At 33.7% G+C, this 104,239-nt stretch overlaps 1 protein-coding gene and 1 long non-coding RNA gene across 4 annotated transcripts; one reads left to right on the forward strand and one right to left on the reverse strand.

The window, feature by feature from the left end:
- Window positions 1-2,873: 2,873 nt before the first annotated feature.
- Window positions 2,874-72,782, reverse strand: KIF20B (kinesin family member 20B). Of its 3 annotated transcripts, none has more exons than XM_039871759.1 (32): window positions 72,628-72,782; window positions 69,388-69,535; window positions 61,258-61,344; window positions 61,029-61,145; window positions 60,363-60,501; window positions 59,641-59,825; window positions 57,965-58,001; window positions 57,269-57,496; window positions 56,210-56,321; window positions 55,248-55,319; window positions 55,016-55,162; window positions 54,164-54,326; window positions 53,329-53,616; window positions 50,125-50,264; window positions 49,720-49,858; window positions 48,538-48,646; window positions 47,651-47,703; window positions 42,866-43,007; window positions 38,669-39,908; window positions 38,198-38,336; window positions 30,524-30,643; window positions 28,776-28,836; window positions 22,051-22,176; window positions 21,271-21,398; window positions 19,294-19,449; window positions 13,715-13,894; window positions 12,631-12,741; window positions 10,571-10,768; window positions 8,259-8,354; window positions 7,679-7,829; window positions 4,256-4,398; window positions 2,874-3,116 (listed from the first exon to the last, which is right to left on the reverse strand). In XM_039871759.1, the coding sequence occupies exons 2-32, from the start codon at window positions 69,532-69,534 to the stop codon at window positions 3,039-3,041; spliced, it is 5,232 nt and encodes a 1,743-aa protein (XP_039727693.1). In that variant the 5' UTR covers window position 69,535; window positions 72,628-72,782; the 3' UTR covers window positions 2,874-3,038. The 3 variants fall into 3 exon arrangements, 2 of the variants coding, with proteins under 2 accessions (XP_039727693.1, XP_039727692.1); XM_039871758.1 differs by having other exon boundaries at window positions 48,538-48,766; XR_005654746.1 differs by lacking the exon at window positions 2,874-3,116 and adding an exon at window positions 5,428-5,514 and having other exon boundaries at window positions 4,264-4,398; window positions 48,538-48,766.
- On the forward strand, window positions 72,763-85,069 carry LOC120609333 (uncharacterized). The gene is made up of 2 exons (XR_005654747.1): window positions 72,763-73,028; window positions 84,865-85,069. It is a non-coding gene; the product is annotated as an uncharacterized LOC120609333 (long non-coding RNA).
- The last annotated feature ends 19,170 nt before the right edge of the window (window positions 85,070-104,239 follow it).

The raw sequence follows: 104,239 nt of genomic DNA on the forward strand, positions 1-104,239 counted from the left end.
TTTGAGCATGAAGAAGGCATAATGTGACTTACAATTTTAAGGAATCACTCTGACTACTCTGTGGGTCATAAACTAAGGGAGGCAAGGGTCGTTAGTTAAGTCACAACACATACCTGAACTCTGTGCACGCGTGCCCACGCCTGCATGTGTTTGTGAGTACTCAATTCTGATTCACTGGACTATTGGTTTGTTTGGGGGATCAGTAACACACTGTTTTTTTTGTTTTGTTTTTAATACATGTTTAAAACTTTTTAAAATTTTTGTTTTGTCTTTATATTTTGGTTTTAATATAGTTTTAACACCTCTTCAATATACTGCTTCTCCCCATTCCTTCTCTTCCTCCTTTAAAAAAATTTCAGTTACAGTTGGCATACAATATTAGTTTCAGGCATACCACATAGTAATTAGACATTTATACAATTTACAAAGTGTCAATAAATCTAGTACCCATCTGACACCATAGTTATATTATTGACTCTATTCCTTATGCTGTACTGTACATCCCCATAACTATTTTGTAACTACCAATTTCTATCTCTCAGTTTCTTCCCATTTTTCACTGCCTCCCCGCCCCCCACCACCTATCTGGCAACTGTCAAAATGTTCTGTATCTGAGTTTCTGTTTTATTTTGTTCAAGTGAAATCATATGGCATTGGTCTGTCTTACTTACTCAACACAATACCCTCTAAGTCCATCCATGTTGTTGCAGATGGCAAGATTTCATGACTAATATTCCATTGTACATATGTACCACCTCTTCTTTATTTATACACTGATGGATACTTAGGTTGCTTTCATACCTTGGCCCTTGTAAATAATGCTGCAATGAACATATGGATTCACATGTCCCTTTGAAATAGTGTTTTGGGTTCGTTTGGATAAATACCCAAAAGTGGGATAACTGGGTGCTTGTCTCTTGTTCTAGCCTTTGTCTGAAAGTCTGTTTTTTTCTGATATAAGTATGCTACCCCAGCTCTATTTCCATTTTCATGAAATATCTTTTCCCAACCCTTTAAGTTAGTGTGTGCCTTTCGATCTGAAGTGAGTTTCTTGTGGGAAGCATATGTAAGGGTCTTGTTTTCTTATCCATTCAGCCACCCTATGTCTTTTGATTGAAACCAGGTAGTATAATAAAAGCATTTTAGTGCTTTAAGAGGTTACATTTTAATTATTTTGATAGTTTTCCCTAAATATGGTATTGTGTCTCCTAAACAAGAAACTAAAGATAGCTTTTCTTCCTGACTTAGGGCCATGATTATGATAAAGTAAACAGAAATCCAATGAAACATTTAAGCTTTTAGATAAATGCATGCTTGTAGATTAAAAGGCCCCAGTTGACACTAATTGAGGCCTCTCTGTTTTTTTGCTTATTGTTTTTTTTAAACCAAAGCTCAATTTACCTTGCTGTATGACCTTGAGAAAGTAAACTTTATAGGTCTCAGTTTCTCATATATAAAATGAAGAAAATGCATTCCTAAAGGTCCCTCCAGGTCTAAAATTCTACCTTTTCTAGCTATGTGTTTTTTGGCTGCTAGATGCTATCTCCTCTTCCTAATTTTCTGCTTCTGATCGTCTATGTCCTGGAAAAATCAGAAAGCCAACTCTATTAGAGCATAAAAAATAAGACATTCTTTTCTAAATTATGTGCATACAGAAGTCCCAGTGGATGCCTGAAACCACAGATAGTAAGAACCAAACTCTGTACTTTTTTTTCCTCTACATACATACCTATGATAAAGTTTAATTTATAAATTAGGCACAGTAAGAGATTAGCAATAACTAATAATAAAATAGAACGATTATAACATTGTACTGTAATAAAAGTTATGTGAATGTGGTCACTCATTTCAGATCCCTTGCTAAATTTAGTCTTTGTACAGGCTCAATACTTTCTGGTGCAACAGGCTGCTGTCAATTGGAACACGTTTTCTGTTTTGTCTGCCACAAATTTAATGCCTTTTCCATTTTAACTAATTTAAGCAATTTATCAGACAGATACTGTGGCTGAAATTTTTGCAGTTTGAAGTGTGACAGCAAAACCAGAAATTTTCTTTCCTTCTTCATAATTTCACTAATAGATCTGTTCTTACCGTAGATCTCAGCAACTTCAGCATACAATTTTTTTTCTTCTTCTAGTAAATCAAAACTTTTACCCTTTCACTTAAAGAAGGAGCTTTATGTCTTCTCTTTGGCATATCTGAAGTACCTGTATCACAACTCTTGTATTTGGGGGCCATTATTAAATAGAATGAAGGTTATTTGAACACGAGCACTGTGATTCCACAAGTTTCGATCTGATAACTAAGTGGCTACTAAGTGACTAATGGGTGGGTAGCGTATACAGCGTGAATATGCTGGAAAGAATGATTCATGTCTGGGTGGGATGGGGTGCGATGGAGGGTGGACAGGGCAGGACAGTGACACTACTCAGGGTAGGACAGTGACACTACTCAGAATGGTACACACTTTAAAACTTATCAATGGTTTATTTCTGGAACTTCTGACTTAATATTTTTGGACCACGGTTGACCTGGGTAACTGAAACCAAGCAAAGCAAAACTGTGGCTAAGGGGGAACCACTGTACGTATTTGGCGACAGGAGATCTGTACGCACTTATACCCTGGATCTCAGCTATACTCCAAACAGATATGTAAAATCATCTGTATTTCCTCACAGAGCAAAAACAACTCATAAGGCATTGTTAAATAAATGTAAACCAAATATCTGATCCATGTCATCTATGTATAGAAAACTAACAAAATTAATACCATCTTTCCTAGGATCTTCGCTGATCCCATGCCTGGGATAACAGAATACATACAGTTTAAAAAGAAGCTATTACAAAAAGCTTTAGAAAAGTAGGCAAGTAAATAAATGGTTGAATTATTTTCTTTATTGAATTAAAATTATGCAATGTATAAAACAGCAATACAGAGGGATTTGATGCCATAATATATACAACTATCTTTAAAGTCAGGATGTAAGTTACAATGATTATGAATATAAAATTTGTATTAAAACAATCTCCATAGTGATTTATTTGGCTGTTTTAGTTCGAAGTCGTCGTTTGAGAATCTGATGATCACTTTCCTTCACTTTACGGTCCATTAAAATCTGAAATTAACAATTTTGAAATTTTTTAATAAAAATAAAATCTTATTTATAATTAGAAAGATATGTTCATGTGCTTACTAATTAATATAACAAGTACATTATATTTTTTGTCCTCTTGGACTATAGGTACACTATCTTCTATAAAATAAGCACATCTACAGTAATAGATTTTGTAAAAGATTCTTTCAACACTAAATAATTCTAAATTAAAATAATCTACATTCTGTATTAAATTCAGGACATACACAGTTTGAAATAACTACTGACATATTTGGAAACACGTGACTCAAATAATTTTTAAGAAATGATCTTTCACAGCAACAAGTATATAACAACTTAGAAAGTAGAAAGAGCATTATATTGCAACTAAAAAGGGAATCATTTCAGGCAAGTGAGGAAATTATGTACTAATCAGACAGACGGTGAAAAGTGACTACAGAATAGTACTTCCAAAAGCATGTTCTAATTGACCCCAAATCTTTACCACTTGTCTTTAAGTGTCTATCTTATATCTAATAGCTACTATTGCAAAAAGACTGTTCCCTGATTTTTCTTGGCCACTTCCTGTTAAAGGCTTTTCCTTTAATTACTTTTCTATTTTCACTTTTATCCACTAGGCAAATGTAAGCATGATAGAAAATTAGAACTTTCCCTGTAATAGCACAGCCTGCTCTGAGTGAGGAGAATGAGTCATAGAGTCAGGGTGACAAACTACAGTCTTTTCTTAATAGAATCTGTAAGGCTTAGAGGAAAAATGGGAGGAAATGACTGAATGTCAATTCTATATTTTTACCAGGCACACTTAGGCGCAGATGTGTACAACTCTTGTGATAAATATAAGAAAAATAGATGTTAGGAGCAAATAAATTACTAAATAATGATAATTCTATTGATGGAATTAAAATTACTGATGGATTTATATCAATGCATGAGATCTGAATCCATTAATGTAGCATTTACATTTAATTACTATGAATTTAACACATCTGATACCAAAAGTAAAACGTTTAAAGCGTGTTTTAAGAGATTTGATCTAAAGAATACAAATTCAATTATAAAATCTGAATTGTTATAAATACTTCAGAATTAAAAAGAACATGAACAATTTTACTTTTAAGAAAACTGAAACAGTAGCTTACCACTTGGCCAGATATATCAATAGGAGATGAAATTTCATTTGTGTATAATTTCCGTTTGGCCCGCTTTGGTCGAGATACATTTTCTTTACTTACTTCTACATTTGAGAGCTTCGAAGAGCTCATTGTTTCAATTATCTTCTTTGCTATGAAAAAAAAATATTAATTAAGTCCTGAAATAATTTTCTAACTACAAAAGTTTAAAATCCTTAATAAATAAATATACCAAATTAAAAACAAAAGCATTGTAATTTATAAATGGTGAAAGTACATGAATAGACAATTCAAAAAGAAAAAAGTGAAATACCTAATAAATGCATGAAATAATAACTAAGAGCAAAAACAATAAAAGCAAATAAATAATATATCATTTGACTAGAGTTCAAATAGTGAAAAGGTGTGGTAAATTAAATACCATCAGTAAAACTCGGGTGTCTTTAATGACTTGAAAGAGGTTTATGCTATGTTAAACAAAAATGTGGGATCCACATACAGTGGGCCATGAGGCATTAAAAATAAAGTGGTAGATCTAGTTCAGTACTCTCACGTAAAGATGTCCAAACGAATATTAACTAAAGGTAGTTTGTAATTTTGAGTTCTTTACTTATAGTTCACACACACACACACACACACACACACACACACACACACACAGTCAAAGAGAGCAAACTGTTAACAGTTGGTTGCTTCTGGTCAGTGGAAAATGAATTTTTTTAAATTTATTTGTACATTCGTTTTATTTTTTTCAACAGACACATATTGGTTTTAATGGAAAACACACTTCCATTTGGGAAAACTTCTGGATAGAAAATCGATATACATGATAGCAACTACATATTTTTTAAAATAGAAAAAACATTTAAGGAAATATGCTAAATTGAGGATCTATGTGTCAAAGGCTGAGCTGAGCTTGGGAGAGCTGAGCTGCCAGATGTCAGAGTAGCCAACTGACACAAGCCAAAATGAAAGTAACACTCAGCCTTTAACCACTTACAGCAATAGAATAAGCAAGAAGCTAAACTTGAGAAAGCCCAACTCTCACACACCCCCTTGTCTGTACTTCCCCATGGAATGGCATGCAGTCCAGGTCATGTGGATCAGCACACAAGGGAAGGTCATCTCATTGCCAAGGGAACCCTAGACAAAAAGGCTCATGCATTCTCAGTTTTACGGACCTTGAAGTTGGAGGCCAGGAGGAAGGGCCAGGGTCGAAAAGTAGAGTTAGAGTGTAGAAAGGTATCTTCAAGGTTCCCTCCACTTCCCTGTCATGAGAAGGCAGAGGATCCTGAGGAAGTTCTCTGACAAAGGCCCCCAATAAAGAGGCTCCAAATAAAGGTGGCTAGGCTGGGAATGCAGGTATGTATAAGAGCACAGTTGGCCAGGGGCCCGAATCCTTGACCTAACTCACTTCAGAGACTGAAATGCATTGGCTGTGTACCAAGTCTGGTGTGGGGAGGGCAGCCTTCCTCAGTGAGGCCTAACAGGTAAAGCCTTTGTAGTTGACTATGGTCAGTCTGAATAAAATCACAGAAGATTCTGGCCTGGTGCAACCAAACTCCCCACTACTATGTATCAGCCACTATTCTAAGAGCTGAGGACGTGAACTGGACAGACATTTCACTTGTGGAGCTTATATTCTAGTGAAAAAGATGGCAAGAAAACAAAAAATTATAGCTTAAATAATCCAGTTTGCCCTCTGAAAAGATCACTTTGTCTGCCATGTACTGAATGGATAGGAAACAGGCAAAAGGAAGACCAGTGATATCAAATAGTTAATTAACTGGTTGTCAGAATTAATCTTGTTTTTTTTCCCCCTATATTTCCAAGTGATCAACAACAGGCATGCATTATAGTTACAATCCAAAGTAGGAATATCTTATGTTCCTAGAAATAAATTTACAAAAAGTCTACACCAGGTATATAGGTAGAGAAGCTCTAAAGGAGCTGAGTCAATCTTAAGTAAGGGAGTCAATTATCATATGGGTAACTCCCTCTCCTTGAAAACAAATTTCCTTTTACTATATAAGTGATAGTCAATACAATTTAATCTAATACAAAAGAATTAAAATAATAAGTCCTGCTTTTCCAAATTTACACATTTAACAGTTTGCTATTTGTCCCTCCAGATTATTTCTATGCTTGTACAAACTATCCTTTTAAAATATATATATATATTTTGAAAAATATATACAAATGTGTCTGGTAGGACTGCAGTTCCCAAACTGTGCACTGAGACAGGCTGTAGCAAACTCACAGGAGCACAAGTCCACCAATCTCTATAACTACATTAAACAGCCTGCTCTGGATATTCACAGTGACAATAGTTCGTTTAGTTTCAAAGTAATATTGCATTCCTTTTGATGATGATGTATCTTTGCAACCAGGATTTTCAGAAACTGAATTTTCAGTGGTTGTCTGGCCTTAAATACTAATGGATGGAACTATTATAGATGTCTCTTTATGTGCAGAAGCACACTGAAAAAAATGACTGAGTTACTAAGGGCACTATGAACCAAGAAAGTGTGAAAACCTCTGTGGTTAAGTTTTTACAGAAAGTATTTTTATACAACCTATCTGACTCAATTCAACTGTCTCTGTTGATAGTTCCTTTCCCTCCCTATGCTCCTCACTTCTAGTCTCCAATTTATCTCATTGCTACCACTCAGGTAATCTCATGAAAACCTGCTCCTCTACCAGCCCCTTCCCCCAATCTCTTCACATTCTACATACCAGATGCATACAGGTATCTGGAATTGCCTGCACATTCCCTATACTCTTCCTATGTTAAAACTGTTCCCTATGGTAGATGCGTGTGTATACATATATATGTATGTGTTTGTTTTTATATATATATACACACACGTATAGAGTGTATATCTGAGCATATATTAATACACAGGTATTAATATGGCTATTATGAAGAAAAAAGCATTAAGCAATTAAACTCAATAGACATTTATAGAAGTATGTTTTTGAGATATTATATATGAATAGGTAATGTTTATCTATGCATAGAAAAAAACATTAATAGAATATATACCATGATACTAACAGTGATATCTCTGGAAGGTATAATCCTGCCAATGTTTCAATATCCAGTTAAATCCTACCTCTTCCGTAAAATCTTCCCAAAGCCTCCTAATCAGAATAGCTTGCTTCCCTCCAATACTACCACAGCACTTTGCTTGTATCTCTATAACTGTATTAAGCAGCCGGCTCTGGATTAATTACTTATTAAATATAGGTCTTTCTCTACTAAAAAGTGAACACCTAGGCCTATCATTCTTCCATGTTTCCTCCCACAGTACCTAACAGAGGACAATGTCTACCTGAAATAATCACTGTTGTTGAGTTTCCATACCAATCAGATATTAGAAAACACCCTATATCTAACATGAAAGGTCATTTAATTAATTTTCTGCAAACCTTTTGATTGAAGAATTATTGGAGAATGTTGTAAGAAGTCTCCAAATTTCTGTAGCGTTCCTTCTTTTTTCTTGGGGGCCAAGTTTATATTAATTGCAGATGCCTGACTCCGTAAAGAATATGTCTTCTGAGATGATGAACGTGTGAACCCCTAATAAACAAACATTTTTTGTAATTATTGATGAGGAATGTTAGAAAGCAATAGTAATAGCCATGGGTGAATTAAAGAGGCCAAAGGTTATGAATTCTCAGGCAGGAAACATGGGACTAAGTATATGAAAGGGACGAAAGGGCCAGAGGATGTCAAAATGAGTGTAATAGGCACATGCTAAGTCAGAAGTGAACACATCAAGAACTGCCTGCTGCTGGCCTAATGCTAAAGTTTATATTCTAAGGTGAATTAGATGAATGAGTAATGGAAAATAAATGAGTTATAACTATTAAAAAAGTGAGTTATAACCGGACGAAACTGGATTTCTGGATAATCAATAATGAAATTTGACATCTTTATTTTCATATTCTACTTTATAAATATAAGTTATACAAAAATGGTCAATTTTAGGCAAATTAAAAGACAAACCTTTTGTTCTTTTTTGACAGAAGAATTTCTCTGCTCTGAAACAGGGGACTTAGTTCTGGGTGTAGCATTCTTCTTATTCTCACATTTCACCAAGTCCTAAAAATAATACATTTCAGCACTGGTTAACTTCTTGACAATATTTTAAGAAAGAAAATGGTTCTTAACCAGGGGCAATTCTGACCCTAGGGGACACTGGCAATGTCTAGAGATATTGTTGGCTGTCATTGCTGGGGGAAGGGCATTTTATTGGCAACTAGTGAGTAGATAGATGCCAGAATGCTGCTAAACACCTCTATACTGCACAGGACAGCCTTCCAAAAGAAAGAGGTAGCTAGTACAAAATATCAATCGTGTTGAAGTTGCAAAATCCTGATTGAAAGTATGAATTTTTTTCCATCTTTACTGAGATATTACTGAGATATAACATATATAAGTTTAAGTTGTACAATGTGGTGATTTAATATACATATATACTGAGAAATGATTGAAGGTATGAATTTTTCACACATACCATAAATAATGAAATTATAAGAGAGCTAAATAAGAGATAGAAGGGATAACAACTTTTATTTGAACCCTATCTTTAAAAGAAGGCACCAATAAAACAAAATAAAATAAAGCACAGTAATATACCTGTGCTTTCCTCAACTCCCAAATCCTGAAAGTATCTGTCTAAGACCTCTAATTGAAATTTGGCAGCACTGAAATCAAAATAAAAAAAAACAAACAAAATCTTTAATATAAGCATAGGTAAAATGTGAAAATTAAGAAACTTACTCTCTCTTCCCTATAAATAGGCATGACATCATAGGAAAAGCCTTCTGTAGTATACTAACAGAAGTGAACTGGTACAAATTCTACTTCTATCAAAGATTATAAGCATAAAAGGGAAAAAAAGGAGAAGCAGAGAAAAGACCAGAATTCAAGTTACAAAGCAGAAGTCATAAACAGCAGGCTTCTCTTTAAAAGGGAAAGACAGATGGCAATCATGGGAAGCAAACGAAGAAAGTACAACCCCATCACACTTGTAGTGTTCAATAAAGAGCTCTTTGGTGTCTTCACTGGAGTAGAATATAGCACTGTATACATGATTTTCACAGGGACCTTACAATACTCAGTTTATTACAGCAGTGAAGAGCTAGCAAAATCAGTTAAAATTTTTAACTGATTTACCATACAACCATTTGTATATCTATTCTGAAATACACATGGGGAATATATAACAACAGTAAAATGAATAAAATAATTGTATTTAACCCTGTGAGTACACAGTAAATTTTCCTTTTCCCTTAAAAAAATAATCAAGGAAAAGTCAACATAGATGATAAAATACTTGGTATATTAAAATGTATTAAATGTAAATTAACTATAGAATAAGTTAACTAAGGCTCTACAAAACAATCTCTAAAGATGTTCTAAGTATAGCAGAAAATATACTAAATAATATTCATTTAGCATATTTATTACCTGACAGAGAGCCTCAGGAATATGGTTAATACTATTTCTGCTCTTCCACCAGCTTGAAAATATACTACTCTTTAAAGAAGTAAAAAAAAATGTTGGAGATAAAGTTATTGTGCTGGAGAGTTAATATTTAGGTCTAAACTTAAAACAAGTAACTATGAAAATAAATATTACCATTTATTATGTATCTACGATACATGGAGAAAAAACTAAGCATTTTAAACATATTATGTCTACTCCTTTATTTCCAAAACAAAGAAACTGAGGATCAGAAAGTTTATGTGGTATGGTAGAAGGCTTGATAACCCTACAATCAGAAAGCTGCAGTAAGAAGTAAATAGTTTTTACCCTATCACTAAATAGAGGTCCGAATTTTAATATACTGGCTATTAGAAAAAGAATTTCTCTTCTAAAAGGTACCAGTTATGACCATTGAGACCTAAGATTTTAGTTAAATAACAAAGATTATACTCAACCAAGTTAGTGTTTCAATTTCTATAATTTCTTTATCAACCATTTTTCTCTTCCATGGGAGCGGACGTGGCTAAGTCTGAACAGACAGGTATACTGAAATAGCTCCCCAATAAAACTCACCATCATTTGACCTAACACAACCTCACTGAAGTAAGGGATAAGCTATATATTTTAGTATCTATACATAAGCTTTTTGTTTGAAGACGATTAAACTATAGTGATATTCTAAAAGAGTAAAGAATATGCCATAAATTATGATGTTGGTCTCTGCAGTGCTTATGAACACGAGGGCAGTGTAAAAGACTTTACTATAAAACTATATATAATGATAATAATGTTTGCTTGTTATATTCACTCATTGGTTAAGCATTTACCTCTTCCATTTCATTACTCTTCCTCTTCCGAGCCTTGGCAATCTTAACTGTCACAGGTAAGGCACAACCAGGGTGTTTCACTGCCATTTTGTTTGGCCGTAAAGGTGTAAACTGAATCTCTAACTCAGGTTTTGGAAATCGAGTAGTTTGATTATTTTCTGTTGACACTTCACAAGAGTCAAGGACTACAGATTCATCCTACAACAGAATTAAAAAGGAAAAAAATCTAATTTGCAGAATATGAATTTATAAATTGCAAGGAATTTACTCTCAAATACATTTTAAAGACAATGAATTGGAAAAGATAAAAAGTGTGCTTGGGTCAAATTCGCCAGACAAGGACAGAGAGACTGAGTTACCATCTAACCTCTCCAGGTTTATAACATGGTATGTTAAAATCAAGAGAAACTTAGAGATCAGTATTTCCCAAACTTGTATGAGCATAATAATTATCTAGAGAATTTGTTTAGAAGATTCTTGGACCTTACCACAAACCTCCTATATCAGAACTCTCCAAGGAAAGGGTCTAGAAATTTTAATAAGTACCTAGTTTGTAAATGGATTATAAAGTTTGCTGCAAATTCTTTGCTACTCTTCCCACTGAGTTTCATTCATCTTCTTTGAATCTGGGCTGGCCTTAATGATATCCATGACCAGCAGGATGTGGTGGAAGTAACATCATGGTTCTTCTGAGGCTCAATCATAAGAAGCCTTTGAACTTCCACCCTGTGCTCTTGGAACACTAATTTATGGGACACTCACCCTCAAAATGCCCCAGCTCAGGATCTAGCCACTGTGCTGTAAGGAATCCAAGCCACAGGGAGAGGCCACATATATGTCCAGTTGAGCTCCCAGAATCAATTATCAGCTATGTGAATAAATCATTTTGGATTTTCAACCCAGTTGAGCATACTGATTTCATGAAGGCAAGAAAAATACACAAAATGGCCTAAAACACCATTTTCCAAAACTGTGAAATATACAAAAACTGCTGGAATTCTCAATAGGAAATCAGGAGGTTTTAGGACAGCATAAATTTATAAAAGAATAAATGTTCCACATGTGACTGTGCAATTAAGAATTAATCCTTTCTATGATGATTTGTATTAGTCTCCAAGGTCAATGCTAATTATTTGAAACTCAACCAAAAACTATCAAGCAAAGGCCAAGAGAAAAGAAATGGCTTGTTAGTTCTCCAGATTAAAATGTCCTCTCTTCCTGTTATCTGCTTGGTAAAATTCTATTCACCTTTAAGACCCAGGATGACATTACTTTCTCTAATCCACATCCACTACCATTCAGGCAAAATTCACGGTATTATCTTCAGGCAGTGTTTCTTCTTAGCAATCTCTTCCTAACACTTGCCCATAAGGTAAAGTTAAATAAGGCAGTCATTTATGCATGTGTCTTACTAGATTCTTTACTTCTTGAGGATGGCGATCATGTCTTATTTATGTTTATATTCGCAGCATTTAGCAAGGTTCCCAACACTAATCCTAATAAATGTGTTAAAAAAAATTTTTTAAGTAATTTTATCTTCAAAGCTTTAAGTGACTTAGAATTATTTATTTATTTCATATGTAATCTGAGAAACTCTGTATTATCCAAAGTTATTCACAGAAACCTATGCCCACCACAAATTAAGGAAATTCATTATGAGTTAGTGAGATTTGCTGACAGTTATTAAATGGGTATGATTTCAAAAAAATATATTATTTAATAGATGCTAATTAAAGGGACTTCATAAGAGTACATAATCATGTGTATTTTATCTTCTATGGGATTTCCTATTTCTGACCAACCAGTTTAAATTAACAGATTTGTTGTTTGAGATCAATATCACTTTGAGAGGTTAATATTTGGAGACCTAATAATCTCCTAAAAGAATTTCACCTCTCCTCAAAAGCCTCTAGTTTTCCTTCCCATAGCTGAGAACACATGTAGATAACTGTATAGCAAGGTACCTACAATTGATTAAATTATACTTCCATGTGTTATTTGGTAATTAATGGTCATTGGTAAAGAGGGTAAAAAAGCGTACTATGTTACCAAATGCCCACCTCTACTTCATTCTTGGAAATTTCAAAACTCATTGACTGTGGTTCAGTTTTAACTCTGCCAGGATCCGTTGAACTTGTATGTCTGGGCTTGATATTCATAATTTCTTTTTCCTAAAGTAAAGAAATATTAGAGCAACAAGCCACGATAACAGAAGTAGATTAAAACGCTTCACCTAAGAATATAAAATCAAGATTTGGGTGGATTAAATAGAGGAAGTAATCAAACACATCTTCAGGGACCATGTAACTTTCCTTGCTCCTCTCTTTCATCCTTAGAGACTCAGGAAACTTTCCAGCCTTTTCTGAGTCTGATATAAGGAAAATGTAAAAGATTACATTCAACTTCCAAGGTGTTTTACATATATTGACTTATTTTACTTTCAATGTAACTCTGAGTTAGATATGTCAAGAATCATTATTCCTACTTTCCAGGTAAGGAAAGAGAGAACTAGAGGTGTCTGTGCTGAGCTGGAATTTGAACTCTGATAACGCAATTTTAAAAAACTAAAGGAGTCTTGGAGATGCATTAGAGTAGAAAAGACCACAATGACAACTAACACTTTTCTTACTGCACAGTAGTGTTATCCTACTTTCTCAGTCACAGGGTATGTTCTATTCCTAAACCCTGCTTCAGGGATCTATAAAGAAGTATCAGATTACATTTTTAAACCTGATAAATTCCAACGTGGGCATTCTCATTACAGCTATCAAAATCAAAAGTCAAATGCATATCTTATGTCACCGACCCATTATTGCCTTATAAATAAGATTCTACTGAAATCATAATGAGGAGATAATAGCATATACTTTCACTGTGGGGAAAACTGTGCTAATTGTTTTACAAATGCTCGCAATTAATTTTCACAACTCTATTTAGAAGACATTATTATCTCTGAACCAATCATAATGATAAATTCCAAAAACTCAAAATTCGTGAAAAATATCCAAATAATTTTTCAAACTCTGATTCTTCTCTGGTCTACCAAAACTTACTTTTTTAGCCTTTAGGAATTAATCAAATAATTCTGAAATTTTTCTATTTTCAATTTTAAAAAAGGCATAGAAAAAATAAGTTTCTACTGACTATTTTAGAGGCCTCTGCTGTGATCTTTTTTTGTAATTGTTCAATTTCATTATCTTTCTGTAAGTTACTGGAGACCAGTGCTTTCAGCTGTATTTCTAAAGCTGCAACCAGTTGATCCCGTTCTTCTCGCCACTTTTGAAGATTATTATCTTTCTCTGCCAGCTGTGCTGTAAGTATTTCCTAACAAGGAAATAGAGAAAATGTAAAAATAAATCTTGAAACATTATGTATCTAAAAATTTTTTGAAATTTTTATTATAAATAACACAAATACAACTGTGAACATGATATATAACAGATTACATAGTATAGTCTAGATAAAGTATTTACTGTACATGCAAAACAAAATACATAATGCCTTTATATATATTTTAACATCCACGTGGCCACCTCATTCCAAAAGTCAGTTTACTGGTCACTTCTCTCAATAAAAATTATAACTCAAACAAATATTAGCATTTCCCCCAATATTTGGGAAATAAGAGGATAAAATTACAGTAAAACAAATAACAAAACTAATAGCAACAATAGAGAAAGGAAAATAAAAAACGCCATTAAAAATAGGTTTAAAAATCATGAAACAGTGCTAAATTAAAGAAAATATGTGTAAGACCTAAACATGAAAAAACTATAAAAACACTGCTGAAAGAAATTAAAGAACACTCAAATAAATGGAGAGATAATCTGTTCAAGGGTCAAAAGACTCAATATTGTTAAGATGTCAATTCTTCCTAAGTAATCTATAGAGCTGTTAAACAAAACAGCTATAAGACTTTTTAGAAGAAAGGGTTTATTAGACCACTGCTAGCAAGAAAGACCTGGTCCTAGGGCATGAAGTCTGAACCACTAGCAGCATGGCCAAGTGAAAAGAAAGCATGTCCACAGTCTAGAAGTCGAGTGTTTTTATAAATCAAGTGTGTGTATGTAGTAGGGTGGGGCAGGAGGAGGGAGGGGGAGCGGGGGCATTCTGAAAGAATTTACATTAGCTATACACAAAGCAAGTGGGAGAAGCTGAAGTGGGGCCAGCTCGGGGATAAGCATAGAGTCTGTGAGGAAGAAGTGTCAGCTCCTGTGGATTAGCTATGGGCAACGGGTTGGAAAGTTCATGTGTAAATAAGAAGTAGAAACTCCTGAGGTTCGATGGCATCTGGCTATTTTCTTTTGGATAATCGTGGAAATAGCCACCTAGAAATTAATCCTAAATTTCAAAAGATATACAAAAATGTGAGCTGTCTTTTGTCAGAGCTGGCCTATAGCTATTATTAAGAGGCTAACTGTTCTATCACTTTCTCTCACTCTCTGGCAGCTGTAATTTTAATTCAGAACATTTCAGAATTTTCTTGTAAGCATCAAGGAAATTTCAATCAAAATTCAGGCAGGTGTTTGTGCATGTGTGTTAAAGAAATGAAAAAGCTGATTCTAAGAGTTGGAATATAGAAATGCAAATGATCTGGGACAATCAAAATTATTTTGAAAATGAAAAACAAAGTAGGAGGAATCACACCATGTCCTTTCAATTCTACTATAATAATCAAGACTGTGTGATATTGGTGTAAGAATAGAGATCAGTGGAACAAAGGAAGGTCCACAAATATATGGTCAATTGACATTCTACAATAATACCACAGAAATTTGATGGAGGAAAGGACAGTCTTTTCAACAAAGGGTGCTGGAACAATTGAATAGCCAAGTGAAAAGAAAATAAACCCCAACTCTAATCTCATACCATATTATAAAAATTAATCCTTGGACAAGTGATTTATGACAAAAGTTGCAAAGCAGTGGGAAAGAAAACAGTTATTTCAAAAAACACTACCAGGAAAATTGGTGATCTACATTAAAAAACAAACAACAACAACAACAAAAAACCAGCCTTGACCCCTGTCAGGGAGGTAAAATTATCTTCTTCCATTCAAGTTCTTCTGACTGGACTAATAAACAATACATGACAGATAAGCAGGAGAAAAACAAATCAAAGTTTACTAACATGTATGCCTCCTGCAAACATGGGAAAGACCCAGGAATACTAACTTGCAAGATGGCAGAAGTCATCGCCTTAAATATCTCGTCCCAGCTAAAGATAAATAATGTGGGGGGAGGAGACTCAGTTAAGGAAGTCACCAGAAAAAGCAGTGTGAATACCGGTGAGATTGTTATGCAGAGTTAAATCCTGCCTTTTCCATCCATAAAGATAGCAGGCCTGGTAGAGTGAGGGGAACATCCTTATAAATGGAAATTGCCCTTATAAATGTAAATGTCCTTTTATGAAGGGTAATTTCGACTTGGTTTTCACAGCTTCTCCCAGGTCTTATGTTTTTTAAAAATAATCAATATCCTAAAGCAGCATATTTTGGGGTGGCAAACTCTGCTCCCATTCACTCTTACCTCACATCAACACAAAAATCATTTCTATGGTCTAAGTATGAGAACATCTTCACGTCCTTGGGGTTCATTAATGAGAAGATTGGGAAAATAAACTAAAATAAGTTCAAGAATTATATATTCTTCATAAAAAGGCAATAAGAGAGTAAAAAAGTAAACTAGAAAAGAGGGAACTTGCTATACATTACAGACAAAGGGTTCCTGTCCAGGAAGTATAAGCAACTCCTACATCGACAAGAAAAAGCTGGACATTTCAAGAGAACATAGTATGCAAAGGGACATGTGAAAGCAGAACAAATAAACAAATGAAACCATCTTCAACCTAACTAATTAGGGAAAAGCACATCAAAGCCATAAAAAATGACTGATAACACCATGTGTTGGTGAGACTATACAGCAACAACAATATCAGTTGGAGTATAAATAAGTACAACTACTTTGAAAGTCAATGTGGCATTCTACTAGAGTTCCACATATGTAAACCCTATACCTAGCAATTCTATTCTTAGCTAAATATGCAACAAATACATGCACATGTGTACTAAGAGAAATGCGCAAATGTTTGTATAATTTATTCAGCAGCCCCAAACAAGAAATAACCATTAAACAACATTAAAATGAATAGACTGTGGTAGAGTCATACGCTGAAACATTTGGAAATGAAAATGGACTAACTCCGACTACATAAAATAACATTAATGATTTCACAAACAACACTGAATGAAAAAAGCTAGGAACAGACAAATTGTTTCCATTTATGTAAAATTCAAAAATGGCCCAAAGCAAAGAATTAAACTAAAACATTAAAAGAATTGTTACTACCATTGGGAAAGAAGTAGAAGAGATGGCCTCTGCGGTGCTGGCAATGTTCTTTATCTTGAACGGGGTCACAGTTAAGTGGGTAGTGGCTTTATAATAATTCACTGAACTATGTTTGTTTTGTTTACTTACTGTTATATGTTACAATTTTAAAAACTTAAAAAGTCAACAATTTATTTCTTAAATATGGCAGACACATTTATCCTAGGTATGATTATAAAGAAATATATGGGAAAAGGAAGCAGCTAGCTTCCTCTAGTATTAAAACTTCAAAGTAGCTTTACTTGCTGACACATGGACTACTGACTGGGAAAAGGAAGTGGCCCTATACCTGGTTTGGAATTGGAGTGTCTATGACAGCCAACAGTTTTAGTTTCATTTCTTGAATCTATTGCTCAGAACAGTGTGTTGGGCTGTGGCACAGGAAAAGAGAACCAGCAAGAACCTTTCTTGTTACTACAGATGCATCAGAATCCTGCTTAAACCAACACTTCCTGAAGGCACACCTCCAATCACATGAAGCTGACACATAAAACGAAACATACTGACATCTCAGAGCTTTAGTAATGACAAGTATTAGTCTAAGTATTTGTCATATGATTTGGCATACGACAAAAAGAGTCATGACTCTAAGGAAAGATGACAAATAAATATGTAGTATCTTGGATTAGATCCTAAACCCAGAAAAAATATTAGTGGGAAATCAGGTGGAATTTTAGTAAGATCTATAATTTAGCTAACTGTACTATAATAATTTTAATTTGTTGGTTTTGATCACTACACTGTTGTTACATAAGATGCTAACATCACAAGTTGGGTGACGGGTATGCAGGAATTCTCTACTAGTTACATAACTTTCCGGTAAATAAAATGATTTTGAAATAAAAAGGTGAAAATGTTTTAAAAAATCAGTGGGGAAAATCATCTTTAATCTTTTCAAAATTAATATTCCTGTTTTCACTATAAGGTTTATCTGTTATCAGTAAAATTTTCTCATTAACAAAGGAAATACCAACAGATGACAATGCAATTACTGCCAAATTACTATCACTGTAAATAGAGAGCCAGTTTTTCATTTAAAGACATTAATGTGTTGCTCAATAGTTTTTCTAGGATCAATGAACCTCTTTTTTCTGATGGTCAACATTGGGTGTCAAACAGATTAAGCTGTCAGTTTAAACAAGGAGGAAATAAAACAAGCTAAGATAGAATTGCTATAGGACATAAAGCTAGTCAATGTAAAACTGAAGGCTATTTCTACCTATAGTCTGCTAGAAACTAGCTGACTGTAAAAAAAATTCCTGACAAAACTGGCATATGAGATAATAATACATACCATGTTAGTAGAATCTATACTTCAAAATACAAAAAAAAAAAAGTTTTACAATATAATCCACAAATAATCCTGTGGCAAGCAAAAGGAAGAGATTTTTAAGTTCTGTATCTAGACAGAAATTAGATGTTTCCTCAACTTGCTTACTAGGCTGAAAAGTTAAAATAAGAACATTAGTGAACTATAAGATAAATTGGGACAGAAGAGTCATCTTGTGTCAACAAAAGAACATTTAAAACCTAGAGAAAAGTTTTATTTATTATAAAAGTTAGAGCTGAATTTTTAAGGACATGAACAGAAACAAGATCTCAATGGATTGAGAAAATGCTCAGGAGAATGGCAGTTTTGCAGTCCCTTTTACACATTAGAATCAAAGGAGAAAATGTTAGTAGATGAAAGGTACATGAAATCCATTGTGGAAGATTAAGGAGGCAGGAGATAGGAAAGTGGGGAAGTCTCTAGGATTGGATAAAAAGCAAAATGGAGAAACACATACTTCTTTTACATTGGTGGGTACAGGATAGTTAATAACATTTACAGCACACAGAGATGGTATTCAGAAAACAAAGTAACAATGAGGGGTTCTGTGGTCTCATGCACTGAGGGCCTTGTGCTCTGGTGCCTGTGGCTGTGCCTTAGAAGTCTAGAAAAGAAAATTACTCTGACATTTTAAAGGTATGTTACCTGAGCTGCATAAGAACAATGGACAGAGCTCACTTAAGGTGAAGAATGACCTTTGCTAAGGAACCTATACACCTGGGAAGTGACTATCCATCTGCCATGGCCTGCCCAGTTAGGAATCAGTAATAAGATTATCCTGTGGTTAACTTCTGGTCTCTGAGCTTCTCAAGCCTACTATGTGCCCTCCGCTGAGCTTGGCAAGTTTATTACACAGGCCCTTTTTCATTCACAACACACAAAAAAAGCTGCCTTTAAAAAATAAAAACAGTCAACCATGCAGAGATTGATAAGAACCCTAGGGATAATTTAACATACCCAAGAAAGCAGGTGAAATACATCAAAGAGAAAGTATAATTGCTACCAACCACTTCATTTTGTTGCTTTAAACAACGGTCTCTGTCTTCAACATATTTTTTCATCTCTTTGTTTCGTAGATTCTCAGCTTCTTTTGCTTGAGTGATAAGAATCATTTTTTCATCTAACCATTTCTTTCTGTCAGAGTTATATTTCTGTTCAGATTCCTGTATATATAAACAGTACAGATAACTATCACATGCTTAAGAAGTAGATAATAAAATGATTTTTATACCATTTTCATACACCCCATTATTTTTCACTTTTTTAAAAGCTTAAATGCTTTTCTTTCAGCAATGACAAGATCAGAGTTTATTTCAGATTATAAAATGAATGTTGCTGGTTTGCTTTCCTATACAGTGGTCAACCTTTTTGGCACCAGGGACCAGTGCTCCTGTGAGAATCTACTGCCTGATGATCTGAGGTGGAGCTGAGGCAGTGATGCTAGTGCTGGGGAGCGGCTGCAAATACACATGAAGCTTTGTTCACCTGCTGCTCACCTCTTGCTGGGCGGCCCAGCTCCTAACAGGTCATGGACTGGTACTGGTCTGCGGCCTGGAGTTTAGGGACCCCTGCTATACAATATTTCCCTTATGAACTTTACTTTGTTATGAAGTCCATTATTTAAGAACTTTCTTTCATCAGTGAGTGTAAGAAGAAATAAACAATTTAAATTTCTGAAAGAGTTAGAGACCCAAAATGAGAGACCCAGAAAGGAAAAAAAAAAGCAACCCTTGGTTTGTGATGGTCATTTCTAACTGTATGGTTCCAAAAATAAAATATTCCTGGGTATACAGGATGCCAAGTAAAACATAACTTGGGTTTCAGGACATTTATTAGTTTAAAGAACATTGAGAACAGCTGTACAGAGAATGTAGTTCATTAGTAATTTTCAAAGTGGCTTCCACGTATCCTTTGGGTTCAAAGGCATCTATCTAATTTATACATTCAAAATCCAAGTGAAACCTCATTTGAAAGAAAAACAATAATACCACTGAAATATATATAGATATATATCACTGCTTTAAAAGCTTCTAAAACCACTGTACTAGATTAGCTATGACAGTCCATTCCTGGATTACAAAGGCTATAATCTAAGATAAGTGATTATATCATTTGAGAACAATGCAAAGCATACCAATACTCCTTAATATGAACATTCTCAATACAGTTAATGTATTTTTTCGTAATTAATGGAGTATTTACTTTGTTCTAGTTTCTTTTGGATTTTCACAGTGGAAAGGGTAATTCTAGAATATACAATTAAGTTACAAAAGAAAGTAATTTTTTGTATTTGTTCAGTATCTGATTATGGATAGCCTGAAATTAAGAAAATAATTTAGATGCAGCAAACATTTCAAAATCGTTATTATATTTTATTCAATCTCAAATCTAGTTATGAATGCAACTTCTGATGCACAAAATTTTAAGTAGTATTTGGTAACTCTCATTAAAAAAATTTTTCCTACATGGTATATTTTATACATAGTATGTTAGAGTTGAACATAAACATAAATGCAAAACAGAATATCTTCTATATAGTATGGTTTCAAATATATTCCGGTGTCCAGATATACACAACTCTATTCTTTTCCAAGTTAATAATTATATATTGTGACAATAATCAAATAGTCATTTCCTAATAGTCATCTTCTCCATAACCATATTTGATGAGTAAGAAGCTTAAGGAGTAGAAAAATAGGTACAAAGACATAAGGTATAGTATGAAAGTATTAAGTATTAAATACATAAAATATAAAATTGAAGATCCAACCACTGTATATTCCTTGGCAATTAGTACTTTGAATCTTGGGAAATTCCTCCCCATGTCATTTCAATGTATATTAAAAAATTATTATCAATATAGTAACACTTCCTACGAATTATTTTACCCATATCTAAATTAATTATAAAATATTTACTGAATTCTCCTCTCATGAGAAATATAATATATAGACAGATACATACATATATAAATAAAATCATACCTGTAACTCATCTTGAAGCTTACTGAGCTTTTTACTAAGTATATCTGTATTATCCTCAAGTTCTTTACTTGACCTTTCATTATTTTTGGTTTCCAGATCTTTGCATTTTTCCTTCAATTTTTCCAATTCTGATTTGAAAACATAAAATTATTTTTAAAAGCACATGTAAAAAAAGTTATAACATTTAGAGATATATGAGGCATGGGCTCTGTACAAGAATCAGCAGAATCCAGGAAAAAAACACAGACCAAGACAGAACTAAGACTATACAAGGGCTGCATTTTTAAGAGTTCTTACCAGATTCTTAGAGAAGAGGATCTACAAGGACCTCTAGGAAACCCACTGAATAGTAATCAAAGTATACAGTATAAACGAATGTTAACATTAATTATAGAGGAAACAATGTAGTTCTCAAAAATAAAAAACTGTGATGATATTCTGAAGGACAAAATTAGAGTATTGATATTGAGATAAATATACAAGATGATACTAAGAACTAGTCAGAGGTTTAAAACTGTTGAAAGTTTATTCTTAATGTCTAGAGAATACTGTAAGTTATCATCCAGTTATTATGAACATGTCCTTCTTCTTTCTTTACTATATACAATTTTACTTAGATAAAACATTTTTTATCACATTGGAAAATGGCAAGTGACAAGATATTCCAAAAACACAAATACTTTTTCATTATGAATTATTATAAATGCTACTTTAAATGATATCCAGGAAAATAAGAAAATGGACGTGTATGCCTTGGATATTTAAGCAATCTTGTTTTACCTGTGGCCAGACTTTCAGCTTCCTCTAATTTAGCTTCGAGCACTTTATCTTGTTCTACCTGAGTTTGTTCTTGTTCTTCCAGTGTCATTCGCATGTCTTCAATTATTTTTTCTTTAACATTTAGATCTAAAAATTGGGGGGAACATTTTAGAAATTACATCTAAATATAGATATCCAATTTTTGAGTTCTTCTAAAATTAAAATACACTTTTATTAACTATAATAGAATATGAGCTCTATATAGACAGAAACTTTGTCTTACTCACTGCTACATTCTCAATGCCTAGAACAGCACTGGCATACATGAAGCACCAAATAAATATCTGATGTACTGGTGGATGCTTGGAGGATTACAAGAATGGATGGATAGATGCAAAAGAAATCTTTTTAGATAAAATTAACAAATTTTCAAAGTATAAAACTATTTATACTAATAAGCACATATCTTGGGATTTAGAAAAAGACATTATTTGGCAAAACACTTATTTTTAGTGTTAATATTCTCAAACTAAAACTTTTATCTCCTAAAAACAAAAAAGGCTCAATCCCAATTTGACTTGTTTTTGAATCTCAAGAATTGTTTTATAGAAAAAATTTCAAAGTGAAATACTTATTTCTAGTGTTTTTAAAACCAGCTCTTCAGAAAAGACTGTGTGACCAGCCTTACTGTTTCCAGCCCTTGAAAAATGACAATAATGCTTTACAAACAATTTTACTCATATAAGTAATTTTCAGTATATCTCTCTATTGATGTATTAATTCTAAGAGGAGTCTTAAAATGAAAGGAGTCTTGGTATTATCATATCAACTCCTTTCAAAAAGCATGATTTTCAAATATATTCATATTATACAATTAAGTAATTTTATAAGCTTATTTTAAGAATCCCTTTCCTCTTCCACTCTATATTTTGCACTAAATTTGAGGACCAGAATGAAAGAGTTTAAATATCTAGTTATCAATTAGTAAAGTCCCAAGACACCAATAACCTGCCAATGGCTATCCGCTTATTATCTGAAAGGCAGGAGCAGTAAAAGAAAAAAGAGAATTACATTATCAGTTGATGCCTCCAATAATTAACATTTTATTTCAGGAAAGAATCCAGAAATATGCAACAAACAAAAACAAAAAATAAAGCAACATAAAGACAGCTATGAGACAGATATCTCATCATAGTGATAGCTATGAGTTATAGCTAAATAAGTGACTGTCGAATGAACAAGCAGTCAAGTGCTTAACATTCAGGAGAGAGGATCACTGAGAGCTATAATGTCCTGGGAAGGATTCAAGGAGGAAAGGCTTAAGCATAACATTTGAGAACAAGTACAAAGAAGAAGGGACATTACACGAGCTAGCGATAAAAATGACACATAAATGTCATGCAAAACCCTAGATTAGAAATACTCAGTTATAGTTCAACTTTATTTCAGAATACCAGATGTCTACAAAACAAGTACAAAATCATGTGATACCATTTCACTTATCATACTGGCAATAAGCTTAAGGTGTGGTAACACATAATACTGGCAAAATGTGGGAAAACAGGCACTTTATATACTATTATGTGAATATAAACTAGTATAGCCATTTTGAAGGGCAGAATAGCAATAGTCTTCAAAATTTCAAATACACATCATTTGGGCCAACAATTACATTGCTAGAAATTCCCTCTATAAATATATTTACATATGTACACAAAGACGAAAACGTCCATGGTGATGTCTATAACAAAAATGTCTGAAAAAATCTTTTCATCAAAAGAGGTCATATTACCAAAGACTAGATTGTAAAATGTCCTGACTGTTAATTTTCTTAGATATGATGATATTGTGCTTATGTAAGACAATGTCTTTACCTTACAAATTTCATGATAAAATATTTATGCGTAAAGTACCACTGATGCATGCAAATACCTTTTAAGTTGCTCAGTTTAATATATACATATATGAGAGATAAAAGAGATGCAAATATGGCAAAATATTAAAAAATAGTGTATATAATAAAGGGTATTCAAGTATTGACCTTCTGACTCTCTTCTTTTTAAATTAAAATTTGGAAAAACTTAAGACGGTTGGAATCATTATCTCAACTTTACAAGCAATTGAAAGTGTACCTTAAATTAGCATATAATATTCCCTTTACTGAACTCTGAAATATGTTTCATTTATGATCAACATCATGTCTTTGGTCACAGGAAGGATTCTATTCCTTGCAATAGTGTTCTCTTGTGTACATATTAAAATCAGTTTTATTTCCTCTAGCCTAACCAATTTTGTCAGATTACTTAAGGCTTTTTTACAATAAATTATTTTCCATTTTAAAAAAAGAGGCCATATTAAATAAATTGATATTTCAGTATTAATAAAATAGAATACTATGTAGCCTTTAAAAAGAAAGAGGTTTAAAAGGAGAAAGGGGGAGATAAGGTGGATCTGCATATGGCTATATGGAAAAGTTTCTCAACATTTCCCCAATCTATAAAAACTCATTGTTTTAGTTAGCAATTTCTGCTGAGGTGTTTTTCTTGAGATCATACATTTCCAAAGGAAATGTAGTTTTTTATTTAGCTTATCATGGGAACAGAGGCAAAATGGAGCAGGGTAAGATTAAGAACAAAACAAATTAGTGTGGCCATAACAAAAAGTTATGCAATACTAGGTGATGAAAAGGTAGGCTGGAATGTCAAGCTAGAGAGAGAGTGAATATTATTGTGTGGGCAATATGAAATGGTTGAAAACTTTTAATAGGAAAATAACACAGAGTTTTAGAAAAAAATTAATCCATCTGTGTGGCTATCAAGAGAGTGAGTTTGATATAAGGCCTGGCAAAGGGATAGGACAAATATGAAGAGTCACTAGGAAAAAGTAGTAACGGAATTTAGGTACTGAATCTGAGGGCGAGGGGAAATGATATTTAGAGTCTAAACCCAGGGATGGCAAACATTTTCTGTGAAGTGTCAGATAGTAGCTATTTTAAGGTCTGTCACAACTATTTACCTGCCACTGTAATGTGAAAGCCACAGATAATACAGAAGAGAATACGTTGCTATGTTCCAATAAGACTTTATTTACAAAATTAGGCAGTAAGCTGGATTTAGTGAGGCAGCCATTTGCTAATCCCTGGTCCAAACATTAGAAACAGTAGTGATCCATAGTAGAAACATAGATAATAAAGTTAAGATAGTTTGGGCAGAAAGAGACATTCAGGTTCAGAATTCAGTAAGACTCCAAAACCACTCAGCATAAGAAAAGGAAACTATAGAACAATATCTCCCATGAATATAGATGCAAACCTCAACAGAATATTAGCAAACTGAATCTAGCAACATATAAAAAGCATTATACACTAGACCAAGTGGAATTCATCTCAGGAATGCAAGTTTGGTTCAACATATGAAAATCAATCAGTACAATACACTGTATTAATAAAGAATAAAATCACATGATAATTTCAATATATGCAAAAAAAAGCATTTGCCAAAATCCAACACCCTCTCATGATAAAAATACTCAACAAATGAGGAACAGAAGGGAACTAAACATGATAAAAGGCATCTACAAAACACCACACCTAACATTATGTATAATGGTGAAAGAATGAAAAGTTCCTCCTAATACCAGAAACAAAACAAGGATGTCCACTGTCGCCATTTCTATTCAACACTATTCTGGAGGTTTTACCAGGGCAATTAGGCAAGAATGAAAAATAAAAGGTAAAAAGAATGGAAAGAGAAAAGTAAAACTAACTCTATTTGCAGAAGACATGATCTTGTATATAGAAAATCCTAAGGAATCCACAAAAAAAAAAAGGAAAGAAAACATTATTAGAGCTCATAAACTAGCAAGGTTGCAAGATACATGACCAATATAATCAAAACAATTATGTTTCTATATATTAGCAAAGAACAATCCAAAAATGGTATTAAGAAAATAATTCCATTTTCAAAAGCACTACAAAGAATATATTTAGAAACAAATTAGCAAAAGATGTGCAAAACTTATATACTGAAAACTAAAAAAAATCATCGAAAAAATTATAGAAGGTCTAGCTAAATGAAACGATACCCCACATTCATGATTAATATTGTTAGGTTGGCAATTTCCCCTAATAGGTCCTCAGATTTAACAGAATCCCCATTAATACCAGCTGGCTCATTTGCAGAAACTGACAAGCTGATCCTAAAATTCATGTACAAATTCAAGAAGCCCAAAATAGTCAAAACGACCTTGCAAAAGGAGAACAAAAGTGGGAGAATTCACACTTCTCATTTAAAAATTTATATAAAGCTACAATAACAATACAGTGTGGTACCAGCATAAAGATAGGAATGTAGATCAATGAAACAAAATTAAGAGTCCAGATATAAACCCTCACATTCATGGTCAGCTGATTTTCAACAAAAGTGCACAAACAATGCCATGGGAGAAAAGAACAGTCTTTTCAGTAAATGGTGCTGGGAGAGCTGGTCTCCATATACTTAAAAGAACTAAGTTAGACACTTACCTCTCACAAAACACAAAATTATATTCAAATGGACTAACTCAAAATGGATAAAAGACCTAAATATAAGAGCTAAAACTATAAAACTCTTAGAAAAAAACCTAGATGACTTTGGTATAGGCAACATTTCTTAGACACACACCTAAAGAATGAGCAATCAAAACAAAATAGGTAAATTGGACTACACCAAAATTAAAAACATTTACACATCAAAGGACATATGAAGGAAGTGAAAAACAACCGAAAGAATGGGAGAAAACATCTGCAAATCATTCATCTGATAAGGGTCTAGTATCTATAACATAAAAAGAACTCTTAACAACTCCATAATAAAAAGACAACCCAACTTAAAAATGGCCAAAGGACTTAAGAGACATTTAGCCAAAGAAGATGTACGAATGACCAGGAGCTCAAGACTAGACTCTCAATATCATTAGTCATTAGGGAAATGCACTTATGACATACCACAATGACACATTACTTTATAACTTATCAGTATGTTATGTTAAATAGTATTCTCAAAAAATTTATGTCCACCCACTATGAATATAACCTTATTTGGAAATAGGGTCTTTGCAATAGGGTGTTTGAGGTGGGCTCTAAGTTCAATATGACTGATATACTTACAAGAGGAATGAAATTTGGACAAATACATAGAGAGAAGACAGACACACCAAGAGTGAAGATGGCCATGTTAAAACAAAGGCAGACTGGAGTTATGCTTGATACATTGCCATCAACCACCAGAAACTAGAAACGACAAGATTCTTCCCCATAACCTTCAAAAGGAACATATCAATACTTTTGTTTTGGATTTCTAGCTCTCAGGACTGTGAGAGAATAAATTTCTATTGTTTTAAGCTACCTAGTATGGTACTTTGTTACAGTAGCCTTAAGAAACAAATAAAGATATGACTTTAAAAATGAAAAAGTAACAAGTGTTAATAATAATGTGGAGAAACTGGAGCTCTTATCCACTACTGGTAGAAATATAAACTACTGGAGCTCTTATCCACTGCTGGAAGAAGTGTAACTACTGTGGAAAACTTTAACAGTTCCTCATAAAGTTAAACACACGGTTACCATGTGACCTAGTGGTTCCACTCTTAGATATATAGCCCCAAGAGAATTGAAAACATATGTTCACCCAAAAACTTGTACACAAATATTCATAAAAGCCAAAAAGTGGAAATAATCTATATCATCAACTGATACATAAAATATGGTCTATTCATACAATGGAATATTAGTTGGCCATAAAAAATAATAAGTACTGACACCTGCTACCATATGGATGAAACCTGAAAACATTCTAAGTGAAAAAGTTAGACACAAAAGGCCATATTCTATGAACCACTTACATGAAATGTCTACAACAGGCAAATTCAGAGAAACAGAAAGTAGACTAGTGGTTGACAGTGACTGGCTTATGGGGGTGATGAAAATGTTCTGGAATTAGATAGTGGTAGTGTTTGTACAACCTTGTGAATATGCTAAAATCCACTAAAATGTACACTTTTAAAGGGTAAATTTTATGGTTATATGTATTGTATCTCAATTTTTTTTTGAAAAAAGAATTTAATTTATTAAGATAGCCAAGTGAATGGCATTCAGTATTTAAAAGAAACACAGAAGCCAGGGAAAGCCTCAGGAACTGAAAATGCAATTTTTTGTTAAGGGGTGAGTGATAGGAAGGAATCAGCATAATTTTATGAACAGAAATACATAGATTTCATCTACAAAGGTATTTTTATAACATTTTAAATAAAAAATCAATACAATTTGAATTAAAAAAGAATAATTCAGCACATACAATTTGAAACTAAATAAATGTTTTTTAAAAACTTCATAAAATATAATTTTAAAGACATTTCATTTGAACTATATTCTTTACATGATTTTGTCTAGAAATCTATTCCATTCATTTGTGATCTATGTAACTCTGACTGTCTTTATTTTTCAAAAATAATGGCCATTACCTAGATAGAAACAGAAATCAATGTTGCTTTGACTGAATATTTCTCAATGTTTTATTTTTCCAAGCATAAAGTTACTCATTGATAAGTTACTCATCAGAATCAATGTTTTTCTCTTTTGATAAAGTTACAGATGAGCATATGCTGCCCTTACTTTACTTTAGAATTTTCAAAGAAAAATGCTAAATCAACTGTTATTATAACTACTTTGCCAGTCATTTTAGTACTACAAGTAGTGGTTTGCTCCTGACCTTTGCATACTTTCTCATACTGCTGTATAGCTTCTTCCACTTTCTGATTACTTAACTGCTCCTGCAAAATGAAAGAATATGAATTAAATGCAAATGTAACAAACACAATATTTAATGGTGGAACTTAAAAACAAGGTTCAATATTAGGTTTGAAATCTGTCTCCCACAAGGCTATTAGTCTCAAGTTTCCAAGTTTCTTTTACCGTGGAGAAAAGGGAAGGGTGAGAGTGTAATAAGAAAAAAATAATAACTTTATATTTTTATACTATCTCAAAGTTACTGCCCAGTCATCTTACTTAACACTTTAAGCTACTGTGTTCACTATAAAAAGCAAAAATAAGGACATGGAGGTTTACTAAGTATTTAACAAAGGAGGAACAAGAAAAATCAAAAAAGTTTCCTATCAGTAAATTCAAAATACAGAAAAATAGAACCCTCCATTGCCTACATGGAAAGTAGATGGAAGGTTTGAAAAATAACCAGAGTCTTAAGAGGTAAGATTAAATTATGCGTACCGGAAATCCTTCAATTCTAATTTTAACCTGTCAGGTAATCCAACCTCACTACTTATCTCATCTAACTTCAGCACTATCTCCTCACTTTATAAGTCTTAGAATGGATCACTTCAGAAACTGTATATCTCTGAATCGTATTATGAGAACACAGATTGCTTTATTAGTATTATATTTAGTTAAAAATTTAAATCAAACGTTTATACCTGAATATTCATTAGTTTGCTTCACTAAAAAGCAAACATACAAAGAACACAACTTTTCTTTTATTGTTGCCTTATCCAACTAATTGATGTGGAGTAAAATATAACCATTTAGAAAGTTTAGAAAGTTTGCTTAACTGTCCTTTAAAAAAAATATTTTTTACAAGACCTGAGTTTTATTTTCTTTTTACTTTTTGTTTTGAAATAATTTTAGATTTACAAAGACAGCGGAGATTACAAAGGATTAGCAAAAGAGTTACAAAGATAGATTTCTGTATAATCTCTTAAGCTTCCCCTAAGATTAACATCTTCTATTACCATGATATATTGATTTAAATATTAAGAAACTAACATTGGACACAGAAAAATCAGCAGTTGAGTTGTGAAGCTGTTATTTAGAACATTGAAACAATCATTTTTGTATAGAAAAAAGAAATTAGCATTCTTATACTTCTATAAATAACAGCACAGACTTTATTTGAATTTCATGAGTTTCTTCACTGATGCCCTTTTTCAGTTCTAGGATTCTATACAGGATACAACACTGCACTTAGCCATTATGTCTCCTTGGTGTCCAATCTGTGATAGTTCCTTGGTAACTTTCCTTTAATGACTTTGATCGTTTTTACTGGTTGGGTATTTTTTAGGACATCCTCCATTTGGGTCTGTCTTATGTTTTCTCACCATTAGACTGAGGAAGTGAATTTGGGGGAAGAATACCACACAGATGTGCCCTTCTGGTGACATCAAATCAGGAAGTACATGTATCAATTTGACTTGCAGCTGGTGATATTGTTCTTGAACACTTGGTTAAGGTGGTGTCTGCCAGGTTTCTCCACTGTAAAGTTACTACTTTTCCCTTTCCATGCTCTATTCACAAGAGGTAAATCACTAGTAGTTATTTAATTTTAACCAATTTATTTTTCGACTCCAGAAAAGGTCAAAAAGAGAATGTTATAAACACTGATATATTTACTTAGACACTAAAATATACAGACTCTATTTAAACTATCTTTAAAAACAAAACTGTTACCTTGAGTTGCTGAATGGTTCGCTGTTTCATATCTATATCCTGAGAACACTGGTTTTTCTTTTTCTCCAGTTCATTAAATTTAATCCTCAGTAACTTCTCCTCATCACGCATAACAGATACCTATAATGTTTATAAAACAAATGAAATATTTTTAAAATACTAATTGCTTTTTATTGTTTATAATTTATGGCCACTGGTTAAAGATTCACGCACTTAAAAACCCATTAGAAAAATTACATATTCTAACATACTACATGAGTTTCAAATTATCAGCAGTAGAATGCATATAAAGAAATAATTTTCTTCTTACAACATATCAAACTCAGAGTTTAAAGAATATCACTCTGTAAGTTCTCTCAAAAAAGAATCAACATAGCACCTTGCATGCAACAGCAAAATCATTATGGAAAAATCAACAGAGACATTCTAGAGGGAAAATACTGGCTCACATTTCCAAGGTTTATTGAGTAATATGATCCAGTAATACAAGATATACATTTAAAACTCATAATAACACGTAGAGAATGAAAATGAAACAATTATGTGATCAAAAGGTACCCATGTAAGACAAGGGTAATTGATTTTTGGTGTTACCGGTACCTAATTCTACAAAATTGTTAGAGAAATCAAAAGCATCATAAACGAGCATGAAAATCTTTAACAAAAAAAAAAAAGAGAGAAACAAAGGTAATCTCTGTACATCTTTAAGCCAATTTCCATTTTGCCAATCCTAGAGATCTCTAATATTGAAAAAAATTAATTTAAAAAAGTTCTCCTTCAAAATAATCATGGTGATGTCATAATAATAATGGCTCTGTGTGATTTGGTTTCCTGGGATTTTTACATTCTTTTTAGGCCCTCTGTATGTTCTAAATATACTATAATAAATATTTATAAATATATATTATTATTTGCTTCTATCGCTTCTAAAATATAGAATTACAGCAATAAACACCATCCTAATTAATTTTACAGAAATAAACTGTCAGCCAATAATAAATAGAGACTATATGTTGCACCAAGATGCACATTGGGCTGGTTCAGTTTCCATCCTGGCTCTGCCACTTACTAGCTAAGTGAACTTGGACACGTTATATCACTTAATGCATGTTTCCTTATCCATACAACAGAAGTCAAAAACAGTGCCTACTCTTAACATTTGTCTGAGAATTAAATGAGATGATGTATGTAAACTCAGATAACAGAAGTCAAAAACAGTGCCTACTCTTAACATTTGTCTGAGAATTAAATGAGATGATGTATGTAAACTCAGATGCTATTATTATTATTAGCATTGATGCTATACATTGTTTATTTTGAAAAATAGAAAACACTCTTAATTCCCACTGTAGAATAATGGTAAAAAGTCATCTATACAGTAAAACATTACATAAAAAGAGATACCTCTATAAGTAGAAGAAAAAATACTTAAAAATGGAATAAATTGAAAAGCAATATTTACATATAGTTGATCCCATTTATAAAAATAAAAGCATACCAGTACATACAATAACTATGTATACATAATGGTAACCACACGCCAAAGATTCAGAACCAAAGTATATAACATAAAACAAGAAGGATCAGAGGGAAAAGCCATAAAAGCCAACCAAAATAAAGAAAATAAAAACACAAGGACAAGGAAGCAATGGAAACACCGAGCTACCAGAAAGTAAAAGATAAAATGGCTATAAGAAGACTTCATATTTCAGTAATCACCCTAAATATAAATGGACTGAAGTCACCAATAAAAAGGCACAGACTTGCAGAATGGATCAAAAAAAAAAAAAATCAACCATATGCTGCCTCCAGGAGACACATCTCACCTCCAAAGACAAATATAGGCTCAAAGTGAAAGGGCGGAAAATGATATTTCAAGCAAATGGCGTTCAGAGAAAAGTGGGAGTAGTGGTACTAATATCGGATGAAAGAGACCTCAAAATAAAAAAAGTAAAGAAAGATACCGAGGGACACTTCATAATGATAAAGGGAATCATGCAGCAAGAAGACATAACACTTATTAATATCTATGCTCCCAATCAGGGAGCCCCAAAATATATAAAGCAATTACTAATAGAACTAAAGAGAGAAATAGACCAAAACACTATCATAGTAGGGGACCTAAATACTCTACTATCGGATATGGACAGACCATCTAAACAGAAAATCCATAAGGCAATAACATCCTTAAAGGACACATTAGACCAACTAGACATAATTGACATTTACAGAGCCTTTTATCCCCAAACTGCTGTCTATACATTCTTCTCTAGTGCACACAGAACATTCTCAAGAATCGACCACATACTGAGACACAGAGATAGCCTCAACAAATATAAGAGGGTCGAAATCGTATGATATTCTCTGATCATAATGCTTTGAAACTAGAGATCAACTGTAAAAAGAAATCAGGAAGAACCACAAATACATGGAGATTAAACAACATGCTATGAAAGAATAACTGGGTCACAGAAGAAATAAAAAGAGAGATCAAGAGAAACATAGAAACGAATGATAATGATAGTACAACATATCAAAACTTTTAACATGGCAAAAGCAGTCATAAGAGGAAAGTTCATATCATCACGGGCCTACCTCCAAAAACAAGAACGAGCCCAAATAAACAACTTAACGCTTCATCTTAAAAAACTAGAAAAGGAAGAACAAATGAAGCCTAAAGTCAGCAGAAGGAAAAAAATAATTAAAATTAGAGCAGAAATAAATGAAATGGAAAAGAAAACAAACAAAAAAAAAATAGAAAAAATAAATAAAACAAAGAGCTGGTTCCTTGAGAAGGCTGATAAAATTGACAAACCCCTGGCTAGACTCGCTAAAGAAAAAAGAGAAAAGACACAAATAAACAAAATCAGGGATGAAAGAGGAGAAATTATGACAGACACTGCAGAAATAAAAAAAGGTCATACAAGAATACTATGAAAAAGTATATTACACCAAATTTAATAACCTAGAAGAAATGGACCAGTACTTAGAAAAATACAACCTTCCAAGACTGAATCAAAAAGAACTGGAAAATCTAAATAGACTGATCGGCAGTATGGAAATTGAAACAATCATCAAAAACCTACCAAAAAGTAAAAGTCCAGGACCAGATGGCTTCACCAGTGAATTCTACCAAACATTCAAAGATTTAATACCTGTTTTCTTCAAACTCTTCCAAAATATCGAAGAAGAGGCAATACTTCCCAACTCATTTTATAAGGCTAATATCACCCCGATACCAAAACCAGGTAAAGATAACACAAAAAAAGAAAACTATTAACCAACATCTCTCATGAACACAGAAGCAGAAATCCTAAATAAGATACTAGCGAACCAAATACAGCAACATATTAAAAAGATTATACGCCACAATCAAGTGGGCTTCATCCCAGAGGGACGGGGATGGTTCAAAATATGCAATTCGAATAATGAGATACGCCACATAAACAAATTAAAAAATAAGAATCATAACATATCAATAGATGCAGAAAAAGCCTTCGACAAGATACAGCACCCATTCATGATCAAAACACTTAACAAAATCGGTACAGAAGCAAAGTACCTTAATATAATAAAGGCCACGTATGACAAGGCCTCAGCCAACATTATACTTAGTGGCGAAAAACTAAAAACCTTTCCTCTAACATCAGAAACAAGGCAAGGCTGTCCACTATCGCCACTGTCATTCAATATAATATTGGAGGTCCTAGAGAGTGCAATCAGGCAAGAGAAAGATATAAAAGGCATCTAAATAGAAAACGAAGAAATCAAACTGTCACTGTTTGCGGATGACGTGATTCTCTATATAGAAAACCCTAAAGAATCCACAAGAACACTACTAGAAACAATAAACAAATACAGTAAAGTTTCTGGATACAAAATCAATGTTCAAAACTCCATAGCATTCCTGTACTCTAATAATGAAGTGTAAGAAAAAGAAGTGGAAAAAATAACTCCTTTTGCAATTGCAACAAAAAGAATAAAATACCTAGGAGTAAATTTAACAAAACATGTGAAGAACCTATATAATGAAAACTATAAAAGAAATCGAAGATGATACAAAGAAATGGAAAGATATCTCGTGTTCTTGGATTGGAAGAATCAACATATAAAATGACCCGATTACCTAAAGCATTATACAGATTTAATGCAATCCCCATCAAAATCTCATCGGCATTTTTTAGAAAATGGAACAAAAAGTCATCAGATTTGTATAAAAAGCACAAAAGACTCCGAATTGCCAAAGCCATCCTGAGTAAAAAGAACGAAGCTGGAGGCACCACTCTGCTTGACTTCAAATTATACTACAAAGCGACAGTAATCAAAACAGCATGGTATTGGTAGCAAAACAGACACAAGGACCAGTGCAACAGAATCGAGAGTCCAGAAGTAAACCCATATTTATATGGGCAAATAATTTTCGACAAAAAAAGCCAAAAACATGCAGTGGAGAAAGGAAAGCCTCTTCAGTAAACGGTGCTGAGAAAACTGGAAAGCCACCTGCAAAAGAATGAAACTAGACTGTTGTCTCTCACCACACACCAAAATTAACTCAAAATGGATTAAGGACCTGAATAGAAGACCTGAAACAATAAAATGCATAGAAGAAAACAGGAACTAAACTCAAGGACCTTGGACTTAAGGAGGATTTTATGAATTGGACCTCAAAGCAAGGGAACTGAAAACAAAAATAAATAGGACTACATCAAACTAAAAAGCTTCTGCTCAGCAAAAGAAACCATCAACAAGGTAAAGAGACAACCATCCGAATGGGAAAATATATTTGCAGGCAACACTTCCGATAAGAGTCTAATATCCAAAATATACAAAGAACTCCTACGACTCAATAACAACAACAACAAAAAACAATCCAATCCAAAAAAGGACCTGAACAGACACTTCTCCCTAGAGGACATACAAATGGCCAACAAATGTATGAAAAGATGCTCAACATCGCTAGCTATTAGAGAAATGCAAATCAAAACCACAATGAGATACCATCTCATACCTGTTATAATAGCTATAATCAACAGGACAAGTAATAACAAATGTTGGAGAGGATGCAGAGAAAAAGGAACCCTCGTACCCTGCTGGTGAGACTGCAAATTGGTACAGCCACTATGAAAAATAGTATGGAGGTTCCTCAAAAAATTAAGAATTGATCTACCATATGATTCAGCAATCCCTCTACTGGGTATTTACCCCAAAGTCTTGAAAACCCTTATCTGAAAAGATATTTGCACACTGATGTTCATAGCAGTATTATTCACAGTGGCCAGGAAATGGAAGCAACCAAAGTGTCCTACGATAGATGTTGTACATATATACAATGGAATATTACCCAGCCATAAGAAGAGATGAAATACTGCTATTTGCGACATGGATGGACCTTGAAATAATCATGCTAAGCGAAATAAGCCAGACAGAAAAAGTTGAAATATCACTTATATGTGGAATATAAACCTAAAAGCAACAAATGAACAGGACAAACAAAAAAACACTCATGACATGGACAATGGACTAGTGGCTACCAGAGGGTAGGGGGAATAGGGGAGGTAGACAGGGGGAAAAAAATTTTTAATCATTTCTTCAATTTAATTAATTAATTAATTTTAAAAAAGGAAAATATATAATGCTATTAAAATAAAAAACTCCAATCACTAAAAGACAATAGACAAACTTGAAGATATCTGCAATATATTTAACTGATGAAGAATGAGAATCAAGAATAAAGAAATCTTACATAGTAATAAAAAAAAGAATAGCACAATTAAAAAATTATATGAACAAATAAATATCAGAGTGGAAACTGGAATAGAGAAATAGCCAATAAAAACATAATTGATGCTGCACTTCACCTGCAATCAGAAGAAAACAATTTCAAAGCAGAATGAGACACCCCTTCACATTCTGTGACACAGCAATCTAACCCTTAGAGTATAAACTCTTGCACAACTGTATCTTAGTAGTGTAGAAAACAGGAACAGAGCCTCTAAGAGCAACATGAAAGAAATAATCTACTCAGTCAACAGAATGGATAAATTATAATATGTCATACAATGGAGTATTATACAGCAGTAAAAGTGATTAATTACAATTATACATAAATGAATCTGAGGAGTATGATATAAAAAATGTCTCAGAAAAATACAATATGCTGTTTAGAGATTTAAAAACTATGGTTTCAATTATATTTTTTAAAGTTACGAAAAAGAGAAACATAAAACTTTCAGTATAAACTTCTGTGGGGGTAGAAACAGAGTAGGGATGGGACCTACAAGCATTTCTTGTATCAATTTTTTTAGATCTTACACATTAAGTATTCTTTTGTTAACTAACTCATAGTAATAAAAAATGTAATTCTTTAAAACTGTTTCAGCTTTTAGAAAAAGTCTAGTACAACATAAAATAAAGCAGTCATAAAAGAAAAATATGTTTAAATTTATGAAAATCAAAATTTGCTCCAATGCAAAAAATAACCATAATCAAAATCAGAAAAAATGGCTAAAGTGGTGGAGGAATATGCAATTTATATCCTTAAAAGACTAAATTTCCTGAATATGTAATAAGCTCTTATAAAGCAATAACAATAAAGCCAATAACCCAAACTAAAAAGGCAAAGGATATGAATACAATTCATGGAAACAAAAAATACAAACAGCTTTTCAACAAAAATATGTTCACTAATAATTAATGAAATGCAAATAAGAATTATAGTCAGATACATTACCTGTTAAATTAGCAAATATCAAAAAAGTATGATAAAATACTACTTTGTAGCTAAGGGTATAGAGAAAAAGATACTCTCTTAATTCTCATACATACTTCTGGTGTGTAAATTGGCATAACCTCCAAAGAGCATAAAAAATATAAAAATTACAAATATATAAATAAACCACTGACCCATAAATCCCACTTTCAGGAATTATACCACAGAAAGACTTGCAAATGTTCAAAATGACACTGCCACATAATTTGAATCGGCAGAGTAGGAATTATCTGAATTGTCCAAAAACAGGAGACAATTAACTAATCGTAAACACATTTGGTCATCATAAAAAAGCTTTTTTGGAGACTTTATATATCCTGACATAAAATGACAGTCAAGATATAATTCTAAATGAAAAAAACTGACGTTTACAATAGCATTTACAGGACGTTTTTATTTTTTATAAGAAGAGAAAGGATAGAAGCGGTAAAAGTAAAAAGAAAGTAACTGACAACATTTGATGCTTTGGAAAGAAACTTGATGGCTGGAAGGGGTGGAAGGTTTTTTTCCCTCAATGTATATTACTTTTGTATATTTTGATTTTAGAATCATTTGACTGTATTTCCTATTTTAAAATTAAACTATAATAAAAATTTGTTACAATGGTACTGCATACTCTCCTAAATACTATCTGCATTTTAAGTTTGCTTTTACCTTTAGGTGGGAAACTGGAACATAGAAGTCCTTAAGAGAAACAAGATTCCAATCCTCCATGAGGCACATACTTATTTTTAATGTATGACAGATTCTTTAGTTTGTTTAAACTGATTAAGTTTTCTTTTGTGAAATAACTGTTATTTTCAGAAAAATTTTAAAGGTGACAAACGTTCTATTCAATCCTAAAATCAGTGTCTAAATTTGACATATAAGGAAAATCATTTTTATCATTTAAATGGGTACCCTACCTCTTTCTGTACTTGCTTAATCTGCTTTTTAGCATCAGCCAGTTTCTCTTTCAGCTCAGCATTATCTTCTTCCTTCCTCTGAATATCTGCTTTCAGATTCTGGATAAGAGCAGAACTTGCAGAGAGCTCCTCTTTCAACCTATAAAACACAAACCACTTTTCTATAGTGACACACCACTGATAAGTTGGGATCATACGTGTGAACTAGTGACAGTCTACAAAATTACATCTTTTCACAAATTTGGAATTTCCAAACCATAAATGAGCCCTTAGGAAGATTTCAGATTTCATAAAAAGATTTCTGCATAGAACTTTGTTTCCAAAGGTTTATATAAACAAAGTTCAAGTTCTTCATTCATCACTTATGCTATACTTTACCAGACTGTTATGTCCAAATTATTTAGAAGCTACATGAGAAAATCAACATGAATGCTGTGCACATTTTAAATATTTGAATAACATTTAGCTTACTTTTCTGTTTCTCTCCAGTTGGTTTCTTTTTCTTCTTCCTTTAATTGAAGTGAATGCTTTGCATTTTGCAAATTATTTGTTAATTGTGTGATTTCTTCTTTTAATCTGACTTCCCTTTCATTTAAATCTTTGGTTTTTTTGGTACAATCCTGAAGATTTGCTTGAAATTCCTTCAGATTTTCTTCTAGCTTCAAGATAATAGAGTCCTTTTCCAAAATTTCTTGTTCTAACTTTGCTGAACGACTACACTCATCTTTCTGAGTTTCTAAGATTGTTTCGAGTTCCTTTATTTTCACTTTATAGCAAGTAACATCTTGTGTAAGTTCTGAAAGTGCTCGCTTTCCTTCAAGTACATGCTGTACTTGAACATCAAGATTAACATTTTTTTCTTGCAATTCTTCTTTCAGTTGATGAATAAGATTTTCTTTTTCTTTTAGTAGGTCATCTTGATTTTTATTCTTCCTAGCCTCTGTATTTAGTCTCTTATTTTCATCCTCATAGGTTTTTACTTCTGCTTGTAACTTTTCAATTTGTTGTTCCAGTTCCTGGATCTGATGACTTTTTCTAGAGGAGGCCTTTACAATCTCCTTACATTCTTTCCAAATGGCTTCAATACTACAGTGGAAAGAACTTTGCCTACTGAATTCTTTATATTCTTTAACCTGTTTACTTACCAAATAATCATTATCCAAAAGATATAACTGTGTATTTGGCAAATTATCCTCTTGAGAACTGCTTGATAAATCCCAAAGACTGAGTAAATCTATGTTTGAAACCTGAGACACTGGATCAAGTGTTCGTAGTTCATCTATTTTTGCTTGTATTAATTTTATTTGTGAAACATTATTTGTGATGTTTCTTCTAGTGATTTCTATCTCCTTTGACAATTTCATGATCTTTTCCTCCTGTTCTTGATTTATACCTCTCTGTACATGTAACTCAGAAATTACACTGTCATAATTTGACTGAATTTGTTGGACTGCTGTACTTAAAGAAAAGCTCTTTTTCTCAGAAAAATTAAGTTCCTGCTGCAAACTAACAATCTGTTTATTTAATTCTGCTTTTTCTTCCTTTTCATTTCTAAGTTCATTCTCAACAAGGAGTAATCGTGTTTTCAGCTCTTCATTATCATTATTTTCTGGTAAAATTCTAAAGTTTTCCTCATCTTCTGAAATGCTCTGTTGCATTTCTTCACTTTCCTTTTGGTCTTCAGTGATAGTTGGACTAACATGTATAGGTCCTTTAAAAATAAGATAATTTTTATTAATCTGACAAATCTTAATAAAACCAAAAAGTTACCAGATAAGCCAATATTCAAACATATGAAACATGAAAGCAAACTTTTAACGAAAAACAGAAATAAGCTAATGAATGAAAAAGAAAAAAATAGGCTGTGAAACATACATGGTATAAGCCCATTAATGTAAAAATTATAGTTCTGTACCTTAATGCAGATAGAGTTAGCAAAGGAAGTACACCAAAATGACAGCAGCTACCTCTGAGTAGGATTACCAGTTATTTATACTTTCTTTTTATGACTTTCAGTATCATTTAAATTTTCTACCACACATCTTTATTATCATTATAACATGGTACAGAGGGGAGATCACATAATGAGATAATATAAGACAGACATTCCGTATCCTAAAGAATAATTTTAAAGTACAATTATGACAGACCTACTAAATTAGTGGTTTGAAAATGAAGTGTCTTAAATTTTCATAGCTAAAGTTAGGAAAAAATTGCTTAAAATTCTGGGAAATCTAATGTAGCGTTACCCTCATTATCTGTGTAAATATCAATAAACTCCTTAATCCTATAACTGCTTTGTCAAATGTAAAATGGAAATACTATCACCTATCTTATTATTGTGACGATCAAGATAAAAAATGAGCTTAGAACACTGTTCTTAGGATACTGTTAGCTATTATTAGAGCCTAAAAAACTATACAGAAGAGTTCAGTTAATTAAAACTGAATACAAAGCTTGCTTTTTTATCAGGCTCAATAACTACATTCTAGATTAAGAATATTTCTACCTGCCTTACTTACTTTATAGCATAGTGGTAAGAAGCCCAGAGAGTATATAAAGTATGTTAACGCATTTTATAAATGTTATATAAATAGAATTTTAACAATCATACTTGGTATAGATTAAACTATGCCCAGAGTAGACGCACTATCAGCTAAAACTTAATTTCTTAATGTTCATTTTGACAAATTAACTCACCTCACACAAGAAAAAATTATGTTCAAGTTTTTCTCATAGACTGTATGATTAAATCTTCAACATAATTCTCAATCCTCTAGATAAACAAGTTTATCTTTTTAGGTTTTCACACATTTTCCATTACTATGATCAGGGTCTCTTTAGGATCTCACATCCTAGGAAAATTACTTCAAAATATTAAGAATCTGTAACTCTATGGGCTTAAAATTTTTTTCCCCTGTTCTATTTAACTTCATGGTTTGATGTTTATATGTGAACTTTCTACACAATATTGCTCTGATATAATCAACTTTGTATGTCCTTTCAACCTTTAATCACTCCCCTATTGACCATTTAATTGTTGATTTCACCTATACGATTATAGGTGAAATCAACATAGGAGTTAAATTCTTAATGCTTAAAAGTTCCAGATATAATATGAAAAATAAGCAGTACTAATCCACACAAGAAAAAGTTATAAGAGAGGGTTGGCTTGAAATTCTCCTTGTTAAGAAACCTATTACTTTCAGTTAGTATAAGTCCAATGAATATAAAAGGCATATTTTACAATTCTTATTTTAGTGAGTCCTTCATGTTATTCTATGCATATCAGTGCATTATATTACATGGAAAAAATGTTTGTCGCTCTCATCTACTAGATTCCAAACTCCCTGATAGCAGATTGTCTATGTCTTACTCATCTTAACATACCTGGACAATAATCCTAAATTAAATATTTTTTAAATTTAGCTACATCATCTATGTTCTCCTTTCCTATCTCTGAGATATATCACCATACCAGAAAAACAGAATTTTTGCAATCAGTAACCTATATTGGTCCTAGATACATGCAAATTCATAATCTGATATGCATACTATATAGATACAGTTCCTAACCCCCTGAAGTGAATACAGAAAGCTTCTGTGATCAAGTAATGTTGTGCCCTTAATTTTACTATATTCTAAGAAGCAGGATACAAAGGACGATCACTCCGTAAGTTATATAAATGTCTAACCACTATGTTGTACACCTGAAACTAATATATGTCAACTGAAACTGAAAATTTTAAAATAAAGAACCAATAGCAAAGTACCTCTCCTTCAACGAATAACAGAAGGTATATGCACATTAGTCTCAAATGTGCATATTAACTCATACAAGCACTGTATATCCTATAAACCATGTATCCAATGTTATACTTTAAGGTACCTACTTTTGAAAACATTTTACTGAGGTTCTATGAGGTGTTTATATGTTAGTGTATTACCCAATTGTTTTCATCCTTGTCAAGAAGCAGGTATTATTTATTAATTTTATTTTACTAGTGACCAAAGTAATATTTAACTTAACACATTATTCTCAAGGTGAGGCAGCTAGTCAGGATTCTAAAGCTAATGTACTTTCTCTTAGAAAGCCATACTTCCCTGTATCATACTACAAAAGTTTTGCAAAGGAAATAGCTTAGAAAGAATGTAAAAGTTGATATGTTCTTCCACATAATCAGGGAGATTTAATAGTAAAGAGTAAGTATGCACCCACTTTTTTTCTTTAGAAATTCTATAGTAAATACAAGAACATTTGTCATTAGTAATATTTAGCTCAAAGTCTTTTTGTCAAATGTCTTTTTCCCCAAATAAAGAACGCAAGGGAAAAAACAATGTGGAGACATTTTGGCAAAAAAAAGGTACTAAAATTATAAAAATAAAAGTGGTATGTTTTAACTATTATAAGCTCAGAAGTAAAAGAATTAAAGACATGCAAAAGTGACAAAAAGCACAATATCTAAAAATATATTTATTATAATAAAAGGCAGCATTAAAAACATCCATCCTCTAGACAGTTTATAACATGTTAGCGAAAATATTAGTGATAGTTAAATTTCCTCAGGTTTTTCCCTTAGACAAGTAAATTTCTTCCTCTTGCAACTTTTCTGTTTACTGATTTAGAAATTAACTCCAAGGGCCTCTTATTGGCAAGTAAATTAGTACCTTTCTTTGCTGGTGGTTGAAGTTCATTTTCATTTAATCTTTTTCTTCCTGAATAAGTTACAGTTTTGCTGTCTGTGGACATTTCAACTGTTTCATTATAAGCCAATTTGTTTATTATTAAAGAAGATGTACCAGCTTTGTCCTAAAATAAAATAAATTCAGATTAGTTCACATACAGAAAGCTACAATAAATGTAAAAACTATAAATTATGTTTCAATAGTGTATCATAAAAATTTTATTTTCAAACTTGTTAAGACATTTTCTAAGTTATTTATGTCTCACCCTAAAATAACTGATGGCTCTGGCAATTGAGTAATTTTAACTAATGTGTACACACTAAGGAAGACAAAAAAATCTGTCTTAAAATCAATTAAGTGAGTAGTTTCATTCTGATACAAAAACAAATTCATCTTCGGATTTCCTTAAGGTGATCATGTGGGTTAGAGACTTGTTTGGGGATAACTATAGAACCCTAAAACACTTACCTCTAAGTCACATTCATAATGTGCTTTGAAAAGAAAACTACAAAAATACTGAAATAATGTAAAATTTTGAGACCCTACTCTAGAAACCCAACAATTGTCTTTGTTTGGTAACCAAAGCCTCTCAGAGATAAGCAGCACTCTTACGCTTTAAGAACTCCCAGAAAGCTTTGGCCTTAGCCTCTAGCCTATCTACGTACAAAGATATAGTCAACATACAGCTTTAAAATTGTGTTCTTAGTTCATCTAAATGATAAAAATCATTTAGGTTTTCATTTTTTTAAGGCAAATATTATGCCTCCCTAAAAGTCTAGCAGAAAAGAGGCATGTAGTCTTATTCAGAAAAAGGAAGTTAAACTCAGCAGTTAAGGTCAAGTCTATAAAGTAATCAAAGGTACAGGAAAGGCAGGAATTTTTTTTTTTTTTTTTTTATGCAGAGATTACTTAAATCCATATATACTGGTAGCAATCCATTTTGGGGGGAAAAAAGTGTATGAAAAAACAAAATGCCATTTTACATTATAAAATCAGCAAACATTTTATTCTTAAGAGATATAGATGAAATTATTTTTTAAAGTCACAAGTTATGGGTTATAAAAAAAAAAAAAAAAAAGGCACCCTAAACAGAGGATGTCATGAAGAACAACCTCCATGCTTTCTATCAGTACCTTGGTGTCATTAATAAATGACAAAATCCTGGGACAAATAGATCATACCTCTGACAAAGCTTGAGAATTTTCAACTACATCATAGTTCACATTGTCTCTTTCACCACTTCTAGACCCATCATAATGACCTGGTCAATTTTTTTCCTCCTTTAAATGATACAATCTTCACCAAAAAAACCTATGCTACACAACTCAGTTATTGAAAGGAGTGTTCTCTGCCCCGAGGTTATGCTTGGTTAGAAGGACAATAAATAACCACCATTCAAAATAAACCTTTTCATGATTAGAAAAAATCTGCTTTCAAGACAAGCTTGCAACAGTGACCGTACATCAACAGTTCATCAGCAGGGTCAGGTTAAGTTACAAACTACTTCACATTTATTTATGTATTATGTGAACAATTTAGCACTGTTTTAAGTTAGGTGATATAAAGTATAGAGCCTATCTAAAAAATTTATTTATAAACCAAGACTATTAAATTAAGAATATTGCTTATTTTATATTGCTTATTATTATTTAAACATCACTAATATTATGGTATGCAAGCATATTACAGAATAAATATAATTCTTTGTTAAATTTCCAACAATTGTCTTCAAAGTTGTAGTCACCAGAATGATGTCTCTGGCTTTTTTTTCTTGTTTTCATTTTCCTCCACCAAATCAAAGATCAGACTTAAAATCCAAATCAAGTGATCATAGCAAAAGCATGTGGAGAATAACCAAATAAAAGTGCTAAGAGCCTCAAGGCCTAGAAATTCAGCTACTAGAAAAAGTCGGGTTCCAAGCCCCAAAAAGTTTACTCCCACTTATTTCACAAATCAATTTCCTCTGCTTAATTTCTACCACCACTACCCAACTACCCTAAATCAAAGTCCTCATCAACGATCACATGAACTCTTCCAAGAGGCTTCTAACTGGTCTGCCTCCAGTGTAACTCCATATCAATCTCGTCCTCCAAGTTTCCAAAAACATCTACTCAAAATTAAGAAAATAAACTTAGTGACTCCTCACTGCCTACAAAATAAAACCCAAACTCTAATGCAGTATTGACGGCGTTCCACCATCTTATCCCAATCTACTGCTCCCTGCCCTCACGTCTCACCTCTCCTTCATTCAAACTTTCTCGAATAACAAATTGCTTGTACTTTCCTACTGACTGAGAGGCTTCTCATTTGCATGACTGCATTCTGACTCCCATACGTGGAAGGTCAGTATATATTCTTGTCCCTTGTGGCTACAAACTACAACCTCTGCTTACTTTGAACTGGTTAAATTTTATTCACTCTTTAAGACTCAACTTAATGATTTTAATCTCCAGAAAGTATTCCCTAAACTCCAACCTATTCTCAGCTCCTTGCACATACTGACTACAACTGCACATTTCATTATTCTGTTTATGTGGTTTCTCTCCCACTGGGGCATCGTTAAGGGGACTGGTATAGTATTTGGCACAGAGTAGACACTGAATACATGTTTCTTGACTGAAATAAATAATTTTATGCTTCTTATCTCTACTCTCTACTTATCATAAGGATGTTTTTCCCAGTTCAGGTATAGAAAAGTCAGACAGATTGAATAATGCAACTAATACCAAAAGAGAAGATAGAGGTTAGACAGGAGGTAAGCTACTCTTCTACAATGCTTATTAAGACAGAGGTTAGACAAGAGGTAAGCTACTCTTCTACAATGCTTATTTAACCCCTGTAGTATCCAAAGCCCACCTAATGTTCAGATGATTCAGAGAAGCTGGTGGGTATTGGAGTTTGACTGTGAAGACAAAAAGGAGGGTCAACAGTCACTTTTGATAAGATACCCCTCTTGCTTCTTCTGGTCAGAGAAAAGATATACCAAAAAAAAAAAAAAAAAAAAAAAGATATACGAAATCATCTCTAAACAAAGCAAAGAGGTTTGGCTATTATGTGCTCATCCTATTGCGTTATTACCATATATTATACCATTTCTACTTAAAAAGTAACTTGAAGTAACTTAACCAAAAAAAAAAAAGAAAACCAAAAACCATCCTAGACTAAACCAACTATGAAAACATATAAATTTACCATTATGAAACCCTTAAAGGCTTTACATACTACAGTACATAATGTAATTTTTTAAAGAAAATACCTTTGATATTAAGCATATGAACATTAGCTAAAATGCATATAATAAAAACAAGCCTCTAAGGGAAAAAAAAAATAATTCCACTGAATTTCATTTATAGTTCTATAGATAGATATTATTAGGTTACAGTTACAGAGATAGACATCTTTACTATGTGTGGATATCTAAGCATATTAAAAGCTCCTTTAACCCCAGAGCTTCTCTTCCAAATAGCTGAGACTTAAACTGGCAAAGGCTATAAATTCTTCTCGTCTCATATTCTTCTACTTATGTACAAAGAGGCCAAATGTCCTCTTTTAAGTCCTTAAAAATTCAGATTTGTAAATTGTATATTGAATTTGACACCAGAATAAACAATTTAATAATCTTAGAAAACTAGTCTTAAGCTATTTTATTTTGAACCAAAACATACTAATGTAATTTACAAATGCAAAGTTAAATTCTTCCACTGCTTTTAAATGTGTCTCCCACATGAAACTTTAGGTTTTGAAAGTTAATAGTATCCTCTTTTTGATCGATCGTATCTTTCAATTCTTGAATTCTTTGATTCTGCATTATTATTTTCTTTGAAAATATGAAAAATAGTAATGTTTAGTAAATATATTTTAGGATAACTAAACTGCAGATATGATACGGTCTTAGAATTTCTTCAAAGTTTAAGACTAAGCAAAAATACCAGGGATAACATACTATGCATAGCATGACCTTATTTTTATTTAAAAAATAACATGTATTTATATAAAGAAAAGAAATAGAAGCAATATAGCATATTGGGTAAGAGAAATCTAGAATCAGTCTGGGTTTGAATCCTAGCTTCTCTAACATCTAGTTGTAGAATCCTGGACAAGTTATTTAATGTCTCTGTAAAAATAAACAGTATCTACATCATAAAGTTGTTTTGAGATTTAAGTAAATTAATATATGTAAAGCTCTTAAAAGAGTACATCGTACATGTTCTATAAAAAAATATATATAAAGCAAAAGTCTAAAAGAGCTACCAAGAAACTTACTGGTTTTTAGGAAAAAGATTATAGGGGACGTTTTTATTTTCTATCTTGCATAGTTTAATTAAGTAAATTTTTACAACTAGCATCTACTATTTTAATAACTAGAAAAAAAAAAGATTAGGAACTGTCTAAACAGTAGCTGTGATGTCTTCTGCTACTGTTTAAATCATCTAATAGATGCCAAGCGCATAGATCTGTATGTGCTGATGTAGAATTATCTCCAAGACATCTTTTAAAGGAAGAAAGACAGAACCACAATTCCATCTGTGTAAAAATTTTAAAAAGTGCATGTATGTATGTGTTCTCTGTAAGTAAATGTTTTCTGGAAGGACTGAAGAAACTTTCCAGTGACCATCACTGAAAACAGGTATGAGGGTGAAGACACATATTTTTCAATTTTTTAAATCACGTTCATACTTTAATTTTTAAAATAAATGTCATAATCCATGTTCCTTCAATTATTTATTAAGTTCCTTATCAACACAAAAATAAAGCTTAAAGTATTACCTCATTAGATTTCTTAAGCTCTTCAACCAATGAATTTAAGTTAATTTCTGATTCTGAAAAAAATAAAAATTAATAGTGAAAAGAAATCTAAGCATATAAAAAATATATCGCTGAATAATCACAAAACAAGCTGCTATAGTAGACACTTTAACTAGTGTTATATTCAGAAAAAAGGATTTTTGGCAGCACTAGAAGCACATAGCACTCAGTTACTAATTCTACCACCAGAGGTTAATGTTTCTGAAAAAGCTACTTTCAACATTCAGAATAAAAATGAACGACATGCAAAAACTTTGAGAAGAGGAGCTAGTACCTTTCTAGCTAGTACCTTTTTAATGGAGAGGCACCATTTACCTGCAATTTTCTACCCACCTTGTTTCACAGAGGAAAGAGTAGAGTATTTCACCTAACTTTCTTAAAACCCAAATATGACAGTCATACATATGTATGAATATATTGCTCTCAGAGCTGGAATGAAGCACTAGCCTAACAGACTAAGACCACTCCACAAGAGTCGCTCTATCCCAAACCTGCAAGCCAAGAGAATCTACTAGTAAGAGAGTTCATAAAGAATATGGAACAAAATTTACAGCTTTACAATTTCCTATGAGATTTCATAATTTGCTAATGAAGCCAATACTTAGTTCTTCCCTTATGTTTTTAGAGGTCAACTGTCTAATATTAGTCTAAAAGTAAATGAGGGCAAATAATATTTTTAATAGTAAATTACTATAAAGCCATCAAAATGATAAAATATGAACTATGTTACCCATATCAAATAATTTTCTGGTTACTATGGTAAATAAGCCGTATGAATCTCTTATACTAACCAGCTGTCTTTTTATGCATTTATATCATTTAAATATGAGTAAAATACATCTACTTACCATTTTCTCTCTTTTTTAACTCTTCCTGGGTTTTGATTAATTCTTCTTTGGTTTTAGCTAATTCAGCTTTAACTTGATTAAACTTTATTTCTAAACAAGCAATAGCTTCCTGGGGGTCAGGAAGAGATGCAATATATAAGTGAGCAATTTCAGCCTGTTTCTTAATATCAGTGACATCATCTTGAAGAGAATCAATAATATCTTCAATTCCTACATAATTATGTGCTTCCTAAAAATAGCAAAAACCACATGCCTAATGTTAACAGTGGCTTTCATTCTTACGGTATGTTACCATCTGATTTCGACAGTTTTAAAAACACATAGCAAAAAAATTCACAACTTGAAATTTTTTTAAATAAATTATGTCAAAGTACCTCCAATTATGAAAAAGTTGTGTTCCATTACTCATTTTCTGTTTTATGGAACATGACATGTTTCCCCATAAAAACAATGTGGTAAACTGTGGTAAGTCATTATAGAACAATTATAATTATCTAGTTCAGGTATACTTTCAATTATATGATGAGTCTTAAATGGCTTTGTTAGGACAGCCGAGAAAACCAACCTCCATTTCCACAACTCAGACCAAGACCCAAACCACATCAGAGACATAAAGATGGTTTGACAGCAAAAGCCTGGACATCACCATCCCAGGCCCCTAATTTGAGTAATTAAAAAATAAAACAATAAAAACAAAAACAAAAACATGTGATCAATTTCAGCCTCAGTGGAAGCAGTAGAAAAGAATATTTCTTCAACAGTATGAGAATGGTCAGTTGGCCCGCAACAGAAACCTTTTTTATACAGAAACATTTTTGTTTTCATCAGAGCAGTAAGTAAATGGCCCATTAGGTCCTTTATATCTTTAAAATTCTTTAAGTTTAAAGCATATCTGAGAGGGGTATTCATAATTAAACAAAAAGGAATCTACCTACCTATAATCAATATTATGATTTAAGCGAAACCAAATGAAATATAAATTTAACAGACACAAATTTTTCAAGTCCAATAACTATATTTAAACTATGTGTGCTGACATTCCTAACAAAGTATGCTTAATTTTAATAAAGCTACATAGTAAGTTTTTTAATTCTAAAGTACATTAATGTTTCTCTTCATTGATGTGATACACAAAATCCTAAACCAAAAATCTCAATGGTTTTAATATTTCAGTTAACATACTTCAGTTTCAACTTTCATAGTACAAACTTGATTCACTCGTTCTTCTTGAGTGTCACTTTTACCAACCAAATCCTTAAAGATAGCCAAACGACATTCAGCATTTTCTTCTAATATCTCTCGTTCCTGAAGGAGTGTTTCCCTGCATAATCAAATGAATCCCATTGAGAAACAGAAAAAGCACTACTCCATGTTTTAAATGTCTAAGATTAAGTACTTTATACATTAAAAGCGGATTTAAATAATTATCCACATAATTCAGAATCAATTCTGGAGTTAAGTAACAACTATTTTCAAGCCTATATATAAAGGTCAGAATTCAGAAGACACCTAATATAAAATAAGTTTAAAAAAATTTAAACAAATAAATAAAATTCTCAATTTTTACCAGGACATGAAAGAACTTACTTAAAGTCAGCTTCCCGTTGAGTCAAATATTGAGTAAACTCCTGTGTCACCTCTTCACGAATTTTAAATTCTAATGTCAACTTTTCTTTTCTTTCATTTATCAGTTTTTTTTTCAAGTCTTCTATTAAATCCAATAGTTTCTAAAACATAAATGTTAAAATTCTAATAAAAGAACAAATATACCTCGAGAGAAATGTCTGAATGTTCAAAATAAAACTTTTCATTTAGTTGATTATAATTATGCACCCTTTTAACAGTAATAATATTGTCATTGAAATTTATGTATTTGCAGAGATTTATTAATATGAAAAATCAAGTGGGCCTCTCCGTGTTCTAGAAACAGACCTATATAGTTAACTAAAATCTCTCAATGTCTAGCTACAAGAAGAAAGAAAGGAAATGAAAATTTGAGCAACTATTATCCACCAGGAACTACTCTGGGGAGTTCATATTTGATATTATTCCACATAACCTTCTGTGAGCTTGGTAGCAGCATCCACATTTTATAGGCGGGGAAGTAAGAACCAGATCTGTGGTAAATGCTTAAGGTTGGGTTTAAAATCAGTCTGTCAAAATCTAACACCTAAATGTTACACAGAGTAGTAGTTACTCAGTATCCCGCAACACTTTCAAAAATGGCAAAGAGAGATTTACATATACTTATCTTATTGGGCTTTTATAACTATCTGACTGTGAGCAACAACTTTATAACCTTTAAAAACATATATAATCATGCAATATGGACAATAAATAAAGCAATTAACACTTGACATGGCCAGTATAGATTTGTAATAAATTACAGAATTAAAATAACAGCTATTATTCTTTAAAGTTTTTGGTTAAAGTTTATTAACAATAAGTTAACCAATTAACTCTCTTAAAGGTATAGATCTTTCAATGTCTCGATTTTATATTTAAAAATGTTTCTATAGATATCCTAACTTTGAGATTTCATTTCTAAGAACCTATACTGAGAAAGTAATTATACAACAAGACCCAGTGTTTTGGCTGTAAGAATGATTATTACAGTGTTGCTGTTTTACAGCAGTGGTTGTACTTAAAATTTTTTAAAGTAAAACCCAACTCAATAATTACACATAAGAGATTGGTTCAATTATGGTACTGTCAACTAATGTAATAAATAATGGCTTATTTTATTAATTCACAATTATCTTTTCACAATTATTTTTAAATGAAAAAAATATGGTTATAAAACAGGTGTATGGTAAAAATCCACTAACATAAGTGGTAGATTAGAAATCTTTAATCTTTTCCCTCTTTTTCTTTTTCCAGACTCCACCATGATTATATAATACTTTTATAATGTTAAACTACACACTATCCTACTATTTAAAATAGTAACTACTGCAGAAGAAATGGTGGAAGACTTACAGAATGTGGGTATACTTTGAGAAATTGGTTTAATAATTCTCAACACTTAGTTTATCACTGTTACCATCTGATAAAGTTTTTGCTGAAAAAATTTCTGGTGGTTATTCTAGCTAAAGGAACTATAAGCATAAATATGCTAATATCAGTATATCCCACAGTGATTTTTAATACTTCCAATCCTCCAATTAAAAGGCTAACATAAAGCATATAAACCTAATCATTTTCATTTTTAAAAGTTAAATATTAAAAACAATTTTGGTGAAATTATTTTAAAGTACCTAATCAATGTTATGATATACATTTTCACTATCCATTATAAACTATAGCATCATTTTTCTCTAGTAAATTCGGAAATATTATTAACATTTCTAGTTTAATTAACATTATATATAAACTTTAGCTTTAAGATGGGTACAAAATAAAATAAAGACTATTAACGGCTCCTTTTGTCACTGAGGGAAATATTACAGAAGCCCAAGGAAAACAAGGTGCAATCACACAGTGACCAGAGAAACTGGGATTAAATAGCATCTATAGTTTTCATGCTCATTTCCAAACAACACGGGTGGAATGATGGCTTTCAGGGCCGCTGAAGTAAATTATTAAAATGAGTATTTAACCCAATACAATGTCCATCTACTTGGACTTCTATAGTCCAAAAGAGTACTATGACGTGAGATGTATCAACATCATTAGAACACATTCATGAGCACAAGATTACCAGTGTATCTGGCAAGAAGATTCCATGTATATATACGAAGTTATGACCAGTTAATGTGGACATGATCTAGATTTCAGGATTAATACAACTTAAATACATGTGTGAACTGTATTTGAACAAGGCTGTTTAATCTTATTTATTTACTATAAATGTAAGACAACCAAGCAATTCATGTTTTTGAAGAAACAGAATAATTGGTACTGGATAGACATTTTGAGTGTTTGCACTTAAGACTGCAAAGTTAAAGTTTGATGAAATATGCTACATTTACTGGGTGAAAAGATACTGCAGAACAAGATATTCACATGGTCTCAAAATATCATCCCACAGATAATTATGCTTTTACAATAAGAGAGATCTGAAACACAATACCTTAACCATGTGAACAAAACTTAGCATCAACAAGAATGGGGAAATCAGACATGTGTCTCCTGATATGAAGCAATGGGAAATTCACAGTTTCACTTATATAACAGTCTTGCCTAAAGTGTTAAACCTGAATCATGAGGAAACCATCAGACAAATATAGATGGGGGGTATTCTGTAAGACAACTAGTGTCAACTTTTAAAAAATATCTATACTATATTAGAGATAACTAAAGAAATAACGATCAAAAGCAATGTGTTAACTTAAGTTGTAAATCAAAAACAAAGTAGTTATAAAGTACATACTGGAAAAACTGGAGAAATCTCAATGTGGACAGTATAATAGATTTTATTACTACATCAATGTTAAAATTGCTTAGGAATGAAAATGACCTGTGATCATGAGAAAAACCTCTATGTTCTTAGTAAATACGTGATAAAGTAGATATAAGGTGTCATTATGTCTACAGTGTATTCAAATACTCATAGAAAGAATACTAAAGGAAATATAGTAAAATGTTAACAAATGGCAAATCCAGGTTAAGTGTAAATGGGTATTCATTGTACTATTCCTGTCGGTTTGAAATTTCTCAAAGTATGAAGTTGAGATATAAAAAATTTAGTGTGTTGTTTAAAAAAATTGGACAAGAGGGAGTCTTAAGAACTGTTAACCTTAACTTCAGAATTAGAAACCAAGTTTAGAAGTATGAGTTCTTAATACATACTCTCTTCTCCTCACGGCTAATGAAAGCCTTATCTTCCTCTAATGTTATATCTAGATCTTCATCAGTAAGTTCGGTTTCCACATTTTGTTTTTCTTTAGCTTCTTCGAGATCCTCAATCAAGTCTTCGTCTTCCACCAGATCTTCCAGGCTACTTTCCCATGAAATTGTAGATCTTTTTACATTTAATGTTTTAACTGAATTATTGATATCTGGTGATGTATCTTGAGAAGGTCTGACAGGTCCAAATGTCTTCTCCTGAGAGGAATTTAAAATGTCTGGAACACCAACCTATTAAAATATCCAATGTGACTTTTAAAACGGAAAAGGCAGGAACTGTCTACTTAAAAATAATTTTATACATGTAAGTCAAATGACAATTTAAGTGTTTAAAATAAAACCTATGCGAACAAACATTCAAAAAGGAATCAGCATCCTTAAATGAACATTACAATAACAAAAAAGCTAATTACACATGTATACTATAGGAAAATTTTGGGGTTAAGTTCTTAGTACTATCCTTAGCAGGGGGCTACCCGATTAGCAACCAAATGAACCAGAATGGAAAAGTAGACAATCTATTGGAAGAATAGTACTCGTAATTTGTGACAGGTATCTATTGTTAACATTTAATACTGAGGTCATTTCAATACTACAGGGGTAACTTTCCATCTTTTCCCATGTTCTCCTACTTGGTCAAATGTTCACATTTTCAATTTTCAATTATTTCTTAAGTTTCAGTTATAAATGCAAAATGTATTATCTTCTCCAAGAAAAAAAATCATTAATATTCTAATAAGATACTTAATAAACTCTGCAGAAGTTTGAAAATATTTACTTTTTGTGCAATGGCTGAGAACTTCAACACATTGAGTGTTTCATCATAGGCAAAACAACACTGGCTGATGTTGACAATCATACATATTTTTCCTTTACCATTAAAAAAACTTTGAAAATAGTGGGTCAGTTTACTTTCCCGGAAAGGCACATGCTGATGAAACCTATGGAAAAAATATTCAAATGATCGTAAGTTAAAAGAAATCTCATGAAATCAGAATGCTGGTAAATTTTATAAAGAAATAATTAATCTAGCTATCATGGACTTAAATTCTAAATTAGTGATTAGTTCCACTTGTAACAGTAATTTTTCTGTTTATTTATGTTGTTTTCTTTAAACATTACTGCTACTAATAATAATACTCGTAATAATAACCCATTAGGCAAAATGTTAAGAAAACCACAGTGAACTGGGTTGTGTTCTCTAGTATAGAACAGTTATACAATATATGCCATAAAACACAACTAGAAATGATGAAACCTGATTTCTAATTTACTCAGTCTAAAATGCTAATTAATGCAGAAATCTATCACATCTAGAACACATTGCACTAGTAAGGATAAAGTGATTTCAGATGCTAAACCAGCATCATGGTAAGTTTATTATGGAAAGTGTCTGTTGATATATATTTGCTATGGAAAATATTGTGGTTACTTTTTGAGTCACTGTCATCAAATGATACTGTTTTTTATTTCAATCATCTTTTAAAAACCCAAGATCTCTGAGTATTTTTACCGTAATCCGTAGTCATTACACAAAAAGCAGGTTAAAAACAAAACAGAACTTTCTAAAACTAGCAAAGGTGAAAGTTTAAATACTTAATATGCAAATAATATCTTCAGCAACACTTACTTTGACTTTTCACTGTTCTTCAAAACATTAATACACTTTCCTAGAGTCAATAAAGAAGTATTGATGTTCCCAGTTTCTCTTAACCTTTCACCTTCATTCTGCGTCTTCATGCTTCGTTCCGAACCAGCAAGATCACATAAAGATAATCTGAATAAACAAACAAAAAAACTTGAAAAGTTCTTCAAAAACAAACAATTCAAAATAATTACAAGCTGAAGAATGTTCAACTTACTCACTGACTCGCACTACACGAGGCATTTCAGAATCTTCAATCTGTAGAATTCTAATAGTGAATATGCTGTGACTAAAAGAAATATACAAACATCAAATGTTATCTTTCATTTTTAATTTCTGCACTCTAAATAAGAGACACGAGCATCTAAATCGACATCTATTTATATCCTAATACCAGCCAAAGCTCCAGCAATGCATTTGCCAAATAGCTGTCAGGTACGTAATCCAGTGTGCCACTGTCAACTATATTCCTTTCTAAAAGAATATCATACCTTTCATTTAGCTCCAAATCCCTCAAACCAACTCTTCTTAACATCCCAATTTGTACTAAAGGAATCATTTATAATAGTCTCAATTTGCTGCAAAGATCATATTATTAGTTAAAATAATACTATGTACAGCTAATATTCTCTGAATATATAACTTAAGCAAAGCACACATCTGGCCTAAATATAGGTTTATTTAAATTATATATTATCCTCGTGTCATATCAATTATGGGGGACAGGGCTCTTTTCCCCTTAAGAGAAAATCTGTTTTAAATCTCTCACTGCTTAAACTTACTTCCTTGTCTCTCACTCCTTAATCCCTTTCATAAAACATCCTTTTTCTTAACCCCTTGAGATTCTGTCTTAACAGTATGCATATGGTGTTTGTGTTCATGAGTTAAGTGGAAAAGACACAGAAGTCCACTATCATTGGCAACTCTTAACATATTGAGCTTAGTCATATAAAGAAAGAATAAAAATACCTGAGACTTCATGCAAATTAGTAAATCTTTTCTTAGAGCAATAGTCCTGATAGTCATGTGTTTAATGTTCTTCAGTTTATAGAATGTTTTCATGCTTATGAATTGACTTAACTTATCAGAAAACCTACTGTAATTAAAAATTAGTTGTACTTAAAATAGCACAGAATACTCTGAGTGCTTCAGGCTTATATCATAGGGTTGACTCCTTACCTTCTACTAGAAGCATTGTTCAGTTTTGTGAAGGCAACACTCTGGTGCTTTATTCCTAGTTTTAAAAGTCTATATGCTTCTTTGGAATCAGCTACCTGAATCCATTGTAGATCTTTAAATAAAAAGTATACATATCAATTTTAAAAAACACAGTATTTATTGTACAATGTAATCTCATTGAAGATTTACAATCTTTTTTCTCAAAGACATATAATGAAATCTTTCTTTTAATAACATGCCCTAGATGAAGTCAACTCAGCTAGCTATTCTATATTCCACTAGAAAAGAGGTATACACAAAAAAGGATATTTTAATAATTTTCCAGTAGTTAAGTCACATAAACACACAAAGTAAATGTTCTTCTACAGAGTCAGCCAAAGAGAAAATTATAAACAGGTAAGATTTGTTAGAATTAGACATCCAGAAAAAAAGAAAGAAAAAAACAAAACACGGTACAGATTAAATCTGCAAAATTACCTAGCTGTGAGACACTGCAGATTCAATTCATTAGGGAATTATCAAATCAGATTTATGCAGTCATAACCAGCATTTTGTAAAAATGATGTAGAATATAGAAAACATCAAAGTACATTCCTTGTAGTAAGGGACTTTTGAGTTGTAAACATACATACATATATATACATACACAGATATTAGGAGATAATGTTATTAACATGTATCTATTATCTACTGTGAGTAATGGTTTAAAAAGCTTGAAAAGACATCACTGTGGAAGGACAAAAACATTTCCACATCTCCAAAGTTGGGACAGTTACAAAGCACCAGAATAATGTGAATATCAATGGCACACCGCTTTTCCCATCTCTCAAAATTCAATGAATGATACTCGAGTAAATACAATGTATACAAAAATAGACCCCTTTATATTCAGGTTTAATTAACATAGCAAAACACACTTCCAAAGCACAAACTTCACTTATATTGATATTAATAATAGTAATAAATTTTTCATTTTCTAGTTTGCTTTCCTATAGCTATAACAAAGCCTAGAAAGAACTTCAGAGCAATAAAATAAAACACACTCATTCATTAGTATACCTTTTATAAAAGAATAGCCCTTTACATCTTGGGAAAGGCGTAGCATCTTTCTCTTTTGGAACTTGGATGACACAGGAACAAACAAGTCATAAATAAATTCATTATAAATCTCAAAGAAAGAAACCCACAGAGAAAATTTTATATTATTATCCATATTCAAGCTAGCTTGTTTACAATCTTTCATGGATTCTTCAAACTCTGTCATATTCAAAGAGTTTGTTAAATTTCCTACAAAAAATAAAAAAGGATAATCACTAAATTAAGCAAGTGACTAAAAATGAGACAAGACAGATCAAGACTCCTAGACTTGAAAAAACTAAGTACCCTTAATCTTTTGACCAGCTATGTTAAACACTTTTTGAAGCAAAGCAGATGTAAAAAATATGCGTTAAATAACCAAAGTTTGCCTTCTTCTTATTTTTTCTTTTTGAAAATATACTAATGAGCTAAACTGAAATTAAATGTAAATGACATTTAATTCAACATAAAAGATACAACCAGTTAAAGGGATATCTGCGATATTTAATGTAAATAAAACTTTATAATAACTGACATTACATAGCTATGTACCATTTCCCAAATAATACTATGTTATTAAAGAAATTAAATTCCAAGGTGTGATTCAAAAATTAAAAGTTTTTCAAATGCATTTCATATAATCGACAATTTAAAGGTGAGTGAGAAAGGAAACCTTACCATAAAGAGTATCATAACTGTCGTTTTGTATAACAACCTGAAAAAGAAAGATTTTTTAAAAGTTAAAAACCATTTTAGTTAAGCTTAAATAACCAATATATTAATTACCTATCCAAATAATGAAAATCAAATCACAGACTTTCATCTACTCTATTCAATGACCTCTGTCTACTAATTTTTTTTTCTAGTTAAATAATACATTTTCATAATAAAACTTCGGGAAACTACAGAAGAGTATTAAAAAATATATCATCATATATAATTCCTGACACTCAGAGGCAATCACTACTAATATTTCAGTATGTTTCCCCCTATTCTTTACTCTAGACTTATTACACTGTTAAGTTTATCCTCTCTATAATTAAAATTTATTAATAAACATTTGGTGGCTATATAACTGAATAAATGTGAAAAAACTTAATTATTCCCCTATTAGTGAAAATTTAGATCATTTACAAGGGTTTATCAGTAAAAATAATACTAAGATAAACATCTTAAAATATTATTTTGTTCTTCTGCATTCTAATTATTTCCTTACGAAATATACCTAAATCTTAGGTAGACGACAAAGTATTAGAAAATTTTAAGTTCTCACTCTTAATAGTATTGGCAAATTACTTTCTAGAAACACGCTTAAAATCAATGTATGAAAATGAGTATCTCGTTATTTTAACATCTTAAATGTCATAGGCAAAATAATAATTTGTTTTAACTAGATAACCTGTTGGGAAAATTTTTTTCGTTATTAATGACTAATTTTCTCTATGTATTATCTATGTAATTATCCGCCAATCTCCATAATTTTTTACAAAATACTCATTTTACTTTCAGCGACCATAATCATGGACTCTGAACTTTGAACTCCACTAATCAACAACTTTTTACTAACTTGAGACCCTGATTTCTAAATGTCTTTAAAAAATCTCCACCAATAATCAAAAAATTTTTATAAAAACTGTTAATAGTTTTTAACAATCTTGAATAGGATAAATATCTGAAAACATAATAAAAAATCCAGAAGGAATAGGAGGAATAGACAAATATAACCTTATTTCAAATTTTTTTCATGAAAAACCAATTTTAAGAAAAGAGGTAAATACATTATATGAGATGAATTAAGAGACTTAAAATGTGCTAAATGAAAGAGCAAATTATAGAACAGAAGGTACATATAGTAAAATCTCAATTTTGTTTAAAAGACTGTATGATACATATAAAGATATGAAGAAGATAAATGCAACTACATATGATTGTTGTTTGTGTGTGCATATATAGAATGCTCTGTATAAAAAAAAAAAATCATAAAGGATACTTTCCAATCTGTTAATGGGGGTTTTCTCTTTAGAAATGAAATTATAATAAATTTTCACTTTTTATTTTTTTATTTTTCACATTCTCTTGTTTAGATTGTATATACATGTTTTACAATTTAAAAAATTTTTAAACCATTACATAAAGTACAATGCTGTTTACAACAACCAAAAAACCATTTACATTTATTTCGTTTAAACATTTCTGCTATTTGTACAATATAAAATAAGAAGAGATGTCTTCACACAACCTTTTAAAGACTACCACTACCACCACCATTGTTCGAACATGGGCTGAAACAAACTAAAGAGTTTACAAAAAGTCAAGGTTTATATATTTTTTTTACATACTAAAATACTTCCTACCTCCTTAACTTGCCGAAGCAATGCACTTTTGCTAGCAACTTCTTCTTTCTCTTGTTCTGGTGATAACCGTAAGTATTCTCTGGATCTATGTGGTTTAAGGTTCATTTTTGTATAAAGTCTCTCCTGAAGACTATCAAATAACACATTCAAAGTTCGAGGCAGAATGCCAATATTTTCTTCTGTGCCTGTGAAAGAACTTTTGTTTTATATTCTCAGAGTATTAGGAAAGCAAAAATGTCCCTGGACTACCAAGGTTTCTTTTACATGCAAGAGTAAACAGCTAACTCAAGAGAGAAGTTGAAGGATTACTCAGTTTATTACTCTAGTCTTCATGGACATTTTATCAACTATTATTTTGATGCAAAACCTGAAGTTTTACATTCAGATTAGGCCAGAGATTTGCAATCACCCATAATCACCAAGTATAGAAGTAAAATTAAATATAAAGTGTTTCTTTGGTTATCCATGCTTAACTCACTATGTCACATCAATCCTTTTTCTGAATTTTTATCACCTAATTCTCTACCATATGGGTAAAGCAGTTTCGCAAATGAATTAAATCAATGTAAATTAAAAGCCATCAACAATAAATTCAATTATGCTATTACTATTAAAAAAAATGGAGCAAATGTACTAGGTAATAGAAACATTACTACATGCAAGTATTATGAAAATAAGTGATTAGTGCCTTTCTCCTTTTCAGCAAAAATAAAACATTTTACCTTGAAATGTATATGTTTTTCCTGAATTGGTCAGCCCATAAGTAAAAATCAGCCGACTCTGTCCTTTCAAGAGGTCTTTCACTGGCTGCATAATGCAACCCTGGAAGAATTCCTTCTGTGTAGTTTCTGGGCCAAAAACCTAAGTAAGCATTTTTTTAAACAAATCTTTTTAGAAAATTCAAGTTAATATTCCCAATGAGTTCTACTCTCTCTCATGTTTTAAAAAACTTTTTGATCATTTTATGAGATTCATTCTTAAAATAGGTGCCACATCCCCAACTCCCACAGACACACTTGAGTTTATCTACTCTCATAAAGTTCTCAAGATAGAAATAACTGAGCCAAACAAATTTTCATCTAAATTCTGAAAAAGAATCTTTCTTATAAAAAAAAAATTTAAGAATTATATTGCACCTGAAACCAATATAAATATTGAATATCAATTATAATTGGAAAACATAATAACTATATTGTGATTTATTCACTTCCAATATATATTTACAGACCTGAAATTTGAGTCTGACTCTTGAGAAAAAAGTACTAGTACCTAAGATCTAAGTTCCATAAGGACAAGATATATGTATAGCTATATACGATTATGTAGCAATTTAGCCTAAGTCTCTTTTTCTTAAGAGAAAAATCTTCAGTTTCACAAGGGTATTTTACCTTGGAAAACCTGAATTTCTGTACCATCTGCCCAGAGGTTTTCTCGCTTAATCGAGCAACTATACTTTGAGGATCTTTCAGCAGAACAGTCTGTGAATCCATCATATACACACAGCCCTAGAACAAACAAACAAACAAGAATAATCCTACAATAAATAAATAAAAACAATGGTATTTTGTCTGTTTAATGAAGGTAAAATATTAAAACCCAATTAAATTTAACACAAACCTCAGATTCATGTTCTTTTTCTGACTGTGTGAATGGTCTTATTCGAAGAAAAACTTGGAGATAATCTTTGGATTCCAAAATGTTTGCCTAAAAATAAAGACCAGAAAAGCTCTATTTAAAAAATATAAAATATAAAAAAAAATACAAAATGTGGCTTTTCAGAGATGATCTTTCTTTAATATATCTAATTGTTACATAACAATCTGAGATTATACAGAACCACTAAGTGAACAGTGATTCTTCTGTTTTTAACCCTATTATAAGAAAAAAAATCTTTAAAAAAAAAAACACAAAAATTCACTTTCCTCTACCTTCTATATTTATACTTTAAGTTTCTTTTCCATAAAATCCTACACTTTATAGCTAAATACAAATAACAGGGCTCTAAGGCAGTAAAACATAAACTCTAGAATAAATCACAAATAACCAGAATAGTCTATTAACACAAATGCTCAATTCCATTATGAATTTAGAATATTTTGCTGAATAGTATTCTCTTTACTGTTTCCTTTGGGGAAGAAATGAACCTAGTTTATTTTTAAAAATAATTTTAAAGAAATGTTTTAAATATTTTAAAAAGTAAAAAGAATATATCTCATAACAATTACTCGAAACAATTACTTGAAAAACACAACTTAGTAAAAACAGGCAAGAACTAGAAAATCTGAATAACCCTTTATCTATTAAAAAAATTCAATTTACATTCAAACAAAATAGTCCCACAAAAAACTCCAAGCCTTGGTAATTCATTGATAAATTGTCTCAAATATTAAAGGATATAACACAAATTGTCAATAATCTCTTTATAAAGATAAAGGAAACTTTTTAAACTAATTTTGAGTTTGACAACTTTGAAACCACAACCTGACGAAGATGCCATTAGAAAAAATTACAGAACAATATTCCTAATTAAGATGGATGCGAGAATTCCCTAATAAAATATTAGCCAATATATAAAACAGGATAATATATCCTAACAAAAAGTGGTTTACTGTAAGAATGCAAGGTCAATTTAGCATTCAAAAATCAATTAGGTTAATTATCTTCATTAAAAGAATAAACGAAAAGAAACTTTTATCTCTAACAGATGCAAAAATAAGCATTTGATTGATGACTTGAATTTGACATGTATTCAACATTCATTCATAAGAATTCTCAGCAAATTGGAATAGACGAGAACTTCCTTAACCTGATAAAGAACATTTTCAAAAAACCTACAGCTAACATCATATTTAAAGGTGGAAAACTGAATCTGAGTAGCAAGATGAATAACAAGTTTCTGCTCTCACCACTTCTGCTCAACATTGTATTAGAGATTTTAGCTAATGTAATCAGGAAAAATAAAAGGAGAGGAAAGTGGAGAGAAAAGAAAGGAAAAAGGCATCCATCCAGATTGTAAAGAAAGAAAACGATGTTTATTCACAAACAACATGAACATCTACATAAAAAAATCCTACAGAATCTACAAAAATGTTATTAGAACTATTAAATCAAGTTTATTTAGCAATGAAGCAAGATACAAGATTAATATGCAAAATCAATTGTTTTTCTACATACTGAGAATAGTCTAAATCAATTTTAAAAGCAATACCATTTGCAATAGCATCAAAAATTATGAAATATTTAGGGATAAATTTGACAAAAGATACAAAAGACCTGTACACTGCAAACTACAAAATACTGCTCAGAGATATTGGAGACCAAAATAAATAGAGATACACCTTTGTTCACTGTTTGCTAGACTCAATATTGTTAAGATGTCAATTTTCTACAAGTTCTCCTACAGATTCAATGCAATTACTATCAAAATCTCAGAAGCTTTGGCAGGGGTAGGGGTGAAGGGGTGGGTAGCAATTAACAAGCTCATTTAAAAATTCACACAGAAATGCAGAGTACCTAGAATAATCGAAACAACTCTGAAAAAGAAATTTGGTGGGCTAACACTACCTTATTTCAACATTTATTTTAGAGCTACAATAATCAAAACTGTGGAGTATTAGCAGAAAGACAAACAGATTGATGAAACATAATAGAGTATTAAGAAATAAACCCCCACGTATAAGGACATCTGATTTATGACAAAGGTGCAAAGGACATGCAGTACAGAAAGAACATCTTTTTCAACAAATTGTGCTGGAACAACAATATCCACAGGCATAAAAAAAATTGGATTCACATCTCACACTGTATATAAAAATTAACTCAAAATGGATCATAGACCTACTAAACATAAAACTAAAACTATAAAACTTCTAAAAGAAAATTTAAAAAATCTTTTTAGTCTTGAGTTACGCAAAGATTTCTTAGATATGACACCAAAGCACAATCCCTACTAAGAATAAACAGATAAAATGGACTTTATCAAAATTAAAAACTTCTGCTCTTCAAAAAACACGAAGGGATGAAAGACAAGCCATGAACTGGGAGAAAATATTTGCAAAGGATATAGCTGATAAACAGTTGTATCAGGAAAATATAAAAAACAATTAAAATTCAATAGTAAGAAAACAAGCCAATTTTTAAAAATAGGCAAAAGATTTAAATTGACACTTCACCAAAGATGATACACAAATGGCAGACAAGCACATGAAAACACATTAAACATCATCAATTATTAGGTAAATGCAAATAATAATTTGATACCAATACATACCTATTAGAATGGCTAAAATTAAACGACTACCCAGAATAACCAATATAAAATTGCAAGAGAAGAAAATAGTTGGAAGACTGATACTACTTGATTTCAAGACACACTAAAGAGCTACAGTAATCAAGATGGTGTTGTGCTGGCAAAAGAACAGAATCAAAGGAACACAACAGAGAGCCCAGAAATAGATCCCCATGACTACAGACAAGTGACCTTTATAAAAGAAGCAAAGGCAATACACTGGAGCAGACAGTCTTTCCAACAAATGGTGCTGGAACAACTTGAAATCCATATGCAAAAAAATCTAGACACAGATCTTACACCCTTCACAAAAATTAACTCAAAATGGATACAAACCTAAATGCGAAATGTAAAACTATGAAAGTCCTAGAAAATCTCGATGACCTTAGGTTTGGCAATGACTTTTTAGATTCAACACCAAAGGCACAATGCATGAAATCAAAAATTGACAAGCTGAACTTCACCAAAATTAAAATATTCTGTTCTGTGAAAGACATTGACAAGAGCATGAAAAAACAAGCCTCAGACTAGTAGAAAATATGTGCAAACGACATATCAAATAAAGAACTGCTATCCAAAATATATAAAGAACTCTTAAAACTCAACAATAAGAAAACAACAACCTGATTTCAAAATAGGCAAAAGATCTCCATAGATACCTTATCAAATAAGATATACGGATGGCAAACAAGCATATGAAAAGATGTTCCCCAATGTATGTCAACAAGGAAATGCAAATTAAAATGATATACATTACATACCTATTAGAATGATCAAAATCTGGAATACTGAAAACCAAATGAAGGTGAGGATGTCGAACAAGAACTGTCATATGTTGCTGGTGGGAATGTATAATGGTACAGCCACTTTAGAAGATAGTTTAGCAGTTACTTACAAAACTAATCTTGCCAAATAATCCAGCAATCGTGGTCCTTGGTATTCACCCAAAGGAACTGAAAACTTATGGCCACACAAAAACCTGCAGATATTTATTTCGGCTTTCATCATAACTGACAAAACTTGAAAGCAACCAAGATGTCCTTCAACAGATGAATGAATAAACTGTGGTATAGACAATGGAACATTATTTAGTGCTAAAAAGATATGAGCTATTAAGCCACGAAAAGACCTTCTGCTCAATTTTGCTGTGAACATTATATAGCTCTAAAAAATAAAAGTCAATAAAGCCAGTCAGACAGTCAATCAATCAATATTGACTACATCAAGTGTTGGTGAGGATGTGGAGGAACTAGAACTCTCATTTACTGCTGTGGAGAATGTAAAATACTATTACCACTTTGGTGTTTTCTTAAAAATGATCCTGCCATTCCATCTTTAGGTATTCAGCCAAGAAAAAAAAAAAAAGGAAATATATGTCCATACAAAGATTTGCACACAAACACTCACAGCTTTGTTTGTAATAGCCAAAAACTGTAAACACAAATGTCCATCAGCAAGTGAATGGATAAACAAATTGCAGCACATCCATACCATGAACAATAAAAAGAAATGACCTACTTTTACACACAACGTGCATGAAACTAAATATAATTATACCAAGTAAATGAAAGTAGATCCCCCCGCCCAAAAAAGGGCACATAACTTTACGATTCCATTTAAATAAAATTCTAGAAAGTGCAAACTAATGAATACTGACAGAACACTGATTATAGTAGTTATTTGGAACTGTGATGTGAGAGGGATTACAAGGAGATACAGAGAAACCTATGGGTGATGGAAATATTCACTGATTGTAGTGATGGTCTTATGAATATGTCAAAACTTGTAAAACTTTATAATTCAAGTATGTGCAGTTTATCTAATTAGACTGCAATAAAGCTATTAAAATATAATTTACAACACATCAAATATCATAAAATGTTTATGAATATATTTAACAAAAGACATAAAAGTCCTCTCTAAAACACTGCAAAGACTTTAAAGACCTAAATAAATGGAGAAATGTACCATGTTCATGGATTAAAATACTCAATTAAAATGTCAGTTCTCTCCAAATTGATTCATAGATTCAATACAATCCCAGTCAGATATCTCCATAGACTATTTAGACTATTTTGCAAAAACTGGTAAGTCAATTCTAAAATTTATGAATATGCAAAGAACCTAGAAAAGCCAAAATATTCCTTAAAAAGCTAAGTTGGAGAATTCACACAATCTTATTTCAAGAATTACTATAGCACTACAGAAATAAGGCAGTATAGTTATAAGAATAGCCAAGTCAATGGAAGAGAACAATTCCAAAATAGATCCACACATAGTTATTTGACTGTCAATTGGCATTAAAACAATTTAACAGGAGAAAGTCTTATAATGCTGAAATAACTAAGTAAATGAAAGTTAAAAAAAGAAAATCAATGTGAATCCCTATATCGACTATACATAAAAACTAATTCAAGATGGATAACAAAATATAACCATTAAAACAACTATGACAGTTTCCAGAGGGGGGAAAAAAAACACTACTAAACAAGACACCATTGTCTGATAAAGAATATGTATTTATTATATATAAAAACCTCTCAGAGATCAATTATAACACAATCTAATTTTTTTAAATGGAGAAATGATTTGAAGACATTTTACAAAAGAAGGCACAGTAATGACCAAGAATTACTTGAAAAAGTGCTCATTAGGAAAATGCAAACTAAAAACACAATAAGTTTACTACTACACACTCACAATTACCAAGTGTTGGCAAAAAGGTGGAGGAACTGAAATCTGCATTGCAGGTGTTGGTACAGACACTTTGGGAAAAAGTTTGACAATTTCTTATGAATTCAAATATGTACTTACCATTTGACCCACAATTTCTATTCCTAAGTATTTAACCAAGACAAAAGAAAACACAAATTCACAGAAAGTCTTGCACTGAACATTTACAGCAGCATTATTTGTAAGGTCTCTAAAATGGAAACCACCCAATGTCCATCAAATTGTAATGTAATGGAAATGTGACATATCTACACAATGAACTTAGCAAAAAAAACTAACAAATTATTGATATGGGATGCATGAACTTAGCAATAAAAATTAACAAATTATTGATATGTGATGCATGATCAATCTCAAAAATATCATGCTAAGTCAGGGGTCAGTAAATTTTTTCTGTAAAGAGCTAGATAATTAATGGATAGATATCCATTTTAGGCTATAGAGGCCCTACAGTCTGCCAAAACTACTCAACTCTGCCATATGAGTGCAAAAGCAGACCTAGAAAATAAACCAAGGAGTATGATGCTAACTAACAAAACTTTATGGATAGCAAAGTTTAAAAAGCATATAATTTTCATGTCATCAAATATTATTCTTTTTCTTCAAACATTTAAAACTGTAAAAACTATTCTTAGCTTGCAAGCACTACAATAGGCAATACAAAAAGAGACCAGTTTATCGACCTTTGCATAAAGTGAAAGAAGACACAAAAGACTACATAAATATGATTCCATTATATACCAAGAGGCACTTATCCCTTCCTCTTTTCTTCATGATTGAATGAACCAAAGTGAAAAAGGCTTGCACATGATAGGTATTAAATATTATTCTTTTATCTACATACCCTATACTCTCCTTTCCACTTCCATCACTATTAACTGGGTTAGTCCCTCTCTCTAAAGTATCAAAATTAACAATCTAAAAAGTAAAAACTGAACATAAATAAACCGAAGACTAAACGTACAAGAAAAAGTCTACGAAGACACATAGCAAACCCTGCAGTAGTAGTAGGTAGGTAGTAGGACTTTTACTTAACTCATTTCCCATTTGCCCTGAGAATACTTGCTGGTGGCGCTTGGGGCTGCAGTGTTTACCCCGAGATAACTCACAGATTACTGTCTTAACCTCACCCCCCCAAAGTCTGCTACAAAATAGCTTATTTTTATTATTATTTTTGCATCACTCTAGTATATCCATAGTCTTTGGAAACAAATGATATCATTCTATTTATAGCATTCCATTTTTAGTAGTGGTTTTTCCATTTACAAAACACAGTAATTCTCAATCACTGAAAATATCAAATCCTAGAAGACACAGCATTGCTACATGTGATGTTAACGTCATTCTCGAAGATTCATTTGATTTATATATACATTTCTGTTACGATAGGATTAGGGACAAGTTCTGTTTAGAAATAATTCCAAGAGCAGGTTTTATATTTTATTTCCAGACTGAAAACCAGTCAGATTTGTTCAGCCTGAAAGAGCAGATTTACATAAAATCAAATTAAAGATGGCAGCAAGTTGCACTTATTTTTTCTAAACAGAAAATGAGTTAAATATTACCAAGTTATTTTACCTTTTAAAAATCTGTATAATTTTTTTAAACTAAGGCCTGAAATTCTTAGGGGCATTGTGGAATATTTTACATTTTTGAGAAGGTAAAAATAGCACCTGACATATGTTGACACCATGAACTATTAGCTCAAAGTAGTTCGTAGTGTCAATATGGATCACACTATTTTATTTTAGGTCATATCTTTGTGAAGACAGATTTTTCAGTGATTACTATGATAAAAAGTACTACACCAAAACAATGAGGAACAAGGAATGAGGGGGGCAATGTCTATGATTCCAAAGCTTGAGAAATTATGTGGTGCCTAGAAGGCGCATGTCATATTAACTATGGTAAGTGAAGAATGAAATCAAAATATTTTTTTACTTAATTTTTTTTTCAAATGCCTATAGGTTAGGTCATAGTTATTAAGTTGTTTGGACTTATTACTTTAAAAGAAACTGTTATGTATTTAAAGCATCATAAAAAATTACTGAGATAAGAAGTGTGGGCGCTAAAAAGAAAATTTTCTCCCTACCTTCTAAGTTCTTCTAACAGGGCTAAAAATAAAATTAACAGAGACAGACTGACAGGAGAAAATGTCCAAAGTTTATTATACAAACATACATTTGAAGGTCCATAAGAATATGAAAACCCCAAAGAGGCATTGGGTTGTTCAGGCTTATATGCCATCATGGAAAAAGAAGGGGGACAGAGATTTCAAAGGAGAAACAGGCAAAAGAGCAGAACATATGCAGCAAATAAATCCTTGCTATGCAAACCCAGAAAAAATGGGGCACAGGGGGCTCTATCTAACAGACCCCTGATTGATTCTTCCTGTCTACCATACTTAATTCAAATTAGGCTAAAGTGAAATCCTTAAGGTAAATATGCTAAGATTCCCTTCCTAAAGCAGGCTCTCCATCTGAATTACCTTAGGCAGAAAAGTTAAAGGGTCAAAGATTCTGAGCCTTTTGTTTCTTAATAATCAGCTTAAAATCAATAGCTCAAAAGGCTCATCTTGAGATAGCAAAACTTTGGTCCCCTTCAAAAGGTTGCCTTAAACCCACAAGTTTGGAAAGCTCTGGTCTAGCAAGACCTGTCTGCAAGTGTGTGTGCGCCATATACATTTCCACTCAAACATATAATCATAATAATTTTCTTGTACTTACCTCAGTGGTTGAAGCAACTAAAGAAAATTCACGAGAGAGATCAAGCTTGACGCTGTCAAAATTTATTTCCGAAGGCCTTGCAACTGGGTCAGCACTAAAAACATATGATGGTCTAGGCACTCCATCTTGATTTAAATTAGATTCCATTCTGCAAGAATAATAGCAACTTCTTTAGACATCCTTAATAAATCAGCATGTAAGCCACTTAGAGTGTAAAAAGTCTGAATCTAGTCCAATACTTTCCCCCCACACACACATAACTAGATTTCCAGAGAAGGAAAACATTGGACCGCTTAATCTATAACATGCTGACCCATGGAAAGAATAAAAGATGAAATTATTACACATGCTATCAAATACTATTGGACATAGCCTACCACTATTATTCTTATGATCCAACCTATGGATTGATTCAAAAAGACTTCATGAGTTAAGGTAATCCATAAAGTAAGACAATATAAAACATTTATGTTTCTGCCTGAAATCCTCTCTAAAATCAAATAGTAAGGGTAGAGTAAATTATAACCTTGTGTTATTTTAGTTATTTGGTGTCTTCTGAAGAATGTTACTTACAGACTTTGTAATGTTTTAGGATTTAGGAGTTAAACTAAGTTACCTGGACATTTTCAATTGAATCCGTCTAAATAATGCAAGTGAAAAGGGAAATAATGTATGTGAACATATTCAAAACAGTACCTGACACATAATAAATCTTAAAAACTAAAGGTGAATATGGAATAATGCATCAGTGAAATATTACAACCAAGTGAAACATCAAGTCACTAAACTTAAAGGTAAATAGGGGTAACCTTAACTGAAAAAAATATTAACATTCAAATATTTACTAAGAATTTACTAGGTGCATAATACCAGGGAAGAAGAGAGTTTTCTACTGTTCTTTGACAATACTGTGAAATATCCAGAACAGTGACCCCCAAACTCAGGTTCCTGGCTCAGGAAAGTAGTAATGGGCATCCACAGGTGTTACATAAACAAGCCAAAAATGGCCCCTGTATTTTGGCCTTACATTGTTCACTTCTCCACAGCAGGCCAGGAATATTAGTTCAAAAGCCCACTGAGGTGCCAAACCTAAATTTTTACACATCCTTTTGTTTTTAATATAGCTCAGATTAGCTTATGTTTAGCCATTTATAACCTAACTCCTTTGCACATCTCACGAAACTGAATCCAACATTTGCTAGCCACAGATAACTATCAAGACCCTAAGCCACTGCTGCCCTTTCTGACCCAGGAACTCTATCTTGTGCTGCTCAGTAATATCACTTAAGACACCTTGAGTCCCCTGATTCTCCTCTCCCTACTCCAAGCTCTACTGCCCTCTTCCCCTTCTGGGTGGTGGTCCTTCACCCTAGTCTCAAAGGTTTCATGCTGTGGGGAACTTCTCTTGCATGCAAATCCTGTGAAAGTGCTACCCTTATAAAACTCTCACGTGTGCTCTTGCCACTTTGTGGTCATATCTTTTTCCTTGATAAACCGTGAAACCCCAAAACTCAATACAACAAGGTTGTTTTTGGTTTTTGTTTTTTCTAAATTGCAAAAAAAAAAAATGAAGAAATTATACCTTTACCTTCAACAAAGCCAAGTAAACTACCAATCATACAGACAAATTTAACACCTTTATTGCTTTTGTTTTTATTGTATAATCAGTAATGTAATGAAAGTGGGGAAATTACTTAATGCAGTTTGATATAATATTTCAAATATGCAATTTATGGGTGAAAATTAAAAAACGAGTATCTGATAGAGTAAAAAATAACCACTGAACTAGAACAACAGGGGAAACGTTACAAAAACATAAAGTACTGGCTTGACATTTCATAATTAAGATTTCATGGAAATGCCCAAAAAACTTGAAGGTAAGCTTCGTTCTTTGCCTTCAATTAATGTTCTCCCCTCCCCCAAAAAATGTGATTTTATAAAATTACTAAATTAAAAAGAATATTTGTACCTAAAAAAAAAAGGTTATAGTAAATTGTATTTGTTCATATGCTGTTTTCATTGATTAAACTGTCTCTTAACAATTATAAAATTGTTGAGGTATACTATTACTTCCTGTACTTTTAATTAACTTCTAGTTACGTGTGGTCTCCCTAACTAGACTAGAAATTTCTTGAGGGCAAGGACCTCGTTTTATATAACTTTGTATCCCCTACAACACATTCGGAAATGTAAGAGTGATAAAAATTCCCTATATAGTGGCTTATATAATAATAAAATCCTCTATAAAAAAAATAAAAAATTGGTACTACTCTTTTAGTGATCTTATCTTTAGCAATAGTAGGGTTCAAGATCTCATTTCTCATCTCAAGGCTGCAGCCATGACAGAGAAACTGAATCTTTATCTTCTCTCCAGTGAGATTCCATGGTTGAAGACTAGCAAAAAATTTTTAAAATCTGTTACTGAATGAGGTTTCTGAGTATCACCAACAAAACAAATTCAGCCTGAAAAAAAGTCTTCATTAACGAATTGATGAGTCCTTTATATTATTTTGGAATCTGCAGTGTTAGGTCTTAGACAGCTAATAAAACATACACTGCTACGCTGCTTCTAGGTAAACATGCTACCTTGTTTTAAAAACAAAAGCAAACCTGAATTTGATCACCTTAGGCAAAGACTGCTTAAGTCATGAACTTGTGTCAACTAGTCTTTCAGCAAGGAATATTAGAGTTGTACCAGGCATGAATCACTGAAGCAGGAGGTGAAATAAGATGGTAGAAACCTTCTAAACTGGGGGCACAGACGGCCACAACAGGCCATGTCACCTGCCAAGCAAAGTACTCGCCTCGGAGATTCAGGAAAATAAGTTTGGCAATAGAGGCCTACCCCTCAACAAAAGCAGAACAATAATAAAAATATTAATGATTGAAAACATTCAGTGCCTACTACACACTGGCACCTTCCTAACAACTTTACACACTATCGTTTTATCTTTCTTAATCAGAAAGATTAAACACACTGCCTTGCATCACTCAGCTAATATACGGAGAACACGAAATTTAAACCCCAACCAAGGTAATACGGCTCAACAATCCAATGCGAACCAGGTGCCCTAGGCGCTCCCATCGCTCTGCAGCCCAGTTCCTGAGAGTAACCCTCTGGGTCATCACGAACCCCCCTGGGAAAGTGCTCACTGCCACAACCGTTTCCCCGTCTCGGGCCTGGTATGCGCGCAGTCAGCCACTCCCTCTTTCGCACCACCACCCGGACCACCTCCTCACCTGCAAACGTTGCCTGGCCTGCCCGACCTGTGAACAGCACCACCAACTTGTAGTTTTCAAATTCAAACAATGGCGGCCAGGGCTCCGCACGGAACGCTGGGAGTGGGCGGAGTTTCCGGAACGACGCTGGGAAGCGCAGCAGGCTCGCGCTGTAGGTTTCTCACCCGCTGGCGAAAGCAGCTTTCAAATCTGAGGGCGGATCTTGGAACGCTGGGTGACAAGAGAGCAGAGGTGCTAGTGGGCGTCTGGCGTGCGAAGGTGAAGAGCTTCTCGCGCCTCTGGGCGCCTGGTGCCGGGTACGGCGCCCCCTCGCGGCCGCGATGTGTACCACCCTCTGTTGGCGGAGACCCAGATCTCGGATACGATCCCGGAGACAGTAAAGACTTGTCAGAAGCCCCAAGGTGAGGCCGTTGCCACCACACTTAGCCCCGCGACTCGCCTAAAGACGGATCGAGGAATAACGGGGCTAGTCATTGCTCGGCCCTGTCCCAGTGGACCAGCATCTGGAGAGTCGCTTAGAACAAGTGCCGCCTGCACTCCGAGGGTCACTTCCCTCACTGCATGACCCTACTGTCTTCCACAGGGACCATAATGGACGAAATAAATTTTTCCCAGAATAGATTTTTATAAGCATTTTCTTTCTTCTTTTCTTTTCTTTCTGAAAATATAAAGCAGCTACTGCTGCGAGGCACAGTACTGTGACAATCTAAATTCCACACAAAGGCAAGGTCTTTGCAGTGTTCAAAATTAAGTGCCAGGACATCTTTCTCTGCTTCTTTTAAAACGATCCTCTTCTTTTGGGTGTGGTGCTATTACATTCATATGACAAGCATTTACTAAGGCCATCTCACCCTATACTGTGAGATTTAAAAAAAAAAACAAAAAACCCGCTAACATTAATTGAGCATTTACTTGTGCCAGTCATGGTGCTAAGTTTATAAAATGGATTCTCTAACTGATTTTGAGAGCAGCCCTCTGAAGTAGGTACTGTTCCCCATTTTCTAGATTCGGAGGAAACTGAGTTCATATGGTTTAGTAATTTGCTCAAAGGCGTATGGGTATTCATCATGCGGCTGAGATTTAAACTCAGCTGATTGACTTCAAGACCAAACTTCTTACTTGTGGCCTTATTTTCAACCACTTCACTTGGTTAGTAGCATTTTTGGAATACCTAGTTTGATGAGCTTACTGTCTTCTTTTCCTTATTCTGTAGTTATATCTACCATGACTTACCCTTTCCCTCACTACCTTCCCACTATCTCATTCAGATCGTCTTTACCCACAAAATAATCATTGGAGGTGAACCAGTTTGCAGTATAGAAGAGGATGCAGGGCCAGGAGTAAAAATGAACAAAGAAAGTAAATGTAAAAAAGGAAGAAAGGAGGAAATATTTTTTAAAATATATTTAATCCTAGCAGTAACCCTATGGAATATCTTGTCATCATCGCTATTTAACAAAGGAGGAAACTGAGGCATGGAGATATTCAGGAGTAGTAGTATCTACTACATAAAAGTGTTAAAAGTTTAAATCAGGTAATATTTGTAAAATACTTCTAAAAGTATCAGACATATATTAAATAATAACATCTTAAATTTGTATAAAAAGTAAACAGTAGAATTGGAATTGGAATCTGAGTAGTCTGGCTGCAGAGTCTGTGCAATTAACCACTGCAGTTTACTGCCTCTCAAAGTGTGGACCCAACACCCCTGGAATTCTATTAAAATAAGACTGAGTACTTAGCTCCTGCTGCAAAGCCACCTCCAAAGGCAGGACTAATGAAGTTGGTTTCTCAGTCCAAAAACTGAGTACTTATTGATTACAAAAGTTTGAATAACAGGTTTAACAAGTATTTATCAAGCACCTACAATGTGGCAGATGTCTCCACCCTTAAGAAGCCTTTAGTCCAAAGCATCGTTTCTCAATCTGGGATTCCCAGAGAGAATTAATCCCTAATTCCTTAAGGTACCCCTTGCATGGAATGTATTAATTTCTCTCCTGTGCATCTAGAATGGTACTATACTGTCCTGAGAAAATTGAAAAAATAGTCAATTTTTTTATTTTATTTTTTTGTGGTTTATATGAGGACCCTGTGCACAATTTCCAAACAATATGACAAATGCTACGATAGAACTGTACAAGGAGTGATAAGAGCAGAGTAAGTGAGTATAATTTAAGAGTAGCAACTCCGAAGTCAGATTTAAGTTTGAGAAAAGCTCAACCACTTATAGGAAATGACCTCAGGAAAGACTTTTATCTTCTTTGAGTCTCAGTACTTTTCATGATGGTGGTTATTTTTATTAAGTCTGCTTATTAAGTGACTAGAATGCAAGCTCATGAATGTCTGTCTTGGACCACTATAACCTTGACACCTAGAACAGTGCCTTGCATGTAATAGCCACTCAATAAATATTCGTTGATTTAGTAAATGGCATCTGCCAGGAAAGATTTTTTAAAGTGGCACATAGGCTAAAATGAATGAATGGGATTTGCCAGTGAATTGCAGAGAGAGGCCATTCTAGGTGATGAAAACATATGAGGCAATGAGAAAACAAAGAGCACATAAAAGTTTCCCAAAACTGTAGGTACATTCTGCAGTATGACTGTTAGCTGTTAGTATAGCTAAAGCAGATAATGGCAGATGAAAAATGTAGGCCCTAGATCATAAAAGGCCTATGACATGCTCGAAAGAGTTGAACTTCTGTTCTGTAATGCCTAGGAGGTTGTGCCCAGCAGAGACATGGAAGAAAAAGCAGAGGAAAGATTGTGTCTATAATATCTAAGTCTTACAAAGTGGGAGTCAAGAGATGAAGGAATAGAACATAGAAGGTTATTATTTATAGGTAAAAGGTAATCAGCAGAGGAAGAAAAATCGCCATAACTCTCTTGAGCTAAATGCTGATCTGTCATTGTAGGAAGTAAATAGGTAATATCTGTAATTGATGCATGAAGAAATAACATTAGAAGTATGTTATTCAAAGATATGAATAGTAACTGCCAAAAGAACTAAAAACAAATTGTAAGAGTGGTTTTCCTGGGAACCAGAACTGGAGGTGTGGATGACTGAGCTTTTTATAACAACTTCTCTTTAAATTTGTAGTAAACTTTTTTTTGATGTGTCAGAGAGAGGAAGCATTCCTTTTAAGCACTTACTGTGTATCAGGCTATAAGACCCCATCACCTCCTTAGTGAAGGAGGCTCCCCACTCCTGAGCCTGCAGAGATTGCATCACTGTCTATCTTTATAAAACATGCTAAACCGGTACTTGCCTGAGAGCTTCTGTTCTTTCCAAATGTCTTACATAACAAGGTCCTTTTCATTATTCAACGTTCATCCTAAACATACCCTCCCCAAAGAGGCTATCTTCGCCCACCCTACCTGAAATTGCTCCCTTCACTTCTCAAGTCACTTGCTACATGGAATTGTGGCGCAGGAAAGAAAAGCACAGCACTAACATTTCAAGATCTTTTCTCACTGCTCATAACATAGCAAATACGAAAAACCAGAACATTTCATTACTAAAATGACAATTTTTATAGATCATGTCTTGCATTGTTTTGAAAATAGCACAAGGCAGTGCTAATAAACCTTACATACATATTCTTCAGCACCAATTATAGACTTTCTGGTGAATATATCTTTTCCAAAGAGTTTTATTTCTGATGAGCTATTTCAAGGTTCTAGCTTTCTCAGAAAGAAGTAGAATCATGCCAGTATGATCCTTTTATTTTAGAAAATATCATCTTTATTGCATGCTTTTCAGATTTCAATTACTGGGGAAAATCAAGATGTCATGAATACTTTGATTATTTTTGGTTAAGGGAAACCATTGAATTACTGTAATTAATTAATTAATAACAAGACCGATTTCAGTAAATCCCTCAAAAAATAAAATATTTTCTATGTACCAACAGGGCGTGAGTAATATTTGGAGAAAAGAAGGATGAGAGGCAGGAAGGAAAAAGGAAAATAAAGACGGAAAAAGAAAAGAAATGCATTTTTTGATACTTTTTGTTTTCAGTCATCTAAAGAAATATGTCTGGGTCTTAAGTCACAGAAGTATAGAAGATAAGGGACAAAAGGGGGCCTATAAACAATCTGGTTAAACTTTCTCATTTTATATGAAGAAAAAAGAGAAGGCCCTGAAAAATAAATGACCTGCCCAATGCTCATCATTAGTGAGTGGCAGAGCCAGAATATGAATATACAGAATATGACCAATTTCTAAAAAAATAAATACACAGGAAAAACTAATTAGTATACTATGATCTCATAGTACACAGTTTTTTAAAATACATGAACAAGTTCTTTAGCAATAAAAAAATACTTCTTTTTACCTCCTGAATTCCTTTTCATTCCATTTCCCCCAAATTTTACCTTAATATAAGTTTTTTACCCTAACGCAGAAGTGTTTGTGCTCAAAGACTTAAAAAACACTCCTGTAGTTATCATGATAATTATTATACAAGTAGTTTGAACAATATAACAATTAAAACAAAATAAATATAGTTGATAATTACTAAATATCTACATTTTCAGAAATGTACCTCTTATTGAGATGAATGAGGATTTATTTTTCATTAATTCAGGTACTTATGGAAGAATATTAATTCATGTCTAAAATGAAACAGAGTACTACTACTACTCAATTGCTGGTTTTGATTGTTATAGATGTAAGCATAAGTTACCTTATACAGAAAAATAATATAGGAATAGAAAGAATTTAATTAAAACAGAGTCTCCCAGTTCTTTGAACTTTTGTCAAATTAGATGCCAAAAATAACAGTGATTTATTATTCAAAATTATTTGTAAAGATTTATCAGCTAATAATTTAATTAGGTCTTCTTTAATTTTGTTGAAAGCACTAAGTTAGAAACCGTTTAACTTATAAAAGATTTCATTACACAGATACTAGAGTCTTGGTCCCTGAAACTACACCCAAAATGTCTTTATCAAGGATTGTTAAGTCACTATTAATTATACCTCTTACTCTTTCACCCAGAGGCACTGTATTTAAACCAATATACTCAGTAAAAATTAGAAATATTAATTTCAATATCTGAGCTAATACAATATTTTTAATAAAACTTTTATTGGATGTTTTAAAAATATTTATGTCAAAATCTTAAAGTTCTTGTTAATTGAATGTATGGGAAAATGTTGCCATAAAATACGATTGCCAAAGCCAGTCTTTAGTGTCAAACTAATCAGTCAAATGAGGCTTATTTTCTGTCAGAAAAAGTTGGATTTTATTTTTTAGTTCAAGTTAATATGGTAATGTTTATTTTAAGGAATAGTATCAGAAACACTGAGAAATAAGTTGTATAATCTGTGCTGTATAAAATATTTCTAAAAGCAGTCAAGCTTAAAATTATATAGTTCTAATGCAATTAATTTTACATTAGTTAATTAAAACAACGCGGTACATTTTTCATTACTTACTTTGTAGTAATGCAGTGTAGTATCCAGCTAAAAGTAAAAGTTATGTATGAAGCAACACCTATGAGAGTAGTTGTGATATTCTTTAAGAAATGTACACATTTCCTAATGCATGATTTGCACTCTGATATTAAATTTTGAAATATAATTAAAAGCATGCTTAAAATTCAGAAACAAAGTCATTAATTGCATTAGATATCATAACCAAACTTTTTACATGTTTAATAAAAGATAAAGGTATATACTATTTATAGTAATCAAGATAATTAAAACTGGCTGCTGTAAAAAATGACTCCACACTGTTTCATAGCTCCAGTGTAAGTAGAGTGACTGTACTGGGCAGCTGCCTTCAGAACAGTGGCTCGGTTCCTCTCATTTATCTGCCGTACTGACTTCCATGGACCTAGTAGAAGGGAACGAAAGAGCTCAAATAGTGGTGGAGAGGGGTTTAATATTTCTGTTCATATTCCTTTGGTAGGAACCCAGGCATGTGGCCTTAATCTAACTGCAAGGGAAGATAGGAAATGTGGTTTTCTTACACACTCTGGAAGAGGAAACCCCATTGATAAGCATACAGCCAGTCTCTGCCACATAGCTAATAGCTAATTGGCCTCGCAGCTAGGAAATTCATGTTTTCTTATTGGGAGATAGTAAAACTGAATAATTCAGAAGTAAAGCAGGAATCGACTGTAACTGGAATAAATATTACATGAGCTGACTTGATATAACAGGTTTTAACTATCTGTTGGATGATATACAACTAATCTGAGAGAAATCTTACAAAACTTTTAACCGTGGATATTAACCAATATCTCTTTAAAAAGTTGGTATTCCTAAAAATTATTGCACTTACATTAAAAAAGAATTCACATTGCTACCACTACTGTTTAGGCTATTGGAGGTGCTTTTCTTTCCAGCTAATGACAAGTGCTACAATGAGTGTTTTTTAAATAACTGAAAGAATTGCTTTTTTAAAAAAAAAAAAAAAAGGTTTTTTAACCTGTCTTTGCTATCATAGAATGCTCTTGCAAGAGCATTTGCATACTTTGATAGTCCAATAGGGGGAGAGGCAGGGTCACCCGCACCACCCATTCTAATTTAATGCAGAATATCCCAACACTGGCCAAAATACTCTGGTTCTAAATCAACACTTCGTCCTTAATAGAAATATGTATAAGAAAGACGAGCACTAAGTGGGTTTTTATGTGCTTTGATTCAAGAGGCTTCCCTAAAACCAACTATTTGAATTGTTCCTTTGTTGGTCAATCAGGATATTTTTATTCCTTGGGACAATATACAAAGAAGATTCCAGATAAGTTGAAGGTTTGCCTTTCTTTTATGAGGTAGTAGAATGGACTATAATGAAGGGAGAGGTAGGAATATGGAATGTTTGCTCAAGGCACAAGAAAGAGTATGTTGAAGTAAGGTTGGGAAGGAATAAGCAGGGCCACACAGTCAAATAGATGGGTGGATTCCAGGCTCTGTCACTTCACAAGTTTGTGACACTGGGCAAGGTCAACTGGCCTTTCTGAGTCTGATGCTTCTTAAATTCCAGCTTCTCTTAGGTATAGAAAATACCCAATAAATGGTGATTATTGTTACAATCTAACAGGTGAGTCCGATGTAGAGAAACAATGTGAAAATGATCCAGCCCCACCTAAGAAATATAATCTCTTCCTCTCCTAATCCTCATTAGATTTTTATACATTGCTTATATTTATTTGCTAGATTTTAAATACTTTCGGAATCACAGGAACTATGCTTTACTCATTTTTGTAAGTCCTTCAACCCAAAGAACTGCTCTTGTACCTAATGGGAAAAGAGAGAGAGACTTGGGACTGAATCAACAGGCTTAAGTCTTTTACAATAATTCATATGAGACGTTTGATGAAGATCTAAACAAATATGAAGGATGATGAGAATGAGAAAGAAAAGCTGGCTCTCCAAAAAGAACTCATAAAATAGCACATAAAATAGGGCCCAAACCACAGAAGCTTAAAAGTCATTCAAAATTCTGATGAATTCTTTCTAAGTTGAAGGAAGTATTTTAGTAGGATGCCTAAAATATATTTTAATTCTGAACTTGATTAACAATAATTCTAAGCCACAGCTGGAATGTATAATTTGTGGAACAGTTGAAAAAACAAAACGAAACAAAAAACCTTTCAAATGAGTGGATATTTAGGGGAAATTTGTGGGAGTGTTTGGGACATGTTTGAAATAAATTGTTTTCTTTCATTTTTTTCTGATTGCTCATTGTGGGGCAATATAACTAGGCAGATAAGTACCAAACAGATAATTTGGTACAAAAAGAAACATCTATATTCAATGACTATAAATTTAGCATCTCCAGCCTCGTCTTGCCAAAGCACCTTCCTATTATCCAGCACAGGACTCAATTACTGTGTCAGTGAAACAGCTAAGAGTATCAGGTCCTTTGCTCAAAATATTCCAACTCAAATCATCTTGTCAGACAATGCTCCCCCCAACCCAAAGTTCTTTGTCTAGTAAAGTAAATTTTAGGAGACTGAATAGAAGCAGAAAAGACAAGCGGGAGCTGCATAACCCTGGACAAGTTACTAAATTAAGTCTCAGTCTTTTCATCATTAAAATAATATTTTTAATTTAGGTTCACAATCTCTTGCACAATTCAAAAATATAATAAAAACAAAAAGACAAAAAAAAACCTCTGAAACCTGGAAATGTTTTTGTAAGTTTGGCACTAGGACTACTTGGCAGCAAAATCTGCTGTGGACAAATGTGAAACCTAGGTTACATCTCCGCACTCATATCCATCGGTCATGCACCTTTTGCTATTTGCTGACATTTTGTGATTTGGGGATTAATTGCACTGTGAAAATGCCCAGAAGGGTTAAAGACATGCCTATGGGTGACAGTGAGAAGAAAAGGAAGCATCTATCTTTATCAATAGTTCAGAAAGTGAAGTTATTGCAGAAGCTTGATGATGGTGTGTCTTTGAGACATCTTACTGAGGAATATGGTATGGAAACCACCACCATATATGACTTGAAGAAGCAGAAAGACAGGTAGTTGAAATTTTACAGTAACAGTGATAACCAATGAAAAAAATTTTAAATGCATTAGGCGAAAAATGAAGATCTTGACTGTGCATTGATTGAATTCAACAGGAAAGAAGTAAAGATATGCCACTGACTGGTTTGTTGGTCATGAAATAAGCTAGAATATACCATGAAGAACTGAACATTGAAGATGAGTGTGAATGTTCAGAAGTCTGGCTGCAGAAATTTAAAAAGTATCTTAAAATCTATGATGAAAAAGCTGATCATGAAACCACTAAAAATTACATTGATGATTTGCTAAGATAACGTCTGCACGAGTATCTGCTAGATGCCCATTTTCTGTACTGGAAAAGTTTACTCTGGATTGGGCCACTCCATAGCTTCTGTGTGACCTGCGATGTCAAGGATCTTTGAGAGGTTGGGGTCCCAGTCCCTGGGATTCAATATCCCAAGGTACACCTCACCACACAGCCATCCTCTCTGAGCACTTTTCTCTGGCCACTGCGCTGAGAGTACTCAGATCTCAGGAAACCTCTGTCCCTCAGACACTCCTTTTTTAGTGACAAGGAGGTATTTATCTCTTCTTTCTTGTTGCCCTCAAAGAGTTTCCCTTTCTCCTCTCCTTCTAGGATCACCTAGCAGAATCTAGGAGAGTTTGAACTTTTATAAAATAAAAGTTATTCCATGGAAATGTCTGCTTTCCTTGTGCAGAAATCCCCGAGACAAGAAAATACCAAGAATCTTCTCCTCAGAGTGAGCACAGGATATGGAGAATATGAAAAATTGATTCTCAATTTTTCCTGCTGCAAAAAAATTAAATAACTGGTTGATCTACAACCTCACTATAGTAAGAGCTATTTACACCCCTTAAATAGAGCACGCATGTGAAGATCAACCTCCACTTGTTGCAGAGAGCAGCAGCTGCAGGTCCCAGCTGAGAGCTGCCCTGTGACCTCCCTGATGGTGATCACAAGTGGATGAGATCCAGGGCCTTTAGTTTTAACAGAGTCTGCAATCTAAATCCAGAACTGTATCACCTACAGAGGGACATTCCAACGTCTTATACTACGTAAATACATTATGTCCCAAGGACAGAATCCAAATTATTTCAATCTAGGAATTTCAGCATGGTTTATGTTTATGTAAAACTGTGCTTGCCAGAAGCAGAATGACAACACTATTAATGAGCACTTAAATGAAACAAACCCTGGCAACTACTCAAATTGTAATACATGCATTATGTAAGGAAGACGTAAAATGAAATGACTTTTTACACACAAATGTGCTTTCAGGAGATTTTTGAATTATATTCCTTTGAACAATAATTTCATATTTCTAGGTGGAAGACTTGTAATCTTGTTTCAAACAACCAAGAATTTCATTTTGTACTAAATTAATTTACTTGCGATGCTAGTAGGAATTTTTTGTTATTACTCAGGAATTAAATTTTAAATAGCTAAGGAGTTAAATCACTGAGAAAATGGATCCATCTTTTAATTTTGGATCTATCTTTATTTTTATGTTTACAGTAGTATTTTTATATTGACTGCAACTGTCAAAAACACATTAAAAATAAAAAGGCAAGGATGGGGGCAGTAGTGTGAGTCCTCTGAACAGCCTCAATAGGATTTCATAAGTGAGACCCTTGGACCCACCATCTTTGTGATGATCCCAGCTCATTTTTAAACATTTTAGATGCCATAAATTATGAAAAGAAAACGTTCAAGAAAATTGAAGTACAAAGAAAAACTCTCCTGAAGATATACCGCCCAAAGAATACTACTGTTAACATTTTCATCTGTTTCTTTTGAGATGTTTTCATAGACATATGTTTCAAATTTCCACTATTGTTTCTTTTGCCTGTTTCTTTTATAGTCAGGGTCAACTTTGCATTCTCTTTTTAGTTCTTATTACAAAATAAGCATTTTCCTCATTTAAAAAGCTGGCTGTTCATAAGCCCTTCTAATGGCTGTCTGATAGTCTGTCACATGGCCGCATTACAATTCACTCAACTAGTTCTCTCTTAATGGACATTGAAGAACTGTCTTCTAGCAAATCCATTCTCCTGGATTCTATACCTTGCCTCTCAAACTGACATTGGCATATGTGGCCAACTACCAGGGGTTTCTAGGTGCCACAAGATAAATATCTTCTTAGAGTAATCAATTTTTCACAAAATTGGAAGAGGAGATTCATTCTAAAATAAACCCAACCCAAACGTATTAAGAAATAGAACTAGAAATGAACTTTAATATAAAGCAGGAAAAGGTTTCTAAAAATTAAATGAAATGTGGCTGAAGAGGAAATGATTTTGTTGACATATTAGCAGAACTATGTGATGGTCTTTTATAATACTTAATTTTGCATCTTCTGGATAGATACGTAAGAAGGCAGTGTCCGTATGAATACATAGAAAAACAAACCAAACCAAACCTTGCTTTGCTTCTGTTGAAGAATTTCTAGGACTGTGTATCTGCTCCATTTTAAGTATATGTATACTTTGCTTAAATTTTATATAATGAAACAATAAAAGTGCCCTTTATTGTTGAACATGTTGGCATAATTTTTCTTATATTTCTTTCTTTTTGCATTATTTAAAGTAAGTTTTCTGTATTTCTTTTTTATCGGAAACATTGTATGTTTAAAAATGGATTTATGCAGGGACTTTTATAACTAATTTTTCTCAAAACTTAAAAAAATTTTGATATTAAAAATTATGTAACATAAAAGTTACTTCTTAATCATTTTTAAGTGTCCAGTTCAGTAGTTCAGTATATTTACATTGTTATGAAACATCTCCACAACTTTTTATATTACAAATCTGACACTCTATACTCATTAAACAACTCCTCTTTTCCCCTTTTCCTTAGCCCCTGGCAACCACCATTCTACTTTTTCTATGACTGTGATTGCTTTAGATACCTCATATAAATAAAATCATACAGTATTTGTCTCCTTGTGACTGGTTTATTTCACTTAGCATAATGTCCCCAAGGTTTATCCATGTTGTAGCCTATGACAGGCTTTCCTTCCTTTTTAAGGCTGAATAATATTCCTTCACATATATATGTATGTGTATGTATATATATGTATATATGTGTATATATATATATATATGAAATTTTGTTTATCCATTCATCTTTTGTTGAGCATTTAGTTCGTTATTATGAATAGTGCTGCTATGCACATGAGTGGGCAAATATCTCTTTGAGACCCTGTTTTCAATTTCTTTAGATATATACCCAGCAGTGGGATTGCTGGATCATATGATGGTTCTATTTTTAGTTTTTTGAGGAACCGCCATACTATTTTTTATAGCAGTATAACCTATTTTTAAAAAAAGAAGAAAGGGCAAAGAAATACACTGCCTGTAGAGGATCATGTTGAACCAACACCTTAGATTCACAAGGGCAGGAATTCGATTCCCCAGCTTCCACTATTTCCATTCCTTTCCCTGACAAAGCTCTGATTTTGTTCAGCTGTTTACTCTTCTATCAGAAGGCCCATGGCTCAAAGGAATTTAACCTCATCCCCTGCTTTGGAAGCGTATCTTGCTTACTTTAAACCACTCATGGTAATCTCACTACCTTGCCACTGAATGGTGCAGGAACTCAGACTTCAGTCATTCAGGAGACAGCTTTCCCTTGTGGAGTATTATTGGCGGAGGGATGGCATGTGACCCAAGCTTACCCAATCAGACTGAAGGGAAAGGTTTCCGTAGTACGATTGAGTGAAAGGTTTTCTTTTTCTCCTGCAGAACGTGAACAAAGGGATGTGTGTCCCCATATGCTCCTGGAAACCATTTATTAACAGTGGGGGCCTAATCTGGAGACAAAACTGATACACAAAAGAAGACCAAAGCAAGAGAATACCAAAGGAATAGAGCGACACCCTCATGGTACTGGGCCTGGAGACCTTAACTCTGGACTAGCTGTTAATAAACTTATTCATTGTTTAAACTAGTTTGAGCTGGGTTCTCTGTTACTTTCAGTCCAAAGTATCTTATCTGATATAACTCTCCTCTGCTGTTCAGGAAACCTAGGGGAAATTTTTGAGAATCACTTATTTATCTTACAACTCTGAGGTCTAACACCTGCTCTTGCTGCATTTCCTCTTTACACATTGACTAGTCAATGTCGTCTTCTCCCAACCAACCCCGGGGACATCTATTCTGTTGGCTGAAGGTTGGATGAGGAAAGGAGCGATCTCTCCTGCCAGGAGAGGCCTGTGACTACATCTAATCTACAGGAGGAGAGGTTGTACTTTGGTGGTAGCTTTGGAGGGGACAGAGTACAGCACTACTGGTAGCCAATTCTGTACTTTTATGTAAATTAGAAAAAAAAATGTCCTTCCCGAGCTACTTTACTTCCATACGATGGTAAACTGTCATAATACATTGATTTTGTTAGCACAAAACATTATTCTTTCATTTGCCAGAAAATTGTCATAATGAATATACAGTATATGCTATCTAGGGTATAAATAGTTCTCTCTTAGATGTAGAACCATTGAGCCTGGCACCATCTGGACAAAGGAACTTTGCAGCCTATTATAGAGAGACAGAACACAGAATGCAGAACAGATGAGAGAGCTGCTGGAGACATACTTACAGTCCATTTACTTTTTGTTCAGACATAATTTTGATAAGTAAACAACTTTAACAAATAAATTGTGGAGATAAGGGCTTTTTTAAACTTTTTATTTTAAAATAATTTCAGACTTGCAAAAAAGATAAAGAAACCAACTTATCACCAAAGCCCAAAAACCAGTTCTCATATATCCTTCACCCAGCTTCCCAAATATTCACAACTTACATGATAGTACAATTATGAAAATCAGGAAATTGACTTTGATACTATACTGTTAACTAAGATACAGGTTTTACTCAAATTTCACTAACTGTCACTAATTTTTTTTATGGTCCTGTATCCAATCCAGGATCACATTGCATTTAGTTCTCGTGTTTTCTTTGTCTTCTTCAATCTAAGATAGTTCTTCAGTTTTTCTTTTCCTTTATGGCATTGACACTTGGAGAATACTGGCCACTGATTTTGTAGACTGTCCTTCAAGTTAGGTGTGTCTGATGGTCTCATGATTTAAATTCTGGTTATGCATTTTTGGCAAGAATATACGGAAATGATGCTGTGCCCTTCTTAGCACATCATTTCAGGATTTACGTGATGTTGATATGTCACATCATTACTAGTGATAATAACTTCAGTTACTTGGTTGCTGTGACTAGTTTCTCCACTGTAAAGTTATTCCTATTCTCTTTATAATTAATAATGATCATGTATGGAGATACTTTGAAAATATGCATATATCCTGTCTCTCATCAAACTTAGTCCCAGTAATTTTACCATCCTATGATGATTCTTAATTACAACAATTATTACTGTGGTATTGACTAAATGGTGAGGCCAAGATTTAAGCTTTATTTTATTTTATTTTATTTTTTAAGATTTGAGCTTTAGAATTAAATTGGGACAACTCTCCAGAAGTAGGTGAGAAACATCTTGCAATCTCAGTATAATCTGGTGACTAAGAGCAGTTTTGCAGACAGATCCAAATTCACGTATTAGCTCCTTTATGTATTTACTATATAATCTTAAGCAAATTGACTTCTCTGAGCATCAGTTCCCGTAATAGTGACTTTTAGTAAAGCAGGGATTATGTAGTCTACCTTACAGAGATTTTATGATGAATATAATAAACATAAAGCACTGTCTGGCACACATTAAATGTTCAGTAAATCTTAGCTAGTATTGTAATGAAAATGGTTATTGTTATTATAGCAAGTTTTAACAAAAAGAAAACCCAAAAGTACTTTCTTGGCATAGTTACTTATATAAAAAAGTCCTTTCTTTTAAAAAATTTTTAGCCTTTTATGAAATTTACCTGGGAAGAGCATACTTCTGATGTACCAGTTAAATGGTCAAGAAACCAGTGTGAACACACACACACACACACACACACACACACACACATGCAGTGTTTGGGATATGATGACAGAAGAGAGACTAGGTGACATAAAAGTTAATATAAACATAATATTTAGGATTATTGAGTACTTCGGTAGATACTGCTGGGTTGTTTTGTTTTGTTTTTTACCTAGTAGCCAATCTTCTATTTGTATTAGTAAAACTCTGGCAATGGAAATGTGCCCAGCCGAAATAAACAATCTTTATTTCACAAGTTTCCTCTTAACCGAGGGTGGCTAATAAGGCCCAAGGTCTACTAGTTGTCACATCTGGGAAAGCTATTGAATTTTTATAAAAGAGATGTACTCACCTGATATGTGCCTTTTAACTTTTGCTCTCCTCCCTTCTTCCTTCATAGAACTCAAAAGCAATGTGCATAGGTGTAGCAGCCATCTTGTAACCGAAGGGCTAACAACCGTACACTAAAGATTACAGAGCAGAAAGATAAAAGGATCCTAGTTCCATGTACTGCTGTTAACTTCCTTTTATAAGTGAGGAAACTGAAACTCAGAGACATTAAGCAGATTATTCATCGTCAGTTAGCTCTCAAGCAGTGCAGCTGGGATTCAAATCTATGTTTGTATGACTCCAAAGTCATCTATTTTCTGCTATACTACAAAGATTCCCAAAAGGATGAACAAATGTAGAACACTTTGTCCCCACATTTACACATTGTGATGGACAAAGCTAAGTGTGAAGGGCATGAACAATGTGCCTGACATCTTTGACGGCAGAGCCAGAATTATTATTTACGTGTTGACTACTAACGACTCCAGCTTAATCAGCAAAAATGACCAGGCAGTTCCCTGGCACTTTATCCTCTACTCATGGTAGTTAAAAAAAAAAAAAAACTTCAGTGATAAGCAACCCATGATGAAAGTCACCAACAAGTAGTTGCCAAAGAGCATATCTAAAACATTATGGCCTAATCAGAGGTCACAAAAAGATGGTAGATATATTTCGATTGGCTGGCATGAATATTTAATAAATTGCCTGAATAAATATATTAATAATAATTAATAGGAGATTTCTCACTCTTATATAACTCTGACTCTGAATTCCTGGGTGGCAACAATTAACTGGAGCTAACCCTCCAGTTTACCATTCCATTCCATACTGCTTCTGACACCAGGCCAGAGTATCTATTTTCAACTATTATCGGGTTTTTTTCTATTGTCCATCTTATAATAAAAAATATTTATCTCTATCAAATATTTTATCTCTAAAACAAAAATAGGTGGATAGCTGGCTGTTTCTTATACCTGGCCCATTTAAGGCATTTCAGTTTCCTGAACAGGAGGCCCAGAATTTGATGGAACACTCAGACATGTACTTTCTAAATCTGTCTGCAGATCACCGACCTTTCTAGTTCATTCACAGTACCCCCATTGCATGTATGTTACTTTTGCAAGCCTTCACAACAATTGCAATATTACCATTCTCATTGGGGTGAGTGACATTAGATGATTTTTCCGAGATCTTGTAGTTATGTAATTATTGTGTTAGAGTTTTGACTGCTGTTTTGATTTACAAAATTGTTCTCTCTACTCCTTTTTAGAAATACTTTAGAATGTCTCACCTAAATTGGTGACTTTGCATCATTGTTTTTTCCTTACCCTTTCTTTATCATTATAAAATGAACTAATGTTAATAAGTACTATATGCCTGGCACTAAGCTAAGGGCTTTACCTGCACTAACTAATCTACTCATCATAACAACACTCTGAAGTCTGTTCAAGGATAATTTTGAAGTTGAATCATGATTCACATACAAATATAAAATTAACATGTGTCTCTGATTTTATTTAACGTATTAGTGATGAAGTAAGTAAGCTGTTACAACCAGTTCAAATGACTATCCAAAGAGCAGACTACCCATCAGAAATGCTAAAATGAACTTACTGCTCTATAGTCACAGAAAAGTAATCACTAGACATAATTTATATTTCTGTGCACAAGAATAATTGCGTTACACTGTTTTCTACAACTTATAGAACTATAAAATAGCTCAAAGACAATGAAATGCAGAGATAATCTGAATGAATAAACTAGATAGAACACCTACTAATCTTTTCTTATTCTCAGTTCAAGTATTTCTCAATTTCCCTCAGAAGTAATTCTATTGTTATTCCCCTTTTACAAATGAGGAAATTGTAGCCAAAGAGGTTAAGTAAATTTTCCAAGGTCTTATAACCAAAAAGTGGTGGAATCATATTTGAACACAAATCTAACTATCTGGAAAAAAAAACCATGTTATAAAATCAGTTTTCCTCTTGGATTCATTGTGCTTGAAAAATTCAATTCAAAGCAAGCAAGAATTAGAAAACGGACTACTGTTTCTTCTTCCTCTCTGTAGATACTATAAACTAGCAGTCTAAATTCAACTCAAAGAAATCTGTTTACTTGTACAATGGGTTTTTTTTTTAATTTTTAAATTTTCTATGACCATTATTAGTTACCTGTTGCTATACAACAAAATACCTTTCAACTTGGTGACTTAAAACAGCAACAAACATCTATAATCTCAGTGTCTTAGTTGGCTCAGGGTCTTCCATGAATTTTCAGATGTGATGTTGGCTGGGGCTGCATCAATCAAAGGTCTGATTGGAGACTGGTTCGCTCACATGGTTGGCAAGGTGATACTTAGGCTATTGCTGGGAGATCCGAGTTACTCCTATGGGGGCCTCTTCACAGGCTACTTCAGCGTCCTCATTTGAGTGGCTGATTTCCCTGAGTACCTAATCCCAGAGAAAGCAAAACAGTCTTTTATATCTTTGATGACCTAACCTTGAAAGTAGGTCACATATCATAATTTTGCTACCTTTTCTTGGTCACTCAGACCAACCCTGATACAATGATACACCTTGTTAGGTGAGTACACAGGATGCAAAAACAATGGGGAGAGGATCATTGGAGGCAGTCTCAGAGACTATCACATGAAAATTCAAACATCGTAAGATTTCACTTCTGACATCTCTTGAAAAATTAGATCTGCCAATCCCCGGTCTGCATTCCGACTTTAAGATAATTAGTCGCACTTGAATAGCTACTGTCCACTTTGGAAGGAGCACGTACTTCCTGTATTCATTCTGGCTCCCACTCAACTCATTTATGTAACCTACTTGGCTCTTTTGACATCTGATTCATGATAAAAGTAATGCCCAAGATTTCCCTGTCTTTTGGCAGATCTGGAGGTGGGGGGAGATTTAATGAATAACAAAAGGAAAGAAGTGTAAAATAAAGTAATAAGGTTTTCTGGGAACCCCATGTTTTCCTCAGTTGGATTGCTATCATCGCCCTTCCCTATTTCTCTCCTGTCACTTGCATTTTCACCCTCTTCTGCTTTATTTGATAGTTACTGTGTCCATGAGACTGTGCTTGGGAGTTGCTAAGCATATGTCCTAGAGAAGTCAGTCAAATTTTTAGGCTTACATAATAAACATCTGTTGGTTTGACTCTCCAATATCTCTTTTCTCCTTTTCTGGTGGTTTCTTTGGGGAAACCACATCTTGTATCTCTCAATGTAACTTTAGATGGAATTGATCCTGGCCTCTAGCTCTAGGATTAAGCAGGTGACACAGCTCTGGTAAGAAAAGCCTGAATTCTCCTGGCTACATGGGTCAGTTAACGGAAGGCAATGATGACCCAACAGGACCAAGCAGAGCTGATCCCAAGACTTTTTCTGAAACTATTGAAGGTATATGCCCCTCACAGACATGGCTTCTAAAACATACTATGTGATCGTCCATGCAGTCTCTCCTCTCCCAGCTGCTAGCTGCATATCCATGCTCAGAGAAAACTTGGTAGTCATGCATTGAAGATGATGGAGTCTCTGTTAGCTTAGCCTCTACTTGACTGCATGAAGCGGTTTTCTCTCAACCCCTGCCCATTTCGTAGGACTGTAGAGTGAGAAATAAATTTTATTATGTTAGTATTACTATGTTTTTTTTATGCTAAGCCGCTAAGATTTGGAAGTTTATTTTACGCAAGTAGCACTAATACTGTGATGAAAATCCCAAATGGGACCCTGAAGTCAGGCACTCCTAAAACAAAAATATAAAATAAGTGTCACTGGCTTAGCATGCCAGTTGTGGGAAGAAAGGAAATCAATTCCAGAGGCAGAAATGTGGCAGTCCATGCTGTGAAATGGCGAAATGTTTGGCAAAAATTCTTGCTTATAATAACTTAAGAGGCAAGCCATATGCTTACTGATCTGTCAGCTCCAAGAGAAACAGTTGGAAAGAACCAAACTGTTGCTGTATATTGGCCACTATTGACTGGCAAGTTTCGTCAGTTGGCAGGAAGAAATAAAATAGGAAAATTACATAAATTTGAGGTCTTGAAGTCATCCAGACCCCAAATAGTAGGAGGACTGAGAAAACTATGAGTAGCAAAAGCCTGCCAGATTAACACCACATGGCAAAGATGACATTAAAGTTATGGCCCTCTCACTTAATCCTGACAGCATCAAGGTGGCTACCATTAAGTTGAAAAAGACATAAGGATAAGGGGAAAAAACATAAAGAAGTTGATAACTATGTCTAGGAAAGTATTTGGGGTGTAGTTTGTGGCATAGGAACTGTCTAAAAGGAAATCAATGAGAAGCTTGTTAAATTTCTGAGGAAGTGGTATTTCCAAAGAAAACAAAAGTCTGGGACAAAGACCAGTCAAGGCCTAAAACAACAACCAGCCTTGTACTTCCAGTTTTCCATGAGAAAGAAGCAAACTTCAAAATCTGCATAGCCCCAGAGATAACTTACTCCTCCTAATCATCCACTTCAGATATTGCCATGAAAGATAATAAACAATGAAGAAAATTCCTGAAGAGCGGAACCAGGGGTCAAAGAGAAATATGAACAGAATAATTCCTATCATAGAGGAGAAACAGAGTCCAACCAAAGACGTTTCCCAAAGTGCCCTGGTCAGGGAAATGTCACAATGCCTGCCCTGCTGCTTTAGACTAGTGTTGGCTTTGTATCTTTTATTTCTTCTCTTTCCAAATGGAACACTGAAGTTGCGTCTGCTCACCATTGTTTTATATCTGGGATGAAGAAGGAGCAAGGGGCAGATGGCTCTTCTTTTTAGTGTTTAAATTACTCGACCCAAAAGAACCACATGCGAACCAGATGGAGATGACTGAGCATCACCCAGAGCTTTTAGCTGGCTACAGTGGCTTTAGATAGTGTTCTGGGGGGAAGGGAGTGATTGGAGGAGTTTATTTTATATATGAGAAGAAGAGTGAAATGGAAATTTATTGACCAGATATGGCAGAGACTGACCATCTGTTTTCCAAGCTCCTCTCTTTTTCCTCTTAGGCATTAAGTTAAACTACATTTCTCAGTCTCTCCTGCAGTTAGGCGAGGACACGTGATTGAGTTCTGGCCAATAAGATGTGGACCAAGTTGATGTATGTTGCTTCCAGGTCTATTCCCTAAAACATCCCCCACAACACTCTATGCTCTCTTGCATCCTTCATCAACATCTAGGGCAACAGTCGGTTTGTAAATGACTGCATGGAGCAGGAAGCCGCAGCCAGTCCCACTGAATTCTTTGTGAGCTACAAATAAACGTTTACTGTATTAAGCCACTCAGATTTCAGAATTATTTATTACAGTGTTAATTGTGCTGACTAATAAAATCTCCAGTATACTAATTTATCATGCTAAATGTTATATGACGAATGGGCAGCTAAATGTTTATTCAGATTCCAGACCTGTTAAATACATTATTTCAGCTATTAGATGACCAAACACCAGCCGATTTGATAAATAAAATTTTAATTTTCTAAAGGTTGCTTTTCTGACACAAATACAGTGGGATTTCTGACCCACCATAATGGAATAATGAATGTCATGTCTAAATGTACCTGAGAGGTGGGCCAGAAAAGGATTTGAAGTGAAGCAGTTAAAGCCTTAACACTGTTTTCAGGTATGGTCCTAGGTCCAATCCTGAGTCAACATCACAGGCTGTTAATCATTCAAGGTCCAATCAGGAAAAGAGAAACCACCCTGGGGATTCAGAAGAAAGAGACAGTGGTTCAGGAAAGAGGAAGAGGCAGAGAAACTAATCGGAGGACAGTGAGACAGTGTACAAAGGCACCACTACCTCTAGGCCGGCAAGACACTGGGAGAAGGTGGTATAATTGGATCCCAGGAGTTAAGGTCACCCCGCAGGAGACGGAATCAAGGCAGACATATCCCATAGGCGCTGGAGACCCCAGAAACAGAGAAGCAGCTTTGGAGATGTCACCCAAGGTAGTGAGGGAAAGCGAGGAAGACCCTGCTATTCTCTTACTATGCCTCCCATTGGCTAAAGCCAGCTGGACGACACCTGACTCTGAAACCTTAGAAAGGCAGAGGGCAGAAGGCCTTACTGCACGTGGCAGGGGGACAGCAGGCAAAGGATCCGAACACACGTAAATGTAGGATCCACAGAAACTGGTAGAAACAGTAAGAGCTCAAGGACATCCTATTTTCAATAAAGTCAAAGCTCAGGAGTTAGAGGAACTTAAAAGAGCGTTGTGATCAAAAGTGGGGTATTTAAAAAATTTTTTGCTTTTCAGAGGTTCTGTTCTAGTTATCGTGATTTTAAGTTATCACTTTTTTCATTTTTATTCTAGGTCATGAAAGAACCAGCATGTGGGGAACTTCTTTATTTTTGTGTTGAAATATCAAATCTATGCAGGTCTAGCTTTTTTTTTTCCCTTCAATTTTTGTAAGCAACTTTGATTAAGCATTTGAAAACTGCAGAGAAGAAAGGTGGAAGAAATTCTGCCTTTGCTACTTAACAGCTCTATGATATTGGGCAAACCAGTTAACTAACCTCTGAAGGTCTATTTTCCTCATATCTAAAATGGACACAACCATACCTTCCTACTTAGCTCACTGGCTTATTAGAATGACCATAGTTTTTGTTTGTTTGTTTTAATGAGACAATGTATGTGAAAATATTGGTATACAGAAAAGCATTATATAGTGTTAAAACATTATACATATTTAATATGCCTCTAAATCTGTCTCCCTACAATTCTTTATTTTTATTTTTTTTCCCCTACAATTCTATCTTTTATTTTTTGGGGTCAGCTTTACTGAGCTATAACCTAAATAGAATTAATTTCATCAATGTAAGCTGTACAATTCAATGAATTTTGACCAATATATAGATATATGTAACCACTACCATAATTACAATATAATTTATCCATTGCCTCCCCGATATTTCTTATGCCCCTTTGCATTTTTATACTTTAAAAGTTAATGTATGCTCAAGAGAAATGAAAACATACAGCAACACAAAAGCTCGTACACAAATGTTCATAGCAGTATTCTTCATAATACCTCAAAGCAGAAACAAACCAAATGTCCATCAATGATGAATGGATAAGTAAATTGGTATATCCAGGCAATGGAATATTATTCAGCCATGAAAAGAAAGTGAGTACTGACACATGCTACAGTGTGGATGAAACTTGAAAATATGTTAAGTAAAAGAAGCAGTCACAAAAGAACACATATTGTATGATTCATTTATATAAAATGTCTAGAACAGGCAAATCTATAGAAAACAGAAAGTAGATTACTGTTTGCCTAGGGCTGGGGTTTAAGTGGAAATGGGGAATGACTGCTAACGAGCATGGGGTTTCTTTTTGGGGTGATGAAAATGTTCTGAAATTGATTTTGGTGATGGTTGCACAACTCAGTGAATATACTAAAAACCATTGAATTATACCCTTTAAACGGGCAAATTGTACGGTACATGAATTATATGTCCATTAAGCTATTACCAAAAGAAAAGTTAAAAAGAATTAAAAGAAATCTAAAACAAAGGCAAAATTGCAAACACAGCTTTTTATTATAATTTTTGTATACTATTCTTTTCCTTCAAAATTACAAGGGCATTTATAAATCAAAACAAAAAATCATCCACATTCTTAATATCCTAGGAAATCAAACTATTTTGATAATTTCTGGTCCATTCTTCATCTCATCTTTGAATATATTTGCTTGGTTCATAGTCACAAGTGGCATAAACATGATTAGTAGGTTGCTTCCAACAATTACTATTACATCATGAACATTTTTTCATCTTGCTACATAGTCTTCATAATGATCTTTTAAAGGCTATATGATGTTCCATCTAATTGACTGCATTCCCCTATCCACTCAGACACCCAAGCCAGAAACCTGAGCTATACCCAGGTTGCTCCTGCCATTACTCTAGTTCAGAACAGTCTACTCTCTTGCCTAGATTACTGCACAGGTGTTTACTAACTGGTGCCCTTGCTTTTTTGCTGATCTTCTGTCATTCCATCCTCTACACAATAGCCAGGCCTGAAACATATGTCTTCAGTAGCTCCCAACACTAAAGGCTAACCCACTCCGATGGCTCACATAGCCCTTCAGGTTGGGGCTCTTCATTCCTCTGCTCCCTACCCCCAATCCATATTGCTTGTGTATCCTGAAAAGCATGCCGCATAATGTATGGGGTTTGCTCTGTCCAGAGTAACTCACCTACCACCTCCACCCACTTCTCCCTCTCTCATCTACTTGGCAAACTTCTACTTTTCCTTTAAGGCTTGGTGTAAAATTGTCTCCTCCAAGGAGCAGCTCCTATCCTCCTCAGAAGGATGGCGGTGCTCGCACTTCCACATTTCTAGACCCTCTTGTACACACCTCCATTCTATATTATACTTCCCATGTGTGCTTCATACTCATCTCTCTCACCAGAGTAGGAATTATGTCTCATTCAGCTTGTTCTTTCCAGCACTTCAGCCTGTGGGACATAGTAAGTACCAGTAAATGTGTTTCATTAATATAATAATTATAACTACTGTGCTAATTTGGCAACATTTCCAGGCACTATTCAGATTGCTTTTCACATATTATCTCATTTAATCCTATAAAAAACCAACCCTATAGCGTAGATACTATTGTTACCATTTTAAAGATGAGAAAACTGAGTCCCAGAGAGGTTAAGTAACTTGCCCAAAATTATTATACAGCTAATAATTGGCAAGATCAGGATTTGAACTTGTGTAGTGTGACTGCGACTCTGGAGTCCTTCCTCCTAATCATAACTACACTATACAACCTCTTGAATAAATAATATAAACCATTCCCCTTTATTATTGGTAAAGGATTGGTTACTTGTTTTCTCAATCTCTCTCTCTCTCTCTCTCTCTCTCTCTCTCTCTCTCTCTGTCTGTCTCTTTCTCTCTCTGTTTCTCTGTCTCTTTCTCTCTGTCTCTCTCTCTCTCGCATATAAATGGCACTGTAACACACAATTGTATATATAGCTTATTTTCCTTCTTTTGAATTTGGATTAAGATAAATCCCATGAGAAGGATTTAAAGATGAATTACAAGGTGAGGCCATATTTCTGAATCTTCATATGTCCACTAACAACTTTACTTAACATGATGTAGCTTGTGTCAAAGAGGTAAGAAAGTGTAAGAAAGTGTCAAGACCATCAGTCATCCTAGCTGATACGTGATCAGGTAGATTGAGTCAAGCACTCTGGAGACTACAGATGGTGGCAGGACAAGTGTAAAAAGGTGCAAGATGGTATGAACAAGCCTTGGCCAGCAGTTGGCCTAACTTCACAAAACAGCTTTTAATTTAATCTTAGGATTAAAGAACAGAAAACACTTTTATGTTGATTTTTCTCTCAAATGTTCAAGTGTTAATAATTTAGTAATTTCGTGGCTGAATTACAGTGCTAATCTTCTCGATGACATTCTTTTATGCCATAAAGGGGGTTAATCTAAGCATTATGAATATACATTTTTAAAGGCAGCCACCACATAAGTCTGACTCCCCTGAGAATGCCATGTTGAGAGGAAGCCCAAGCTAACTCGGCAGAGATAGCATGTGAAAGGAGAATGATGACCAGCCAGCCCAAGCAGCTCCAGTCATTCCAACCTAAGTGCTAGATATGGAAGTGAAGAAGCCATCTTGGACATTTCAGCTCTAGCTGACATGATGTGGAGAAAAACTGAGGAATCAATCTGCAACTAGAATTAAGGCTTCAGATCTATGGACCAACTTGAACCATCCCAGACAACTATAGCCATTTTAGCCATCCCAGCCATCTAGTCATCATGAAATAGACAAGCTATTTCCCCTGACCCCTGTCCAAATTCCAGATCCACAAAATCAGGAGCATAATAAATGTTGTTTAATGCCACTAAATAAATAAACAAAGACTTTTCTTTATCCACTGTAGGATTTAAAAAAGATATTTGAATGAGAAACACTGGCTGAAAATAAGTGCCCTCTCTACTCTAGTTGTTGAATTGGTTCCTATGTAAAAATCAGTTGCTCACCATTGGCGTTGACTTTGATCCAAAGTCACATACGTATGAAAGATAAATAAAGTCCTAGAGATCTACTATACTGTAAAGCCTGCAGTTAACAATACTACGTCGAATACTTACAAATTTTCTAAAAAGGTAGGTCTTACGTTAAGTGTTCTTATCATCATCATCATCATCATCATCATCATAATAGTAATAATAATAGCAGAAAGAAACTTTTGGAAGTGATCGATAGGTTTATGTGGTGACAGTTTCATGGTGTATACTTATCTCCAAACTCATCAGGTTGTATACATTAAATATGTACAGTTTTTTATATAATATCAATTGTACCTCAATACTATGGTTTCAAAAATAAGGAAACTCATAGATAGACAACAAAATGATGGCCACCAGAGCAGGGGGAAGGGGATGAAGAGGATAAAGGGGGTCATATAAATGGTGACGGAAGAAGACTAGACTTCGGGTGATGAACACACAATAGACTATACAGATGTCATCTTATAAAGTTGTACACCTGAAATTTATACAATATTATTAACCTACGTTACCCCAATACATTTAATAAAAAGTTATTTTTTAAAAGTAAGTATGTAAATAAATGTAGGTTAATTAAAATTAAATAAAATTAAAATCCAGATTTTTTTTGTCACATTAGCCACATTTCAAGCACTCGAAAGCCATGTGTGGCTAGTGACTACCATTTGCACAGTACAGATTTAGTGTATTTTACTCATCACAGAATTTAATTGGAAAGTGCTGGATAGAAGAATAAACTGTCTGAGAGGCAAATTAACCAAAGTCACACAGCTACTAAGAGGAGGAGCTGGGACTCAAACCTACCTCTGATTGACTTCAGAGAGAGAACTCAACACCGTAACATAGTTATCATTATTGCTTTCTTAGTCCCGCTTTCAACTTCACTTCTCTGAAAGAACTTCAAACTTGGCCATTTAATAGAATGACCAACTGTTCTAGTTTGCCTGGGACTGAGAAAGTTCCCTGGATGCTATCTAATTATCAAAATTCTATTTAGAGGTTAGTGGAGGCTAAATAGATGGGCTCATTCAACTCCATTTCAGCCCCTTGTAAAAAGCCATACTGCAGGCTAGAAATGAGAAAGCTGACGCCTTCATTTCCCAGATTCCTGTAGAGCCCGGGGCTTGTACATGGCATCATTTGGAGGGCCAGATTGAGGAGGAGACTGCACTTCTGCTGTCTGTCTGATGAGCAGTGCAGTGGCACCAGAAGTCCCAACGTCTTGTCTTGGATGTTATGGATTTGTAGAGACAGAATACAGGCACACATTTTTTAGGTAAGCTGATTCTGTGGTTGAATCCCGGGAGCCATTAGTGGGAGCTCAGCCTGGAGGCTGTTCCTTCAGCCTTTCCAGTGATTTTTATCTATCCAATTCCCTATATTAATTCATTTTATGCTGAAATGAGTTAAAGTAAATTGTATTATTTGCAGCTAAAGAAACCACTATTTAGAAAAAACATTACCTAGAAAACAGGGAAGCTATATGGCAAATCTGAATGTTCTGAATGCTAGACACACTTTTTTCTCTTCCTTCGTGTGATGGAATGCTCTTCTTTACATGACGGTTCTCACCTCAGTCTCTCAACCATCAGGTACCAGCATCGATGTGGCTTTCTCAACTACCCCTGTCTAAACTGCCCTCGCTTCTGTTTAGTCTCTTTCACTTCATTTTATTCAAACTTTTATGTTACTTAACACAGTCTATATTTATTTACTTGTACTTGTTTATTTTCTGCCTTCCCTTGTCTCTGCCCCTGAAGAATGTATGCTCCATGATGGGAGGGATGTTTTTCGCCTTGCTAATCACTGTAACCTAAGTACTTGGAACATTGGCTTTGTACAAGGTAGCATTTAAAAGTATTTATTGAATAAATATACAAAATAGAGACGCTATAGTAGAGATTGTTGTATCTAGGAATTTTTTTAAAGGGACAAATTGACTCTTTTGAAAACAAGAATTTCAGATACTTGACTGAAAAAATATTTTAGTAAGAAGTAAAGGGGCCCAATAATTATTATGAAAGACAATGCTACTTGGGCAGTGGGACATTATATCAGGTGTTTGCAGCCATGGTGCAAAGTCTGTAGCTAATGGGAGATGCACTGCCTGTTGGGGAAGAACTACAGTTCAGTTATGAATTGTGCAGTTTCTAGAGCCACCCAGACCTGAGTTCAAATGTCAGTTATACATTTTCTGCTGTATGAACTTGGGCAAGTTAATGGGCCTCTCTAAGCTTCAGTTTCCTCATCTGGAATATGAGGATGATAATAGTACCCAAGTCACATGGCTACTGTGCTGATTAAAAACTGTGTTTACAGTGTGTTTGGTACAGTGTATGGCATATAAAGACTCAATAAATGTTAGATAATAAGACTTACAGTTTTGGAACCAAGCTCCATTCTTGAAATTATTCCCAATACTTGGGGTTCCTCTGATCATATCAGAATTTCTGCTCCATCTCCCTTCACCAGATCATAATTAGTAGGTGCCCTAAAATATTAGTCACTGACAAGAAGTTTGTTTGTGTGGGGTGTATTTTATTCCTGTACACACAGCTATTATTGGTAGTGGCAACTGCTGATGTTATATTTTTCCATCTCTTTGACCAGAAAAAAAAAAAAAATAGACAGCAAGATTATTGAGTAGAAAATACTCCGTCACCAGAGAGAAAAGCAACAAATATAGAACAATAAAGAGCAAGGGATTGGCCTAACCCTTCTGCAATGGTTTGTTCATGTTGATAATTTTTCTTACATTTAATTTGACTTGTTGAGAGGGATAGGGTAAATTCATTCTTTCACCCAGCAAGTGTTTAGGAAGTGCCTATCATATTTATGATTTAAGATAGACTAAGAATATCTCCTCCACACCCACCTCCACCTTAGTTAACTTCTATTCAATATTCAGAATTCACCTTAAATTCCATTTCATCTACTAAAGCTTATGAGTAGACCAGGTTACCTTGGCATGTGTCCTCATGACACTGGGAGTCTTAGTTTTTTTGCACTTATCAAAATGTACTTACATCTTTGCTTTTGTGGTGATTATGTGCCGAAGACCTGTCGTTTTGTAATCTAGATCAGGCTAGGGAATTTGTTTTTGTTACAAGAATGTCGTGATCAGATCTATATTTTTAAAGGATCATTCTTTTTAAAGTGTAAGACCCAGAGAGAATACAGGTAAAAGAAGGTCTTTTTCTGCATATTTTACCTCGTGTGCTGAAACTGCCACATTCTTACTTGTCTAACCGGAAACATGGAAATCATCCTAGCCATACCTCTTCCTCACCATGCCAATGGGCCACAAGGTCCTACAGATTCTGCCTTTCAATAATTCTTGTATCCACTCCATGATCTCATTCCAAATGCTATATCCTTCACTCAGTCCCTTATCACCTCTTATCTAGTCTTTTTCCAGTAGTCTTCTTTCTGGTCACCCCAACTAGGGACCTCCTCCCCAATCTATTCTCCAGGCTGCTACCAAAGATCCTTCCAGAATGCAAATCTAGTAGTTTTCCCACAGTCTAAAACTCTTCAATGGTTTTCTCTGGCCCATGGGAAAAAGTCTAAACTCTTTCCAATGGTGCAGAAAGCCATCTGAGATTTGGATCATTGCTTACCTCCTCCCTTCATTGGCCATCCTTTAGCCTTGTTGAACTACTGGCAGTTTCCCAAACATTCCAGAAGGGTTCAAACCCATCTGCAGATTCTCCACTCCCTCCAATTCTGAATGGATTTCCTTCTCTGAAGAAATCTCATTATTATTGAAAATTCAGTTTAAGAGCCATTTCTTCCCTGAAGCCTGTTTTAACATCTATCTCAGCACCACCTCCCTCCTCTATCTTCCCCTACTCGATCATTGCTCACTCTGGAGTCCTCCAGAGTTAGCTCTGTTGATATAAGAAACATGCAAATGTGTAGAGAATTTTTATAAGTTTATTTGAGCCAAACTGACAACATGCCAGGAAGCAAGATCTCAGATGCTCTGGAGAATGAGTTTTGCAGTTTCTTTTATACATTTGGAATTAGGGAGGGAATATAAGAAGGTTACATGAAGATGGGAAAGAACAAGGTACAGGATAGTTAACAAGATCATGCATTCTCTAGAGGGTCCTTATGCCTTGGAAGCATCTGAAAAAGAGGCATTTTAGATATGTTAGGTATGTTAGATAGGTATGTTAGATAGGGCTTGCTCAAAGTAAAGGTGAAACCTTTATAGGCCTGGGGCTTGACTACCCACCAAGACCACCCAATTAGGAATTTATGATCAGATCACCCTGTGAGGTTACTTTTGGTTAAATTCATTACACAGCCTCTTCCATCCATACAGCATAGGTGACATACTTTGTTTTGTTGTTTCTCTAAGCAAAGACAAGGTGCATTATAATCCTATTTTTAAAATTGTTACTGTTTTATTTAATTTAAAATATATTTATCATCATCGTCAGGCAGACACCTGTGTTTTAAACGTACTCAATTAGTCTATGGACCTGGCCCCAGAATCTGCTCTGTAAAAATCTAGGTAATGTTCTATTTCTCTATCAGGTGTTGGTTACACAAGGTGTTCATTTGTGCAAAACTCATCAAGCTCTACCCTTAGGATATATATGTGTGTGTGTGTATATATATATATATATATATACACATTTCTGTATGTATATTATTTTCAACAAAAAAGTTAAAAAGGAAAAACCCACTGGGTTATCCTTACTTCTCTCTTGATGAATTATAAGGCCCTAGAAGGCAGTGAAGGCATCTATTTTATCTTTGTATTCCCAGCATCTGTGTCAGGGTCTGCAGTATGGAGAGGAACAAACTTTCCTCTACCCTCAATGTTCTAATAATCAAATCAACATGAGACAGATTAGCAAGAGAGAGAAAAAAAAATTTAATACATACATATGTACAAAATTCCACATACATGAGAGAGTCAGAGACCCCGCATGCAGGAGGAGTTTGAAGATAGAAAGGCGGATTGAGGTACATAAGATATCCTGAGCTGGGGATGAGCTAATGCACGTTGGGGGCTTCAAAGGGTCATTGCAGAATGATAAGAGCAGAGGTTTAATACATAGAAGTTCTCCCTGCCTTATAGATAGTAGAAACTTTGGAGGGGCCAAAGTTTCTCTTGAACCAGAAGCTAAAATTACCTTTAGCTCAAAGTAATCTGCATACTACTGAGGCACATCTTGGGGTGGTTTGTTCTGAACCCCCATAGCAACATAGTACACACTTAATAAATAACTGCAAATAAATGAATGAACAGAAGGAGAAGAGTGGCTTGTGGGTTCTTTCCACACTTGTGCTCTTCCAAACATTTGTTCCATGCCCCTGCTAGAGCACATGATAGCTCATGCCTCAGTTACACCTCCAACACCCCCTCCCCCCAACAACCTGTGAGATGCCACCGGGCTCCTGCCTACCACATGCAGGGGGTGTAACTGATCCATTCTGACAAGAGCGGGAGAAAGGAAGCAGGTGGAGGACGTTCTGTCCCCAGTACCACTACTTTTGCCCTGCCTGGATCTGAGCCACCTGGCTCAGGCCTTCCTCACCATGTCTGGGAATGAAGCTGAAGAGACTGTGTCCTTGGAGATTCTGCATTGCTAAAGCTTCTATTTGCATCTCTGATGTATATTGCCACCTAAACTATGGGGCTTAAATTATACAGGAATTTAAAAACTATATATTTGAATGTTTAAGAGTAGCAATGTTTTTTTTTTTTCTTTTTAAAGCAAATTTACAGTAGAAACAGACACCCTGGGTGAAATATCACCGAAGTCATTTATTCAGTTACAAATAATTACCAAGAGCTTCCTAGGGATATAATGATGAACAGAAGTCATCTGCCTTACAGTGTAGTGAAGGAAGATGGACAATCAAATAATATCTAACTTTTTCATAGTACTTATGATGTACTGGGCACTTTACTTATATATTCATTTATTCATCATAACAACTCAGTGATGTTCTTTCTAGTATCTCCATTGTAGAGTTAAAACTGATAGAGTCAGGAAGGTAAAGGGTAGGGAGCAGGGGACCTAACCTAGTCCTAAGGTCAGGGAAATTTTCTCTATTAAGAGATTGAACTGGAGATCTGAGGATTGAATTGTAATCTAGTAGACAAAGAGGTCTGGGGGAAGAGAATTTCAGGTAATGCAAACAGCCAATACAAAGAGATAACCATTTGTTTGGGGAGCTGAAAGCCTGCTTTGTAGAGGGAAGCACAGGGAGCCTAAGATGAGGCAGCAAGGGGCCAGATCACCTAGGTTTTTTCTCTATTTCTTCAAATATGATAAGGTTAGGGAAGCAGAGATAGTTAGAAACTTTAGAGTTTAGCCTCAGTTTTGCTCTTAATAACCTTAGCCATCACTCTGTGGCTGCAAAAAAAAAAAAAAAAAAAGTTGATGGATCAGAGCTCTCACATGGCCACTGGTTCTAAATCTCTGATTCTAGGTAAGGCTCTGCTGGAGGGCATTGCCAATCTGAGCCACAGGTCCCAGCTGCTGCTGAATGCACCGAGGCCTCTGACTTCTCCCTAGATTAAGTACAAATGATGGAGAACATCACATCCACAAAAATCAATAAGTATGGCTTTGAGCATGGTTTGCTCCCTGATTTGAAATGAAGGTTGAAATAGTTATAACAATGTAATAAGGATAAAAACTCTTTCTGAGCCAGGGTTGTACCAGGTACTTTCAGGTAGAGTCAAAAGCTGAGGCCTCAAGGGATTACACAATTTGGGGAAGGTCCTCACCGCCCAGATTTGTCCCACCTACTGAGCATGCCAATCTTGT

The sequence above is a fragment of the Pteropus medius genome, unplaced genomic scaffold (genome assembly GCF_902729225.1).
Source record: "Pteropus medius unplaced genomic scaffold, Ma_sr-lr_union100, whole genome shotgun sequence".
Taxonomy (NCBI): Eukaryota; Metazoa; Chordata; class Mammalia; order Chiroptera; family Pteropodidae; genus Pteropus; species Pteropus medius.

Coding starts and splice junctions, on each gene's coding strand:
- KIF20B (XM_039871758.1), bottom strand. CDS start 69,534: ATGGAATCTAATTTAAATCAAGATGGAGTGCCTAGACCATCATATGTT. Junction 48,767..49,719: donor CTATGAAAGTTGAAACTGAA/GTATGTTAACTG, acceptor TGCTATTTTTAG/GAAGCACATAATTATGTAGG. Junction 10,769..12,630: donor TTTCCAAGAATGAAGTAGAG/GTGGGCATTTGG, acceptor ATTCTGTTGTAG/GATGAATCTGTAGTCCTTGA.